The sequence below is a fragment of the Staurois parvus genome, unplaced genomic scaffold (assembly GCF_062004578.1).
Source record: "Staurois parvus isolate SC_StPar_1 unplaced genomic scaffold, SC_StPar_1.0 ptg001028l, whole genome shotgun sequence".
Lineage (NCBI taxonomy): Eukaryota > Metazoa > Chordata > Amphibia > Anura > Ranidae > Staurois > Staurois parvus.
Genome location: NW_028318824.1, coordinates 501,196 through 645,374, shown reverse-complemented (window position 1 = coordinate 645,374; position 144,179 = coordinate 501,196). Strand labels below are relative to the sequence as shown.

Genomic DNA, 144,179 nt, shown 5'->3' with positions numbered 1-144,179 from the left:
CAGCACTATCAAATGTTAAGTGACAATTACTCATGCAACACTATACCCATATGAATTTTTTAGCCTTTTTTGAGACAGATAGAGCTTTCTTTTGGTGGTATTTGATCACCACTGGGTTTTTTATTTTTTGCTATATAAATGAAAAAATACCGAACATTTTTAAAATAAACTTTTTTTGCTTAGTATCTGTTATAAAATTTTCATAAAAAAAGGCCAAAATGTATTCTGCTACATTTTGGGGGTATGGTGGTGATCAAGACGCTGGTATGGCGGTGATCAGGATGCTGGTATGGGGTGTGGCGGTGATCAGATCAGGGCGCTGGTATGGTGTATGGCAGGGATCAGGGCACTGGTATGGAATATGGCAGTGATCAGGGTGTTGGTTTGGGGTATGGCAGTGATCAGGACACTGGTATGGTGTATGGGGGTATTTTGTGTGCACTGAGGGACACAGGGGCTCTAAACTGGGGCACTGGGGTGGCTCTCACACTGAGAGCAGAGATAAGCGATCTTTACTTTCAGTTTCCAGTGTTACTATTTGAGTGCTGTGATTGGTCACAGAAGTCACATGGTAAAACACTACGTGATCGCCCAAACACAGCAGTAATGTGATCTACTGTGTCCGGGTGACAGACCTATCACCGGGCTCCGGGGTGACGCTCTGTGAGCCGTGCACGAGCCGTCGATGCATGCTGATGTACAGGAACATTAGTCCGCATCAGCACTGCTTCCCGTCCACCATCTATGTACAATGGGTGGACAAGAAGTGGTTAAAGTGGAACTTTAGCCAGAAAATTAAATCCTGCTCACTTCAGGTTGGCCCCTTTTGCAAGGATACCTATGTAAAACCTAACATTACAAATAGATGCCTATATTGTTTAAAATCCAGTAATACACTGTTCTAACCTTGCTCTGTACATGCTCAGTTGCTCTCTGTCTGTATCTTCCTAAACTGTGTGCATTAATAGAAACACACAGCCCCATAGCCAAGGCACTCAACTGCATCTCCCTCCTCCTCTACCCTTCCCCCTCCCTTCGACAAGCTAACAGAATGGCTGAAGACTGAACTGTCCACTGTTAAAGTGATACTAAATTTAACATTTTTATTTAAAAAAAAAAAAATAATCAACATACTTACCTGCTCTAGTTTTGCATAGAGCAGCCCCAATCTGCCTCTTCTTGGATCCCCCACTGGTGCTCCTGATCTCTCCCCTCTGTCGAGTGTTTCCATAACAAGCCGTTTGCTATGGGGGCACTCATACGGGTTCACTCCTGAGCTGACTCTGTGTGTCCACACAGAGTGTAGGTCGGCCACAACTCCTTCTCCTAACTGACTGTGATCGACAGCTTCAGTAGCCAATGGCCCCAGTCCAATGAGGAGAGAGAGAGCCAAGAGAGCTACCGCTCTTGTGAACATAGCTGGATCGACATTGAACTCAGGTAAGCATTTAGGGGGGCTGGGGTGGGAGTTGCATGCAGAAGGTTTTTTTATCTTAATGCATTTTTCTCTGCCTTTACAAAACCTTCTGCCTTTACAACTACTTTAAACTTTGCTGTGAAGACTGGAAGTTTAGGGAAGCAGCACTGAGAAAGCAGGAGCCAGTATCATTGAAAATTGTAAAATGCAAGTGCTGGGGTTAGAATTGTAACAAATAGTTTATTGGAGAATGTTTCTTTTATTGTGCTCAGTGTGTTACACTAAATAACGCTAGGGGTTTACAACTACTTAAAGAAAGAAATGGGTTAAAGTTGGACTAACAGTCCCTTGGGGCCAATTCTTTATTTTGTGGACCTGGCAGGAGTGGTCCCTTATAGGCTGCCCCGTTCTAAAAAGGGTATTACTAAAACATTGTACAACATTATGATACAGATCTGCAGAGAAAAGATGAATTGTCTTTGAATCAGTACATTTTTCCTGGCTATACATATTTTTTACCTTTCTCAAAAAGTCATCAGTTCAAAATAGCAAACTGGTTCCATAATGAATCTCTGTCCAGAGAGACAGTATTTTAAAAAAAAATTCATGAAAATCACATTGTATGATTTTTAAAGAATTTATTTGTCTTGCACTGCTGAACATACGTATTTGAACACCTGAGAAAATCAGTGTTAATATTTGGTACAGAAGCCATGTAATGATCTTTACAGGGTACAACTTAAATGCAGCCATTCATGTTCTACTGTATTTGTAAAACCAGATGCAAACAAGCATACGGTCTACTTGTTTGCCAGCACCCTGCCCCCCTAACACAAATGGCTTCCAAAAGTCTTTAGGAAACAAAAAATATCTACCTCAGTCCTGGCCTCCAAACTTCCAGGAGGCACAGTTGATATAATGTGCTTCCCAGCAGAGCTGATAGCTGAAAATTCCACAAAAATGCACTCTTTTATGGCCCCCTAGAGGCATTGGAGGATAACGCTGAGGTTTTAAAGTTTTGTGGGGTAAAAGCCATTTGTGTCCAGGGGGCAGTGGCCTGGCAAAAAAGTAAATCTTCCATTTTTCATGAAAGGTCCGCTTTGGGCAACGGGGGGGCCCAAACAGCTATGTGAATCTATTATTTGCGCTACATAGACAAATTTCCCTTTAGGGTCATAAAAAGGAGAGCTTTACTTTAAAGGGGATCCCTCATGTTTCCTACATTTTACATTTTTTTTTTGCTGATTTAAAATATAGTTGCATTTTCATTATAATGTTTTTTGCAGATGTGTAGCTACAGTGGGGAAAATAATTATTTGATCCCCTGCAGATTTTGTAAGTTTGCCCACTTACAAAGAAATGAAGGGTCTATAATTTTTATCATAGGTGTATTTTAAATGACAGCGGCAGAATATCAAACAAAAATCCAGAAAAGACACAATACAAATGGTATAAATTGAGTTGAAGTTCAGTGAGTAAAATAAGTATTTGATCCCCAAGCAAAACATGACTTAGTACTTGGTGGAGAAACCCTTGCTGGCAAGCACGGTGGTAAGATGCTTCTTGTAGTTGGTTACGAGATTTGCACACATCTCAGGAGGGAATTTGGTCCACTCTTATTTACAGATCTTCTCTAAATCCTTAAGGTTTCCTGGCTGTTGCTTGGCAACTTGAAGTTTCAGCTCCCTCCATACATTTTCTGTAAGATTAAGGTCTGGAGACTGGCTAGGCCACTCCATGACCTTAATGTGCTTCTTCTTGAGACTGTCCTTTGTTGCCTTGGCAGTATGTTTTGAGTCATTGTCATGCTGGAAGACCCATCCACGACCCATCTTCAGTGTGCTGGCTGAGGGAAGAAGGTTTTCATCTAAGATTATACAATACATGGCCCCGTCCATTGGTCACTCAATGTGGCAAAGTCAGCCTGTACCTTTAGCAGAGAAACAGCCCCAAAGCATAATGTTTCCAGCTACGTTCTTAACTGTAAGGATGGTGCTCTTATGGTCATAGTAAGCATTTTTCTTCCTCCACATACGGCGAGTCGAGTTAATGCCAAGCAGCTCAATTTTGGTCTCATATGACCACAACACTTTCTCCCAATCCTTCTCTGAATCATTTAGATGTTCATTGGTAAACTTTAGATGGGCCTGTGTATGTGGAGGGGGACCTTGTGGGCACTGCAGGATTTTAATGGTTTGTTTGGTGACTGTGGTCCCAACTGCCTTAAGATCATTCAAAAGCTCTTTCCACGTAGTTCTAGGCTGATCCCTTACTTTTCCCATCATCATCCTTCCCTCATGAGGTGAAATCTTGCATGGAGCTCCAGACCGAGGGAGATTGATGGTAATTTTGCATTTCTTCCATTTGTGAATAATTGCTCCAACAGTTGTCTCCTTCTCACCAAGCTTCTTTCTGATGGTCTTGTAGCCCTATTCAGCCTTGTGCAGGTCTACAGTCTTGTCCCTGACATCCTTTGACAGCTCTTTGGTCTTGCCCATGGTGGTACCCAATACCTTCTGTGGACAGGTGTCTTTTATACTCATAATGAATTGTCTTTAGAAGCACCTTTTTAAATTGACAGGACTAATCTGTGTACCACACAAGCACATAGCCAGTCTGTGGGAGCCAGAATTATTGTTGGTTGGTAGGGGATCAAATACTTTTTTTACTCACTAGACTGCAACTCAATTTATAACATTTGTATCATGTGTTTTTATTTTCTAGATTTTTGGTTGATATTCTGCTGCTATCATTTAAAATACACCTATGATAAAAAATTATAGACTCTGTATTTCTTTGTAAGTGGGCAAACCTACAAAACCTGCAGGGGATCAAATAATTATTTTCCCCACAACACATATAAACACATGTGCCTATCTGCTTGTTATACCATGTCACTGAGAGTGCACCATATAGAAAGCCCAAACTGTGGAAGGATTACTGGTAGGCCGTAACAAACTAGTCTTGCACATAAAAATACTCTGATCCAGATGTGCCCAGGGAACCAGTGAAGAACACAAGTTACAGAAGACCCGTGTGGAAATCTAAATATAGATAATGGGTCTTTATTCTCATTGTTGTCTTGTCATTCCATAGATGTTCTCAGGTACTCAACAGTGCAGGCCCCACTTTGCTATTTGTTATGGTATGTAAAGGAGCTCTTTTACCATTTTGTCATCCTGTGGAGCAGCAGTGATTATTGTTTAGCAGCATGGTATTTCCACCCCGGGACAGCCCCAAAGTGTAAAATATGTGCGATTACAAGTTTGTGGGGTCTATGTATAAAAAGTTTGCCGAACAAATGTGACATACAGTACATCTGTGCAACTCCACCAAAACTTGAATTGAGTCTATTGTGTGCTGTAGTGACAACTCATAGGGGTCTGTGTGTAAAAAGTTTGCAGAACACATATCCATTCCTCTTCAATGAAACTTGCCGTTATCTATGTCATATATCTGTCTTGTGAGATCATAAGCACCATCTAGTGGCAAAATGTATTTTTTTCCTGACTGAGGTATTTCAAAACAAATACAGCATAATGGCCAGTAGATGATGATTACAATCATACAAGATAGTTATATGAGGTGGTATCAAAAATTTTTGTACTGACTAGTTTTGTAATATGCCAACAGATGGCAGCACAAGGCTGCACGCATAGTCACAGGGAACACCGACCTTTATAAGTCTGTGTGCCAAAAGACAAAATCCTGTGTACATCGGGAGCTGTGCAGCTGGTGCTATTCTGACCAGGTGTGTTACCACGACTGCTATTCCATCATGGGCAACAAGCTAGAAAAAAAAGCAAACGTGAAATTCTGTGTGAAACTAGGCAAATCTGCCACAGAAACGTTTGACATGATTTAGCAAGTTTATAGTGATACTTCAATGTGTCGTTCGAGGTGTTTTGGGTGGCACACTCGCTTTAAGAACAGATAAACATCTGACAAGAAATCAGGAAGACTTTCAATGAGCTCAACCCCTGAAGATGCCCTCTTCCCAAAGATCAAGATCTAGCTCAAAGGTCGCCGTTTTGACAACATTGGGGAGATCCAGCGATTTGCCCAGTTTCACACAGAATTTCACGTTTGCTCTTTGCTCTGACTTGCTGTCCATGATGACATAGTAACTCATGTGGTAAGAATAGCACCAGTTGCATAGCTCCCGATGTACACTGGACGATGTCTTTTGGCACACTGACTTATGTAATCCTTATTTTCAAAAATGTGTCAGTCATTTTCAATTGAGTCCAGTAACATTTGTGTGCCCTCAGGCTGCTATTAAAGCTTTGTAAATTGAGACCTGCGTTTATTTCATTAGTATGTCAAAGGTCTTATTTACACTGTACTTATACACTGAGGTCATGCTTCCCTGAGGTGTATTTTCAGATGTTTGACTACTGGAGTCATCTGATAACAATAATGCAACTAATTTATGAAACTTTTTGTAAATGTAGCTAAGAGAAAAAAAACCCAGACACTGATGCAATAATGTGGAACACAAAATTTACACTGTGGCTATCTGGTTTAATTATGTGAACACTCTGATGGCATCTTGTATATATAAATTGGTCAAAACTATATAATATAAAGCCAAACCTAAACATCCATTCAATTTGTATCCCATCAGGCAGATCCTTGCCCTGGATAGTTGATGGTAATTCTATAGGAGATTGTACCATAAGATTGTATAATATATGGTCAGCTTTAGGACACATAGGGGTTTATTTATAAAACATTTGTTGAATGTCAGAAGCATTCAGCCAATTTGAATGAAATTTCCCATATTTTTTCTAAGATTAAGGCCGATGTAATCAGCTCTGTCTAGTGGCCAACATGCAGTATAGTTTTCCCACTGAAGTATTTCAGAAAACTTAATCACATTTTGGCCACTAGATGAATCTCTCGATATTTGGCAGTAATCTCTTAGAAAAAATATGGGACATTTCACTTAACTTGTATGAATGGTTCTGACATTCGTGCAACAAATGTTTTATAAATGGACCTCTAAATCATTATCTCAGCGTTATATGTGGCCTATAGCCTCTTTTGTGTAATATACAAGGGCTAATTAGCAAATACTGAACTTTGCAGGAAACAAAGGATTTTGCAGCACACTTACCAGCCAGCCTGCAAAACAACCAATAAGGCCCTGTCTAACAGTTTATGTTAAAAATAGCTGGTTTTGTTTGCACACATTTGCAATTATATGGGTAAGCCACAGTGCCCATGTCAAGGGGCCTCTGTAGATACCGCAGTCCCAACTCTAAATTTCCAGAGCCTACATAGAAGGAGCACATAAAAGAATAGATAGATTAAGGGCAGGTGTGCCTGGAGGGAGTCCACCCCTCCTTAAAGGCACAGGGACACATAGGATTCCCAGCAAAAGCACAATGGCAGCTGAAGGCTTCCAGTGCGTTCCTGCACCCAATTTGTCCAACTGTACAAAAAGTGGCAACCAACCCAACCTATAACTGGCCTTTGCAGCAAGGTGTACATGGAAGGGCAATTGACATCGCAAACAAAGGATTTCCCAGCACACTTACCAGCCAGCCTTCAAAACAACCAAATTGGCCCCGTGTAACAGTTAATTAGATTATAAAGGTTTTTTTTATGTAAAATTACAAACATGTCTTATAAATAAAAAAAAATAATAATAAAAAATAATCATACTTACCTACTGTGTGCAGTGGTTTTGCACAGAGCAGCCTGGAGCCTCCTCTTTTCGGGTCCCCCACAGACTCTCCTGGCTTCTCCTGTCTGTCAGGAGCCCCACACAGCAAGCAGCTAGCTATGGGGGTACCCGCTGCTCCTTGTGACCATTCACATATGGAGCCGCAGCTTGGCCCCACCCGCTCTCTTCTCATTGGCTGACTGGCTGTGATTGACAGCAGTAGGAGCCAATGGCTCCTGCTTTCTGTCTCAGCCAATGAGGAGGCAGAGACCCGGAACACCCGAGGCTGTCATTCAAATCTCTGGATTGCGATGAGGCTCAGGTAAGTATTGAGGGGGCTGGGGCAACTACTGCACACAGATGGTTCTTTACCTACAAGCATAGAATACATGAAGGTAAAAAACCTTCAGCCTTTACAACCACTTTCATGTTAAAAGCAAAGGGCTAAATTAAAACCCTCTGCTTTTAACATACGCTGTTAGGGCCAATTTGGTTGTTTTGCAGGCTGACTGGAAAAGTGTAGTTTTTTTTTTTAAGAATATGTAAAGAAGAAATTTGTACAAACTACATTTGCTATCAATGTTTTAACTAGTACATTGACAAGAAAGTGAGCAAATCTGTTCTTGGAGAAATATGAAAGCTGCCATACACAATAGTTTGTTGTGCCAATTACTGTATGGGCAAGCTGTGCTCATAAAGCATATCACATGTAGTGCTGCTGCAGTGACCATGGTGTGTGAGTTGACTGCCAACCCTTACACTATCCTAATGCTGGAAAATATGCCAAGAGATACCACCACCTGTTTTTATAAAGAAGGGACCACAGTATTACTGTTAGTTGGTGGTACAAATCAATATATGCCAATTTGTAAATAACAAAGTATGCCAGGAGGCTTATCTACTTATTACTACACTTAGAAGGGGAAGAAATTCACATGTAGAGCCACAACTTTTACAAAGGATTGATATGGTGAGCAGTCTAGGAAACTGGTTAATTTTATGCAGCTCAAAGAAGCAATAAGTACAGAACTGTTGAAACATTATGGGAAAAAACAGACATATGCCTTCCTAAAAATAGCTAAACGGAACTTGTATCAAGGGTTCAGACTGTAAACTAAGACTTAAGCTGGACTTAAATTACTAATTTTTTTTCGATCAGCCAGCGGGTTGAACAAAAAAAATTAACAGATTTCTCTGTCCACGCAAGTAAGGTGTTTAGAGGAATCCTCCCCAATGGGACATTATATCCTGACAGCTGCAGCTGGTTGGTCGAGAAAAATTTCCATCGAGACCGTTCAGCAAAAGTTTATCTAAACAGGTATGGACACATATAGATCTAAATTCAGCCGGTCCTGCCTAAATCGGACAAATTTTGATTCACCTTCGGTCACCCAAAAGTATATTTAAAGGCAAATCTTTTTTTTTTCATTTTACATGGAGAGGAATTAGAACATCTGTGAGGTTTTAATTGCTGTCTGTGCACCCAATAGGAAGATTCAACCTCTCTATCAGTCTTCTTTACGATTTTCACCAAAAGTGAAAGTAAAAGAAAATCTCAAATTTTGGGTTGCCCCCAGAACAGAATTAGTGGAGATATCATCAAATGGGGATATTAGTTCTGGTGATCCTGGCGACAACCAGAGATTCCCTCACTTTAGAGGTATTTTCTTTAATTTCCTGTTTTAGCTATGGGAAAGGAGGTGAAGGGAAATCCCCAAATGGGACACAGATAGCAAAACAAACCTGACGGTGGTTATAACATTTCCTTACTCCATTCAAAATGGAAAAAAAATGTTTTTGCCTTTAATTCAACTTTAAGGTGCCTGCACTCACCCTTATCACACTTCTCTGCTGTAGCATGGGGGAAAACATGAAGTAGAGACTTCTCGTTGTGTCTGATATAAAGCCTTAGTCTCACTTCTGTTTTGTTTTCTTGATACAAGTTCCCTTTGAAGATTTCCCTGAGAAATGCTGGCCTGATTAGAGAAAACAACATTTACAGGAATTATGGCTATTACGGCCATTAAAGGAAAAAAACCGACCAGCCAAAGAGACTTTGCTGACATAACAGAAGAGCCATGGAACAAGCTAGTCATGGCTATCTTTGATTTCAGAAGCCATGTATTTCTGCTAATTTCTCAAATTTCAAAATAAGGCATCTCATGCCATCATTACCAAGCTCAATACGGCCTTAAAAGGGAGATTTCAGCCATCCTTTTAGAGAAATACTGTGAAGTTCATAGCTCTGGCCTGCAGACATCACTATTTACAATGGTTAAATCTATAATACTTTCTATAATCTGTACAAGTTAGTTAACTTTTCTGTTCCTTTTATGAGATACAATACTTAGAAGTCTGTGGGTGTATTATGGATGTCTAAAACTGTTTATCAAATACTATGTAACCTTTCTGCCTCCCAAACTACAAGACACACCAGTATGACCAACACAAATACCTTTGAATCCCAGTGGAGGTTCTTCTAGTTCATTCTAGTCCCCAATATCCTCAATTCAAGGGGCAATTTTAAAGTATGATTCAGGCAATACATTTTTGTAAAGAACTCAAAATGGTAGTTCCATTTGTTTCTCTAGCAATGGGAACAGTGCTGGCAAGTACTTGGACTGAAGTAGCACAGGTTACGATTCCTGACACAGATTCTATATGACAGTTTCTCTAACATAAAAGGCTTGACAAGACATTGTTAAATTCAAGCTAAAATCAAACACAAAATGACAACCGTAGTGCCAATGATCTGTTAAAGTGACGCTAAATAATATCCTTTTTCTCCAAAATGAATCCATACACACCTACTACATAATGACTCTGTATTCTATTTTTTATTAATTGTTTCTTACTGTGTATTTCTGTCTCCTTATTATGTCCTCTGTGAGCTCCTGAATCTCCTATTTTCCCCCTCACATCATTTTGTTTGGAACAAGCAGGGTACGTTAGTTGCGGTCATGTGCACTACACATCCCATATAGTCCATAGTCTCTAGTCTATCTTGGGAGTGAGCAAGAGAGGTTGGCTACTGTATGTTCCAGCATACAGTGGGGCCATGGAGAGCGAACATAGCCACCCTCTAACAGGAAGTCAGATCACAGCAGCATAAAAAGGCTCTTTGAAGGAGGCTGAAAGCAACAGAAGGTACTTTTGTGAGTTAAAGTGATATTAAAGGCTCAGGTTTAAAAAAAAAAGTCACACTTACCTGCTTTGTATAATGGTGTTGCACAGAGCATCCCCAATCTTCCTCTTCTCTGGTCCCCCCCCCCCCCAGTGCTTCTGGCCCCTCTCACCTGCTGAGTGCCCCCATAGCACTCTGGGGACAGTAGTGTGAGCTTGCTCCCAAGCCCAGACACATAAAGCTCAGATGAGTCCTGACCCGTGCCCACTCCTCACTGGCTGTAATTGACAGCAATGGGAGCCAATGGTTCCTGCTGCTGTGTCTCAGCCAATGAGGAGAGAGAAACCTTGGAGAGCCAAAGCTCCAGTGCACATCGAGATCAAGTATTAGGCAAGAGCAAGATCGAGAGCAAGTATTAGGGGGGCTGTGGAGTGAGCGGCACACAATAGATTTTTTTATCTTCATGCATAGAATGCATGAAAGTAAAAAACTTTCAGCCTTTACAACGATGTTAAGAATATATATCTGAATGCATGCTCTTTTTATATACCAGAAATTAATATTACTTCAGGTTTTCATCTAGATGGCAAGAATGCAAACGGAATAAATTGAAACCAGCAGTAGTCTACAAAGCTGCCTTGAGATTCAGCTACACATTATTGTCTCCCCAGTAGGCACATATCTCCTACAGCTTCTAAGTTAGCCAGCTGGTTTACAGCAGTGTAGTCCAAGAAGACAACATTTAAAGTGACCTGCTGAACATAGGGAATATCTTTTGTCTTGAGCAAGGCTAGAATAATTGTTTTTCTTTTTTACTTTAATTACTTTAATTACTTTAATTAAAAAAGCAATGTACTATGTCGGACTTCATTGTGATTTATAGTTCTGGCATTATCATGAGGCTAGTATTCAAGATCCGTTTGTGTATGTGGTTAATCTGTTCCTCTATAGAGTCTTGAGTACAACATATTTCTTTAGCCAAGGTTTCAGCGTCTCTTATTGTACTGGTTAAATAGAATTTATATACAGTATTTCAGAACAGGGATGAAAACCCACACCACTGTCACCTCTTATGACTATTTGTGCTCTGCATTTTTGTCCTGAGCCCTGGAAGGCTTTTTTTGCCCCTACTTATTGCAACTGAAGATATGCAGCTTGGACCTTGTCCAGTTCTGAATTCCTGGTGTTGGTGTATCCCCACTGTCAGGACATGGTACATCTAAAACTGCTTCAATGCTTAATTTTATTTCGTCACACACATCTAACAATGACACAAATTACCAAAATATAATAATCTGATGCACAAAATATTGGTGTGCATTAACCCATAAAAGCTATTCATACTTAAAGTAGAATTCCAACCCAAACCTAACTAGTGATAAAAATGTCCCCTCCCCCCTCTTACCACCTATTCTGACTCACCTGTGTAAAAAATATATGTATACTTGCCTGTTTTCAGCTTGATCCAGTACGTTTCCATGACCCCCTGTGTCAACAATGGCTGGGAATGCCCGGGAGCAGAGACATCACTCATAGGCTCCCATGTCCCAGCCATTGTCAGCACTCTCTCTTCTCACCTGCAGTGGCTGCTGGTTGACAAAGGGGAGCTGAATCATGTGATTGGACTAAAGCAGGCTGAAAACAGGTAAGTATATACATCATACTTAAACAGATTAGCCAGCATAGGTGTTAGGAGGGGACATTAAGACTAGTTAGGTTTAGGCTGAAATTCTACTTTAAATGTCTATCAACTTACATTGTGTAGAGCAGGGGTATTGAATTAAAATGAAAGGTCTGCTTAGAAAACATTTTCTTCCAGATCTCATGTTTGTACTATGACTCACATCCAAGTATATGTGTAATTTTTTTTTGTCTATCAATAAACAGGCAATGTACAATATCATCCCCATCAGAATGCCCCAATACTTTTTATCCCAGGCAGGCAAAGGCCTGGAGCCAGAAGGTGGAGCAAGCTATAGGTCTGGGTGGAGGAAGTTCCACTTCCACCCTCCTGTGATGCTGGGGGCTGGGCATTCACATGACATCAATGGGTGTTAGGAAAACACATAGTCCTAACAAGCAATCACTACAGAGGAGGTGGGGAACCTGCATTGATGACTGGCTGGCAGTCCAGATAAACTATCACTGGAAAAGAGTCTGGACTGCAGTTCACCCAGAGCCAGTGCTTCCACTAGGCAAGCTAGGCGGAAGCCTAGGGAAAAATGTCATCTAGGGGCGCTCGGGGCACAGCACAGGTCGGCACTCTCTCTGTGTGGGACGCCACCATGTCATGATTGAGCCTTCAGCTGAAGGGAGGGGTGGCAGAGGGAGAAAGATGCTGGGTATCTGGGGCCAGTGTAGGAACTGAACTGCTGCTCCTTCCAGTGTTCCTCTCAGACTCAGTCGTTTACTGCAAGCCGGCTGGTGGCTGATGATCACTGTGGAGTCCCGGCCCTTCTCTTCCCATTCATCAGTGGAAGCAGGGCTGTGCCTGCAGAGGAAGGTAATGTCTTACTCTAATGTCTTGTGTCTGTGTGAGTGTGATCCGTCCAGCCATCCATCACATGTGCAATTTGTCAGTGAGTGATGACATCATCACGATCCCACAGCCTGCTCTTCTAGTGCCTGCTGATCTGTGTCAGTGTTGGTGGTGTTGTGTTATGTCAGATCTGTCACTGTGTGGGATTGCTCAGTTCAGCTGCCTGCTGTCACGTTTTATCTCCCCCCATTGCCTGGGGAGTCAGAGTGTGGATACATCATCCTTCACTCACTGCAACTGTCACTCTGCTACTGCCAGCCACAGATACAGTCCATCCGTGACACTGATTTTGTCTTTATTATTGGTGCTGGTGGCATCTTAAGGAACATATTTTTGAAAATTAAAAGAAATTTGGCAGTTTCATGTTTTGATGTTTTAATATTTTCTACTGTTTTTAAAAAAATTATTATTTTTTTTTGTTTTTGGGGGGGCGCAAGTAGCTGGTCTTTCCTAAGACGCAATATAGTCTAGCAGCGGAGCCCTGGGTTCACCATTTAGTGATGCTTGGTGTAGAGTATTGGAAGCCGACGAGTTGCCTGGGTTAAAGCACAGCGCTGCTCTTTGTGTTCATAGTTCATATTCCCCACATGGTTATTATAGAGCAAATTCATAATACTTCGGGAAGAAATACATTTTAAGACGTCACTTTTTGCAAGACAAACCTGAGACATTAAGCAACAAAAAACCAATTGCTTGCTAATTGAGGCTCAGTGGTGGAATATTTCCAGCAATCCATAAACAGTTATTGAAACAATAATTCATTGCTAAGCATCTTTGCCTTCCAGGTCTTAGAATGTCAAGCAGGTGTATGGCAAACACAATGCAATACAGGCAATATATAAAACATAATGGTAACAAATCTTAAGATGCTTACAGAATATATTATGATCCAATTAAAAATTAAGAATTGCCATCATATATATGACAGTATTAGGAATCATTATTCTTTTTTTATGCTTCTTTCCTCATTATGAAGACAAGAGTTTTCGTAACTATAAAAATGTCTTTTTTGCCATACTTTAGAGCACGTCTATATTTTCCTTTCTTAGCAGTCCATCACCATGTGACATCATGGGCATTTGTATTGAAATGAAAATCCCAAAGCCTAGTAGTCATTGTGACCTGGACTGCAAAAAAAAAAACAGACTTCGTTTCCCTCTGCCACCATATACATACATAAGCTGATGAGTTTTTCATATTTTGAAAAAGCTTGTCAGAAAGCAATTAGAACTAAACATAACCGGAGGTTACCTTCAGTGAGATCTATAGGTCAGAATGGTCAATAGATTCAGAGACAAATGTAGCAGCCGTTAATTGCGTATCTTGACTTTCCCTATAAAGAATTATGGGCTAAAAGCAAATACCCATTGAGGTCAAATATTTCCATACTGTCGAAAATTCATTTTCTGACTAGTAAAATGAATCACAGAATGCAGAAGGGTGTAATAGCTATTCAAAATAGCATGCTTTCCTTTGGATATTTTGATCTTTGATAGTTTAAAGAACTAAAAACTATGTAATATAAAACTAATGGGATATGTGAAAACCAACAACCCTTTCTACCAAGGTGATAAAATAACTGATGTTCACCTGTTCAAGAGTTTACAACAAATGGGACTTGTGGATGACCACTTTTACTACTCATCCTAAATATTGCATAGGTTTGAATGATGAACAAAAAGCAATACCTATGAAGCAATAGGTATGTCACTATTTATATGTAATAAGTCAGCTATGATGATGCAATAGCAAAGGTAGGTAAAGACACTGTGTGGCTCCTGCTTACTGTCAATGATCCTAAAGTAACCCTGTCACTAGGATAAAAAAAATCCCCCCCAGCAGGCACTGTTGTCCCACCTGCCAGCCATTATGTCTCTTTAATGTCCAGAAGTGGTGTAGTGCCTAGCGGGAGGAACTACAGGGCATACCAGGGCACACGCTAATGGATGCACCTTGAAGTGTCGGATAGCAGCAGTACTCCTAAAGTAGAACTATAGGCAAAAGTTTTTTTTGCATTTTGGATAGAGCCAGGGGATAAGCAATATACTGTATGTCCTATTTCAGAGATTTCCTTTCACTTTCTGTCCCATAGCCAAACAGAATGTGGGAAGAAATCCCCGAAATTTAAAGGAATCTCTTTGGGCTCCCCAGTGTCCCCACTGGAATCTATTACCTTTCTGAGGACAACCCAAAATTTGGGATTTTCTTTTACTTTCACTTTCATTGATAATGGTAAACAGGACAGGCAGTGTGATAGGGACACAGACAGCAATAAAAATGACAGGTGTTCAAGTCCCTCCCCACTCTATCCAAAGCTGAAAAAAAAGTTTTGCCTTTAGCTACACTTAAATTCTGGACTCATGACCCATTACGGCAGGTAAGTAATACAGTAAATATCCTCTTCTACAGCAGGATGCTGCTTGCAATATTTTCTATCATAACAAGGATTGCGTTAAAGCTGACCTTCGCCCCTCCCCCACATTCACAGAAAACACCAATTTAACCTTAGGTTGCAAGTGGATAAAGTTATTCAAAGTTACTTACCTATTGTTTTGTCTAGTGTCTTTGGTATGGCCCCTTCTAGTGGGTCATTTTTAAAAAAGACATCATTGACAGCTGGCTTCTTCTTCCTTATTCTCTGTGGACTGTCTGATGACATCTGTGCCACATCTTGTTCATGTGCTGTATCTCAATACATTTATTAATTAAAAAAATACTTTTCCCATAAGTTCTCAGTAAAACATCCTGCAAGATATTGGGGTCACAGGTGGGGGTTCCACTAGATGAGTGAAATGTGGAGCAGGGTATGCATGTGATGAGGCACATGATGTCTATGCCTCATCTCATGCATGTGAAATGTGACATTACACTCGTCCTTTGGAAAAAGCCTTTTTTCTCCCCAAGATCTTACAGGTTAGAAATGAGTTCTTCAGGGAAGGCATTGGGGATGTAGTAGCTTTCTCAGGGGGCACATGTGAGGTCCTGGCTATATCACCAGTGCCTCAAGAAACCAGGACATGAGATTTAAAGCGGAGCTCCACCCAAAAGGGGAAGTTCTGCTTTAAGGACTGCTCCCATGCTCCCCATTAAGGATTAACACCAAATTTGACAGGTACCCGCTCCCACTTCCGGTCCAATTTCCTAGGTGATCGGAAACGGAAGGTGTCCTCCCTCCCTGTAGTCTTTTGGGAAACGTGACAGGTCCTAGAAGACAACAGGACCATTCATGAAGTGCAGCGCAACTCGCACATGCACAGTGGGTACCCAGCTGTGAAGCTGCAAGCTATCACAGCCAGGTGCCCACACTGAAGATGCCGGCGCCTGGAATCCAGGACGGCCAGTGAAACGGACTCCGGGGGACACACCATGGGACCGAGGGACAGGTAAGTGGCTGTTTTTTTAAAAGTCAGCAGCTACAGTTTTTGTAGCTGCTGACTTTTATTTTTTGACAGGGTGAGTGGAACTCCGCTTTAAGTTTAATTTTGGCTACAAAATGTGTATTTTTTAAATAGTTGCATTGTGCTTTAAATTCAACATCTAAAACCACATTCATTTGTTTTCTTTGGGAGGGGGGTTCCACCTTAAAGCAGGACAGGTGCAGATAAGAAATGATTGGTATCCAGATAAGCTCATCTTCATATTAGCAGCCTACCTGGCTTCAGACACACAATGGAAATAGATCATAGTTAGATTTAGATGTTAACAAGACTCATTCTGCAATTCAGGGACATCTTATGCACAGACTGCATCTCTGCACTCTAATGTTCAGCACAGAGTTAACACATAATTTCCTGCTAACTGAGAGGGCAGTGTTTCTGAGAAGCAGAGGATCTTGGGACCTGTAGTCCCATTGCCTAGAGACACTGTACAACATTGTATGGACTACATTTACCAGAGGAAAGAGAAACCAAAGGTCATCCTGGGGAGGCAGATATATTCTCCTGCAGCAGCCGTGATGTCTCTCTAGGTGTGGGGACTTGGAGGCTAACGGAGAAGAGCATGTTATCTTCCCTTTCAAGACCAGGCAGCGGCTCCACCGTGCAGCACAGTAAACCTGCGCAGCAGTCCTGCATCACCCAGTCCAACAGGGCGACTATCAACATTCCAGAGACCGCAGTAATCTCCAGGAATCGGGTTGGCCGCTGCTGTGCACCTTGCAGGTGCCACTACCCACTGTCTTGATTGGTTGTCAGTAGGCAATCTGGAGCCATTGCACTCTGTCAGTAGCTTGCCCTCCACATCAGATTTTGGTTGTATCATCTCCCAGGGGACTGGTGTGCGGGTACAAGCCCAACATTCTCCCTAATAAAGTATAGACACTGCATGCAGACACTGTTATCCCTCTCTTTACCTACTTCAGGGCTTCTGTTGAGCAATACCTTTTGCTAACCCATTAATTCTGATACCTCTGGGCCCCACCATAAGCTAGCTGAAGACCAAGGGTATATTTACCTCCAGGATTTCTCCATTCAAAGGATTCAGTCTACAGCGTTTGTCACTGACTGTCTTTCTTTTGTTTATTATTGCTCACATAGCACTTGTTTATTTTAAGGGGGGACTTCTACTTAGGTTTTATAAACTGTGTCTTACTGCTTTCTTTGCTTGTGTTGGCAGGACCTAGAGGGAGCTGACTGACTAAAGGTCTCCTCTTCCCCCTCATGCTTCTGGAATCATACGTTTATTTTGAATTTATTGGTCCTTTATTTAATCCTATCCACATGGTCATTTCTATTGTATATCTTTGTGACTTTGTTTGATGCTATGCTTTGCAAGTTGGTGAACACCCACACTAACCTGATCTTTTGAGAGCCTATTGCACTTGTGTTTGCAGTATTCCTATTCAACCAGGTGTGTCAGGGGTGGTCCGACATTGTTCTTAGAGTTGATCCACAGAACAGAGAACCCAAAATCATCAACGGCTCCTTCAGGGGTGGTGCTACACATACAGTGCTCAGCATAAAGAGTACAACCTAACAGATTTGTCAGAAAACCTTTACTTTCCTTTCAGAATCAACATTTTCTATGGGACACTACACTGCAAAATACTCCCACAAGTGCAGGACATTAATTGCAAACAGGATTTGTTAATTTGCACACACAAAAATGTGTTTTTCTTAACAAATGCATTCAAGACCATGTTGCAAAAATGAATACACCCCAATAAAAGTCTTAGGAGCAAAGCTAAATTTTGGACAACAAAATCCTATTTAAGAAGAATTCGACTATAGGTGAGTCTAATTATTCATTAAACAGGTGTCCAGCAGACAGTTGATTATAAAAGGGCATTACTTAACCTCTTGCCGTCCGCCTGCTGTTTATAAACGGCAGGGCGGTGGCAGTCCAGGGGCGGGCTGCCGTTCCTAAACGGCACCCGCCTTTTCTAGCTGTGCGCGCTCCCTAGGAGCGCGCACCACCGCGATCCGGTGTCCGCTGTGTCCTCCGGACACAGTGAAACACCGATCGTCAGACGGGACCTCTGTACGAGGTCCCGATCATGTGATCACTGATTGGCAAATCAGTGATCACATGCAAAGTAGTAAGCAAGATGTCACTTGTGACATCATTGCTTACTACGTGTGAAATCTGTGAATGATCACAGAGGTCGCATAGTACAAGGCTATTCACAACAGCCTTGTACCATGTGACAAGCTGTGACCAATCACAGCTCACTCAGTATTTCTCAATGACTGCAAGAATGCAGACAGAGAGAAAGAGAAATGATTGCTTTTACATCCTATATGGGTGTAAAAGCAATCAGTGTAAAAAAAAAAATCTTCATCACCCCCCACAAGTAGTACAGTGTCACCATGGTGACACTGTACTGCTAGGGTGACAGTATGTAAAAAAAAAAATTAAAATAAAAAATAATATAAAAAAAATAAAATAAAAATGTAAAAAAAAATGTTTAAAAATTATAATTTTTGGTTATAAACTAATTTGGATTTTTTTTTTTACTAAAAAAATAACGGAATAAATTTTGGCCAAGATTTAGAATGAAATATTATTTATTTGCAAAATTTTATAAAAAAAACCACTTTTTTTCAAAATTTTTGGACTTTTTCATTTACATAGTAAAAAAAATAAAAATCCCAGCGGTGAATAAATACCACCAAAATAAAGATTTATCTGTCTCAAAAAAATGGTAAAAAATTCATATGGGTACAGTATTGCATGACCGCGCAATTGTCATTCAAAGTGTGATAGCGCTGAAAGCTGAAAATTGCCCTGGACAGGAAGGGGGTAAAAGTGTCCGGACAGGAAGTGGTTAACAAAGAAAACCGCTTCCCATTTCATGTTGTCAGCAATGGCACCACATGGAAGAGAAATGTCACAAGGCTTGAGAGGGAAAATAACTTCTCTACACAGGAAAGGTACAAGAAGATCACCAGAGCTTTACTTACCAGTCAAAATACTGTAGCAAAAGTGATACAAAAATTAACAAAGATGGCACTGCAACCATCTCACAGAGACATCCAGGCCGTCCATGGAAGTTAACACCTCGACAGGAGTGTCTTCTGATAAGAAGGGTTGAAGAAAATTACCATGAAAGTTCATTGCAGTTAGCTAAAGAAGCAGAAAGCCAAACTGGGTGATTGTTTCCTGTGATACAATACAGCATACACTGCAGAGGAATGACATGCATAGGCGTCGTCCACGAAGGAAGCCTCTCCTAAAGCCCATGCACAAAAAAGCCCACCTAGAATTTTCCAGGGCCCATGCTGAAAAAGAAGAAGACTACTGGGACTCTGTACTCTGGAGTGATGAGACCAAGATAAATGTTTTTGGAACTGATAGCTTCAAAACTGCATAGCATCACAAAGGTGAGGAGTACAAAGAAAAATGCATGGTGCCTACAGTGAAACATGGTGGTGGCAGTGTCCTTCTGTGGGGCTGCATGAGTGCTGCTGGTGTCGGGGAGCTGCATTTCATTGATGGTATCATGAATTCACAGATGTACTGTTCTATATTGAAAGAGAAGATGCTACCATCTCTCCGTGCCCTTGGTCATCGTGCACGTTTCCAGCATGACAATGATCCAAAACACACATCTAAGGTCACTGTTGCATTTCTGAAGAAGAAATTGAAAGTGATTCAGTGGCCAAGTATGTCTCCTGATCTGAACCCAATCGAACACCTTTAGGGAATTCACAAGTTGAGCATCACTCTCCATCCAGCATCCAAGCCCTAAAAGTGGTCATTCTTGAGGAATGGAAAAAAGATAAATGTTGCAATGTGTCGCCAACGTGTTCATTCCATGCCTAGAAGACTTGGTGCTGTCCTTACAAATCATGGAGGTCATACAAAATACTAGATGGAGTAGTTTTTGTTGTGGGGTGTATTCATTTTTGCATCAACTAATTTTGGTAAAATGGAAGATTGTGTAATCTAAGTTATATTATTAACCTTACTTTCAGGTAATGAGCTAAACAAATGTTCTATAAAACTCAGTTTTGTCAAAATTTTGGAAATTGTTCTTGTGTTCATTGAGATATTGATTAAAATCTTACTTTTCAAATGGGGTGTATTCATATATGCTGAGCATTGTATATTCATTTTCACATTGTATTCTAATTATTTCTAGCTACTCCTATAATTCTTAACAATCTTAAAATGTGCAAACTTTCCACTTCCTTGAATTCTGTGCCATGTTTTCACTGTGCCCTGTAAGTAAGCACTACTGTCAGGAAGACCATGCTCTACCTATTGAAAGCCTTACAGGACTTAGTATCATAGGTGAGTGGTCGCCATCTCCCTTTGCTTGTGACCTGATCCTGTGTACTCCTGTATCTTTAGCTTCATATCTGCCATCAAGATATCCCGAACAGGGTCTCCTGCACACACCTGTGCCACTCTGTGACTTATACTCTGCTACCATCTCTGGCGGAAACAGGACAAGAGGCGTACTGTAAGTGCAGTCCTTTTGTCAGCTCAGCCTTGACCAGGTATGTGATAACTGCTGTGTCACACATTTCACAGAGCCTGCATTCTGAACTAGAGATGTGCTGAGAGGAGGTGTTTGACAAGGCAGAGTCAGTACAGGAATCACTGCTTGCCAGCAGCAAGGTACCATGGAATATGTAGTCCTTGTAAATTGAAAGTAAACAGCAGAGGAGAAGCAACGAAGCATGCAGGGAATGCAGGAAGTTGTGGAAAGAGATGGCCTGCAGACAGGCAGAACTCACAACATGAAAGGACATTTTTCAAGTAAGCTTTTACTGAATTGTCAAAAATACCTATTCTTTGTATTGCTATTACAATGTTAATTTGATAAAAAAAAGTGTATGTTGTGTCCATAAATTTACTTTAAGTCAGAGTTCTCAGTTGGCAGAACTATCACTTTTCAGGCAACTGCAAAGTAGAAGAGCATCATTCAGAATGAAATGGTTTAGCAGAGTTCTGCCCGTACTCACTCCTACTCTGGTTTTTTTTTTAATTGCCCTTAAGAAGGTGCTTATTATGATGGGAAGGTGCAATTTTCATTGCATTAGTGTTTATTAGGAAAAAAAGGTTGTGTACATTATGTCATAACTTCAAGAAAAATGATTAATGGAGAACAGCGGGACTACCTTTAATTGAAATGCCTTTCTCTAGGACGGAATGATTATTGAAGGACATGATGTTTCATTAATTTTCAGTTTATCTGACTGTATTATGAGTAACAGCTCCTTTATCTCTTCCAAAGGATTTATGTATGATAAATATATCCTTTAATAACTATTACGTTCTTGAGGAAGGCAAATGACAGCAAGTCCGTACACTCCAGCATGCCTTGTAAAGCAGTTACATTTATGTTTGACACCAAAAGGGTTACATATGATGTCATAAAAGCCTATTCTAAATGGCTAGTATCCAAATGTAGTAAATATAAAAGAGTGCAGAACAGAACTGGTAAGGAAACTGTAGAGGAGGAAAATGTCAAACTAGATTCTATGTAGACTTTTCCCTGTGATAGGAAAATGTTACTTTTTCAGTTACCATACCTTTAAAGTGTTACTAAACCCACAACAGTATAATAAGTCTGTATATGCAGTAAAGCATGCTTGTTATACTCACTGTGGAACCTAAGGGGTTAATCTACTGCATTGTTTAAAAATGCTGCTTGATCCTGAATTCTCTGATCCTCCCCTTCTTCCAGTGTTTCCCTCTTATCTCCTGCTGATAAGGCATATCATGGAGACACTCTGTACATGCTCAGTTTAGTGTGTATTGCTAGAGAGGGTTTTTTTTGCCTTTGGAGAGTGCATGTGATCAACACAGGGTCAATCAGCATTGCCCAGACAGAGGTCAGGGGTTCTACATCCTTCTAGAGAAGAAAGGGTATTCTGATGAAGTCACATGACAGTGATGTAACGCGTAGGTCAGAGAGCGGAATGTGGAATTTCCGGCACGAATGGCCGCAGCATATTGGTACACCCAGTACACCCATATCAGCACATGAGATTGATGCCTTGTTTGGTCAGTTCCCATGTAATTGCGCATTTGTCTTTACAATAAATTTGATTCATTTACAATATTACACTATGTAAGCACTTTTTCTTGTCTCCCGGGCAGTGCTGTGAGCTGGCTGTTTTTTCTGGTCCAACAAACCCCTGGCAGGAGTTCTGTGTGCTGGCTGATTTCCGTGTCCAAAGGAGAAAGATATATTGCCACCACTGAACAGTATGGTCCACCAGTGAGGGAGATATCATCCCTACATCGCCGTTTGGGGTTCCACTTAAAGGGCCCCTGCAGTGTGTGTCCTGAAAGCCTTTTGGCCCCTTGGGGTCTGGTCATGGAGGTGAGGAGGCATTTTAGCCGGTGTGGGATTAACTAATCATTTACCTATCCATAATGGGGGTTTTTTTGGATGCATTTTTGTTGGACGTTTTTGCACATGGACTTTATGTTGCATTTATGATTTTTTTTTTGTCACGTTATTTATCTCTTCATTGTGTTATTGTATTTTATGTTGCACAGTAATACATTCATTTGGTTTCACTGTGCGTTTATATCACCATTTTCTGTTTTATACTAGTTGCACTCTATATATGGTTGCCACATTTATTTATGGTATTTATATGGTCACTTATTAGTCGTTTTATGTCACATGGCCTTTTGATGCACATTGTGGTTTGACTCTTTAGTTGCATGGTCAAATTTTTTGGCCTCACTGTGCGTTGTTATTGTCATTCTTCTGTGATAAGTAGTTTGTCCACTTTTAATATTAAGCACTTAATTTTGTATTTTTCACATTTTGCTCCACTGTCTCATCAGTTGTATTCACGTTATTTCCTTTATGTTGTGATGGACTCATATGTTCCTCTATTACTGTGATTTAGTTAATATTTTATTTCTCCCTGATCATTTCCATGCGTTTTGCCCACGGTCACGGTTTATTGTCTGTTACACCTTTTGGTCCTCATTTTGGACCTTTATTATTTCACCTTTCCCTTCACTCCCATATTCCTTCCATTTACTGATTATGTTATGGTGTATTATCTATTGTCTTCTCATCTCATTATTTGTTTAGGAATATCTGTGGCAGTATTGTGATTAGAGCAACATCAATTTTCTGTTTGTTCATACATTGGGGACATTTTTCCTGTGACTGTTTAAAGAGTATGTATATCCAACATTTCATATTCCTGATATGTGCCTGCTGTACTATGTACTTGTATGAAAAAGTCTTATTAAAAACTGACCACACTAAACAGGAGAACACAGCGTGGTCAGCTCTCTAGCTGTATTGGGAACTCAGCAAGCTCTCCTCCAATGATCAGACTTCTGCTGACACCCTCCCCCTCCCCCACGCACAACCTTTCAATGGGAAGATTAGTGTGCTGCTGTTTCTCCTCCCCCAGCTTAGAGCAGAGGGTATCTGATTAACTATAAAAAAAGGAAAAAGGGATATTTGTAATGTTTTTATATGTATACACAAATGTTTTGCCTTTTATTTCTATTTTAAATTGAATGGTTTATTCAATCACTTTAGAAAGGGATTTCCCTCACATTAAATGATATACAATAGTTACATAGTAAGGTTGACTAAAAACACCAGTCCATCCAGTTGAACCTGAATGTGTGTATATGTAACTACCAAATTCAATATCTATGTGCATTGTGTTCATTAAGAAACACATCTAAAAGTTTTTTAAACATATCTACAATGTTGTACACTTCTGGCTGACACCAACTGTGGTAGGGAGTTCCACACCCTTACTTCTCTAACAGTAAATAACCCCTTGCACAGTTTAATATTGAACTGCCTTCCATCCAACTTCACTGTGTGGCCGCGTCTTCTTTAAGATCCTTTGGTTAAATAGTTTCCTCCCAATGCTAGAGTCACCCTTTAAAGATTTGTATATTGTGATCATATCCCCCTCTTAAGCATCTATTCTGCAGGAAGAATATGTTTAACATGCTGGCAGGTGGCTTCCCCAGGCTTACCCATACGTTGTGATGCACAGGCGCTCTTGCACGCCCCCTAAGGGGTGCAGCAGTATGATCCTGTGATCACTGTGTCCAGTGGATCATGGTGCTCAGTACCCAGCTGCTGTGAGCAGCCAGAGTAACAAGTGATTGCTATGGCCAATCACAGGGATCCCATGATAACATGTAAACAAAACTATCATAAATGTCTTTTATTCATGACAGCTTGCCTACTATTGTGATGCTGTGATTGGTCGCCAGTGATTACATGGTACCTTGGCCAGTCACAACACCCTGTACCATATGCTAGCTGTGGACCAAACACAGCATCACAATAGTAAACAATGAGTCGTGAATGGAAGCCATTCAGGATAGTTCAAACAATTGCTGTTACACTGTGATCACTGCAACAAGCATTCACAGTGCAGAAAAAAAAAACTGTTAACCTCCCCTCCCCCAGAGTAGTACAGTGTCACTATGGTGACACTCAGCTACTCTGATGACAGTATTAATAAAACATTAAAAAGAGGGAAAAAAAGTTTAAAAAAATATTTAGTTATATATTTATTTACATAATATCAGCATTTAGTATCCCAGATCAATGCCACACCAGTCATATGATGACGCTGTACTGCACTGGTGACAGTGTGTAAAGGAACCTTGTTTTAAGTTTGCAAACTCTGCAGAGAACCCTATTGAAGTCTATAGGGTGAAACATATTTAATTTTGGCTGTTTGTAGGACTAATAAGCAAGTTATTGACAAGCAAAAGGCATGAAAGGCCTAGAACTTGCAGATATGTACCAATCAGGGGCGGACTGACCATTTGGAAACTTGGACACTGCCCGAGGGCCGAGGGTCAGTAGGGGGCCCCATGAGATGCCCCTGGTACCTTTTTCATAGGCTTTTTTGAGTTTGGGCAAGGACACAGGGGCCCCATGATCCTTTATTGCCCGGGGGCCCTATGAGTTGTCAGTCCGCCCCTGGTACCAATGCCAAAAAAAACTGTGTCTATCCCTATACAGAATGGTCAGCTCTTTCTATCAGCCCCAATACACACAGCATGGCTGATGAGAGCCCGCTTTTTTTATTGAAAGGGAGCTGGGTTATCGTTTTCTTTAGATTATTAGCTCTTGTGACCCCAGAACAAAAGATATGCACTGCAAGGTTATTCCTTGTATCTGGTGGTCAAACTACAAACTTGTTGAAGACCTAAGAAGAATATAATCTGAACACAGTAATTGCACAGTATGTAATGCAGTGGCCCATACTCACACATTATATGTAGCAGATTCATTATTTGTCTTAATACACAATTGTCATTCAAACACAACAAAACTTTATTACAGAACTTAGAGGAATAGCATATAAAGTGACACAAGTCTTGATATTTACAAGCGCATGCACATGCAGCTTATCTGAGGATAAGCCAATGAAAAAACACAGTATTACTTCATACACAACCAAGGAAATTTGTTTTCAAAAATATGCATAGAAAATAATCTTCACAAATATGTAGATAAGTCCTGTAGTAAGTGAGGTCTTGTCCATGGTGCTGACGATGGGACTCTATGAAATAATGCTGACTTTCTGTAAATGTCAGTATCAGCAAATAATTCAGTAGAATTTAGTTCCAGGAAGAGTCAGACTTTTCTTTTCGTCCGTATAAAAAGTATTATTTATAAAGTGATGTGCTGTATAGTGAATATGCAAAGTTCCAACTTCAAATGTTTGCTCCACAAAGGTACATGCCAGTGGAAAGTATGAGCTGCAGTCCACAGTTGTTGATTTAGATCATGAACTCCACCATTGCAAGTTCTTTTCGAGTGACTATATTCTACCAGTCCAGCATTATAAAGATCTTCCATTGGGCTATCCACCAACATGAGATACTAGAAATGGGGCACCCATGGATAGTTCCTATACTCGTCAATTCAAAATAGTAGCCTGCTCATTTGACATTACAGCTGAACTTTATGTTACTTACCCCCAGGGTTTTTTTTCAGCGGGAACGCGGGGGAATGCAGTTCCAGCACCTCCAGTACTGAATGTTTGAAATGGCAAGGGGTGCTGGTGTGTGCAGGATGGTCTATTGATGCTAGGGGATCTATTGTTGCTGTGTAGGGGAGGAATCTCTTGATGAGGGAGGGGTCTATTGTTTCTGAAGCGTCAATTGTTGCTGGGAGGAATCTACTGTTAAAGGAAGGGGTCTGTTGCTGCTGGCTGCTGGAATATCTATTGTTGCCAACAGGGGTCTATTGATGCTTGAGTGGGTCTATTGTTGCTGGTGGTGCTTTTGCTGCTGGCAGCAGGGGATCTATTTTACTGCTTTTTATGTTATCATTAGAAAATTCCATACAAATTACTTTAACACCACAAAATGATACTTGGTTCTGTATTCAGTATACTAAAAGGGGTGGTACTGGTAGGTAGGTAGGTAGGTAGGTAGGTAGGTAGGCGGTGGAACCAAAGGACGGTGCTCGTAGGTGGATAGGAGATGAAGACAAGGGGTAACTTGTAAGGGGGGAGTTCCTGCACCTATTCTCTGGGGGAAAAAAGCCCTGCTTACCCCCCAATATGTCTTCTGCAGTCCTCAGACTGCAGTCCAGTGATATCATGGTTCCTTTCTCTTCTTGCTTGGTGGCAGCAGTGGGTGGTTTTTCCTATTTGACTGAGTGGATCTCAGGTTATGATTAGTACAGTGAGAACAGGCTGTCTGATGACACCACCCAATAGGCATGACTATGATAGCCTAGGCTCATGGGAAAAGGGTTGATTGACACTGGCTGTTATTTACCTGGAAGACATCTAGTGGCAGATAGGAATTACTGCAGTGGTCAGCTCTGGATAGTTCAGCAACAACACTTTGTTTTAATAATAAAATGAACATGATAAAATAACATTTCTTTTTCCTAATATTTATGTATTTATTTTATCATGTTGATTTAATAAGAGATTTTTTATTGGATTTTTTGTTATATATAAACCTTGTGAATAAATTTTTTTTTTTTATGAGCACTATTTATAAAATGATAGGTATTTATTTCCTTAAAGTATGTAAAATTTAGATATTTACACTGAAATTATGTTCTTGTCTTTTGCAATGTTATTATTATTATACAGTATTTATAAAGCGCCAATAGTTCGCTCAGCGCTGTACATTACAATGGGGGACAGAACATGTGACAGAACAATAATACAATACAATGCAAAACATGAGGGGATCGAGGGCCCTGCTCTTTCGAGCTTACAATCTAGGAGGGAGGGGATGGTGGCACAGGAGGAGAAAGCTGTGGGGGATGGAGTGGTAGGAAGAGTGGAGGAGGTCGACAAGTTAGCAGGGGGTGGGGTAGGCTTCCTAGAAGAGGTGGGTTTTCAGGGTGCGCCTAAAGGAGAGGAGAGTAGGTGATAATCTGATGGGTTGGGGCAGGGAGTTCCAGGGGATGGGTGACACCCTGGAAAAGTCCTAGAGGCGGGCATGGGAGGAGGAGTCCAGGGAACTAGAGAGAAGGAGGTCTTGTGTGGAGCGGAGTGTGCGTGCTGGGTGGTACTTGGATATTAGGTCGGTGATGTAATTTGGGGCAGTATGATGGACAGCTTTGTACATCAGTGTTAGGATTTTGAATTTGATCCGTTGCGCAATCGGAAGCCAGTGGAGGGATTGGCAGAGGGGGGTGGCGTAAATGTTATTGTTTGTTATGACCCACTCCTAATTTTTTTATCTTTGTCTTGTCATACTGGTACACTATTCATTTTTATGAAGGAGACACAGATTCCTGAAATGCATTGGTTCACCTTACAGTATGTCCCTGTTTGGGCTGGTGCCATGACTGCTGATCTATATTTCGGGTTTCAGGGTGGCTCCTTTTTCTTGCAGCATCCTATGGAGCCATCCTTTCATGCAGGGATGCAGGGACCAGTGTTATGTCTCCCTACACTGTGTGCATCAACAGAAACACAAAGACCTATAGCTTGAGATGGCAAGACACTTCCTTGCTTCCCCTTCAATCCCCGCTCCCTTCTCTAAATTAGCAGACTTTCTGGAAATTGCACTGTTCACTTTTAACTGTTTTAGGAAGTTTAGGAAAGTAGTACTGAGAGAGCAGGAAACAGCAGATGCTGGGGTAATCATCTTAAAAATAGTTTACTGAGGAATGTTTATTTTATTGTGCTCAATGTGTTAAGCTGAAAACCGCTCAGAATGTAATACTACTTTAAATATCTCACTGAAGATGGCTTACCCACAAGACAGTGACAATGTAGGTGGCCTATGGGTGACCTTCTTGCAAAGGACTCACTGGTGGTGTTTTCACTCCTTACACACTTTATATGGGCTCAGAGACACCTGTGTGCTATCATCCTAAATATGAATTTCAACCACATTTTTCACATATGTGGTGGGTTTTTGATGGATTTATCTGTATGTGTTTCCAGAGGTTGAGTATGCATCTCTGGGCCTTCAAACCTATGTTAAACTCATATGTAGTGTGTTTTACATGCGGCATCATTTATCTGAACAAAAGTGCTGCTTGCTCTAAAATGCACCAACAATAAAGTGAGCAGGATATTTTTAAAATATACAAACCACAGTGAAACATTTAGCTGAGAACTATGCTGTTGAAGATGATGATACCGAACATCCCAAGCACTTTAGGTGCAGTTTATGTATTGTTCGAAAATTCCTAAAGTGCAGAGGTTTCAATGGACCCTAAAGTGCCAACATACATCCACGACACTGTGCACTCTCTTCAGATAGTAACACACTGGAACTATTTCTGAGGTCCTAAAAGTAGTCCATATCGTGAAAGCTCATTTTTCATGTTGGAGCAGATGCAGTTGCAGAGATGCTGATGTTGGTATAGGTGTACCTAGACAATGATGCCCCTGTGGTCCTTCCTTCTTCTTCTCCAACCCCCTGCACCATCCCTCTGCCTTGTACATTCCTGCCTGAACAGCAGGTGAAAGTAGCCAGAAACCCCAGCCGAAAACGTTTGTTCATGAAGCAGTAGATGATGGGGTTCACACAAGCAGATGTGTAGGAGAGCAGGTGAATAAAGGAAATTGGAGCTCCAGAGAGGAGAATCCCTGCAGTGGCAGTGTCAAAGGCTCTCCAGGCATTGACACTGAATACTGGCGTCCAACAAATAAAAAATAATATTACGATGACAATTAACATGCGGATCACCCGCTTCTTGGCCATTAGGTTGGCAGCAGAGCTGTTGCTCCTTACTCTTTCAATCTTGGTGTTGTTGGGTGCAGAGAGCTGACGCATTTCAACTTTTTTCTTTCTTTTTGTCTTCTGTAGATAACAACCATCTCCATTCTCAAACTGATTACTGCTTATACTGCTTGTCCGTTCTGTTCAGACAAGGGAGAAAACAGAACAATTACCGTGAATAATGAGAATACACAGAAAATATATTACTCCCAATATCCACAATCACAGACATCCGGGCATCTGTTTATGGAGCAAAGTAACAATGTCTGTAACACAAACTCAATGAAAATAATGAGCCTGATATTTAGTAAAGAGCAGCATGACCTACACCAAACTTCAATATGATTCATAACTTTAATATGCTTGGAAATATAAAATATCCTTTGTGATCAAAAAGACTTTCCTGTCTTTAGATGGACTGTACATTCTGATAAAGTGGAGAACGGATAAAAATCATAACAATATTATTTCAGTTATTACTGTTTTTATTCTTGGCAATATAATGGTCCATAGGGCATGAAAAAAATCCTTTAAAGTAAACCTTTCCTTTCCCAGACATATAAACATAGCGGCATCTTCACAATCAGCTATTTCAAATGAACGCTGCCTTTCAGCAAAATGTGCAGCTTAAACAGACTAAACAGAGCTCATACTGATATGCAGATTTTGCCTTTTTGCCAAAAGTAAGTAGCTAAGCCCTCATCTCTATCCAGATCCTCTGGTCACTGGTATAAAAAGAAATGAATCGTTTCTTTGGGCAGAGGTGTGGGGACTGTCTGGTCTCACCTTCTCTATGCTGTGTGAGAACCAAGATGGTAGCAACCAACAGAAGAAACAAATGAGTACCGTGTTTTTTGCTCCATAAGAAGCGCCTAGGTTTTAGAGGAGGAAAACAAGCAAAAAATATTCTGAACCAATGGACTGCAGACATAGCACAGGAAATGACCAGAGACTGCAGACATAGTACAGGAGATGACCAGAGACTGCAGATATAGTAGAGGAGATGACCAGAGACTGCAGACATAGCACAGGAAATGACCGGAGACTGCAGACATAGCACAGGAAATGACCTTAGACTGCAGACATAGCACAGGAAATGACCAGAGACTGCAGACATAGCACAGGAAATGACCAGAGACTGCAGACATAGTACAGGAAATGACCAGAGACTGCAGATATAGTAGAGGAGATGACCAGAGACTTCAGACATAGTACAGGAGATGACCAGAGACTTCAGACATAGTACAGGAGATGACCAGAGACTGCAGATATAGTAGAGGAGATGACCAGAGACTGCAGACATAGTACAGGAGATGACCAGAGACTGCGGACATAGTACAGGAGATGACAGAGACTGTGGACATAGTACAGGAGATCACCGGAGACTGTGGACATACTACAGGAGATGACCGGAGACTGCGGACATACTACAGGAGATGACCAGAGACTGCGGACATACTACAGGAGATGACCAGAGACTGCAGATATAGTACTGGAGATGACCAGAGACTGCAGACATAGTACAGGAGATCACCGGAGACTGCGGACATACTACAGGAGATGACCAGAGACTGTGGACATACTACAGGAGATGACCAGAGACTGTGGACATACTACAGGAGATGACCAGAGACTGCAGACATCATACAGGAGATGACCAGAGACTGCGGACATGGTACAGGAGATGACCAGAGACTGCGGACACGGTACAGGAGATGACCAGAGACTGCAGACACGGTATAGGAGATGACAGAGACTGCGGCCACAGTACAGGAGATGACCAGAGACTGCGGACATCATACAGGAGATGACAAGAGACTGAGGACATACTACAGGAGATGACCAGAGACTGCAGACATCATACAGGAGATGACAAGAGACTGAGGACATACTACAGGAGATGACCAGAGACTGCAGACATGGTACAGGAGATGACCAGAGACTGCAGACATGGTACAGGAGATGACCAGAGACTGCGGACATGGTAAAGGAAATGACCAGAGACTGCGGACGTACTACAGGAGATGAACAGAGACTGCAGACGTAGTACAGGAGATGAACAGAGACTGCAGACATAGTACAGGAGATGACCAGAGACTGCGGACACAGTAAAGGAGATGACCAGAGATTGCGGACACAGTAAAGGAGATGACCAGAGACTGCGGACACAGTAAAGGAGATGACCAGAGACTGCGGACACAGTAAAGGAGATGACCAGAGACTGCGGACACAGTAAAGGAGATGACCAGAGACTGCGGACACAGTAAAGGAGATGACCAGAGACTGCGGACACAGTAAAGGAGATGACCAGAGACTGCGGGCATAGTACAGGAGATGATCAGAAACTGCGGACATAGTACAAGAGATGACCAGAGACTGCGGACACAGTAAAGGAGATGACCAGAGACTGCGGACACAGTAAAGGAGATGACCAGAGACTGCGGGCATAGTACAGGAGATGATCAGAAACTGTGGACATAGTACAGGAGATGACCAGAGACTGCGGACATACTACAGGACATGACCAGAGACTGCAGACATAGTACAGGAGATGACCAGAGAATGCGGACATAGTACAGGAGATAACCAGAGACTGCAGACCTTTGGGGAGCGGAAGGGGGGGAGAGGGCACCCGAATTTGACAGGTACCCGCTCCCACTTCCACAGAGTTGTTCTCCCTCCCAGTCTTCTAGGACACGTGAGAGGTCCCAGAAGACTGCCAAACCATTCACAAAGCGCAGCACTTCTCGCGCATGTGCAGTGGGCAGCCGGCTGTGAAGCCGCAAGCTGTTACAGCCGGGTGCCCACACTAAAGATGCCGGCACCATGGAGAGAAGATGGTAAGGACCAGGGGCGGACTGACAACTCATGGGCCCCCTGGGCAATAGGGGATCATTGGACCCCTGTATCCTCGTCCACACTCAAACCACACCCAAAAAAGCCTATGAAAGGTACCAGGGACATCTCATGGGGCTCCCTACTGACCTCGGGCAGTACCCGAGTGCCCGATTGGTCAGTCCGCCCCTGGTGCGGACCGAGGAGTAGGTTCTGCTGCACAGAAGAGCCGAGCAGCCGGCCCGGTATTCTATCATGGCAATGGCAGGAATACCAGGCTGGCCACTCCATATTCGCTCCATAAGACGCACAGACATTTTCCCCCATTTTCATAGGGGAAAAAGTGCATCTTATGGCATGAAAAATACAGTAGTTGGTGATAGACTTGAGCAGAGTTTTTGTTCACTAACTTGCACTGGTGAGTTGTTTATATGCTGAATAGTATGTAGTAGCAATATTTGTCAACATTGAGAAAGAAAATTGTTACATTAAAGTAAAACTAAAGGCAATATTTTTTTTTTAATTTTGGATTGAGTAAGGGAGGGTTATAACCCCTGTCAGTTTTTGGGGTTGTTTTGCTCCTTGGGGAGATTTCTCTTCATTTCCAGTCCTATAGCCAAAACAGGAAGTGAGAAGAAATCCCTGGTTGTCAGCAGAACTACTTTCCTCACTGGAATATTTCCTGTCTATTCCTGTTCTGGAGGCAACCCCAAATTTGGGATATTCTATCGTGATAACTGTAAACATGACAAATGGAGAAAGTGAATCTCCATAAAGGGGACACAGACAACAATAAAAAGCCTTACAGGTATTCTAATCTCTCCCCACTCTATCCAAATCTAAAAAAAAAAGAAAAATGTTAACTGTGTTATAAATATATACACCGTGTTCCAAATTATTATGCAAATTACCGTATTTGCCGGCGTATAAGACGACTGGGCGTATAAGACGACCCCCCTACTTTTCCTGCTAAAATGTAGTGTTTGGGCTATACTCGCCGTATAAGACTACCCCTCTTCCAATGCACACCAGTGGGAGGAATAGTGCCCCATCATTGATGTCAGTGGGAGGAATAGTGCCCCATCATTGGTATCAGTGGGAGGAATAGTGCCCCATCATTGATGTCAGTGGGAGGAATAGTGCCCCATCATTGGTGTCAGTGGGAGGAATAGTGCCCCATCATTGGTATCAGTGGGGGGAATAGGTGCCCCATCATTGGTATCAGTGGCAGGAATGGTGCCCCATCATTGGCATCAGTGGGAGGAATAGTGCCCCATCATTGGTATCAGTGGGGGGAATAGGTGCCCCATCATTGGTATCAGTGGGAGGAATAGTGCCCCATCATTGGTATCAGTGGCAGGAATAGTGCCCCATCATTGGTGTCAGTGGGAGGAATGGTGTGCCATCATTGGTGTCAGTGAGGGGTGGAATAGTGCCCCATCGTTGGTGTCAGTGGGGGGAGGAATAGTGCCCCATCGTTGGTGTCAGTGGGGGGGGGGAATAGTGCCCCATCGTTGGTGTCAGTGGGGGGGAGGAATAGTGCCCCATCGTTGGTGTCAGTGGGAGGAATAGTGCCCCATCGTTGGTATCAGTGGGAGGAATAGTGCCCCATCATTGGTATCAGTGACACCAATGATGGGGCACTATTCCTCCCACTGAGACTTGCTGACCCTGTTCTCGTATGGTGCTGCTGCAGCCAGCATATGTGGTTGCAGCAGCACCTCTACACAGAGCACTTACCTGCTGCTCCGGCACTCAATTTTCGCGGGGCCGCTCGGCTCCGCCCCCTCGCCGGTGATTGGCCGCCTGTGTGCCTTTCCTGAGCTACAGTTCTGGCGGCCAATCACCGGTGAGGAGGCGGAGCCGCGCAGCCGCACGAACATCCAGTGGCCGAACTGAAGGAGACGCCGCGCTTCCTGGACCAGATCGTCGTGGGACTGGATCCAGGTAAGAGACGTCAGCCCCTGCAAACCCCTGTACTTAATGCCGCAGCCCCCCTAACATGTGTACCGGCGTATAAGACGACCCCCGACTTTGCGAGAAGATTTTCAAGGGTCAAAAAGTCGTCTTATACGCCGGCAAATACGGTATATTTTTCTCATTTACCTAAATAATTGATGTAAATAACAGTCAGCATAATTCTCATGTTATCAACTATTAAGAGTACAATTCACATTTTATTGAACAAACCTCCTAATGATAACAGGATTTTAACATAAAAAACTTCCAATGCACTGTTACAAATTATTACGCACAGTAAGTTTCAAAACACTTTATAGGTTGTAAAGAACTGAAAATTGTCATTTGTTGTGTTTGCAGCACATTTACTGAAATCAAAAGCTTTTTCAATCAAACTTTTAACAACATTTTAACTTTTTAAACATTGTAACAGGTCACGTTACATTTTAACATAGGACCCCTTATTTGATAGCAGCTTCACAAGTCTTGCATCCATTAAACTTGTGAGTTTTTGGACAGTTTCTGCTTGAATTTGTTTGCAAGATGTCAGAATAGCCTCCCAGAGCTGCTGTTTGGATGTAAACTTCCTCCCACCCTCATAGATCTTTTGCTTGAGGATGCTCCAAAGGTTCTCAATAGGATTGAGGTCAGGGGACGATGGAGGCCACACCATGACTTTCTCTCCTTTTATCCCCTTAACAGCCATTGATGCAGAGGTATTCTTTGCAGCATGAGATGGTGCATTGTCATGCATGAAGATGATTTTATTACGGAAAGCATAGTTCTTCCTTCTGTACCAGGGAAGAAAGTGGTCAGTCATAAACTCCACATACTTTGCATTGGTCATCTTTACACCTTCGGGGGCTCTAAAGGGGCCGACCCGCTCTGTTCCCATGATTCTGGCCCAAAACATGACTCCACCACCGCCTTGCTCACGTCGCAGCCTTGTTGGAACAGGGTGGCCGTCCACCAACCATCCACTACTCTATCCATCTGGACCATCCAGGGTTGCACGGCACTCATCAGTGAACAGGACTGTTTGAAAATTAGTCTTCATGTATTTTTCTGCCCAATGCAGCCGTTTCTGCTTGTGAGAATTGGTTAGTGGTGGCTGAATAGAAGGTTTATGCACAGTTGCAAGACTCTGGAGGACTCTACACCTTGATGTCTGTGGGACTCCAGAGGCACCAGCAGCTTCAAATATCTGTTTGCTGCTATGTAATGGTATTTTAGCAGCTGCTCTTTTGATCCGATGCATGGATCTGGCAGAAATCTTCCTCAATGTGCCTTTATCTGCATGAACCCGTCTGTGCTCTGAATCAGCCACAAATCTCTTAATAGTGCGATGATCAAGCTTACGTTTTTGTGAAATATCTAATGTTTTCATACCTCGTCCAAGGCATTGAACTATTTCACTCTTTTCAGCAGCAGAGAGATCCTTTTTCTTCCCCATATTGCTTGAAAATGGTGCTCTGCTTAATAATGTGGAACACCCTCCTTTAGTAGTTTTCCTTAAATTGGGCTCACCTGCCAATCTAATTATCACAGGTGTCCGAGATTGTTTTCAGTGATCAAAAGAGCCCTGAGACACAATGCCATTCATGAGTTAAACTGAAAAACAAAATATTTCATCTTTGTGACACTTAAATAGAATTTGCATAATAATTTGGAACGCGGTGTATACATGTTACATGCGGTTGGGGCTGTAACTCTGTAAATCAGGGCTATAGAATGAGTGTTTCTCTCCTGTGTGATCTAATTGGGCTCTATTAACAACTGTCTACCAAGGTACATTTATAAACGGCATGGTAGATAAGTGGTTGAACCAAACAAGCTCACAGCTGTTGCTACAACTGTGAGTTTGATATCAGCTTTATAAGCCAGTGAAGGCCCATCCAATGGAAGTGATCGGCTGGCTTTAGAGCCACCTGATCCCTTTACGAGGCTCTCAAAGGGGAACCCCCCCCGCCAGCAGCACCCGTGGTGGTTCCTGGGTTCTACTGTTCCACTGGGGAGCCTGGGACTGTGGAAAAATTGCCTCCCCGGTGAAAACAGGGGCATCCGTCTCGCAGCTAATAAACCTGGAAGTGATGTGCATTATGTCACTTGCAGGGTCACAGCTGGTCACTCACCTAGTGTAGCCAAGGATGCAGCTATTCAAACATGGTCTGTGTTTGAGTGGTTGTATTACAAGGCAGGGTAGACACTGGGGGTTCAATAGACCCCGAATGTCTCCATAAAGAGGACCTGTCACCTGCCCATGCAGCATCCATCTGATAGCACTCGGTCACAGCTTCTGATCAGGTGCTAGTGGAACGGGTTTCCAATCATGTGACCACTGTGAGAGCCAATCACAGCAGTCATGTGATCTGCAAGCAACTCCACCTCTCAGAATTTAGACCCTTTTAGAGGGCCACTGGCAGCAGCCAGGAAGGGGTTAAATAACAAATTGGACAAATAGTGGCGCAATGTAGAGGTATCAGCCAAATGATTGGATATATAGCAATGTGCATCTTATGGTTTACTGAAAAAAAGCAGAAACAATCAACAATGCTAACAGAACAAGGAATAACATGTAATGCAACTATTGCAATACAGGGAGATGCCTGGAATCATTTTCCCAATAAAGGCAGTTAAGTCAGAAAATGTACACCGCAACACCTCCCTCACATGAAGGTAGACTATCTCTGGTAGTCCAGTTGGCTCTCTGGAGGGTGCCCTGGATTTGTTCCACAGGTAGGTGTTATGATCAGTCTCTGGTCTAGACACCCGAGTGAATGTCTGCAGGTGAAGGGCTACCTCAATGGAACCTCAGTACCCTGGAGACAGTAGAATTAGTGCCCTCTGCATTGACTGGGTCTTCTCCTGAAGCTGCATGTTATTGTGCTCTAAACCATCAAATTATACACCAAATAAAATGATGGAGGACCACACATCTGGCTACAGATCTCACGTCCAGTTAACTGTCTCATCAGGCACAGTCTTTTAGGACTGGTGAAGGCAGGAATTATAATCCCTGGGTGTGTCCAGGGGCCCAGGGCCTTGTGGGAACTCAGGGAGTTGTGGAAGCCTACAGGATTGCGAAAAAATAAATAAAAAGAACCTGTATCCACAGCTGAAGAAGGTGGGTAGTAAGGTACTCAACTGTACCCATACTGCAGATCAGTGTGAACTGTATATTATGCAACACTTTTATCAGTTGTATTCAATACGGCCTCTTGCACACTGCACTGATGTATGAGCAACATGCGTTCCTGGTAGAAAAAATGAGAGCATAGTCTGTAGATCACTTGTTCATATTTGCACATATTTTAGAGAATGCAAACACAAGCAGGAAGCGTGGCATTTGCACGTATTTTTCACGTATTCATGCATATAGGCATGTATTTGGGAGTACTTGCAAATAAAACTGCAGATGCAGATTTTTCTATTTTTTTTTACTCATTAATACGCAGTGCTTGTTTACTCACCTGTGTGTACAGGCACATTGTAAACAATGGGCTGTATTTTAGATCAGTTAAAAAAAAGGCTGTACTGAGCGTTTTCAAGCTGCAGTGTGCAAGAGACCTAAGAGTAATGTGAATTTTGGTTGTATTGTATTATCTCTTAACTACCGTATATCAAAGAAGCCTGACTATCACTTTAACCCCTTCATGCCTAAGGGTAAAACAAATATAAAAGCCTAAGCACAATTCTGCAACGTTGACATGTGTTAGTAAAATTGTCCATATCATCACAACTACTTTGTACATCCAGGTGAATTATACTGTGTTTTTTTCAGGACAAATTGGGCTTTCATTTGGTGGTAAATGGTAATGGATATTTCCTGATTTTTTTTATTATCAAAGGAAAACTGGCCCAAAATAGTAAAAAAAAAATATTTTTAGCTGTGTGTTTCTTGTTACTACCATATCCTACCAACAAAAAACAAGCCAAAATAAATTCTCCAGCTCTTGACGATCGCAGCGATACAATATATGTGTATGTTATTTGTTGTTTGTGCCCATAGTAAAGCCCAGAAACAATAGTGTGCATTTTGTTTTTGTCTTTTTTTTTTTACCTAAAACACACACTAACATTGACTATAACTGACACCAATTTTTTTAATCCTGACCTTTGACCCTGACCTTTTGACCTTGACCTTTGACCCTGACCCAAACACTAACCCCGGCACTGAACTAGATCAAACCTTGATCTAGGTATTTTTTCTTTATTTCTTATTTTATTTATCTTATTTAATTATATAATCTTTTTTTTTTTTTTTTTTACAAACATTTTTTTTCTCTCTATGCCAGGAGTTAGAGAGATACAATGTACTTCTCTTCTCCATTGATAGAGAGAGAAAAAAGCAAGGGGGCCGGGCAGCACAGTGACTGATCACTGTGATAGCCAATCAGAGGCTATGACAGCGATCATGTGACCCTGAATCAAGAGTCCCAGGTCCCGATCGTAGAACGGGACCTGGGGCTATCATTGACACCATGGTCTTTGTGCTCGGAGCGTGCCGCACAGTGCTCCCAGCACAAAGACAGGTATGCAAATATGCGGCCCCACTGAAAAAAGCCCAGTTCTGTGAGGCCGCATATTTGTGTGATGTCGGCATCAAGGGGTTAATGTGGGCCTGTCATTTAATAATCACTGTTTACATAAATCACTGGAGCAATGTCAGCATTTCCATATAACAGTATATTATTGATTAATAAATGTCTTCTATTTTGGAATGAATAAAAACACTGCTCTGAACTCCATTACAGCTCAGACATAAACCCAAAATCTAAAATGTATTATATTGCAGCTTACCAATCATTAAATGTGGTGGCTGCATTAGATTTCTTTTTGTAGACTTTTTCCCCTCTGTTTTCACCTGGTGACCTGGCCAGTAACACAACGCCTGCATTAGTGAGACACCAGGAATGAGCACAGGTGGGAACTGCTGGACCGTAGCTTTGTCTGTCTGGGGGGAGGGTAGTGTTAAATGTATTAGCAGACATAAATACACTAACAAACTGAAGCCAATCTCCAGATCACACTTTCTAAGCAGTTACAACAAACAGTTTTTCCTGTTGGGATAAAGATTTTACATGAATAAATAACAGGTGATCGTTTTAACCATCCCTGTCTGTGTTGAAAGGTTTGTCAATGTAAACGGATGCATTCTGCTGGAGAGCTCATGCTTTTAAAATCAGATTTGCTGCCTGGATCACCAGATGAAAATAGAAGAAAGAAAGCCTAAAAAAGAAAATGAATGCAGCCTTCACATCTGAGAGATGGTAAGCTGCAATATAATAAATATTTGCTTTTGGGTTTATTACCACATTAAGCATAAAGGACAAAGTATCTGGCTGCAAGGTGGATTGTGGGCATTTGACATTACTGGAGACTGCCACATCTCCGTTGCTGTCAGGAAGGCTTTACTAATGAGATAATGAAAGGCTGCCCTTATGAACAGATAATTACAAACTATACACAAAACTGTTTTCCTAATACAAACATTTCTAGTAAGATTATCTATTGAGTTCATCTACAGTAGTAGGGCTGCATCCATACTTGAGTGATTTTCAGGCATTTTTGCACGTGGTTATGGGCACAATTTGTATGTGATTTTACGCTTTTTATACAATGTTTTTTGGCGTGTTTGAGCTTTGGTGTTTTTTTTATTAGCCAATAGAGAAAAATATTATCTGGTGCATTATTTGTTCAGCTTTTATTTCTTTTTTTATTATAATAATAATTATTATTATTAATATTCTTTTTTTTGTTAGGGAAAGGGGTTGGAGTTAAGGTTAGGTTAGGTTTAGAATTAGAGGTTGGGGTTAAGGTTAGGATTATGGGTTAGGTTTTGGGGTAGGGGTTAATATTTTATTTATGGTCGTCTTCTTATTTATTTATTTCTATTTTTTCAGGGTTGGGGTGTTAATAATATAATTAATAGTAATAATAATAATAATACACGAATAAGTAAATGTAAAATAAATATACAAATAAATGAAAACAATCCTAAATAAATAAATACAATAAATTAATAATATGTAATATTAAATAAATAATAATTAACCCCTAACCTTAACCCCCTGACCCTTAAAAAAACCCGAAATTATTATTATTAATAATAATATTATTATTAATATAATATTAAGTAATAATAACATTAATATTATAATAATAATAGAAATAATAAAATAAACACCCTAACACAAAATAAATAAAATAATAACAATACGGTATTATTATTATTATTATTACTACTAATAATAATAATCATAATACTAGCAATAATAATAATAATAATAATATTAACTTTTGGTACATGTTTGGGTTTTTATTATTATTAATAATAATAATATTATTATTAATAATAATAATACTAATAATAATACTAATAATAATTTATTTCATATATTTTTTATTTTAGGGTTGGGGGTTAAGGTGTATTTATTTATTATTATAGTTTATTTATTTATTATGATTTTTATTTGTGTAACTATTTTATTTATTTTACATTTGTTTATTTATATATTATTACTAGGTTTTTAAATTTTTTCATTTGAGCTGAAAATTGTGCAGCAAAATGCGCAAATCGCACACTACCAGTCATTTGTATGGGAATAAAAACGTGCCAAAAAATGAGCAAATCTGCCCAGTTTGAGCTACAAAAAAAAGCTCCAGAACTTGTTTAAGCTCCAGGCATTTGGCTTCAGGCGACTTGGAGTGGAGATGTGAACCATCTCTATTGAGAATAATCAATTTTTGCTCCTCAAGCATTTTGGCTTCAAGCTACAAAACACTCAGGTGTGAATGGGGTCCTAGATCCTCTTTAATTCTCCTTAGTATATAGCAGTACATACCTTTCTTTTGGTTCACCTCAAACTTGATTCCTCTGTACAGCTCCAAAGATATAAATGCATATGCAATAGTCATTACAATCCCAGGAAGAAGGAACAGGATTAACAAGAGGAAGATATACCTAGAAATCAGAGATATTGTTCAATTATTAGTGACTTAGGAATAACAACAGCATACAGAAAGGCAGATTTATAAGAAGTAACTTGTCACAAGTGTACCAGACCCTCCGACATCACTCCCTCCTAGGGCATGACATAGTCTTCTCCTGAACTTCCCTCAATACATATGGAAATAGACCATTTACAGGAAAGCTGTCCTAAAAGAAATATTGAGGTTGTCATCACCAAGCTCTCCTGGAAATGCTAGCCACCTGGCCTTCGCCATTAAGCCTAGGTTCACACTGCTGCCATTTGGATCAGTTTTTTCAGTATGATTTCAAGGGAAGGTTGCAGTGCGATGCCATTAGAGATGATTCGTGCTGTTCCAATATGGTTATGATGCAATTTGAACACAATTTGGATACAGTTGCATTTTCTGTGCTGTGTGAACAGAGCAAAGAATGGGGAGAAAATGTGCTTGAATTTTAAATCATTTCCATTGAAGTCTATGGACCTGAAAATTGCCTTGTAACGCACCAAATTTGCACAGGACCCTTTGCAAAATTGGATCGCAGCCGCATGTATGTGAACGGGATCCATAGAAACTCATGTTTTATTAATTTGTATTGCAGTTTAATGAACAGCATTAGAAAGGCATCAGTGTGAACCAGGGCTAAAGCTCCTTTCACATTTTGTTTTTGAAGGATAACCTGATCGGAAGCTCCACGAACGTCTTTGGGTAGATGGACATAAACAGACCTGCGCCCATTTACATTCGCATTTACATCCATATCCCAAAAAAACTGAAATGAACTGTTTCCTTTTCAGTTTTTGCACATCTAAAAATGATGGATCAAAGGTGGCCCAATATAAATGGATGCAAGTGCATTTTTATCTGACCGCCTATAAATCACAAAAGTGACAGCCATCTTCTGTTCCAATTCAACAGGGAATCTGTTCACAGACAAGCAGACTGGACATGGCCTGTGCAAAAGGACCCTGATCATTTCCAAGTCACTATTCTGAAACAAGAATAGACTTTCAATTTTCATTTTTTCCAGCCTTGTTCTGGACCTGTAACTATGTTGCAAAAAGCACAGAAGCCAAACATAGCTGGCAAATGTAATTTCTGATTTTGCCGTGGGAGCCCCATATGCCGGTACTGACAGGTGTACTTTAACTGTCAGATGATTTAAAACCCAATTGAACTTTCAGGTTTAGGCTGAATTAAACCTTCATTGGTGGGGTGAATGCTTGACATAATGTGCAAGTACATACAGCATACACAGTATACTTACACATGATGTCACCCCTGCAACCAGTGATGATGTTTCCAGGGTCTCATCACTGCTGTGTCCCCTGCTGCTGCTTCATCCAAGTCATGCTACAATCTTCTGTCTATGGTCATTGGGTGGTCACTGATGAAGTGATGCTATACCAATTCAGGGGATACTGGTTCTGGCACCTAACTCTAGTCTCAGCATGCCAAGAATAATGTACACTGCATGGCACCAGTCCAACAGAAAGGAACAATCACTTAGAGTAGGGGGAAACGTTTTTTGTTTGTGAGCCTTTAGTTACACCCTAAATCGGCGAAGCAGTGATTTCTCTGCAAAGGTCCAACAATGTTGTGTCAGACTTACATTTCTGCAATCAGTAAATCTCATGCTTCTAGCTTATTGGAGAATTCTAGCTTTGACTCATCAGGGTGCCTGTCAGACCTCTGCAGAGAGACTACTGGTCCTTCTCTGCAACATACTGGCAGGGGACAGGCTTTTCTACTTAGACAGTGGCTGCTTTCTAAAGAAAATGAACTGCAAAACATTGCACACTTTTTGTTTTGATGCACCTGGCAGATCTAAACAGATGGTTCATTTAGGTTTTAAACTGGAAAGATAAAGAAAAGCCCAGGAGTGGAGATCATTCATATATTATTACTATGTTTTTACAGGAGTGGAGTATTCTGTATCATGTTGGAGTCATATTAGAGAGTCTGAGTCATGTTGGAGAGCCTGGAATGCAAGTGTACAATCCAAACGCACACGTTCCTGCATTAAAAATGGCTGTGTTTATAAGTGGGTGTTGCAGTGCCTTCATCAGGTCACAGACTCCGAAACGTTGCCTTTTTTTAACTATGTGATCGTTTATTAAAACTTTTGGACCCATATTGGTGATCCTCGGTGTGCTGGTGAAATTCTCCCATGTTGGAGAGCTAACATCTAGAGACTGATTGGTTAATATGGGTAGCATCTCTGTGGACTAGACAGCTGTTTTAGGGCATCATTAGTACACTGTACAGCGCAGTTTCCAGGTGGGGTACTTTTGACAAATTCAAATAGTGCTTCTAGCTAGGACAGAAAATGTATAGCAATAGTTGCAGCAAATAAATCACAGAAAAAAAAAGACTCATAACTGATCTCAGTCATGTAAAAACATAAGGGATCATTTGAAAAACATTTCTAATAATTTTGTGGTACTGGTAAAAAAAGTGCATATGTCACCAGAACATGGGATAAGATAATGAGTAGTTGAGTTCTACTGGAAAACATGGACTTCAAGTTGTGAGACAATGCTGACCATTAACTGCCAGAGGGATCATTGCACTATGCAATGTTACTGCAGCCCCCCCTGGATATATTGAGAAAAGATAACCTATACTATTTTAAAGGAAACTGGTAGTGAGGTATTGTATAAGCTGCTATTTTCTAACCACCTTTCTGCTGTCTAAAATGCTAATTGTCAGGTTTTATTGCTAGTTCAGTACTTTTCGAGTCATCGACCTGGAACAAGCATGCAAATCAGTGTCAAGTTGAATGCATGTGTCAGTAAATCAGAAAGCAAAGGCAGGCAGGTAACTAGTATTTTTCGAAGGTGTCAGTAGCTGTATGCTCCCATTGGCTTAATGAGAGAAATCAATTGTTTCTTGATTCTCTCCCCTGCTGACTATTGTGTTCAGACAGGTTGTCTAAATACCTGGACAGTTACTGAATTTGACAGGATGTAGTCACTGTATGGCCAACAATTTTTCCACCTGGCTCCTTCAATTTCTCAACCAACTTTTGTCTAGGCTCACCTACACCTTGAATTTTGGGTGATTCAGAAGGAATTAGGTGAAATTCAAGCTTTATATAGCGTTTGAAGATTTGTATTTACATCTGTCTCCTGAGGACAATGGTGATAGCTCTTCTGTAATAGGGAAACACTCTTTTTAGATGTCCATGTGCAGCACATCCAAAGGTTTCTTAGACTGGGACTGTATTGCATCAAAAACTTCAAGAAACTCTTAGAAATTCTGCACTCTTATTGGGCCCTCTCTCACTCTTTTTAAACACTGTACATGAGGGGCACTCAACCCTTTGAAGAGCAAGGGCCACGTGGGTGATTTGGTAACCAGTCGCAGGCCACAATGAAATGAAATGGTTCAGAATTTCAAATTTTTTTATTTCGAATAGCATAATGAACATATTCCTCTTGCAGCTACTGAATGCTGCTGGGAGGGACAGAAGGAGAAGGTAGCTTTCAACTGTATATGGATCCTTGTTTTGTTGTACACAGCCATTTAACCTCACTAACTGTGATCATCTAAAAATGTTCATATACAGACAAATTATCCCTGCAGTGCATTTGCCATGCATTGATCCATATATGTGGTACACCCCACAGCCTCTAGATATCCACTTACATACTGCATGACTTGGACAGCAAATGCAGTCATAAAATGACCACACTGGCTAATGAAAGTGACCATAATGACGCTTTTCTCTAATGTCCTTACTATGATCTGGCAGGATGAGGTCCTAAATGTTTCAGAAACAGACATTCTGGCCAGGTCTAATTTTTATGTGTGTGAGAGGCTATAGGAGTGGCAAAAGAAGTGTTAGAAAAAGGAAAGATCTAATAAGTAGCTTAGCTTACATTAGAGGATGAACTGGAGGATTTAAGGCTAAAGAGATAATTGGCAAATTTAAAGCATACTTATGGCAGCTGATGAGTTCTTATTTGGATGCTAATCACCATTACACACAGTGCCGCCGCACTCCCACTCTCAGACAGCGAACTCAAACACTTGGCAGGGAATAGACAGTCCTGTGCTATGGCATGAGAGTCCACTGGCCTGGCTAGATCAGCCATGAAGGACACCAGGAGGCACAGCAATACTGCATTGTAATTACAGTGGAGGTAAAACTCATTCAATATTAATTGCTGATAAAATTGTTTAATTTACCAGCATGGGGTAACTAATATAAATTATGCAGACACTATATTAATTGTACTGATAGAACAGCTCTGAAGTGGAACTCAAGTCAAAATATTTTTTCCATTGTGGACAGTGTAGGAAAGGTCTAGAGTTTTTCCATTGCTGTTTATGTTACCATTTAAGAATTTCACCTTATTTCTTGTCCCAGAGGTGGGGGAAGTTTGAAACCTCTGTTTAGATTTTATCACTGACTGCAACCATCACTTCCTACCCCAGAGATTGTGTTGCCCTACACAGAAAATGAGGGAAAATCTCCCTACTAGGGACATCAACAAAATCGAATAGAAATTCTAGCCCTTCCCCACGGTCTTCATTAATTCAAGCAAAAAAATATGTTTGGCTAGAATCTGGAAACGGTAAATATGCAGCATTTGATAATCCAAGCCAAGCCAATGCAGAGCAAAGTGACACTGTATTTGCAAAGGACACCCCTGACCAGCCTTTTCTCACTCTGCTCATGCTTCCTTGTTGCTCCTTACTCCATCTATACCAACACTGAAATCAGCAATGTTGCTGACCTGGGGAGACGTTATGTCACTTCCTTGGTCATAGCAATAGGTTTGAGCACTATCACAGGACAGCAGGTCAGATGTTCCCCATACTCAGAAGAACATCAAAGGAACACAGTCAAGGTGAGTATACAGGGTTGGGGGAGGACCTTTACTGGGACACTGTCACTGTACCCTGCATTGGCAAGGCAATGGTGCCTCTTTAGTATTTATTTTACAGTAATGTACCTCTACTACAAAATAAACTGAAGAAACAATAATTGAGCTGTGCCAATGAATGTATTTCTTGCTGGAATGTTGATATCATGATATATAAAAATGTATGGTATACTAATGTTCCACACTTACCATGACTGTTGTGTGAGGTCGCTGGGCCACTCCAGCCTACACATGTTGCCCGTCACATTCTCAGACTTTGGAAATGGCACCAATGTACTGTAAATTGGGTATGGTAACATGATCGTAAAGGACAGGAACCAAGTAACCGCAATTACTTTCAAGGCATGTGACTTTGTTTGCCACACTCGTGACTGTAATGGCTTGCAAATTGCACTGTACCTCTCCAGAGATATGGCAACCAGATTAAACGTTGACACACTTACAGAGATGCCTATCCAAGGAAACAAGAAAACACTGTTATCTCCTCTGGTCAATTAACAGAAGCAAACGAGAAAACTGCACAGCATACATCACATGCTGACATCACATGACCCTATTAGCTAAACAAAGCTGATGTTTTCAAAGGACATTTGTGAGCACAGATTAATAAAACATGGTCTTTGAACAAGAAGCAATTAGGTCTTCAGTTTCTATCAAAGGATCAACGTGGGTAGCCACGTACATGGATATATATGAGATTGTTAAATTGGCTGCTACTTATCTAAGCAACACTTTCAGCAACAATCCGGCTATGTAAAGGTACCAGTCTGATCATTATTGCACATGGAGGTTTTTCCTACATTTTATTACAAAGCTGATATATCCATATTACAGCATCATTTTCATAACTATATGTGGGCTGAATTGGGAAGATTATTACGGCAGGCCCCACAGGTGCACAATTGTTCAAGGCCATTCATATAAATCACCGCTTGTTACCTTTAAAACTGGTTGTCACACCATCTGTATTTTTTTATGTAGCACATGTAATTCATATGAGTAAGATTCACATATATTTATTACCTCTCAGAGAGACCACCGTGCTCCCTCTGAAAATGCCTCCATCTTCCTTTCTTCTCTTGAAAGGCATCACCCTGGGTTAACATCTACTACCTGGATTAAAGTCTGGCTCAGAGATGTTTCATCTACATCATGGTGCCTGTGCAGTATTCTTTATCTTTGATGCTGAGTGTACACGTCTCACGCATCATCAGCCCCCCCGCATCTGCTTGGAACAAAAGTTCCAAGCAAACAGCTCTGATGATGGGGACACTGTAATTGCACTGAAACATGTTGGCTATGCACCTCCACGAGCAATAATTATATATGTGATCAAGATCGATCTGCCTGCCTTTTTTACGTACTAATTCTGGGTACACACAATCTGAATATCGGCCAGCTGACATTCACACAGTGTGTACTGCTGCCTGTCTGACAGAAGACAATCTAACGAGTGACTTTTGTTGAAGGGACATGAAAGAAAACCCACATCTGACCAGCATCCAACCAGCACTCTCGGCCAATGGCTGTGAGCAATTATCAGTGCGATCTGGCGGGGGGAAGAGTGGCAGCTATCAGAACACAGTATCTCAGCAGGGGAGATTACTGCACTAACAATCGCATAGTTAGTACGGCGACCTCTCAGGTTTTTTTCATTCAGCCCGCTGAGTGCACTGGGCTTAAAGCGATACTAAAATCAGTTTTTTTTAATATACATATATTTATTTATATACTTATATTTTATAACAAACATGTTATACTTACTTGCTCTGTGCAGTGGTTTTGCACCGAGCACCATCCGATCTCCCTCTTCTGGGGTCTCCTGCCAGCACTCCTGGCCCCTCCAGCTTGCTGTGGAGACACCCTAACAGGCATGCTGCTGAGCTGCTGCTTTGTGTGTCCATTCACACACAGAGCCTGGGTTCAATCCCACCCCATCTCTCTCCTCATTGGCTCACTGGCTGTGATTGACAGCAGCAGGAGCCAATGGCTCAGCCAATGTCTCAGCCATTGAGGAGGGAGAGTCCCTGGCAAGCTGAGACTCTCTTGGACATCGCTGGATCAGGATGGGGCTCAGGTGAGTATTGGGGGGGGGGGCTGGGGGGACTGCTGCACACAGAAGGTTTTTTTACCTTCATGAAAAGAATGCATGAACGTAAAAAACCTTGAGCCTTTAGAACCAGTTAAATGACTAGTACACACTATGAGTTTTTTTTGTTCAACCCAGTGGGCTAAATGAAAAAAAACTGACAGATCGGTGTACTAACACAAGCAATGTTAATACAGCAATCTCCCCCTGCTCTCCCCCCCCCTGCAATCTCCGTCTGACTAGGGGACTGCCAGAACACACAGGTCAGTGCTTGCAGCCATTGGTGCTGATCGGATGCCAATCAAATGCTGGTTTTCCAGTATGCCCATTTGACAGAAGCCAGTCGTGTGACCTGATTCTGTCAGACAGGGAGCTGTCCGGTTTCTACTGTGCCGGATGATTTTGGATGTTATTCAGCCCGTGTGTATCTGGCAAAAGGCTCTGCATCCAGCTTTGCAGTAACACACAGTGGTTGCGCTTTGCTGTTCCTTCTTAGAATGTCTATACGTATCCTGACCTACTAAAAACTACAGACCCCCTATTTAACCTGCTACATGTTTTGCATAAAATTTTTCAATTACATTTAAAAGCGGATGTTTTCTTTTGCATTATTTTATAGTGTAGCTGAAATACAAAGCTTTAAAATGTTAACAACCAATTTAGGTCAAAGCAAATCTTTAACTTCTTTAAAACGGACCTACACCCGCTTTAGCAAGGTCGCCACTCCTTTCTCTCCCCTTTCTCCTTGTTAATTTTGTTTGTGTATGCCCAGACACATTGCAGGTCCCTGAGAGACGTATCTGCACTTGTGCGGAGTCTCACAAACGGTCTCCTGAGATGTGTGACATAGACATCCCAGGAGGCAGTTTGAAATACTCACACATATGCCTGGGGCTCTGCAAGGGATGGGAGCTATTCATAATTTGTGCAGCACTTTACAAATACAAAGTAGTTAAAAAAGAGGGTTAGGAGGGCCCTGCTTATAAATGCTTACAAAAGTACCAGCGTCCTGGATGAACGTAAAAGACATATTATTAAGTGGCCCTGGTTTCAAAGTTATTTAGGTACTTTGGAAGATAACTGAAGCTGAGTGTGACACCTCCAACAGTCTGTGTGATTGAGAGATATCTTCATCACACAGCAAAATACCAGGATAGTTGCAAATTCATAGGTGCCAACATCCCCAAATAAAAAAAAACAAAAAACAAAAAAAAAAAACAGCTGTGCTTGGGACTTTGAGGGCACCACCAAAACAATGCAAAAACAAAACTATTTTTTTCATGCTGTTTAAAGGCTTATAGGTTTACTATAAAAAAATTGTATAAAATCTATAAAACACAAGGAAGGTGTACACCCCAGAGTATTATTGGGCTCTATTGATCACTTGGTTTGTATAAATATGAGGCTATTCCTCTCTCCAAACCCAGAAGAAGATGTTCAAATGAAATATGTTGGGTCAGCTCACATGAAGCCATCTACTTTGTCTAATGTGAAATGTTTGGACATTCCATATGTCAAATGGAGTGGACAGTTTGTATAAGTGTTTAATGACGGTAAAGGCATAGCTATCTTCCTTGTGTTTTATGAATTTTATACATTTTTTGCAATACTCTTTTATTTTTGTTTTTGCATTGTTTTGGTTGTGCTCCCAAAGTCTCAACCACAACTGGTTCTTTTTAGATTTCTATATCTTCATCACACACCAGACTGGTGGACACCCAGGAAGAGGTGGCTTTAGGATTTGTAAGGCTTTAGGCAAACCTTAGACATGAGGCCGCACTCACGCTCATAATGGAAAAAATAATTCAAACAATAAAAATTAGCTGTATAAATTGCATGTATTAAGAGCCTTACATCCTATGAACTATGAGTTCATAGTTTCCAGCAAAGAGACATCCCCATATATCCAGCAAAGAAACATGCCCCATATATTTAACAAAGAGATATCCCCATCTATTGAGCAAAGGGACATCCCCATACAGTTCAAACCAGATAAGAGATGGTCCAATCTAGATGTGGGTCACAGAGAGACCCACATTCAAGCAGCATTAATAGACAAGCCCTCTGTCCTGCAACATTGCCAGTTCAAATGCCAATCATCAATAATTTACCTTTTCCAAGGTGGCTTACACTGTACAACTTCTCTCCACTCACTGCTGTTTCTACAGTCCACAGCAGTTCAGCACAGTGATGACCACAGTGAGCAGTCAATCAGGCTATGGCGTCGCTCTTCTTCCAGACTTCCACACAGCTCTGTTCTCCCGAGTGCGACTGCCACCAAGGATACATCCAGTCTGCAGGGAGAGGCGGAGTGTGGTTCATATCACTCCGCCTTTCCTTCCAGTGCAGTGCAGCCACCGGAAATATTAAGCTGACCCAAGCCTTATCGCCGGTCATCAGCTCACATTGTGGCCGCTCTTCATCCTCCAGAACAGTACAGAAAAAAAGCTAGTTAGTCAAATTAGGTAGGCAAATTAGGCAGCTGCGAGGCCCCTGTGAACGTGAGGCCTCAGGCAACCACCTAATTTGCTCAATTATAGAGCCGCCTCTGCACAAGGTGCTGAAGCAACTGTAATTGGATGAAAATAAATTGTCAGCACACTTAAATCTTCTGCAATAAGAACCATATTTATTTACAATCGTTCATACTGTCATACAGCAAAGTGGAACGCTTTAGAACTAGTGGGGTCCCTTCATCAGGCAAAGTGACATGAAGGCAGGATGTCACTTTGCCTGACCCCTTGAGGTTTGGAAAGGTTCCACTTTGCTGAATGAACATCAACAAAGATGGCTCTTATTGCAGAAGATTAAAATGTGCTAGCAATATGTTTTCAACACCCAGCAGTCTGTTTCATCTTTACATCATTACAAGTATTGTAAAATCCCTTTCACTCTGTATACTGCATACGTTTCCCAGTGGCTGGCAAAACTATCCAATTGTATCATAATGCTCACTTTTAACACTAGATAAACTATATATCTATTATTATTGATATTATTATATAATAACCATTAAGTTGCATTGTATTTGTGTGAATACTGTTTATTGTATTGATGCTGATGCAACACAGTACATTTTATATTACAATATGTAATATTATTGTACAATCTACCAGCAGAAAGCAGCAATGTTTCAGGATACAAATCAGTGGAAAACTTGATAGCTAATAAATTGTAAAGATTAACTCTGATGTGGATATAATGGCATGGCGTGGAAAGAGGAAAAATGATTCTTCATGTCTTCGGGCTGCTGATAGGAGATGTGCAGCTCCCTCAATTAATGGACTCACACCATCGCTGAGAGCAAACACAATTTTCCATACAAATAAAACCATATGCTTGCGTATTATAGCAAAACAGAACAGAGGTAGCCTGAGTGTTCCAGTGACACTACTGTTTTAGAGGAGAACTCCACTCCAGTAAAAGAATGCTAATAGATATACATATTAGGAGATTATGGCTCTTTTTTTTTTCTTTTCTTTCCATTAATTTGCAGAAGTCCTTATACTGAAAGGTAAACCTCAATTCACAAAAGCTGTTCATACATTTGGAACTGACAGCAGGTAAAATGGGAGGGGCTATATATGAACAATTGCAGAGTTTGCCAATTATGTGGGAATAAAAGAGAGAAAAATCTGATGAGATTAGTTTAAAGAGGAGCTCCAGTCTCCCCCGAAAAATACTGTGGCTGCTGACTTTTAGTATAAGGACTCTTACCTGTCCATGGATCCAGCAATGTCCTCACCTGAGCCGATTCTTCAATCTGCTTCAGGGGTAAGCGCCAGCATCTTAGGTAAGGGAAACATTTGCTTTCTAAATGGTCTCGTAGTCTTCTCGGACCTATGATGTGTCCCGGAAGGCTGCGAGGGGAATGAGGAGGTGGCCAATCTTCCGTAAAGATCGCCGTGGTGATCTGACATCAGAAGTGGGAGCAGGTACCTGTTAAAACCAGGTACCCCCTCCCCCCCAAAAAGTGCCAAATGTTGCAGTGGAGGGGGGGATGCAAACAAGCGGAAATTTCCCTTTAGGGCAAAGTTCCACTTTCAATTTTGGCAGATTCTGCTTCGGCCGAGCTACGAGCCTTGAGTGGCCTTCTCGGCACCTCCCCTCTCAACAAGCGTACATACCCACCTTTGTGAATATCACAAGGTTACAAGTGTCATTAAACAATACTTTTAAAGTGCAAATAAGTTGCAAGTGAAATACACACCTGTCAGTATTGTCAGTATTATTAGAAAACATTATTTGAGTTTAGTAATACCGCTGTCTTGCCATGAATAATAAAACACTCTTTAGCTCCCTTCTATTACACTAAGTGGCCCTTATTACATTGCCTCTGCGGCCAAGAGCATTGTGGCTGTTTGTTGTCATTAGAGACTGTACATAGTCTACTGTTATCAAGCTGACAGTCCCTGTCTGGTAGCATTGCACAGAGCTGGAAAGATAAGAAAAGCAAAATCAAAAAGCAGAACCTGTATGTTTAAGGAACAAATGCCCAATCCATGTAAAAACATTGGGGTTGATTGGAGAGTGCAAACTCTGGTAGAGCTGTACATGGTAGCAAATCCACTTCTAACTCCAGCTTGTTCTATTAAGCCTTGACAAAACACCTGAAAGCTGATTGGTTTCTATGCAGAGCTGTGCTAGAGTTTGCACTCTCCAGTTTTAGTAAATCAACCCCAGAGTTACAAACTATACATGGAAACATGTTTTTATTTATGGATGAACTACTAGCAAGAAGCTGAATACAGAGATGAAATACTGTACATATAGGTCTCCCCTAATAAAGGATTTCTAATTCCTTTCAGCCTGTCTTGCGATCCTTGTGATACCAGCACCCCTGCCAGACAGAATAGCTAGATTCTTGTCCACTACAGCTGCTAAACCTTAGTTTGGTGAAGAGCACATCCCCAACCTGATGACTGGACAATAAAGGAGCAGCAGCATTGTGTTGAGTGATTACTATTCTTTCTCCTTTTGTCTGCAGGCTGCTTGTCCTAGCTTGCCAACCCTCTCCAAGTCTGAGTGCTGCTGTGTAGGAGATTACATGAGACTAATAACAAGACAAACTACTGACACTGGTTGCATTTCAAAATACCGTAATGATTTGTAATAAATGCACTGTATTTGAGTTTTTTTTTTAAATTTGATGTCTGCTTCAGACATTAAAGTGGACTTTAGGTTTACAAGTCTGCATAAATACATTCCTGGTATTCAATCTTTTTGGTGGCAACATTAGATTTGATGAGATGGTATTCACCTGTGGAATTGGTTGACCTGGTTGATCTCACCCCTTGATTAGCTGGCATATGGAGTGCCTCCTCATTGGTCATATACTGGAATGCAGGATGTGGCTATTGCCCAGGACTGCCATCCTGTTATTTCAACTTTGTACTTTTTATCGATTATTTAATTTCTGTTCTGGAGACAGTTATTCCCCCACTTTTCCTGAAGAAGCAGGTGCTGACCCAAGAAAGGCATTGAAGCTTGATATCCTGATACGAATCTACTATGCCCAATCAGGAAATGGAAAGTGGAGGCAACATCTTCTCCACTTTCCTGTCTTGGAGCGGTCATGTTCTTATCATATTGCATGTAAAGGATTCCAATAAAGGATTTCATCCACCACATTGCTGTTTTTGTGGCACATCATTCTGTTTTTCCATTGCATCTGTGATAACAGATCGGGCCAGTACCTACGTGTCTGTGGAGGCTTTATGCAGATTCAGCACTCACTTGCAGCGGATCTTTTGCTCTTTCAACATCTTCTCCACTAGCCCAGAGAAACTCTTGATACATGGACTCAAAATTTCCCTCATCAGATAAATCAGACAAGGAATCTCAGAATCCTCCAACTCTTCTGCAGGTCTATACTAAGACAATGGCCCCACTGCATCACTCTTACTACAATTCACCCCAGGTCTCTCACCAATTCCTGGCTTTGCTTTCCCAGGGGTGATGTCCATCTCCGATGTGAGCTCAGGCGATCTCTGTGGTAGGCCTCAACTGCAGCCGCGGGAAGCCTTTACATAACTAATCCTCTTCTGGACCAGGGCAGGTGCAGCGGTTACAGTAGCAGTGTCATCTCCAGATACGCCACTCACAGTGGCGGGTGTAACGTTAACAGTAGGAGCAATAGCAGCAACCTCCTCTGTAGCAATGCCGATGTCCCAAGTAATTCTATAAGCGCAGGGTGGTACGATGGGATGTTCCACAGTGAACAGGTACTATCCACATTGCAGTCAACGAACAAATGAATGAAGGTGTACAGGCAGTCCTCCACACAGGTGACACAACATACCCATCTCTTCTTGGTCCCCAACTGTATAGAGCACAAAGTGGCCATGTGGCTCTCTATCTCTGGCACCATACATACAGAGCACTCTCTGGCGTGGTGACAACTGGTACCTCCTCCCACTTGTTCTCCTGGTCATGTAGCTCCTGGGTCTTTTCTATCCACTCAGCTCACTCGATCAGAACCGTGATCTTTAGTTAACCCCTGTCTTCCTGGAGAAAGTGACAAAGTGCAGGAAACCTTACTTCTAGCGTTTCTTCCCACCGAACTGGTACAGCATAGTGGAAACAGCATCCAGGGCTTTACTGGATGTTACAGGTCATAATCCCCCTGGGTGCCATGAAAAAATACTGGTTGCTAGGGACAACAGCAACTTAATCCCCCTTTAGGGTTTTTCAAAGCTTTAATGTTGAAATTGAAAAGGAGTGAGAGTGGAGGGTTACGGGTGCCAGATGACACGCAGATCATTTACAGACTCCTTGGATCCCAGAACAGTCCAACTTCACAGTGTCAGAACCTTTAAGCTGACATGGCAACACTGCAAGCACGTTTTCAGAGTCTAGTGAGTCCTCCAAGCAGGTCACCAGGCCCTTCTAATAAACCAGCCTTCATCCTGGCTGCCTCCAGCAAGGGGCCTCCCCTGGATCTTCTCACCATGGCTTGGCTTCCTCCGGGCATGACAGCCTCAGGACCACTTCAAAGCAGGTAGGTCCCAGACAAGCTTCTGGGCCTAACATGGAGTTTCCCTCCAGCAGCACCTCCTCAGGCCTCAGGCACATGGCCTGTCCCAAATATATATATATATATATATATATATATATATATATCCTCTCTGAGAATGTACCAGTGGCCATAGAACCTCCTACTGGCCTGCCTGGAAGAAATATAAATATTCATAACGCAGTCTATGTTTGCAATCTCATACTATGACCTGTGGTACCAGTGACACGTAATAGTGACAGTAGGAAATGCACAATCCTGCTGAGATTAGGAGAAAGACAGATAAAGAAACTATATAATCAATCTGAGCCAACTACAGACCAGCCAAAAACTAGAATTGCATAGTAGACCTAGTTTAGGACCAGGGGGTTATGTATTATGTATTCATTAATGATCTGTATATTAACATATTGGTATATCGGGAATGTAAAATGATGTATTTCTAATATGTTTGTATGATGAACAGCATACAATATTTTATCTTGAAGTTTTAATTAGACAGAAAAAAACTGTGATTTTAAATATAACAATGGATGGTTTGGTACCTTTACAGTCCTGTAGTTTTTTTCTGTAGGATAGGGAGTCTTATTAATCAGATACTAACACTTGTTGCAATTCAAAATACAGTATTTACAATACAATATTTATTAAATACATCACTTAATTGAATTATTTTCCAATACAATGTTATCTTCAGAGGTTAGAGTGGAATTTAGCTTTACAAGTCTGCATGAATACATCCCTGGCAGGTTAAAGCTGTATACAACAACAATTTAATTTCCCCAATAACATACACATTTCATTAATACAAACCTGCCCATAGACTTTGCCTAGGCTGGGCTTATGTTGTCATTCTGCTGTAGGCAGGACCTATCCTCCTCCAGTGATAAGGCTATAGCATTAAAACTTTTTTTTTTTTAGCAAATCACAAGAGAGGCTGTAGCAGGGTCTGATAGGTGTCAGGCATATTGTGAACTGCACAGGCACCAGGATTTACAGTACATGACTGTCATCTCTGAGCTTGCATCTAAACCTAAATGCTGACTCTGGACAATTCCTAAATGAAGATGGTGCTGCCTTTCTGGAAAAAAATAAAAATGAAGGCCTTGTGGGGGAATACTGTGATGTCTGTGGGATATAACTAATACCTGGAAGTGTTACATTTATACAGTATATTACAAATTATGAAAAGTGTACCTGATGTCATGTCCACTTTAACAAACTGATTAGATTATTTACAGTCAGTGGATCTTTTCCATGTGTGTATCATAAAACATTACAAAAGACTACATTTCTAAAAAGCAAATAGGTATAAATATTTATCCTGAATCCATATGATGAAACTATGGCAAGGGAAGATCTAGATATGTTCCTGTATGACCTTATTTTGTCCCGTAAAGCTGCAGGCCTTGAAGAGTCTCATCGACAATACAGTACAATACAGAGAATGAACTAAACTCCCTGCATCAAGGTGTGCGCCATATTAACTAAGCAGATCGACCTGTTTCAGGTCTGCATATGCCACCCGTGCCGGTTTCTACTTCTGAGTGAGGTCTGCAGCTGAGGGTGCACAAAGGAAATACAGCTGTTTTCCATATAGAAGATTGCCGCAGATTCCTGCCAGGTGTTTCCTTGTCATAGGGGATGTGAGCTGTCAGCAGACAGCTCAGATCGCTCTCACTACCTATGCAGTGATTGCAGTACACAAGAAGAGCCTGCAGGTTTAAAAGCCTTCCTCCTCTCCTGCTCTGAGCTGTGCTGGTGTGGGGACACAGCCACACAACAAAGAACTTTGTCTTGCACCCCTTTTTTAATTAGAAGCATAGAAGCAGCATCTGCTCTGTTTTTTATGTTTAGAAGAGTGGTGTAGGCACTGTGCTTGCACCCCTCTTTGTTAATTTCATCCAATGTTTATATTTCAGCTATATTTATACCTCTGTGTATTTCATGCTTTGTGGCACAGAGCATTGTAGCCTCTTTCCTTATTGTATATCACAGGACACAGAGCAGGCTCTAATCATTACTATCTGGGTTATGAGCCACCTATAGGTGAATGGACAATAGCAGACCAAAACAGACAGGAAGTCCTCCCTTATATAACCCCTCCTACACAGGAAGTACCTCAGTTTTTTGCCAGTGTCTGGAAGGTGGTGGTCACCGAAGTTCAGTTCTCTATGAGAATGTGGTTTGGTCCCAGAAATGGTTCTTATAAAAATTAAGGGCCTGGTTAATTGGATCGATTTGGATAGCTGTACCCTAAAAAGAAGGTACCCAAGCCTCGTATGGAAGATGGAGGAATCAGCAAGGTTTTGCATGTACAACCCTGGCAAAAAGTATGGAATCACCAAACTTGGAAAATGTTCATTCAATTGTTTAATTGTGTAGAAAAAAAACTAATCACAGACATGCCTCAAACATATTTTCATTTAACATTCCAACCTTCTGGCTTTAACCACTTGCCGAACCACAAACAGCTGAATGATGGCTTCACTACAGCCGGCCAGTTCTGGGAGGGTGTCATGACATCCTCCCAGAATGCGCTCTCCTGCTCACCCTCGGGGGTGCACACCCGGTGATCTCTGTGATTGCTGTGTCCTACGGACACAGCTGGTCATGTGGTATGGTAAAAGGCCACATGATCAGCCATGTCCAATGACACACTGATCACCGGGAAATGCAATTGCCAGTTATTGGCTGCACTTTCCTCGTACTGTCACAGCATGAGGAAAGTACTGCCGAGAAACGGCAGTTGTCAGAGGGTGAAAGGGCACTGATGATCAGTGCCCTGATGATCGGTGCCCAGCAGTGCCACCTACCAGTGCCACCCACAAGTGCCCATCAGTGCTGCCCACCTGTGCCCATCAGTGCCTCCCACCTATGCTCATCAGTGCCCAGCAGTGCCACCCACCTGTGCCCATCAATGCCCATTAGTGCATCCCACCTATGCCCACCAGTGCCCATCTGTGCAGCCCAGCAGTGCCATCCATCAGTGCTGCCCAGCAGTGCCACCCTTCAGTGCCCAGCAGTGCCGCCAGTCAGTGCCCAGCAGTATCGGCAGTCAGTGCCGTCAGTCAGTGCCACCCATCAGTGCTGCCAGTCAGTGCCCAGCAGTGCTGCTAGTCAGTGCCCATCATCAGTGCCAGCTCATCAGTGCTGCCTATCAGTGCCGCCTATCAGTGCCACCTCATCAGTGCCACCTATCAGTGCTCATCAGTGCTGCATATCAGTGCTGCCTATCAGTGCACCCTCCTCAATGCACATCAGTGAAGGAGAAAAATTACCTGTTTGCAAAATTTTATAATAGAAACAAAGAAAAACTTTTTTTTCCACATTTTTTGCTCTTTTTTTGTTTGTAGCGCAAAAAATAAAACACCCAGCGGTGAGTACATACCACCAAAAGAAAACTCTATTTGTGTGAAAAAAATTATAACCATTTCAAATGGATACAGTGTTGCATGACTACGCAATTGTCATTCAAAGTGTGACAGCGCTGAAAGCTGAAAATTGGCCTGGGCAGGAAGGGGTATAAGTGCCTGGTAGGCAAGTGTTTAAGAAACATTTAAAAAAAAAAAAGAAAACTGAAGATTGGGTGTCTGTTTATAAGTAGAACCCTGTGGCGGGATTGGTGAGTTTGCCCTTTTTCTCTTAAAAAAAAAAAGAGGAAAGAGAAAAGAAATAAGCATGGGGAGAGATTTACATTTTTATACCTTCATTTCCGAGGGCAAAACAGAAGATTTTATGCAAAACACCACTACTGCCTATACAGCCAGACAGGGTCAGGTATACACAACCTGTTCACGTCTGCCAATAGAGGGTGTCGGGAACTGGCTACTGTCTATGTTTTCCTAGTTTTATTTTGACAGGTGGGGAATTCCTGTCACAGGGGTAACCATTTTCTGGTGATTCAGCTGTGGTCAGGAGGAATCTAGGCCTGCCCGGTGGATCATGGGTCATGCGTGGGAGCGCGCACGCAGCTTTCCAAGGGCGGGCGTGCACGTGCACCAAGCATGCGCAGTAGAGCCTTTTCATGCTCATGTGCTTGGCAAGTGTGCATGTGGTATGCCGTGCATGGGCAGTAATGGTTTTTGTGTAGGTGAGCATGGTGGGCATGCACTTGGCACACTGCACAGTAGTGCTTTGTGGATAGTGTTTTACATGGGGGGGCTCCTCTGAAGCTGCTGGAAGGAACAAAGAGCAGGCTGTTCTTTTGGGCACGTAAGCCCTTGCTGGAGTATGGTCACAGATGGAAGTTTGGCTGGCTCCTTCTGTAGTGCTGCATCTTTTGGCATTCTAGGCTGTGATAGCTGCTAGATGGTGAATTACAGCTTTGCATGGTGGGGTGCTCTACTGGTGGATTTAGTGTTTTTTATCACAAGCCCCAGTTGCATTATTGTAAATACGCTTAAGAGTAAGCAATGTCTTCTAGAAAGTGCAATGGGGAAACCACAGCAGGAAAGAGCACATGTGCACAATCATCAGGTACTGAGGATCCTAGTTGAAGCTGGCTGATTGGACACAGCTGATCACATGACTGAGCCAACATCTTCGGCTCTTTCCGTGGATCGGTGATCCGCTGTGTCCGAGGGACACAGCACACTGCCAATTGCCGCGCTGTGCGCTCCCTGAGCCACACAAGCGCGGTGAGAATGGGAGGACGTCATATAACGTCCTCCCAGAATAAGAGAACCACCTTGCGCCCGTCATTGAACTATATGGCGGGAGGTGGTTAAAACCCCATCCTGGCCCAGGAGGGCTTGGTAAGCAGATATATTAAAACTAGCTGTGGACAGTCAATTCCAGTCTGGGCAGACCTACTGTCTCAGGGCCCAATACGCTAAATTTGACAGTGTGGCTATTGAGGCCAGGACCTTGAGGGACCGAGGGGGTCTCAGGTCCAGTTATTTCTACACTGTTGAATGCTACGAAGCCAGTTTCCAAGAACATCTATTACAGAATCTGGATGGCATCCCAGTTAAAATGTGTTTGGGAGGATCCTCTCTTTTCTCCAGTCAGGTGTGGAAATGAGGTTGGCCTTGGGCACCATTAAGGGTCAGAGTTCAGCTTTGTCCGTATTCTTTCAAAGGTCTATCTGGTTTGAGTCTTTGTACAGGCCTTTGCACAAAGCATGCCTTCTGTAGAAATGCATTTTTTTCTACATACCTGTAAAATCCATTTCTTGGAGCACATCACGAGACACAGAGGTCCCTCCCCTCTTTCTGGAATTCATTGCTTGCTACAAAACTGAGGTACTTCCTGTGTAGAAGGAGTTATAGGGGGGAGATCTTCCTGTCTGTTTTGGTCTGCCAGTATCCATTCACCTATAGGTGGCGCATAACCCAGATAATAATGATTATAGCCTGCTCTGTGTCCTGTGATGTGCTCCAAGAAATGGATTTTACAAGTAAGTATGTAGAAAAATCCAATTTGTATACACATTACAATGCATTTCTATAGAAGGCATAATTGATATCAACCACACGAAAAGTTATTTTTTCCAAGTTTCCAGGTATGGGTATGAGGCATGGCTTGGGCTGGCTATAGTTGAGGACATTATCATAGCCAGACATGCACTTATTGTTCTACCTCTAGCAGGGGAATATATTGTAATATGCCTCCTCTGCCTGCAATATCAAAGTTGACCACTAGATGGAGCCAGTAATAAATTTACTCTTTTACAGAAACTATAGACTGTTTAGATAAGAGTTAATAAAAATTCTGATAATTCTGAGAGAAAAGAGATGCATCTTGGGAGCTCAGACTCCATACTAGAAACTGCGAGAGAAGGAACTATCAGAGCACATGGATGCTAAAGCTAAACCCTTTGCTTCCCCTAAATTCAGCATCGCTGGTGAGAATCACGCCATCTGTAGCCTGACCATTTATTGTGTTTTCTGTATGTTCTTACATTGATTGTATGAATTTCTCATCTGTTTTTCTTAATAGTTTCACCCTACACTGTTTTGTTAATAACACTTCAAGATTACATTGAGTCTGGCTTATTGCAGAATAGGAGGGTTTATCTGCATGTCAAGCTACACACAGGGAAACGTGTAGCAAGGGCATAACAGTCATAGCCTGATTTTTGATCCGTTTCCATCTTGAATTATTTTACCAATCTGGCACAAGTTAGTATATATTTTTGGCCCTACCAAAGTTGGGTGGTGGTGGCGGAGAGGGTTTATTACTGAGGGAGGAAAAGGTATTACTCTGCCTTTGTCATTGTCTTTTCCTGGGCATGGGGCTTATGATGCAGCTACTGGAGACAATGCATAAATACAGCATCAGTGAATGTTTTAGTGTGATGACAAAATTACCAAGTTCTTTGCTAGGTGCCATTGTGCATCATCGAGTTTGCCTGCTTTTGTGTATTTCACATAGGGCCTCAGAAATGTAAGTAAATGACATTATTGAGTTAAGGGGCTGGTCAATTGTTCAATAAGCTTATCTTACTAAGGGGTTTATTTATAAAAATGTTGCTGAGGTATTCACTCAGCTGTCATGAATAAACTGTATCTAATATGCGTATTTCGTATGATTGTCAACTCCATCAAGTGGCCATAATATCATTCTGTTTTCCTATGTAAAAAGGTGCTGGGTCACAACCAGGGGCGGACTGACAATTCGAGCACTCGGGCACTGCCCGAGGGTCCTGGGTCAGTAGTGGGCCCCATGAAATGCCCCTGGTACCTTTTTATAGGCTTTTTTGGGTGTGTTTTGAGTGTGGGCAAAGACACAGGATCCCCATGATCCCCTATTGCCCGGGGGCCCCATGAGTTGTCAGTCTGCCCCTGGTCACAACAACATGGAAATAAAGACATCACTTATTGGTGCTTGACTCCCTATTCACTCTCTACTGTGATGTTGATGTTAAGCTGCATTATTCTCTCCGACCAGCAGGGGGAGAACCACTGTCTAGCCAACCCAACGTCTTCTATGCAGAGCGCTGATAATCATGGTAGTTGTAGTTTGAGACATTAGCCATATAATGAGGCCAATGGACTTTTTACACTAAAGTTCCCAAAAGACACTGGGGATCAGGGGGAGAGGAGAGAGGGCTTTTACTAAGCTGCCTGTGAAACCTTACTCTCATTTCACATCTGCGGCCTGCTAACAGGCTGCTGGGCGCAGACCAGTGGGGCTGAGATGAAGGCCAGGGAAAAGAACACACCCTGGACCAAGCAACATAGCCCACAGTGATCGCTCTTTCACCATTGCTGCAGGGAGCCCAGAGTGTCCTTTCAACCTCTGCTTCCAACAGCTGAACCTTGGATGCATCCTAGAGAGAGAGAGCATGGGCCTCCATTTTACAGCGAAAATTTGCAGTTGTGCAGCAGGGACAAGTGAGAAGGCTCACTGCACACAATTCACACAGTTAGCAGGAACTGAGTCACTGGAGACAAGACATTACAGATACCATATCTATACTGCATCTGTGTCTCAGACTGGTAATTTTTGTTGAATTGTATTACATTGGTATATGGGAAAGTTTGGTAAGCAGGATAATTCCACTCCATCTTGAAAGGAAATGTGTAGATAATTAAATCACTTTATAACATCTGCCACTGAAATCCAAACCAGACTGTATGATAATCAGAATGAATATTGCATGTTGTATACTGTTGTATAATGTGACTTCAATATGGTCCAGCTAACCCTAAGTGAGCAGAAGGGTTGGCTGTTTTCCTATATTCGAAGTAACATTAAGCATGTACACCTGTCAGCCATAACCTTATGACCACTTACCATAACCCGTTGAGGCATGCACTCCACTAGACGTCTCAAGGTATGCTGTGGTATCTGGAACCAAGTTGTCAGTTGAAAACCCTTTAGGTCTTGTAGATTGCGAGATGAGGCTTCCATGGATTGGACCTGTTTTTCCAGCACATCCCACAGATGCTCGATTGAATTGAGATGTGGATAATTTGGAGGCCAAGTCAAAACTTCAAATTTGTTTTTGTGTTCCTCAAACCATTCTTGAATTGAACAGATCAGGCCACAATCCTCTTTTGCTCTGTGGTCCAGTTCTGATGCTCATGTGCCCATTATAGGTGCCTATTGCTGTGTACACTGGTCAGCATGTGCGCCCTGAGCAGTCTGCGGCTATGCAACCCCATACACAGCAAACTGCAATGCACTCTGTTCTAACACATTTCATTTGGAACCCGCATTAACTTTTTGAGCTATTTGAGCTACAGTAGCTCTTCCATAGGATTGAGCAACACGGGCCAGCCTTAGCTCCCCAAGTGCATCAATGAGCCTTGGCCACCCATGACCCTTGTGGGTTCACTGGTTTTCCTTCCTTGACCACTGCAAACCAGGTGACTCCCACAAAAGCTACAGTTTTGGAGTTGCTGTGACCCAGTCATCTTGCCATTATAATCTGGCCCTTGTCAAAGTCGAACAAGTCGTATCAAAGTCACACTGGAAATCGTGCGACTTTGGAGATGCGCTAATGTGAATGGAGCCTAAAGCACAACTCCTCACAATAAGATTTTTTACTTTATGCTGATAACAAATAACACGTTATAAGACAATAGATTCCTTTTGTCATGTTGTACTAGCATGGATCGATACATTAAAGTATGTCAGCTAGTTGGTTCACAATGGCACCTACAAAAGAACTAGGTTGTCCAGTTAGGATGACATCACACTAAAAAAATCACTGATGCCGTATTTCCTCGTTTCCTTCAGGAGCTGCACCAGAAGAACCTTGCCCAGAAATGTTGACAAAGCCAAATTAATATTTTATTGTCCCATAGACCAACTACCTTGAGCCCCCCAACTCCTTCAACACACACACACACACACACACACACACACACACACACACACACACACACACACACCGTACAGAACTGAAACCAATTTAGCAAGACCTGGTTCATATGGGTGTACTTAAGATTACTCCTGTGTGACCAGGTGTTCTGTGCATCCACGCGTGGACACTCTCATTCATGTCAATTTGAACAAGGCGGCATGGACACAGCTGCTGCTCCCAATTGACATCCACGAGGGTGCTGGTGCATGTCCCCAAACCCACACTATCTGCATTTGGGGAAACACACCTGCATGGATGTCAAATTGCGAGCAGTGGTTATGACCATGGAGCTGCAGCATCCCAATTGACAGAAATAGGACTATCTGCATGCATATGCACTGAACACCTGTATTTCATATGCAGGCAAATGCAACCCTTCGCATGGGGGTACACGTAAGTATGCCTGCGTGATTAAGGCCATCAAATATTAGAACATTATCAAAATTATGTTCATAATTACAGAAGCTGAATAAAAACCAAATTGAAAAAAAAACACTCACAGCCAGTAACATGTCCACAGAAACAATATAAGTGCTGTACAGACACCAGAATAAATCTTTACAAAGACACACTCAGTTCCATAATGACACAAGCAGAAACACAGAGACATAATCCTTACCATACTATACAAGCAAAGTATGTATGCAGTGTCATAAACAGTACCATGCTGACGCAGGGAGAAACATCCACAGAGACACAATCAGTACTGCATTGACACAGGCAGAAACGTCCACAGAGACACAATCAGTACTGCACTGACACAGGTAGAAACATAACATCCACAGAGACACAATCAGTACTATACTGACACAGGCAGAAACGTCCACAGAGACACAATCAGTACTATACTGACACAGGCAGAAACGTCCACAGAGACACAATCAGTACTATACTGACACAGGCAGAAATGTCCACAGAGAAAAAAAATCAGTACTGCACTGACAAGGCAGAAATCTCCACAGAGACACAATGAGTACCATACTGACACAGGCAGAAACATCCACAGAGACACAATCAGTACTATACTGACACAGGCAGAAACATCCACAGAGACACAATCAGTACTATACTGACACAGGCAGAAACATCCACAGAGACACAATCATTTCTGTACTGACACAGGGAAAAAAAAGGCCCACAGAGTGTCAATCAGTACTGTACTGACACAAGCAGAAACATGTCTACAGAGACATAATCCATATCATACTGACACAACTACAACTGTGATACAAAGACACAATCAGTACTGTACTGACACAAGCATATCTGTAGAGTCACAATCAATGTCATATTGACAAAACTAGAAGCATATCCACAGAGACACAATCAGCATTGTGCCGACACATGCAGAAAGAAGTCCATGAATACTGTACCATACATGTGTCAAACATAAGGCCCGCAGGCCGAATCCGGCCCTCTAGGCTATTTCATGTGGCCCTCACACCCAGGGCTTTTTTTTTAGCCGGAATGTGGTGGAACATCAGTACTCACCCTCCGCTCACCACTGTCATTACTTCTGTTTAAAGGGAAGCTTTCCTCTTGGTGGCTCTAACAGATCCCAGCCTGCCCTGCCCCCGCGACAAGGAAAATGCAGGTACAATGTGGGATGGGGCATCACGTGGTAAGCTGCACTGTGATCCCCATGGGTGCCCAGGTGCTCTGATCCTGACCAATGATCTCCCTGCAAGAGAGAGAGGCGGAGCCACCCACACTACCGGGAGGTATTAGAGCCAGGTCGGGTAGGTGAGATTTCAGGAACCTTTTTTTATGAAGGGGGGGTAGTGGTGCAGTGACCATAGCTGGAGAGGGTGTGGACAGCCTGTGAAAGGGAGCTGAACCCTGCACACTTGGCATAGCACACCCCTAAACCCTGCTCTCTGCATGTAGCGCACTCCTCAACCCTGCAGTCTGTACACAGTGCACCTCTTAACCCTGCACTCATTACGTGGGGCACCCCTGAATTTTGCAGTCTGTGCATAGAGCACCCCTGACACTGCACTCTGTACATAACACACCCCTGAACTTTGTACTCTGTAAATACCGAATCCCAGAACCCTGCAAATATAACTCCCGGTATTTATTGCCTCTAAGATCTTCCCACTGCAATTTGGCCACACCAACAGTGAAGGGGCCATGATTGACTTCCGTCACCTATTCTCTCAGGAAAAAAAGCAGTGGATAAAATTTTATATTCTTACAGATTAAACCAGCCCTTTGAGGGCAGCCATAATGCTGATGTGGCCTGCGATGAAATTGAGTTTGATACTGTTGTTGTACACAATTCATACCTTACTGACACGAGCAGAAATATGTCTGCAGAATAACAATCAGTACAATGTTGACACAACTAGAAACATGTCCAGAGAGACAGAGCCAACACTATGCTGACACAGCAAGAAACATGTCCACAGAGACATAGTCAGTATTCCACTGATACACTCTGAAACATGGCCACAGAGACCATACTGACACAACAAGAAACATATCCAGAGACATAGACAGTGTTGTACTGACACAACCAGAAACATGTCCATGGAGGTACAGTCAGTACCATGCTGACGCAACAAGAAACTTTTCCACAGAGACATTTTCAATACCGTATTGACACAGCCAGAAGCATGTTTGCAGAATAGCAATCAGTACTATGCTGACACAACAATAAACATGTACACTGAGACATAGGTAGCACCATACATTTCATAGGGCCCTTACCATGAATACCACTCGGTATTGTGCTTAGCCCTGTCCAGACCGAGCACATTTCCGGTCATACACTTAGACAGGATTCCAAGACTGGACACTGTAGCTTTGCCTCTTGGGCACACTAAAACTCCGAGATTGTACGCACATTGGCTAAAGGTCCAATTCTGCTGTAAATGCATGCTCTTTGCCATCCTGAGCTTGTTTTGTAATTTTGCTGCTAACTTTGCGTGCTCTGTCCCTTTTGCTTCATTTGTGTGAAATACTTGATCACACCAGGAATGGGAGCACATCCATTCCAGCTTGGTCAGTTTGCTTCTTTGCATTCTACTTGGGAGCATACCCTGTCTGTGCTCCAGTGGTCAGACTGACACATCCACCTGCACAGCTCTTCATTCGGAACTTGGGGGCCACTGAGTTTTTGGGTCTACAGTAAAGTAGTCCCAGATAAAACTAGTTGGGTATTGCACCTGACTGCCCTCTCCCTTCTTTTGCCCAAGGGGTGAAGAAGTACCCACACTATCCATTTCCTGTAGCCTAATAGCTTGCAGCTGCTTTCAGGCCTTACGCTGGGCTGGCTTTTTCCCTGCTGACAGGCTGTCCTTCCTAGTAGACTGTAGGGCAGTGGAGATCCTGCTGTCCAGCTTTAGGCTGTAGGTAGACCCCCCTCTGCTGGGACCCCCCTCTCAGGCTCCATACACCAGCACCTTCCTTCACTCCATCTTCCACCCAACTCCAACAACTACTCTGCTGGTCAGGTTCTCCCACATTTAAGGGTTATCCTAGCCACCATGCCAGGTCTCCTGCCTGGGGATTGGCCAGGTTCCCTCAAACATGGAAATCCAGGACTCCCCCTCCATCCTCTTGCCAGAGCTTTCTAGAAGTGTGTGAGAGCAAGAGAAGCCCTGACCTGTAGAGATAGGTAGATAGATAGATAGATAGATAGATAGATAGATAGATAGATAGATAGATAGCCCATTCTACCCAGACCTGAGATAACCTCACTGCATCACTCCCGGGCTGACATCCCAGGCTTTTAGGAAGCCTCTGACTCACAGATAAAAATCCTACTTAATCTAGAGAGAGAGCGCTACATCTCTATCTATCTATCTATCTATCTATCTACAGTGCCTTGAAAAAGTATTCATACCCCTTGAAATTTTCCATATTTTGTCATGTTAAAACCAAAAACGTAAATTTATTTTATTGGGATTTTATGTGGTAGACCAACACAAAGTGGCACATAATTGTGAAGTGGAGGGAAAATGATAAATGGTTTTCAAAATGTTTTACAAATAAATATCAGAAAAGTGGTGCATACATTTCATTCAGCCCCCTTTACTCTGATACCCCTATCAAAAATCTAGTGGAACCAATTGCCTTCAAAAGTCACCTAATTAGGAAACAGAGTTCACTTGTGTGTAATTTAATCTCTGTATAAATACTAGACATGTGCAAAATGAAAAAATGTGTTTTGCTTCATTTTGTTTCGTTATTTGACTAATTTAGTTTAGTCCAATTAGTTACATTTGTTTAATTATTTTTTCAGAATTTGTTTCGTTTATTCGACAGACAGACAGACAGACAGACAGATAGATAGATATAGATGTAGCGCTCTCCCTCTAGTTTATTACATGACAAAATGTGGAAAATTATGAGGGGTATGAATACTTTTTCAAGGCACTGTATATATACTCACCAGCCACTTTATCAGGTACACCTTGATAGTGTCAGGAAAATATCCCCCACACCATTACACCACCACCAGCAGCCTTAACCGTTGATACAAGAGATGGTATTCTGCACACCTTGACTGTAACGAGTGGTTATTTGAGTTCATCTTCAACCAGTCTTCCCATTCTCCTCTGACCTCTGACATCAACAAGGCATCAACAAAACAAGACATGACAGGTGGTACTGTCAAGGGTCTGTGCTCTCTCTTTAGTAGAGAAAATCTACATACTGTACAAGCAGGACACAGGACTGTCCACAAAATGTTCACATAGTCCAAGAGACAAGCCATGTGTGTAGGTATGTTTCAATTGGTTAAACAAGTCTACTGAAACTGTGTGTTCTATTCAGTGTGTAAGGGTGCTGAGGTCCAAATTCCACCCCTGACTTGGCACACGTCTGCCCCACTTGAAGTACTAACGATCAACTGTCTTACACTTGACAAGTCAGAAGATGGATACCATCATGTTATGGTGGACCACTTTACCAAGTTTGCAGTGGCAGTACTGACCCACAACCAGGCCATCAAGACCCAGGTGGTGTGAAAGCACTTATGCCTTCATTATAGCTGTCTGCAGAATATACATCCAGACCAAGGATCCTGTTTCAAAAGCCAGTTCTTCCAAGAATGATCTAATTAACAAGGCATTAACCACTTTCCGACCGCTCTATAGCGGAACTACTGCTAAAGGGTGGCAGGGCTGTGCAAAATCACGTATATGTACAAGCCTACCCGCGCTGCCATTGGCGTCTACAGCTGCCGATCACCAGGTCCCGGCCAGAAATTCCCCGCCAGCAACCAGTGATCACAGAAGAACATTGACAGAGGAGAGGTCTGTATGTGAACAATACAGATCTCTCCCGTCAGCACCAGCATGCTGCTTTGTAGTGCTCTGCATAGCATAGCATGAGCAATACAAAGCAGCTTGCTTACACAGTAAAACACACACAGCACAGTCTGTGAAACAGCACACAGCAAACCCTTTGATCGCCGCAGTCATTAGTACAGTGTCAGTGCTTTTTATTAGCACTGATCACTGTATTAGTGTCACTGGGGATGTCAGTGGAGTTAGTCAGTTCCCCTCCATGTCAGATTGCTGATCGCCACCATTACTAGTATAAAAAAAAAATTCTTGTATATATACCGCCATTTGTAAACATTATAACGTTAACATAAACCAATTAATTTACACGTATTGGGATTTTTTTTCAATCACACAGGCCATTTTTGTCATGATTTCCTAGCTAGAACATGAACTGTATGTATATATGGTATGTATAGAATAAAAGAGGAAAGCTCTTGGGAAATGAACACAGGACAAGCAAGAAAAGCAATGCTCTGCTCTCCATCTGTTGTGGAACTGAAGAACAAAAATGTTCTATACTGCAATTCACCAGTTCACAAGAATAATAATACATTTTATCTAATATTACCAAGTTGTTTTATATAAAAAGGTTTGAAGAAGCTTAAAGAATAAGGCAAGATTTTTAATTTTAAGGGCAGGGTAGTATAGAAAAAAAAATCAACAATTGTTTAATATTTAATTCCCAACCAAACCATTGATCCTGGAATGTTATTAAACATTTTCTTTTTATTTCAGTCATCAGCTACTCGATTTTCTAAAATTAACCAAAACTGAAATTTCACTTCTGTATAACCATGGCAACCCTGGCAACAGTGTGGCTGTTCTGTGCATTGTTTTGTTGAATACTCCCATAAATTTAATTTACTGTTTCTGTGCTTGGGTTACTGCTTTTGTTTTTGTAGTTTTCTATTACTGGCACTGAATATGTGATGACAGCAGGAGGTCCCTCACACTTAGTACTCAGTAGGTAGTATTGCATGTGACTGCATGAGTAAGTTCCAATAGATCAGCATTTTATTATTTTTAAAAGGTGTTTATTTTGCATTTATAAAGCGCAAACAAGAACAGAACATGAAAAAGACAAATAATAATAGAAACTCAAAACTAAAATCAAAAAGTAAGGGTACATAAAAGGGGATCAAAAAACAAACAACAAATTATTGCAGGCCATAAACCGTATACATATAACAAGAAAGAATCACAAAACAGGATAATAACATAACAGGTAAGCATTCATAAACACACAGCCAAACACATACAACAGACACAAACAAACACAAAGACCCACACCATCAACTCCCTTAGGACCAGAGGAAATCATTAGCATGTAAGATGCAACCACTCAAACCATAGAACCCTGATACAATGGTTCTGATAAGAGAGCATCTCCCCAAAAAGAGTCCGCTATATCCAGCCAAGGCTGCCAGATTTTCATAAATTTTTTGAGGCAGGCCCGTCCTTTACAGATCAGCTTATATTGAGGCAGCAGCAGATTAACTATGCGATAAAATCAGTGTATAGAGGGCGGAGTATCACCCTTCCAATTCAACAAAACAAGTTTTCTGGCATAAAGCAGAAGCAAACGTATAAATATCCTAGAATGCGTGTGAGGAACAAAATCGTTCAAAATACCCAACAGGCCAACTTCTGGGGTACATGGCACTGGCAAATGCAAAGTTTCCTCAAAAAAAGTAGAGATGCTGCCAATACGAAACAAGGCCCGGGCAGTCCTAACAGATCAGCATTTTAGGTGAAACTCTAAAATGATTATATTTGCTAAAGTCTCTGCAATATATATATATATACAAATATATATATATGTAGCAGGCTCCTTGTACAAGGGAATTCAGAAGGAATCACACGTTCTGCAGTCGGTCCTCCCTTTCCCTCCCCTATTGTAAAATCTGGGCATTCTGCCAAGCTCATGACTCATCCACTTCTCAGCAAAGGACGCTGTGACGGGGAGGAAGCAGGAAGTGAAGGGGAGAACAGAGAGACATGAGGCTGGAGAAAAGACCGCGTTCATAACCCCAATAGGGTTCTTTGAATTTGACCGGATGCCTCAATTTTGGTTTGTGCAACTCTCCAGCCACCTTTCAAAGGCTGATGGAGAAGACGGTGGGTGACATGAATTTAATTGAAGTACTGGTATACTTGGACGACATCATTGTGTTCGGGAAGACCCTGGAGGAACATGAGGAGAGATTGGAGAAGGTGCTCAAGAGACTTCATGATGAGGGACTGAAGTTGTCTTTGGAGAAGTGCCAGTTTTACCAACCCTCGGTCAATTACCTGGGTCATATCGTATCTGCCGACGGAGTGGCCACTGACCCCAAGAAGCTGGAAGCTGTCACCTCATGGCCGAGGCCCACAAATGTCACAGAGCTCAGATCTTTCCTGGGGTTTTGCTCCTATTATCGCAGATTCGTCCAGGGCTTCGCTCGGATAGCCCGCCCACTCAATGAACTGCTCAGAAACGAAGAAGACAATGATGATGCAGATCTTTCTAGACCTGCGAAGCCAGCAGTGGGACCTAGGAGGCCTAGGGAATCTATTCAAGGACAATGGACAACCCAGTGTGAAGAGGCCTTTGAATGGCTGAAAAAGAATCTAACCACCGCCCCAATCCTGGCCTATGCAGACCCAGCCAAGCCGTACGAATTGCATGTGGATGCAAGTAGAGATGGGTTAGGGGGAGTCCTCTATCAAGAACAGAATGGATGCTTGCGACCTGTTGCCTATGTGAGCCGGGGTTTGGCGTCCGCTGAGAGGAACTACCCCACCCACAAGCTTGAATTCTTGGCCTTGAAGTGGGCAGTAGTGGACAAACTTCGAGATTACCTATATGGAGCAGAATTCGTGATAAAAACAGATAATAACCCCCTCACATACATTCTCACTACAGCTAAGCTGGATGCTACTGGCCACAGGTGGTTAGCTGCCTTATCGGAGTACACTTTCAGCCTCAGTTATCGGCCAGGGATTGGGAATAGAGATGCAGATGCCTTATCCCGACGACCTCACTGTTCCAAGGACTCCCCAGAAGAGTGGACTCAGGCGCCCTCTGAAGGGGTACGAGCCTTATGCCAAGGAGTGGAACACCGAACAAGAGGTGGGTCCAGGGCAGAAGACATTGGGATTTCGGCATCTGGCATTCCCAGGTGTTATTGCAATGTCACCCAGGTTGGGGGTGAAGGCCTGCCCAAGCTTTCCAGGAAGGATCTGCGAAGAGATCAGTTGGAAGACCCCCTCTGCGGCCTAGTATTGAAGGCTTTAGAAAGCAAAAGCCCTGAGTTGCTTCTTACATCGTCAAGGGAGGCCCGGAGGCTACATCGTGAGTGGGATCGGCTACAGTTACGCCACGGAGTGGTCTACCGAAGGGGCCCCTCTGATGATCCTGAAGAGAAATGGCAGCTATTTTTGCCGACAAAACACAGAGAAATGGTGCTGACCGCTCTTCATGATGACCATGGCCATCTGGGACCAGAAAGAACCTTTTGTTTGGTAAGAGACCGCTTCTACTGGCCCTGCATGCGGACAGAAGTTGAAAGTTACTGTCACTCCTGCATCCGATGTATTCAGAGGAAGACTCTGCCTCAACGAGCTGCCCCAATGGGCCACCTTCAAAGTCAGGGGCCCATGGAGTTGGTGTGCATTGACTTCCTGTGCCTGGAGTCGGATCAGAGTGGACAGGGAAATATCCTAGTAGTGACTGACCATTTTACCAGGTATGCCCAGGCTTTTCGTGCTAGAGATCAGTTAGCATCAACTGTGGCAAAGATTTTAGTAGAAAGGTTCTTTGTGCATTACGGACTACCACAACGTATTCACTCAGACCATGGGAGAGATTTCGAGAGCAACCTCATCAAGAGACTCTTGAGTCTACTAGGCATCCAAAAGTCAAGGACTACTCCATACCATCCTCAGGGAGATCCTCAGCCAGAGAGATTCAATCGTACCCTCCTGAATATGCTCGGGACTTTGACTTCAGTGCAAAAGCAACACTGGAGTAAGCATGTAGCAGCCATCGTACATGCCTACAATAGCACTGCCAACGACGCTACAGGATACTCTCCTTACCAGCTGATGTTCGGCCGGGAAGCCCGACTGCCAGTAGACTTGGCTTTTGGAACCTCTGTAGACCATACTTCTGCAGCTTCCCATAGAGGATATGTGGACCGCCTAAGGAAAAGCCTGAAGATTGCTTATGAGAAGGCTCAAGCCACCTCAGACGCCAGGGGTCAGAGAAACAAAGAGAACTTTGATCTCAGAGTGCGAGTACAGGACTTACAATCTGGAGACAGAGTCCTACTGAGAAATCTGGGTATCCCTGGAAAACACAAGTTGGCGGATCGGTGGCGATCAGAGCCCTATGTCATCTGCAAACAATTGCCTGGATTGCCAGTTTACCAGATTCGACCGGAAAAGGGTGTTGGCCCACTCAAAACCTGGCACCGCAACCACCTTTTGCCTTTGTCAGATGCAGTCCGTCTACCATCACAATCTGATCCACAGTCTACCCCCTCAACTTCTCAGAGGACTAGACCTGTGACCAGGTCTCAATCCACACCACCTCCTGCAAATGAAGAGGACAGTGAGAGTGAGGAGGTAGGGACAGATTTGCTGTGGCCATCTGACATATCCGAACCCACCACTCCTTTTTCCACTGGAGTGACTGACGTAGTTCCTTTTAGGCCAGAGGCTCCTGAATTTGTGCCGCAGGCCCAACCTGCAGAAGATTTGCCAGAGCCTGAGCCTTCTCTACCCGAGTTAGAGCCTGAAGACTCTGGGTCCATTGTTGATGAGGGAGAAGATGTGGAGGAAGCTGAACTGGGAGAGACAGAGAGCGTCGAGCAAGAAGCGAGGGTTGATGAGTCAGTAGTGTCAGAACAAACACCAGAACCATTGCTAGAACCCAGGGAACAGAGAGAGCGTAGAGTTATTCAACCCCCAAAAAGACTGACATATGATGTGTTGGGTGAAAACTCTGAAGAAGTAGTACATGCTTCTCAAAGGACTCTCGTGACGCCTGGTTCTCCTACTGCAGTTTCGGTAGGGGACAGCCCTAACTCACCCCCTGGCACATCTGGTTGGGCCATTCCCATTAGTGTGGCCTATGGGCAGGACAACCCTCACTTTGCTACATGGTGGGAGGTTCCTCTGCCAGATTCTTATGCAAGTGTGAATAATTTAATATCCTGTGTGTACTAACTTTGCTTTCTCTCCACGTGTATATAAAAAGCATGTAACAGGTTGCTCTTACTGCTGCCTTTGGAGGACCAAAGCTTTTCTGGTGGGGGGAGTGTGTAGCAGGCTCCTTGTACAAGGGAATTCAGAAGGAATCACACGTTCTGCAGTCGGTCCTCCCTTTCCCTCCCCTATTGTAAAATCTGGGCATTCTGCCAAGCTCATGACTCATCCACTTCTCAGCAAAGGACGCTGGGACGGGGAGGAAGCAGGAAGTGAAGGGGAGAACAGAGAGACATGAGGCTGGAGAAAAGACAGGGACACGTGGAGCTCGTCCAAGGAGAGGAGGAGGCACTACAGCACCCAGCACGGATAGAGGGACCCTGCTGTGTGTTCAGTGTCTGGTGAGCTGTCCCACTGGGAGAAAGTAAGACACACCATTCACACCTTGCATATAGACTGGGACATCCGCACCCCACTGCTGGGATCTCACCCATCCAGGGCCCTGTGCAAGCCACAGATCCCCCTGCCTGCTTTGCCCCTCACCACCAGTGTAATTGAGACTGTCTGCCCCGGGGACTGACACATACTGGGAGATTGCATCCTGCGACTGCTCCTGGTCTTGGGGTGCTTTGTGTTGCTTTTAGACACTGAGGTTGGACCCTCTCAGCTCAGAAACCTAGTGAAATCGGATGTAACCCACACCAGCTGATACTCCAAAGAAGCCTTCAGCTGCTATTTACTTCATTGTAAGGACTAAACGTGCACCAACTAGAGCTCCACCGTTACAAGGACTGAAGTGGGGAATCTGGTTTAGTAGCTTTATTAGAGGTACCTCTTTATTGCATTCTGTTCTGACTCTGAGGTGATTTTTGGCTAACGCCCCTCAGAAGCAGAATCATACACCGGTGTGGGTAATACATTTCATTGATAGACCATAAGTAAGTTTATTTGTTTGATATCAGTTGTATTTTGCTTAAAGTGCGACTCTGCCATCCTGAGACTCTTGGCTGTGAAGCCCTCTAGTGGCAGACCAAATTTACTGCATTGCATAAAAGAAGAAAAGTAAGTTTTGAAGTAGAAAGGGGAACCCCACCCCTCTACACTGCATTTCATTCTCTATAAAATTGTTCTTGTTTCATTTAACCCTGTGTCAGCAAATTTCTTGGCGGTGTATTTGCTATTCATTACCAGTTGTGCCAGAGGGATTGGGTTTGCTTAGGGTTGGATCTATTGAGCGCAGGACCCATAATATATTCCAGCTTGTTCCAAGGGGCAGTGCTACATATATAATGACCTGGTGCGGTACCACATTCAGTTCAATTTAGACCGTGTACATATTGGTTGCAGAAAGCAGTCTTGCAACCTATGTTGGAGTTGGGAGGTTGCTCACTGCATATACAGAACAACTCAAATAATCAATGATAGTAATTCACTGAACATCACAGTTCTACTAAATTCAGAAAGTTGATTCTGGTAACCTTAACAAAATTTGTTTAGTCTAGGCATCTGCAGATAGCTAGGCAGGTTAGTTGGTAGGGCTGCAGTCACTTGCCAGTCTTTTTATCCATACTGCATATTATCTGAGGACAAAGTTTGACAAGCACTGTTATCATGCCTCTCCTGTGTATTCATAGTATGTGCTTTACTACTTTGAGAACAACATACTGGAGTTTATTTACTAAGCCTCCGGTCACATCAAAGCTGATTTTGAAATCGTGCAACTTACAGTGAAGTCGCACGAGTTCAAAATTGAGTGACCTGCCAATTTCAGCTGCAATTTGCAAGACATTTGACACAGATGTCTATGCAAATTGCAACTAAAGCAGTGCATGTACTACTTTAGAAGTCAGAATCGTACCGATATGACCGTTCTAATAGTGGACAATAGGGTGCAACTTGGCACATGATTTGAAAATCACATGGCATGCAAATCGCATGCTAAGTCGCACCAGATGTAACTGGGGTGTAAAGCTAGAGAGTGCAAAATCAGGCTCACTTCTGCATAGAGACCAATCAGCTTCCAGGTGTAACTGCCAAAGCTTAACCCCTTGGCGCCAGCACCTCCCGGCCCTTTAAGGGTTTCAGAAGCCGGGAGGCGGGGCAAGGTATAGGGTCATGTGACCACCATCACATGGTCGATCGAAAGAAGAGATTGGGTCCTTTCCATGAGTACTGGACATGTGTGCTGGGAGCGCGCAGGGCACGCGCTCTCAGCACATATGTTTTTCTTCATTGCAAATGTGCAGCCGCTCGGTGTCAAGGCTCAGACGCCGGGAGGCCGCACATTTGCGTGCGGCCGACACCAAGAGGTTAGTTGAACAAGCTGAAGTTAGAAGTTGATTGGTTTCTATACAGAATTGAGCCTGATTTTGCATTGTCCAGCTTTAGTAAATAAACCCGATTGTGTTGCACTTCACAAATAAATATACACCTAACTGTCAGCAAAACAGTGAATAAACAAATATAAACATTTAAGCAAAAGTCCATACAAGTGTAGTAAACATGGTATTATATACTCCTAATGCCCATAGAAAAAGGTGCTGTGGATCTCTCACCAAACTGGTCACCACCACCAGATAGACACACCTAAAGGCTTACCGGAAAAAATGACTCTTCGGAGCTACAAAGCACAATTACAATTTATTATACTGTACATAATGCATAGTGTACCTACATGTGATAGTTTTAGCTTTCTCCTATAAAAATGCTAACATACATTTTTCCTTTCTAAAAGGTAGAAGTTAATTTCAAATTAACTTGGCCATGGTATGGATTACCTTGAATTTTAGGTTTGTGGCCTTAGAATATTTTTAACTTGCCACTCCAAAACGTGTCATATGTCTTCTCTGGTAAACACATATACAGTTGGTATAAAAAACCTACACACCCCTGTTAAAATGTCAGGTTTCTGTGATGCAAAAAAATTAGACAAAGATAAATAATTTCAGAACTTTGTCCACCTTTAATGTAACCTATAAACTGTACAACTCAATTGAATAGCAAACTAAAATCGTTTAGGTGGAGGGAAGGAAAAGTAAAAAATTACAATAATATGGTTGCATAAGTGTGCACACCCTTAAAGTAATACTTTGTTGAAGCGCCTTTTGATTTTATTCCAGCACTCAGTCTTTTTGGGTATGAGTCTATCAGCATGGCACATCTTGACTTGGCAATATTTGCCAACTCTTCCTTGCAAAAACACTCCAAATCTGTCAGATTGTGAGGGCATCTCCTGTGCACAGCCCTCTTCAGATCGCCCCACAGATTTGTGATCAGATTCAGGTCTGAGCTCTGGCTGGGCCATTCCAAATCATTCAAAGCCACTTCTTTGTTGATTTGGATGTATGCTTTGGGTCGTTGCAATGCTGAAAGATGAAGTTCCTCTTAATGTTCAGCTTTCTAGCAGAAGCCTGAAGGTTCTGTGCCAATATTGACTGGTATTTGGAAATGTTCATAATTCCCTCTACCTTGTCTAAGGCCCCAGTTCCAGCTGAAGAAAAACAGTCCTAAAGCATGATGCTGCCATCACCATGCTTCACTGTGGGTATGTTTTTTTTTGGTGATGTGCAGTGTTGTTTTTGCGCTAAACATATCTTTTGGAATTATGGCCAAAAAGTTCAAGCTTGGTTTCATCAGACCATAACACATTTTCCCACATGCTTTTCGGAGACTTCAGATGTGTTTTTGCAAAATGTAGCTAGGCTTGGATGTTTTTCTTCATAAGAAGAAGCTTCCGTCTTGCCACTCTACCTCGTGGCCCACAGGTATGAAGAATACAGGAGATTGTTGTCACATGTACCACAGAGCCAGTACTTGCCAAATAATCATGCAGCTCCTTTAATGTTGCTGTAGGCCTCTTGGCAGCCTCCCAGACCAGTTTTCTTCTCGTCTTTTCATCAATTTTGGAGGGACGTCCAGTTCTTGTTAATGTTAATGTTACTGTTGCGCCATATTTTCTCCACTTGATGATGACTGTCTTCACTGTGTTCCATGGTATATCTAATGCTTTGGAAATTATTTTGTACCCTTCTCCTGACTGATACCTTTTAACAATGAGATCCCTCTGATGGTTTGGAAGCTCTCTGTGGACCATGGCTTTTTCTGTAGGATACGACTAAGAAAATGTCAGGAAAGACCTACTAGAACAACTGAACTTTATTTGGGGTTAATCAGCGGCACTGTGAAAGAAATGCCGGTAGCGGAAAATAAAGAAAAGAAATAGCGCAAGGCATGCATGACTAAGCCCAGAGTGGGGAAGGAGGAACAGAAAGGGTTAAGATTAGCTCCAGGAGGTTTGTATTTGATAGTGGGGGATCTGGTTGGTAGAGGTTGAGTGTAGGTGGGGTCTGCTGCACCTTAGGGTGGGGGGTTCTGTTGAGGGGGCGTCAGTTGGAGCTGGACGTTAGGAGTGAGAGCTTCCCTCCCGCCCTCCCTGTTTTGGTGAGTATTGGGTCCCTCCCAGGGAGAGGGGGGGTTATGTTGGTTCATGGGCGGTTGTTGGTCTTTGGAGGAGGTTCTTATCTTTGGAAGGTAAAAACAATGGTGTGGGACCCATCAGTGGTATGGGGTGCCCGGGGACATTCCCAGTTAACCAAGGTTTAACTGGAAGGTGGTGGTGCTGCACTGCGGATGGTATGGTTGTCTCCATGCTGGTTGGTTGCGGCTGGAGGCCTAGTGTATATGGTTGTCCGCAGGTGCATTTTGGATCGTTTGGGGGTGCCTTTGAAGACCAACAACAATTCTTTGTGTTTCTGTTATAAGGAATGGTTGGTGTATTTAAACTTGAGTTAATAAAAGGCCGTGTTGGCCATTTTACTCCAAAAATGATGTCATGTTTTTTGTAAGTATAATTGGTTAAGGGGGGGAGGTTGGTACAGAACGGTAATGGTGGTGTAATGGGGAGTGGACAAGCCTATCTCTGGTGCAATAGTCATGGTGGCAGGTGTGTACTGACTCATATTTAACATGATTTTGAAAGTGATTGCTTACTTCTGAACACAGCTACATCCCCTGTTATGAAGGAGTGCACACTTATGCAACCACAGAAACCTGACATTTTAATAGGGGTGTGTAGACTTATCCACTGTACATGAATTGCTACATGAATGTAACCAAGCACTGTCTATTTGTTGAAAGGAGACGGTGAGTGCAACATATGCATGGCTTAATCCAATATTAACATACCCTTCACTGAATGTCAGATGGACTTAATAGCAGTTGGAGCGTGTAATTAAATTTTCCTTTTTGCTATTATTATTATTATTGTGATCACTCAACTTCATTATCATTTCATAACTTTGCTGAGATGAGATGTAATTATGATAGATAGGAAGGAAGTTCCTTGGATAATAAATTTAAGGCCCGGCCTAATTTTTCATGATATTGTAAAGCACTACACAGTGATATAATAGTGTTTGAAAAATTGCACTAATTTTAATTTTTGTAAGGTAGCCATAAAAGTATATGTCTCTCCCAATGGCACATATTTTGGTTGCTACCGTGTAGTTGTATTGTAACTCTATGTGTTGATCTAGTTAAAGTTTAAACAATTAAATATGTAAGTAAACAGCATAAGGATTAAAATAGTCCATGTTGATGGAGAGAGTGAAGTTCCACTTTAAAATTGTTGGCTGTAAAGTCACATGTATTATTTACTTTGATCCTCTCTATTTTAGGTTCCTGTTTAGTACAATTGGACTTATTTATTAAAGCCGGAGAGTGAAAAATCTGGTGTAGCTCTGCATAGAAACCAATCAGCTTCCAGGTTTTATTGCCAAAACTTAAATTGAACGAGCTGAAGTTAGAAGCTGATTGGTTACTACGCGCAGCTGCAGCAGATTCTCAGTGTGCCAGTTTTAGTAAATCTCCCTCAATGTGCGTGTCTTCCTAAAATTATAATGCTAAATAACTTCTTTGCAGAGCTCTGTTGTGCTGTCGTGACATCCCTCTGCTTTCCTTCATGATGTAAGTGAGTACAGTGAGAAGGGCTGAGATTCCCCTCTGATGAATGCAAGCTGGCACAGGGAGGTCACATGTCTGCACAGCAGGGATCTGTAAAGAAGGTATTCAGCATTATAATTTTAGGAACAAGCACCCACTGGGAACAGGGACCTAAAACAGAGAGGATGAAAATAATTAACCGCTTTCCTTCCGCCCTTAAGCAGGAATACTGCTACAGGGTGGCAGGGTTGCACAAAATCACGTATATATACGTGATTTTGCATTTCTGGGTAGGGGGCCTACCTGTGCTGCTAATCTTGGCATCAGTTATAAATCACCGGGTCGCCGGTACCCGGTGATTGCCGACAGGGGAGAGAACTATATGTAAACAATACAGTTCTCTCCTCTGTCTGCTCCTGCACACTGCTTTGTATGGCTCTGCATAGCAGAGCTATACAAAGCAGTGTGCTTACAGCTGACAACACAGACACAGCTTATTGTGAAACACAACACAGCACACAGTTAACCCTTTGATCGCCCCACATGTTAACCCCTTCCTACCCAGTGCCATTAGTACAGTGTCAGTGCTTTTTATTAGCACTGATCACTGTATTGGTGTCACTGGGGATGTCAGTGACACCAAGTCAGTTCCCCCCAGTGTCAGAATGCCCACCACAGTCTCGCAGTCCTGCTATAAGTCGCTGATCGCTGCCATTAATAGTAAGAAAAAAAAATTCAAGAATATATACAGCCATTTGTAAACTCTAACTTTCATGTAAACCAATTAATTTACACGTATTGGGATTTTTTTTTAAGCAAAAACATGTAGCAGAATACATTTTGGCCTAAATTTATGACGAAATTTGATGTTTTAAATTATTTTACTGGACATGTTTAATAGCAAAAAGTCAAAAATATTGTTTATTTCTCAAAATTGTCGAACTTTTTTTTTATAGCGCAAAAAAATAAAAACACACAAGCGATCAAATACCACTTAAAGAAAGCTCTATTCCTGGAAAAAAAAGGGCGTAAGTTTCATTTGGGTTCAGCATTGCATGACCGCGCAATTGTCAGTTAAGGTAATGCAGTGCAGTAACACAAAACATGGCCTGCTCAGGAAGGGGGGTAAATCCTCTGGATGGCAAGTGGTTAATAGATGTTTCTTTACTTTACAAGCACTGGAGTACTTGCAGGGAATAGAATCACTTCGGCATGAGAGGAGAGGGGAAGGGTGGGGAGGAGATCAGCTCACACACAGACTACGGAACTGACAGGGAGAGATTGAGGAAGAGATGCTGAGTAGAGAGCAGGATGACAGAGGCATGTAAACTGACCATGGTATCATGGATCAGCAGCCATGATTATCATGGTCAGCACACCTAGGGGGACACAGGAACAGGCAGGATCAGACAGGTATTGTACAACATAGAATGGGACAAATGGCATCACAGAAACACTGTGCTATAAATGATGCCTTAAAAGGACAGGAGCTTTTTTTTTGTTAAAACCACTTTAACTACATCTCAGGCTGTAGGGCTCATATGTGCACTGTGCCACCCCACCCACCGTACTTACCACCACCCAATCCACCATTGAAGTAAAAAAAACCCAAGGCAATTCTAGATATAAATTTACTTATGACACTCACACATGCCTCCCACATTTATAAGTTTTGTGTGCAATGGTCAACTACCAGCCCTGAGCTTGGTTACATGATGTGCAGGAATTGGGCCTCCTTAGCCCTGTGCAAGTTACAACTTTCAGAAAGTTGAAAAGTTGCTCCAGTGGGAAATTAATCCATGATCATTGGGCACATAAGTATAAGCAACTTAAGCCTCGTACACATGATGACAGAATACAACTTCAGAAGTGATTTAATGTATGGTATTGTATTGTATTCTTTCATTTTCGAGCTTGCACAGTCTTGGTCACTTGATTTTTTATGAACCAATACTGTACAGATTAAGCAAAATTGTTCCTTCTGTTATCATACAAGATACATTTTCTATATGTAATACTGAGTACATAGCTGCAAACTCCTATGTGGTTCAATCAATCCAATCCAACCTGCCACCTACAAATATTGGAATATTGCTGGATACATTAGTGTGCCCAGAGATGGACAGATCTTCGAATACTATATGTTTTAGTAATCCTGTTACTACCTACCTATTACATGGATACCCTATATCACAATCCTTGCATATAAAATAAAGAAAAACAGGTGATTACAAGCAAATAATCATGTTCCCACAACCTAAATGTAAATAAACATAAATACTGCTACGCCTACCCCAATACTTTAAGTTTTCTCAAATTTGCTCAAAAATCTTGACACGTGTAAATAAATACATAATTATGCATACATATTAAACAGGTGAATAATTATGTATCATAAATGAAAAGTCCAAAATAAACAAATAAAGCATTTTTTGTGAATTGTCTCCTATGTAGTGACTGCGATTCCTAAAACAAAATCCACAACTTGTGTCTTGATGATCCTTCGTATATCATGTACAGTGACTCCCACCACCATTCACATATGCACTAACCTCCAAAAATGACCTGCCAATTCCCAGGTCAAAACATGCCTTTCCCCTCACTGGGGTTATTCTCAAACTCCACTTCAATGCACCAATTATGGTGGTATACACTGATTCCAAATTTCCAAGTGTATGAACCTTTAAAAATGTAGCTTTTTCCCTGCAAGTAAGCTCAAACAACACAGGAATTCCTGGTGTAGTACATTGAAAGCCACTTTATTTACAAAGTATTGCACTTACATATGGTATATATAAAACCGCATATAGTTACAGACAGTAGGGCCATAGCTCCTGCGTCACTTCCAGTTTCGGCACACATCACCCGGCTCCACCCAACTCATGTCATCATGGACACGTGACTTCTTCAAGGGTATGAGGCCAGGTGCATTCTTACTAACTTTAAATCGGTGACTGTTTACTATTGCTGTGGAAACCTAACATATTCATCTCAAACATGTAAATACTAACCAAAATGATATAACCTTCTGAATATTAAATATAAAACCTATTTTGCAATATAATCAAAGTATACAAATAAAAATGAAAAGCATTTTAAAACTTTCAATCTTTTAAAATGCTTAAAATCAATGGGACCGTAAATATAACACCAACTAGTGGGCACCAACTATATTACATCTTATTTAATAATCACTAATAAAACAATTTAGATTGAATTCAATGTTCAGTCCCCTAGGTGTCAGTCTGTTGCCCATATATCCATCTTGATTCCTGTTGACTAAGATACTTTATGTTATTGTTTCCTCTCCAATGTCTGTTATATTTTTCAACACCCCAAAATTGAAATGTTGATGGATCCTTATTATGATGTAATGATGGCAATTCTTGGATATACTGTGATTTTTTAAACCAGTGGATATGTTGTAAACATGATCACAAATCCTTTTTCCCTTTGTTCTCCCCACGTTTTGGTAACCCTACTCACATTGGAGAGCATACATCACTCCTTCAGTATTACATGTGATATTACATGTGATAAAATCTTTGATTTTATTGTTTTTTTTTCCTGTGGATTTCTCCTAATTTTTACAGGCAGCTACCGCATTTAAAAAAACCCTTGTGTTTCAAAGAAAGAAATTTTAATCTCTTTAGGTGGATCTGGTATATTTTTTACTGGTTTGTTCCTGAGGTTTGAGGCATTTTTGTACACAAAAAAAAGCTTTCAGGATAGACCAGTGTTTTTTCATAATGTTCTCGAATTTCTTATATTGAACACTATAATCCAATTTCTTCTTTTCATTTTTTTCACCTGTTGTACTTGATCTTGAATATATTCCCTTATATATCCTTTCTGAAAAAATAAATCCTTTTCATATCTTCTGCATGTTCCAAAAAATGTTCTCTTTGAGCAATGTGCAGTTTCTTTTTCACCTCATAAACTACCACTTTGGGATATTTAACAACCAAGCATTATGGTGGCAGCTTTCTTGCTTAATGTAGCTATTTGTTGTTGTTTTATTTTCTTCTTTCTTTTAAGTGAGTTTTGGTTGTTAATTTCCCCTTGCTTGGTTTATATTAAGATCTAAGAATTGGATTTCTTTTTCACTTATGGTCCAATACTTGTCATTCTGGTTCTTGTTTGAGATTAATTCTCCCAAGCTCTCTTTATTTCCATCCCATGTTATTTTAATATCATCAATTAACCTCTTGTATAGTTTTATTTGCTCCATAAATTTTGGAGGTTTTGACCGATAAATTTTATCTTTCTTACATCTAGTCATGAACAAATTTGCCACGCTTGGAGCAAACTTGGCTCCCATGGCTATCCAGTATATTGCTTATAGTATGTTTAGTTGTACCAGAAGTAGTTATATTCAAGTCTATACTCCAACCATTCTAAGAGGAAGTTCTTCTCTCCTCTTGGTTTCTAAACCTCTTGATCACCCATACTGTCGCTTCCTTTGGATCTTCATGTTTGATTATGGTGTAAAGCAAACCAACATCAGCTGTGACTAAGATGTATTCACTTTTTTCCTCACCATCTAGGTCTTGTAGAAGCTGCAGAAGTTCCAGATCTTTCAATTAATAGGAGAATAGGTCATACCAAAAGGACATTTACACCAGATGGACAAAGGTGGACTTTGATTAGTGCACAGTGGGCAGCTATATGAAGAAAAGGGAATAATCACTAGTAAGTGCAGAGGTTGCCTACTATATTGGAAAAACTTTGCAAGTAAAAAAGGAGCATTCCCTAAATGATAAAATGCTTTTATCTAGCTGATTATGGCAACTGCAGTTGAAAATCAAAACATGTATTGTTTGCCTTTGCAAATCTGCACATGAATGTTTTTCTATGTCCTCATAACATACAGAAACAAAGACTAAAAGAAAATGCATACTGTCTAAAAGCAGTTTTAGACTTCTTTAGTTAGTCCTTGGTCAGCTTGAATCCCCCCTTTAAACAGTGCTTGCAGTTTCATTTAGTTTTTCTTCTGTTTTCAATCCTTCTCTTTCTAATTAATTTTTCATTAGTCATTACACAAATTCAGAAAAGGCAGATGGAAAAGAGATTACAAAGAGAATGAAAATAAACCCCGCTTTTTCATTTGCTTCCAATTGAATAAATACAAATTGATAGAAACCAGCAAGAAGAAAACTGCACCATGCTGTAACAGAAAAGAAAACTGAAGGGAAGACAACAAAAATGCCAACATAGATATGGATAAAAAGGTTAATAAAAAGATGCTTGCATTGTGCTGCAGTTTCTTATTTTAGAAAAAAAACAAATAAAAAAAAATAAGCTTTATGGGAATACATACAAATTTTTGGTTATTCTAACTTTTTTAGGTTTATTTGTAATATTTGAATAAAGTCTTTATTTTACAAACTTGTGCATTCATGATATTTACTTTGCAAAGAATGATGGTGTTTCCAATAAAAATCTCATTGATGCCTGCATGCTTGTTGGTAACCTTTGTATAACTGACATAACCAGATGGTTGAGTCATTTTGAAGTGTTTGCAATCTGATCTCTTGCCTGTTCACTGCTAGAGCAGACCTTCAATCTTGCCTTAAATTCACCTACTGCTGGCTGCAATTAGGAAATGTGTTTTAAATATGTGTTTTTACTGAGTAAGAAAGAAAATACATAAAACCACAGTCAATATTATTAGATTACAGATGTGTATTCTACAACAATGCTTTTCTAAGTGCTCCCAAAGAGAATCAGTATTTACTGTAAATACTGACTGGTTCTCTATAAAGCTGCTATCCAATATACACATTTTAGTTAAATTGTAACATTCAGTGTGCAGATATACTAAGGAAGCCCATTCAGTAATCATATTTTTTTTCATTTAAACAACGAGTTGAATGGATTTGATTTCCACCTCCACACATTTGAGGTGGATGGGCAATCTTTCCCACGGGATTGTATTCTGACAGCGGGAAGCCTTCTCTGTTGTCATAATACAATGGTCAGCGTTGCCTGCTTTAGCGGGCAGCTCTGATTGTTTGGGAAAAACCCAATAGGCTGGTTTGGGTACAACCGGCCTGCCCATACATTGATCAAAATTAGGCCTGGCCATACATGGATTGAGATTCCCCGCTGAACCGGCCAAATTTCAATCCATGTATGGCCGGCTTAAGAGCTTTACAGCTACACCATGTCTATGTAGTTTCAAATACAGTACAGAACAGCACAACGTTTTTGGTTGGTTAGGCTGATGGACAGTTTGTTTAATTAGTGAATGCCTTTACTAAGTTTTGTACTTGCAGACAGTGCAAGTCAAGATATTTTTGGTTTGCTCTTTGTATGTTTATATGTGTTCACAACACTGAGGGCTGGAGACTTACCCATGAAATAGAAGGCAGCTCTACAGACAGTGTTCCCAAAAATAAAGTCCTTCAGCAAGTTAGGAATTAGGGTGAAGGGCATGCAAAAAAGACAGAGCATGAGATCACTGACTGCCAGCGAGAGTAAGAATATATTAGTGACCGTCCTCATCCGCTTATTCCTTATGAGTACCACGATAACTAGACTGTTCCCCATGACTCCAAGCAGAAAGATCAGAGAATACAGGACTATCCGAACTGCCGTGTGCAAATCTGTAACACAAAATATATTGAGAAGTTGAAATTTATTGATGCCCAGTAGAAAAATAAACTCCACGCAAAAAGATACAGTTAAGATAGACAGTGTATATAGGAACTCTTTTACAGATAAGATACATAAAATTTTCAGAAGGTGTAAAAAAAGCCGTAAATTAAGAATGCTTTCAGAAATAAAAGTGTTGGTAGTTTATTTTTATCAATGAACAAATGGAAAGTAAATGAACAGAAGAGAAATCAAAATCAATCAATATTTGATTTGACCATCCGTTGCCTTCAAAACAGCATCAATTCCTCTAGTTACACTTGCACACAGTTTTTTTAAAGAACTCGGCAGGTAGGTTGTTCAAAACAGCTTGGAGAACTAACAACAGATCTTCTGTGGATGTAGGCTGCCTCTTATCCTTCTGTCTCTTCATGTAATCCCAGACAGACTCGATAATGTTGAGATCAGGGCTCTGTGGGAGTCTTCTTTTTCTTCTTGACACCGAAGAGAGTTCTTAATTACATTGGCTGTATGTTTGGGGTCATTGTCCTGCTGCAGAAAACATTTGGGGCCAATTGCACACCTCCCTAATAGTATGGCATGATGGATAAGTATCTGCTGGTATTTCTCAGCATTGAGGATACCATTGAATCTGACCAAATCTCCAACTCCATTTGCAAAAATGCAGCCCCCAAACTTGCAAGGAACCTCCACCATGCATCACTATTTTCTGCAGTCACTCATTATTGTACTGCTCTCCAGCCCTTTGCAATCAAACTGCTTTTTGCTACAGCCAAATATTTAAAATTTTGACTCATCAGTCCAGAGCATCTGCTACCATTTTTGTGCACCCCAGTTCCTTTGTTTTCATTCATAGTTGAGTTGTTTAGCCTTGCTTTAATTTCCTATGCACGAAAATATAGGAACATTGCCCCAAATTTATTCTACAGCAGGACAATGACCGCTAACATACAGCCAATGTCATTAAGAACTATCTTCAGTGTAAAGAAGAACAAGGAGTCCTGAAAATGATAGCTTGGCTCCCACAAAGCCCTGATTTCAAAATCATAGTCTGTCTGGGATTACATGAAGAGACAGAAGGGTTTAAAGCAGCCTATATCCACAGAAGATATTTAGTTAGTTCTCTAAGATGTTGGAACAACCTACTTACTGAGTTCCTTCTAAACTGTGTACAAGTGTACCTAGAAGAACTGATGTTGTTTTGAAGGCAAAGGATGGTCACATCAAATAATGATTTGATTTGGATTCCTCGTATGTTTATTTACTCTGAATTTTGTTAAATTATAAAAATAAACTATGAACACCTCTATTTCTGAAAGTATTCTTCATTTACAGCATTTATTTTACACCTGCCTAAGACATTTGCACAATTATATATATATATATATATATATATATATATATATCATCATAAATTTATATAAATATATTTATTACATCAATAAATTTGGGTGTAGAGATGTGCTGGTTGCTTTAAATCTTAAACAGCAGTTGCAAAGCATTTTTTTTCTTTTCTCTCTTTGTGAGTGACAGACAGGAAAAGCAGGACTGTGCTCTAATTGGTTGTTGCTACAGCTGAAAAGGATCCACCCAAAGCAGCACTGTTGCAGCTGAACTTATCATTGGCTGTGGAGGAAAGGAGAGAGGAAAAAGGAAGAAGAAGAAGCACATCTGGGGAAGCAGACATTTTCAGGGGACCGCATGGAGCAGGGGTTCCTGATGTAAAGTCACAGAGGCTCTCTCTCTGTGCTGCTGGAACCCATAAACTGGGCTGAGAGTGTGTAGCAGAGGAATTGTTGCAGGAGGACAGTGTGAAAATCAAGGATTGTCCTGCCTGACACTCAGGATTACAGCCACTCAAGTGCATTTGTCTCTCAAAGTCTGGAGCTGCTGAAAGAGAGAGGATTTCTACTACTGTCTAATGCTATCTAGAGGACAATCCAGAAACAGTGAGTACTCTGTGATGAAAGGGGATTTTGATATTTCTGCACTTGCTGTTCATCTCTGGAAAATGGTCATGAGAAAGCCTGCTCTCTAATTCTCAGAGTGACACAAATCTTGGAAAGCCCAAGCTGCTCAGAATTAGCTATTCCTGCTGCTGATTGATGAGAGAACTCGGTCTCTGTATATTACTGGTGTCAGGGATCCCGAGCCGGATCACGGCGTGCAGGTCTGCGCAGATGTGCCGAGGCGCACTGGCGTGCGGGTGCTAGGACCTGGACATCTGCGAAGGCAGCGGCGCTTGCGAATGCGCACTCGCAATCGCGTATGCGTGCCTGGCACCAATAGGAGCGCAGGGTGCCCTATTTAAATGGAATCTGACAGTGCTTAGTTGCCGTATGATCTTTCCTGTGTTCTGTGAGTTACTTTGCTGCTGACCCTGCCTGATCCTGATCTGACTTCTCCTGCTCTGACCCCTGGCTTGCCTGACCATTCTCCTGCCTACTCCTGCACCTTTGATCCCCTGTTGCCGAACCCGGACTGTGACCCGTTTATTCTTCTGCCTGCCGTTTGTACCGACCTGCTCCACTGTTACCGACCCGGCCTGTCTGACCTCGCTTACTCTACCTCCTCACATGAGACGCTCACCCGCTGCGTACCACTGACAGGTGCCTCTACCACGGCTGGCTGCACCCAGGGGTTGCGACCTGGTCTCGGCTTGCTCCAAGTCCATCCCCACCATCAGGGGCTCTGGTGAACAAGCAGGTCGGAACTTAGATTCCGCGCCCTGGGGAATCCTGGTCTGTGGAACGCTAGAGGCTACCACCGGTTGGTCCCTAACAACTGGTTTGTCTCCTCAAGACTCGTGCTGTGGCTGAAGAGTGTGTTTTAGTTCCAAATCCCCACAGAAGCTTGCTGCTTTGAATATACTGATGAATTATATCTGCTGCCCAGCGTCCCTGCTGCAGAGAATATATCAGTATATCAGGATTTCACCTGTATGGTAAAGATTTGTTGAAGTGTTGTTTTCTTTTATTGCAATGTTCACTTGAAGATTCTGCTTAAAGGAGACTGTGCTATTCTGCTATCCCTGGATTACAAATACTCTCCCATGCAGAGAGTGAACGGTCTTCCATTGATTAAAGGGCCCTAACATTGACAGACTTTACGTTTCATCCCACTGGCCAGTGGTTAGGTAGGACATTTCTGCTCTAGATAGTATTGCTATAGCAAATGTCAATAAGCTGCTAAATCTCATTAACAGTTATTGTTTCATGTGTCAATGTCACTCTCATATGTCACCCTAGTCAGTGTGTTACTAGTCAGTTTTTGGAGAATTTAGTGAGTGAATTGTGACTTCTTACTAACTGTGTAATGCCAAATGGTATCTGAGTTTTATGTACATTACCCGTGTTAAATCAGCTAGTTCTTTTTCAGGGTTTGTCTTCTTCAATAAAACCCATAAAAAATATTCCCAGAGTGTTGAAGTGTTCTGGGTATAATCGGAGGTGTCACCAGATTCAGGTGGGGGCTGAACCTATATATCTAGCCAAGCATTACCCAAGGGTGTGCTACATGGGGAAATCATATATATTTAAAATTTTGACTCATCAGTCCAGAGCACCTTCTGCCATTTTTTTGCAACCAAGTTCCTATGTTTTCGTGCATAGGACATGGAAACAAGGCTAAATTTGTATTACTTAAATGCACACCTGAATTTGACCTGGTATCGGCCTCACGCAGTCCCTCTATATCTGAATTGGAGTGCGAGACGAAGAAGCAGTTTTTGTGCTGACTAGAAGCATGCTGATAGAAAGAGAAAGCAAAGTGACAGAAAGATAAGCTCATCACTATACCGCTTCTCTTTTAACTGTCCAGTCACAATCCAACATGACTTGGGCTCATAGGAGGGGGATTGCATGATGCTGGCAATCAGACTGAGAACATTTAGTGGTAGAAAAAAAAGTACTGCTGTGGACATATTTCTATTAAAGCTGGATATTCCAATAAATTTGGTTTTGTTTTATATATATTTCAAATGGCTACTCGTTTTTATCTTGTTATTTTGTCTGGAGTTCTGTCTTAAACATTAAAGTCCAAATCTGGGATAAACATTTTTTATTGTTCCCCTGCAGTTTTTTAATGCACCTCTGGCTGTAATCCGTGCCTTCAGTAAGGAGCTGTCGCCTGTAGCACCTCTTCTTTGCTACAAGATTTTAGGTTAAAGCAATTGTGAAGGTTTTTTTTTTTGTTAAAATAACAAACATGTTATACTTAACTGCTCTGTGCAATGCTTTTACACAGAGCAGCCTCTTCTGTGGTTCCCCATTGGCGCTCCTGGCTCCTCCTCTTCTCAGCGTTCCACCATAGGAAGCCACATCCTGCGGTGGCACACTGGTGGGCTTGATCCCGAAGAAGGCTGTGTGCATCTATTGACACACACAGCACAGTTCAGCCCCATCCCTTTGCTCTCTGCTCACAGGATTTGATTGACAGCAACAGGAGCCAGTGGCTCCCACTGTTGCCTCTGTGAGCAGAGATAGAGGAGAGAGCCACTGCAGACAGGCGCAGCGCTGGATCGATAGGACATAGGTAAGTTTAAAGAGGGTGAGGAGGTGACACCGGGATATTTTTATTTTTTTGCAGGGAATGTATTAAGGTAAAAAAATGTCCAGGCTTTAGAACCATTTTAACTCAGACTTAGCATCACTGCACCCAGTAAAGACTGTGAGTGTAGGGCTACCTGTGCTCAGTTTATTGATGTAGGGAGCGGCATTGATGTCATCAAGTCAGCACAAACCATGGTGCCATCCAGGACCACCCACCACCAAAGAAGACCCAATAGACAGAAATTCTCTACTAATTCCAACTCTTATATCACAGAAATGATTGAACAGATTAAGACAATCTACCACCAATAGTTTATATATTTATATTGCAGAGATCTTAGTAAGTAGCACTAATCCATTTGACCATTTTACAATTGAAAGTTAGATTAGTGTTTCGAAAATGCTGAAAAGTGTCCAGAACTATTGATAAGCATTTATATACGTTCTAAGCTATAATTATTTTCAGCAGTGAGAGCCAGTAAGAGCTGACAGTGACAGTCATATGGTTAAAAAACAAAAACGATCCTTATGACAATGTTATAGCTCAGTGATTTGAGCACTCCATATATTAAACTGATTACATTCATGTATACTTATCTAAGATATTACAGTTCCATTTCATAGATGACTTTGTACAATCACTTGACTTGGATTTTATCTCATGCTGTCTTTATGTCTAGGAGACACCGGAGTGATTTTGATTGCGACGTGTTCACAGCGGTTAGTGCCAAGTGAGCAATTTTTCTATAACTGAAACTTATCATCTTAATCACATTGGCTACACAAATAGGTGGAAACTCTGATTGTGGATCCTCTCTCTACATGACTAAATTGCCTTGTTTTGCAATCTTGTTCTATGGATTGTCAGCTTTGCACTTAAACATTGTCTCTGTGCTGTGCTGAATTTGTTCGTATGACTTTGAGCTATAGAGATTAGATCAACTGCAGGCAACCACAGTGGCAGGTTAATTAAAAGTTAGCAGAATCACTAAGCTCTTCATAAATGGATATGTAATATATTTCCTAGGAGATATACAACAGGGTAATGTCTTCTATCAGATACTCATATCCAGAATATGATCTCACAAAACTGGAAACCAAGGGCTGCAGAAGACTAAAACATTTATTCAGTATGTTTATGTGCTCCATTGGTAGATAAGTATTTCATTTGCCTAGCTTGCCTGCGAGATATACAGCCATATACAGTCATGTCTACACATATTGTATATCTTTTTATGTGTTACATATTATATAATTCAATGGTTTTTATTAACTTTTGTAAATAATTTAACAAGAATGATTAGAGCAAAAGACACGCCCACGCAGGGGCTATCAATGGTACATAAAAAATAAAGAGATTAGTATTGTAACTCCAACAATGCAAGAGGTGCGCCCACGTAGGGGCTATCAATGGCACATAAAATACAGAAACAGTGATATAACACCAACAAAAATTTCCAGCCAAAGACAAACTCTATCGACTCACATAATAAACAAAAAAGAAAGCGGGAAAAAAGAGTAAAGAAGGAAGAAGAAAACAAGACCAGAAGCAGGGATCCAGGAACGCATTTACCATACAGTGTCATAAACCCAGACTAGCCAGGTGGAGCGTGGGAAAAGCATAAGTCAACCATGGCTCACATATTTTAAAAAAAATTAAAGGGACAGATGGGCTCTTCCAGCCTGGGAAGTTGTTCTAGTGGCCGACAGAAACAGATAGGAAGCCAACTTCTGCTGATGAGCCAACAGGCCCAGTATGGGACAATGAAGCAAAGCATACCGAGCCTCTCGGCACATGGAGAGATGGAACAAGGTGTAAAGAAGGCCAAAGACACAAGACCAAAAATGAAGCAGTCTCGGACATGACCACCATATATGCAACACATCTCCATGATGGCCGCAACCCTGAAAGCAGCAATTACTATAGGTAGGGTTCGCCTGGGCTACACGAGCCGGGACCCAATACCAACAAAACAGTGCCTTGTATGCCGCCTCCAGCGTGGCCTTATTAAATGAACATTTAGCTACAAACGACCAGGCCTTATTCCAGTCCTCCAGATCCACTACCGTCTCCAAGTTACGCTCCCACTGGACAGCATATGATAGAGAATTATGCATTGGGCACCTATTCAAGGATGCTTAGAGTAGGGAAATGAGACCTGGGGCACCCAGACGCTGTTGGCAAAGCTGTTCAAAGGCTGATTTCTGATATGGAAAGGTGGAAGTGACATGCAGTGAGGTCAACCAGTGCTGCAATTGAAGGTAACGGAGAAATTCTGCCTAAGGGATATCCCATGACTCCCAAAGAGAGTTCCAGGGGGGAAGGATTGAGAGGTCAAAAAGTGTCGCACTTGAGAAAAACCATTGGCCTCCCACCAAATGAACGCCCCTGGCTGATCCAAACCTGGCTGAAAAAGAGGATTATTGATAATCGGGAGCAAGGGCAGAAAGAGCGACATCAAGCCACTAAAGTAGCATACCGAATCCCACACTCGTAGGCCGTGGAGCAAAATGGGAACGGGGGGAGCCATAAAAGTGTCGACGTCACAATGGGAGCACAGTTAGGCAGTTCCAAAAGGACCCAGAGAGGAACGTCAGAGGAAGCGTGCAACATAGACAGGGGGGCAATCTGGCTTGCCTGGTAATACTTAGCTACATTAGGCACCCCAAGACCTCCCTTCAGTCTATTGGTAAAAGGCGTGTTTCTGGAGACTCTGGGGCTACTGTTAGCCCAGATAAATCGCATAATCCTCGCCTGAAGTAATCAGAGAAAATGAGAAGGAACCCGCACTGGGAGGGTGCGAAAATAATACAACAATTTAGGCAGGATAGTCATTTTCACTGAATTAACCTTTCCAATCAAGGACAGTTGCCGAAATTGCCAAGACTGCATAAGGGAGGACACAGAGCAAAGCAATGGATAATAATTTGCAGTAAACAAAGAGCCATAAGTGGGGGTCATGTGAATGCCCAAGTATTCCAGGGAAGTGGAAGCCCATTTGTAAGGGAAGTGGGATTGCAGGTGTGAAACCAAATCTGAGGCCAAACTGATACTGAGAGCGATAGTTTTGTCCAAATTAATACGGAGACCCAGAAGCAACGAAAAACGCGCAAGAACCCATTGTACGTTTGGGAGCGTCGTCAAAGGATTAGTGAGAGTCAAGAGGGCATCGTCCGCAAAAAGGTTCAACTTAAATTCCTGTCCCGCGTAAGGGACATCTGATATATTACAATCTGCCCAGAGCGCCAAAGCCAGTGACTCAAGCGCCAGGACAAAGAACATCCCTCGCCAAATGGGAAAGGGATCTGAGAAATACCCCGCATACTTAACCGAAGCCGAGGGGGAAGAATACAAAGCTTGGTTCCAAGAAAGGATAGAATCCCCAAAGCCCCAATGGGACAGCACAAACCGCAGATATTCCCAGGATAGGGAATCAAAAGCTTTGTATATATCTAAAGACAATAGAAATCCCAGAATTTTGCGCTGTTGTAGAAGGTGTATAAGATGAACAACTTTATAAACATTATCACCTGCCTGCCTCCCAGGAACGAATCCCACTTGGTCCCTGTGGACCAAACTCTGCAAATATTTATTGATACGAAGACCCGGTATCTTCAGATCCTCATTAAGAAGAGAAATGGGCTGAAAGGCTTGCGGTTCCTGGACGTCTTCCGTTGTCTTAGGAATCATTGAGATATGAGCTCTAAGCGCGTCAGGAGAAGGCAAAGAACCCTGTCGCAATTCATTAAAATAACAAGCCAAAAAGGGCGCCAACAGGGTTGCAAATTTCTTGTACTAGAGACGTGAAAAGCTGTCAGGACCTGGGGCTGCGGTGAACCATAAAGATTTGATAGCTTGAATAACTTCTGATTCAGTTACACCTGCATTAAGGGCCACCCGCGCCGCTGCAGACAGTCATAGATCTTGAAAGAATGCCCCCCCAAGCTACCAAAAAGGGATCTTGTTTGGCGTATAAGTGTGAAAGGAAGTCCGCGAAACGCGAGACGACTTGCTGAGGATTAGAGGTGTAGCCTCCCGCAGGGAGCTGCAACCGCACCAGTTTATGGGGTTTCCCTAGCCAGCATCGGACCCGGTTTGTTAGCACAGGTATAAAATTTATACTTGGTCCAATGCAATGCCCGTTCGGCCTCTGAAGAAGCAAGTAAGTCCAACTGTGCTGCCAGGGTGTCCCGCATTGGTTTATGGGTTGCCGACGGGTGTGACTTCCAACGAACATCTGCAGAGGCTAGCAGAGAGCAAAGGTCCGAAAGACGATGCTCCCGCTCCTGCTCCCGCACCACAGCCAGCTGTATAATGTGATCCCGCACCGTAGCTTTATGCGCCTCCCATAGGGGCACTGCCAAAGAAACCAATCCCCAGTTCTCCGTGAAATATGTTTGTCAGGGATCTCCTCGATCCCCGCCGCGATGGTCCCGGCGCAGGCACAGTGCACCGCCCTGTGCAGGGACACGGGCACTAGGTCCGGGCCGGCCGCGGCGTTCGAGTTCGCGCATGCGCAGTAGAAGCCGCGGCCGCCCGCTGGGCACCGATGGCAGCGCAGGGCGGGATATTTAAATGGCCCTGAGCTGTCATTCAGTGCCTTCTGGTCTTCCCTGCATCCTATATCCTGCGAACCCATACCCTGTAAGTTTTTGACCCGGATTGTACCTGACCTTGCTGCTTTCTCCTATTCTGACCCTTGCTTTGCCTGACCTCTCTCCTGAATGCCCCCTATTGGATTTGACCTGCTGTTGCTGACCTGGCGTGTGACCCGACCATTCTATGCCCGCTGCCTTGTACCTTGCCGTCCTCTCTGTTACCGACCCGGCCCGTCTGACCTTGCTCATCCATCCATCCATCCCTTGCAGTGGGGTCTTCTGACCTCCTCATATCAGACTCTTCCCCGTGGGAGCCCTTGGCGCATACCACTACCACTGACGGACGCACCCAGTAGCCACGACCTGGTCTCGGGGGGCTCCAAGTCCATCCCCACCATCAGGGGCCCTGGTGAACAAGCACCCTGGGACTTAGATTCTGTGCGCTGGGGACGCCTATTCAGTGGAGTGCTAGTGGTACCGCCAGGCGGTCCCTTACAATGTTTGTATGGAAGATTCAATTTGATGGGAAGTGACCTGGGTGGTCGATAAGGACTTGTTAATGCACCAGTGAAAAGGGTGCCGTGTCAACTCCGAAAGTGGTCTGACCAGGGCAAGGAAGGGATAGCTATCCACCTGACTAAAGGGAGCTGTTGAACATGCATAAATACGTGGTTGATTCTGCAAAAACTATTAAGAGGATTCGAGAAAACCGTGAAGTCGCACTCAGTCAGGTGAAGTTCCCTCCAAACGTCTGCCAGCCCCGCAGACTGCAGGAGAGAGCGCATGCATTCCTCCTGCACTAAGTCGTGAAAAGGACCACCCCCGGAGCATAGCGCTTATCTAGAGCAGAGTCTAAGGTAGCATTTGAGTCATCAAAAAGAAGAAGAAATCCCTTGGAGTGTCGGGAGATGATGGTACAGAGATGTGAGAAGAATTTGTGCTGAAAGCGATTGGGAGCATAGTAAGAAACAAAAGTGACCTTCTGATACCAGAGAATGCCCTGCAGGAGCAAGTACCTGCCCGTGGGGTCCACTACATTCCAAACACAGGAAAAAGGGAGATTGCGTTTCAAGGCTATCAGAACACCCCGCCATTTCTCAGGAGCCGAGGCCATGTAGAAAGTGGGAAAATGAGGTGATCGATACCGTGGGGCAGAGGACTGGAAATACCTGGTTTCCTGTAAGCATATCACATCAATTTGTTGTGATTTGAGGGGATAAAAAAACTTTAGACCACTTCTGAGGCGAATTAAAGCCCTGGATATTTTGAGAATGTACTCAGTAGAAAAGGCATAGGTCGGCCAACAATTTCCACTCCCAAGGATGGTTGGTCCATGGCGTCCCGAAACCCTGCAGAAACCCAGAACAGAAAAGCCAGAAAAAACGAGAAGACATATCACACCTATGGTGAAATGCATCCTACACTCAAAGGATACCAATTGGGGGTGAACTGGACACTTGGCTGCAAATTAATACATAAAAAACATAGGCCCCCAGGGTTCAAGGGGGTAATAAACATAACATAACAAGGTACCCACATTAGTAAATATTTGAGTCCCCAGGAAATGGGTCCTACCAATGGTGACCCCCTCCCGGAAGCCCAGCCAAGCTAGGGGCCCAGCCCCCTCCAGGGAGATGACTACAAGCCGCTACGGAAACCAACACCACAGCCCAAATGGTCTCCCACCCCAGCATCCTAGCACGGCCATCACCTAGCACCAAACAAGGGCCCACTCTAGCCAACTGCCCACCCTAGAGCCCGAGAGAGTCATTGGCCTGTTCCACCAACATGAACCCAGCCACTCGCCGAGATCCATGGCGTTCGACAGTGGCAAAAAGTCACAGACTGCAAGTCCAGGCAGGATCCCCCACTCACAGACCAAACCCCAAGGGGACTGGCTGGGCAGGGCACAATCACATCACCAATATCGGGGATGCCTATAAGGCCAAACTCACGATCGCGTCAAAAGGATGCAACGGTGAAGCACAAAGGAAGTCCCGGATACAAATTCATTCCGGTGAAGAACAGGTTGGACTCAATCATAGAGGGGTCCAAGGAAGGGCCTTCCTTCCAGTTGGATGCCTTCTCCCAGAGGCGGCCCAGATGAGGCGGCAAGGATTCTAGGAGAGAGTGGGCTTCATCCAGCATGGCAACGGAGTGGCGACGGCCTTGGTAGTCGAAGGTGAGGTGGAACGGAAAGCCCCATGCATACTTGATTCTGTGGTTTACCAGGACCGAGGTGAAGGTCTTGAACTGGTGGCGCTTCTGCAGAGTGATCTGAGAAAGGTCCAGGAAGAGCTGAAAACAATGCCCCTGGAAGCTGAGGTCTGGGCTGTTCCTGGCCACCAAGAGAATGGTTTCCTTAGTGCAGTAATAGGTGAATTTGATGATAATTTCTCTTGGAGGCCCCTCCGGCTGTTTGGGACCCAATGCATGGTGTATGTGGTCAAATTTGAAATGGTCAATGTGAATGGCGGGGGTCAGCTCCTGAAACAGGGCAGTAGCAGTTGAGGTAAGATCCTTGACGGATTCTGGAATACCCCGTAAGCATAAGTTGCCATGACAGGAGCGGTTCTCGAAATCCTCAAGTCAGAGCAGCGTGTCCGCCAATTCTTTCCTTAGGTCGCACAGGTCCTGCTCATGGCTTTCAATGACCGTGGCCGCAGAGTCCATTTTATCCTCGAGATCGTTCGTCCGCTTGCCCAGTTCCATGATTTCTCATGAGAGGCGTTCCGACAGTTTGGAAGTAGCGGAGGACAACTCGTTCTGCAGCATCAACTCAAAGCGATTCAGGAGCTCTGCATCTCGCAGTGACGGTGCAGGAGATTGCAGGGGTGCCCCTGGCTCAGTGCCCATCTCATCTGCAGGATCTGGTGTACGTGCGGGTGGCAGCGGGCCAAAAATCGAGGCTGGGGATCCATTTACAGCCTCTGGCAGGTAGGCCCCAGCTTTCTTCCCCTTCAGAGTGGCAGGGGAGGCAGCATTCCAAGGAGGGTCAGTGGGTGACTGGCTGACCCCCCTGAGAGCCAATAATTAGGCCAATGTGCTTGGTGGATGAGGAGCGCCCCCCCCCCATGTGTTCCATATTTTTACACACAGTATATTATGTAAACTGCTCAAAAACATTAAAGGAACAGTCAATTAAACTCCTGGGATATTGATCTGGTCAATTAAGTAGAAGAGGGGGTTGTTAATCAGTTTCAGATGCTTTAGTGTTAATTAAAGTAACAACAGGTGCACTAGATGGGCAACAATGAGACGACACCCAAAACAGGAATGGTTTTACAGGTGGAGGCCACTGACATTTGTTTCCCTTCTCATCTTTTTCTGACTGTTTTTCACTAGTTTTGCATTTGGCTAGGGTCAGTGTCACTACTGGTAGCATGAGGTGATACCTGGACCTTACAGAGGTTGCACAGACAGTCCAACTATCAGTATGTGCCATTGCCAGAAGGTTTGCTGAGTCTCCCAGCACAATCTCAAGAGCATGGAGGAGATTCCAGGAGACAGGCAGTTACTCTAGGAGAGCTGGACAGGGCAGTATAAGGTCCTTAACCCATCAGCAGGACCGGTATCTGCTCCTGTGTGCAAGGAGGAAGAGGATGAGCACTGCCAGATCCCTACAAAATGACCTCCAGCAAGCCACTGGTGTGAATGTCTCTGACCAATCAGAAACAAACTTCATGAGGGTGGCCTAAGGGCCCAACATGACATCTTCTAGTGGGCCCTTTGCTCAATACCTGGCACCATAGAGTTCAATTGGCATTTGCCATTGAACACCAGAATTGGCAGGTCCGCCACTGGCACCCTGTGCTTTTCACAGATTAGAGAAGGTTCACCCTGAGCACATGTGACAGATGTGAAAGGGTCTGGAGAAGCCGTGGAGAACATTATACTGCCTGTAACATCGTTCAGCATTACTGGTTTGGTGGTGGTTCAGTAATGGTCTGGGGAGGCATATCCATGGAGGGACACACAGACCTCTACAGGCTAGACAATGGCACCATGACTGCCATTAGGTATCAGGATGAAATCGTTGGACCCCTTGTCAGACCCTGGGTTCCTCCTGGTGCACGATCATGCCCGACCTCATGTGGCGAGAGTATGCAGGCAGTTCCTGGAGGATGAAGAAGTTGATATCATTGAATGGTTCCCACGCTTGCCTGACCTAAATCCAATAAAACACCTCTGGGATATCATGTTTCAGTCCATCCGATGGTTGCACCTCAGACTGTCCAGGAGCTCAATACCCTGATCCAGGGAGAAAATACCTCAGGACCCCATCCATCGTCTCATTAGAAGCACGCCCCGACATTGTCAGGCATGCATACAAGCACGTGGGGGCCGTACAAACTACTGAGTACCATTTTGAGTTGCTGCAATGAAATTTCAGCAAAATGGACTAGCCTACTGCATCACTTTTTCAGTTTGATTTTCTGTGTCTTTGAATTCAGTACTCTGTAGGTTGCAATTTTCATTTCCATCAAACGATGGGGCATCCTTACGTTCCTAACACATTACCCAGTCCATATCAGTATAGATACCCAGTATGATATTTTTCCACATTGAGATGTTTTCAAAGTGTCCCTTTAATTTTTTTGAGCAGTGTATATACCAATCAACCATAACGATATTACCACTAACAGGTAAAGTGTATAATATTGATTTTTTCATTACAGTGGCAACTGAATGTAGTTGGAATATATTAGGCAGCAAGTGAACTTGTCCCTGAGGCTGATGTGTTAATTTATCATCATCATTATTATTATACGCATAATTACATATATTCAATATATTTAATCTCATATTAATACAATTCATTATTATTATTTTTTTAATACTGTTATTTTATGATTACAAAATATAAAAAATATTTAATAACATATTATTGTAATTAATAATAATAATAATTACTATTATCATTAATATTATTAACCGCTTGCCGACCAGCCACAGTATATATACTGTGGCAGGGCAGCAGCGCTGTGCCCAGCGATGTTTTAAAACGTCATTTTGCATATCGAGTAGGGGGCGCACTCGAGGCGCGTGCCCGCCCTGCCCATGCTGCTGATCGCAGCCGCAGGTGTCAATCACCGGGTCCCGGCCGGTGATTACCCGCTGGGTCCCGGCGATTACTGGCATTCACTGACGGAGCACAGCTGCAGTGTTTACACTGCAGCTCTGCTCCCTGTCAGTTACTAACACACTGTTCCTGAGAGCGGAATTTAGCTCTCAGGATCCGTGTGTTCCTGTGAAGTACACACCCCCCACCCACTAGTAAAACACTCCCCTCACACAGTTAACCCTTTGATTGCCTAAAAATGTTAACCCTTCCTCCCCAGTACCATTAGTACAGTGTCAGTGTTTGTTTTTTTTTTTTGCACTGATCACTGTATTGGTGTCACTGGGGATCTCAGTGACCCCAAGTCAGTTCCCCCCAGTGTCAAAATGTCCGCCGCAGTCCCGCCATAAGTCGCTGATCACTGTCATAAATCGCTGATCACCGCCATAAATTGCTGATCGCCACCATTATTAATATAACAAAAAAATCCCAGTATCTTTCCCGCCATTTGTAGACGCTATAACTTTCACGTATGTTTGATCAGATCAGCACTATACCAGCGTTCACATTAGTATAGCATCCCCAAAAACGCAGCGTTAGCGGGATCAGCCCCGGCACCTGCGTTTAGCCCCTACGCTTACCCCCCCTTCTCCCCCAGCAAGTGCAGTGTTAGTAGGTCGCTGTCACTGGATACATTGCACACAAAACTGCAGTGTTGGCAGAATCAGGCCTGATCTCTGTTAGCACTTTTCAGTAAATTTTGATGACTCTCATATGCAGCAGAGTGCCAGTACTAGTGCCGCGCTACCTTTTGGTGAACAGGCGAGCACCAGCGGTCTAGTGCATCTTGGTCTTTCACATATCTATTAGATTGTAAGCTCCCTGGATCAGGGCCCTCCTACCCTCTTGTATTGAACTGTATTGTTGCTGTATTGTCTCCCGTTATACTGTAAAGCGCTGAGCAAACTGTTGGCGCAATATAAATCCTGTATAATAATAATAATACCAGCACTGCAGTATGACTTGGTGACGTGGTGAGTCCCATAAGTCCAGTACAAGCCGGTGCAGTGGCGAGCACAAGTATTGTCCCGCAGCCACTAAGAATTCGCACATAGCCCATAGAGCTCCTAGTATCCTTCCGGATGTGTTTGCAAATCCTGATTGACAGCCCACAAATTGTGCAGCACCCGTGCTTCCCCCATTCACTGCCCAACCCAGAATTCAGGTGGAAATAACAAATATAACAAATATAACTACTCCCCTTGACTTTTGGAGTTGTTTTTCAAGGAATATCTGTATGCATTGATTGTGGATCAAAGCAATTTATGTGCACAACAATTTATCGCCGCCAACCCAAATTCAAACCTTGACAGACCAGTCGCGTGGAAACTCATTACGGTTTCCGAATTTACCGTATTTTTCCCTCCATAAGACGCACCTGACCATAAGACGCGCCTAGGTTTTAGAGGTGAAAAACAAGACAAAAAAGTTTCTGAACCAATGGACTGCAGACATAGTACAGAAAATGACCAGAGACTGCAGACACAGTACAGGAGATGACCAGAGACTACGGACACGGTACCGGAGATGACCAGAGACTGCGGACATAGTACAGGAGATGACCAGAGACTGCGGACATAATACAGGAGATGACCAGAGACTGCGGACACAGTACAGGGGATGACCAGAGACTGCAGACACAGTACAGGAGATGACCAGAGACTGCAGACACAGTACAGGAGATGACCAGAGACTGCAGACACAGTACAGGAGATGACCAGAGACTGCGGACATAGTACAGGAGATGATCAGAGACTGCGGACACAGTACAGGAGATGACCAGAGAATGCGGACATAGTACAGGAGATGAGCAGAGATTGCGGACACAGTACAGAAGATGACCAGAGACTACAGACATTTTACAGGAGATGACCAGAGACTGCGGACAGTACAGGAGATGACCAGAGACTGCAGACAGTACAGGGGATGACCAAGAGACTGCAGACAGTACAGGGGATGACCAAGAGACTGCAGACAGTACAGGGGATGACCAGAGACTGCAGACAGTACAGGGGATGACCAAGAGACTGCAGACAGTACAGGGGATGACCAAGAGACTGCAGACAGTACAGGGGATGACCAAGAGACTGCAGACAGTACAGGGGATGAGCAGAGATTGCAGACAGTACAGGAGATAACCAGAGACTGTGGACCTTTGAGGAGGGAGGGGGAGCGGGTACCTGAATTTGACAGGTACCCACTCCCACTTCCGCAGAGTTGTCCCCCCTTTAGTGTGGGCACCCGGCTGACAGTCGTGTGCCTACTGCGCATGCGCGAGAAGCACTGCGCTTTGTGAATGGCCCAGCGTCTTCTGGGACCTGTCACAGCCGGGTGCCCACACTAAAGATGCTGGCGCGGGAAGACTACAGCGCTGGACCGAGGAACAGGTAAGGTCCAGCTACAGAGAAGAGCTGAGCGGCCGGCCCGGTATTCTGACACAGTGGAAATACCGGACCGCTCCATAAGACGCACTGACATTTTCCCTCCATTTTTTGGGGGAAAAAAGTGCGTCTCATGGAGCGAAAAATACAGTACATTTTTTTGGGGCCTAACCCTCAACATGGGCATTACTAAAATAAATGAATTCAGGTTGTATTGGTCCGCAGACCCGATTCATCATATGCTCGTGTTCTCTGCTGCCATGGCCAGGCATAGATGAGAGTATAATGTGTTTTATGCATTTCAACAACAACACACTCTGTCATCCTTGGGGTGACCCTGAATTTGACCGGCTCCACAAAATTCGGCCCCTCGCAAATCACCTTAACCAAAAATTTGCAGATGTCTATACTCCCCAGCAAAAAATCTGCGTTGATGAGTCCCTGATTAATTTTTCTGGCCGCCTTACATTCAAACAATTTCTCCCCAGCAAGCATGCCAGATATGGGGTCAAGATGTAGAAGACCTGTGAGAGGGCAACAGGCTATACTTATAAGTTTTGGATAGCATATATACCCAACAAGGACCAGCGACGTACTAGTACATCACTGGACTTTGAATGGTTATACCAGGATGATGCCTACAGCCGCAGGCATCATCCTGGTATAATTTTTTCAGCCGGCGATCAGCTTTCATGTAAAATCAATAATAGTGGCTAATTAGCTGCATGATTGCTTTTACAAGCAGCGGGAGATGATGCCCCCCTCCCCCGCTGCCTTCCACGGCCTTCTCGGGCAGTCCCGTGCCATCGGGGGAACCTGAGAATGCAGCCGGTGTTTCTGCCAGCTGACCATAGAGCTGATTGGAGATCAGAGTGGTGCCAATCATCTCTATAGTCTAAGAATTCGGAAGCTACGAGCATTTCATCACTTTAGTTTTGCAGAATATAAACAGCGCCATTTGTAAATTGGGAAAGCATCTGATCACACCGATTTTGGTTTGATTAGATAATGTAAGGGCAGAGAAGATATCCAGAGTCTGATAGATCCCAGATTTCTCAAAAAAGAATATATGACAATGCCCATTGAAGTTATAGGGGATATTTGCATTCCCTGTGATAGCAGTAAAAGTGATCAAAGAAAAAAAAAATGAAAAGGTACAGTGTACAAATAATAAAAAAAATCTAAATAACTTAAAAACTCCCATGCACGCACACCTGTGTGCACAAGCGTTGACCCTGTGCCTGTATGTAAACAGCGGTTGCGCCATACATGTGAGGTATTGCCGTGAACGTCAGATCAAGGGCAGTAATTCTAACAATAGACCTGCTCTGTAAATCTAAAATGGTAGCTTTTAAAGGCTTTTAAAGCGTTGCCTATGGATATTAAAAATGTATGCAGTTTGTCACCATTGCATGGGGCATGCGCAGTTTTAAAGCATGTCATGTTTAGTATCTATTTACTTGACATACCATCATCTTTTGTATTACCAAATTATTGGCCAATATATTGTGTTTTTGTGCATTAAAAGTAAAAAAGTGTATTTTTTTTGTTAAATTTGCTTTTGAAAAATCGCTGCGCGAGTACTATGTGCCATAAAAAATTGTAGTACCCACCATTTTATTCACTAGGGTGTCTGCTTTAAAAAATATATATATAATGCTTGGGGGTTTAAATTAATTTCCTAGCAAAAAAGACTGATTTTTTTCATGTGAACAAAAAGTGTCAGAAAAGGCTTGATCTGCAGGAGGTTAGAAGAGTGAATGATGTGTGCATAAACTTCTAATACTGGGCATAAAACTCCCCCCACCCCCCAAAATGACCCCTTTTTGGAAAGTAGACACCCCAAACTGGTGTAAATCATACATATAAATAGTGTAGTGCTCATACCAAATAATAAATACTAAAAAATATGACAAATACATACATGTGGCTCTTCACTAAAATATAAATAATATAAAATAAAAATATGACAAAAATTCATACAATGTAACTCTCCATTACAATGGTGTAAAACATATATAGTGTCAGACCTGATATAAGTATCTGTACCCCTCACTGAAAAAACGTGCTCACACACTAAATTAATACACTATAAAATATGTGCCTTTCACTTGAAAAAAAACGTGCACACACACTTAATATATTAAATATTTAGCCATATATCTAAAAAAAACCCTATCAACCAAGGGGCTAAACATAAAGTGCTAAAGTGCAAAAAAAGTGCAAAAAAGTGTCCACTCTTCAAAAAATGATCACAGCAATGTCCATTTGGTGATGAATACAATCATGCAATGTGCAGTGGTATTTAACAATTCTGTGATTGTGCCAAACACTCTTCTTCTATTTGCAGCTAGATTGCCTCCTCACCTCCTCCCAGTGACCCCTAGGGGCCAACACGCTTGCAGGATCACCCTGGATCCTTAAACCATATGGGCCAGCAGCTTTCTTCCTCCAATAGATCTCCTTATGGGGCTCCTATTGCCCCTGATCAGCCAAGATATCTCTAGAGGACAATGGCTCACCAGTCTCCTCTGCTGCCACTTCAGGCAACGTCTCCTCTCTGCTTCCTCCCAACTCCAGTTGCCCCTGATCAGCCAAGATATCTCTAGAGGACAATGGCTCACCAGCCTCTGCTGCCACTTCCAGCAATGTCTCCTCTCTGCTTCCTCCCAACTCCAGTTGGGAGGAAGCAGAGAGGAGACATTGCTGGAAGTGGCAGCAGAGGAGGCTAGTGAGCCATTGTCCTCTAGAGATATCTTGGCTGATCAGGGGCAATAGGAGCCCCATAAGGAGATCCATTGAAGGAAGAAAGCTGCTGGCCCATATGGTTTAGGGATCCAGGGTGATCCTGCAAGCGTGTTGGCCCCTAGGGGTCACTGGCAGGAGGTGAGGAGGCAATCTAGCCGCAAATAGAAGAAGAGTGTTTGGCACAATCACGGAATTGTTAAATACCACTGCACATTGCATGATTGTATTCATCACCAAATGGACATTGCTGTGATCATTTTTTGAAGAGTGGACACTTTTTTGCACTTTTTTTGCACTTTAGCACTTTATGTTTAGCCCCTTGGTTGATAGGGTTTTTTTTAGATATATGGCTAAATATTTAATATATTAAGTGAAAGGCACATATTTTATAGTGTATTAATTTAGTGTGTGAGCATGTTTTTTCAGTGAGGGGCACAGATACTTATTTCAGGTCTGACACTATATATGTTTTACACCATTGTAATGGAGAGTTACATTGTATGAAGTTTGTCATATTTTTATTTTATATTATTTATATTTTAGTGAAGAGCCACATTGCATGTATTTGTCATATTTTTTAGTATTTATTATTTGGTATGAGCGCTACACTATTTATATGTATGATTTACACTGTTTTGGTATCAGTCTTTGAGTGTTGGCAGCTTTAGGCTAGGTTCACTTCCTTTTATAGCGCAGGAGGACTCCTGACCCTTTGAGACACCCCAAACTATTTGCTGAGAGGCATGTTGAATCAATAGAAGAATTTATTTTTTTTACCACAAGTTTTTGGAGAATGACAATTTTTTTTTCTACTTTCCAGAAAGGGGTCATTTGGGGGGAGGGGGGCATGTCAGGGCCTTCGAAACTGTGATAGGTATTGAAGAAGTGAAATGAGGAAGTTACGCACCTTCAGGCTTTCAAAGTGGTCATTGGATTTCAGGCTCCTGTATGTGGCTAGGCTCCCAAAAAGTCTCACACGTGTTATCCCCATATTCGGTAGAAGCAGCAGAATGTATTTTGGGGTGTAATTCCACATATACCCATGGCTTGTGCAAGAAATAAATCATTTAAATGACAACCTTGTGTAAAAAAAATGTTTTTGCCATTTTCCAGAAACATAGACTCAATATGCCTCTTAGCAGATAGCTTAGGGTGTCTACTTTCCAAAAAAGGGTCATTTGAGGGTGTTTGTACTATCCTGGTATTTTAGCACCTCAAGAAATGTGATGGGCAGTCAGAAAGTAAAAGCTGTGTAAATTCCATTATCTATACCATAGTTTGTAGACACTATAACTTTCACACAAAGCAATAAATATACACTTACTGGGATTTTTTTTAACCAAAAACATGTAGCAGAATAAATTTTGACCTAAATTTATGATGAAATTTTAGGGGTTTTTTGGATATTTTTTTATGACCAAAATGAGAAAATATAGTTTTTTTAAATTTTTTTTCTTTAAAAATATTTTTGTTTATAGCGCCAAAAAAATTGGGATTTTGATTACCAAAAACATGTAGCAAAATACATTTTGGCCTAAATTTATAACTAACTTTGAGTTTACTATAAATTTTTTATAACTGAAAGTGAAAAATATTGTTTTTCTTCAAAATTTTTGGTCTTTTTTTGTTTATAGCGTGAAAAATAAATAGCGAACAGGTGATCAAATGCCACCGAAAGAAAGCTCTATTTGTGTGAAAAAAAGGACATAAATTTTGTTTGGGTGCAGCATTGCATGACCGCGCAATTATCAGTTGAATTAGTGCAGCGACGAGTAGCAAAAAGAGGCCTGGTCATTAAGGGGGGTAAATCCTCAGGAGGGCAAGTGGTTAATTATTATTATTACTATTATTGTATATTTACATAGCATTAAATATATTTAAAGTGATATTAAAGGCTCCTGTTTTTTTCCATTAACTAAAATAGCTGGTTTATACTTACCTCTGTGCTATAGGCAATGATGACCCCTTACCACCTCTTCTGTGTTCCCCCAGCAGTCTTGTGCGCTCCTCCTCTTCTCCGTGTGTCCTCTTAGTAAATGGTGTGTACAGGATTTGACCAACAGAAGCAGGAACCAATTGCGCTCAATGCTCTCAGTCTGTCCTGTGAGAACAGGGAAAGGTACCAGCGTTGTTGCAGATGGGCAGAGTAGTGGATCGAGAGAATTCAAGTAAGAGGAGAGGTGGGAGATGAACAGCAAGTGGAAGGTTTTTATTACCTTAGGGTCGGTTCACACCATACCTGTACGTGAAGTAAAGTGCATTCCTGTGCAATTCACGCCTCAATGATACGTTAATGACACCTGAAATGCAGGTCGCAAGCGCAGCGTGTTTGCCTACTCCTGCCCACACCAGATTGCAGGGTACTTAGTACGATGCGATCCAGTTGCAGTGCGTTTCAAAAAGTAGTGCATACACTACTTTTGGTGTGGTGCAGTACGATTTTAGCCCATTCACATTGAATGGACTGAAACCGCACAGCACAGCGCATTTCTGTGTGATTCATGTACAGGCATGGTGTGAACCAGCCCTTAATGCAGCTCCAGCGATGCAATGTCTGCTTGCCAACATCTTCTCCCTGGCTTTTCCTGGGTTTTGGGCCTTCGGTCATCTTGGCTGGCCAGCATGGGAGGATATAACTCCATACCGGATTTCATTCATTGCAGCAACAAGGCGTGCTAAGAATGTACACTGAGCTGTGCATGATCAGCTCCGTGTACTGTCTATTGCAGATTGTGAACAGGCTTGCTTTTAAAGGTCTGTGCATGTCAATGCAGGACAAAGCAGAAGGTTCACTTTGATACAGGCTTCCACAGACACATATATTTACGGTCCTTTGACTCCCCTGCTGCTCTGTTCAGCCCCCAGAAGCTGTGTAAGCTATGGGTTGCTGGAGTTGCAGCTTTCTGTATGACAGCACTGATTGGCTCAGAGTCATCACATGGCGTCACATGCTCCTTTATACCTGGAAGTACCAGCTATTTCCTTTGGTTTCCAGCACCAAAGTGAACAACATGGGAGTGACAAAGTAAGCGTTTGTTGTTAGGGAGGGAGGAATTGAAGCAAGCATGTTGGCAAAGTCAGATGAAAGCAGTGTGGGGCCTCCTGCAGTAGCGGATTGCTTTTATACCCCAGGTAACAGACACCCCCTTTCCATATATCCAAAGCTCCACTTATCCATCTGCAGGCCCATGACCAGTTTAGCTGGTGCCGCCAGGTAGAGGAGAGAGAGCAGAGCGGACAAGGACACATGTCTGCTCTCCTCCACTTCTTGTTACAGAAACAGAAGCAACATGTAAAACGTCACTTCTGGGTCCCGATGTCAGATCCCCTGGCAAGTATGGCTGGGAAAGAATGTGATTTGCATTGAATTACATTCAGTGGAGCATAGAGGAGACAGGCAGGATCTTTTAGACACTGGATGTCTCATTAAAGGGAACCTGTCACCAAAAACAAACCAAACAAAAAAGCTAAAGCAGAACTACATTGCATCTGAGCACCACAAACCAAAAATGCTATTTAATTCATTTTTAATATTCAAAGCAAACTCCCCCATCCATCCATCCGCGTCTCCATGATTTATTTTGCAGAGAAACCATTTTGAAGAACAGCCCCCTAGCATTTCTGGCTATAGTCATGTTTAGTAAGGGCAGATGATTCATGTAGCATTTACTTCCTGGAATCCATTGTCCTTAGCTCAGGCATGCAGGTAGGAAGGTGAAAACCCCTTCTGAAGACTCTTGGGGTATCATTTTCCTAGGCATGGAAACCAGAAGTAAATGAAAAAAATGTAAAAAAAAAGTTTAAAAAAGTGAATATACATTCCTATCTATTTAGTCAAGGTTCACACCTAAGTGTTTTGCATTTTGCAGAAATGCACTGCAATCCATTTAACATGATTTCCTATGGGACACAATCACATCTCCGCGTTTTCACTTTTGCATTTTTTGGAAAGGGTCAGGGACTATTTTAAATGCAAAACATTGCATTTTGGTTCAATAGACTTTAATGGAGATGCTGCAGAAATGCATGTAGTGCATTTTTTTTGGTTTTTTTGGCACGTTATTTAGTGGTTTAATCTGCCCGGCAACAAGTTGGCAAAAGACGCATTAAAAATGCATCAGAAACTCGTCAAAAAACACATTGGCAAAAACGCACAGCAAAAAGCACTGCACAAACAGATCAAATGCAAACTGCATAGGTGTGAACCTAGCCTTACTGATGCAGCATGTGCAATTCCTTTAGCCCAATGCTAGGGACATGCAGTTCCAGGTGCCGGGCAAGAGGTTTTTCTTTATATGTAGCCCTGCTGAGGGCATGCAGCAACAATTAGAGCCAATGGTCGGCTCTCTTGTAAAAGAAATCCAAGCGGCTAACTAGCCACTGGATTGCTTTTACAAGCAGCAGGAGAGGACATCCCCCCTTTCCACGGGCTGTCCTGTTGCACCAAGACTTCTGGTTTCTCAGTATGTAAATGGCGCCATTTTTAAAAATGAAAAGAATTAGATCATACCAATTTGTGTGATCAAATGCTTTTAAGGGCAGAGGAGGGATCTGGGGCAGGGGTGGACTGACAACTCATGGGGCACCCGGGCAATAGGGGATCATGGGGCCCCTGTGTCCTCGCCCACACTCAAACCACACCCACAAAAGCCTATGAAAGGTACCAGAGGCATCCCATGGGGCCCCCTACTGACCCAGGGCCCTCGGGCAGTGCCCGAGTTCCCAAATGGTCAGTCCGCCCCTGATCTGGGGTCTTATTGACCCCAGATCTCTCGATATAGAGCACCTGTCACTGATGTTTACATTCCTTGTGACAGCAATAAAAGTGATCAAAAAAAGAAAAAAAATTAAAGCAACAGTGTTACAATAATAAAAAAAATGTTTTAAAGCACCCCCGTGTCCGTACGCAAAAGGCGAACACATGCGTCGGTCCTGCACACATGCAAACAGCATTCGCTCCACACATGTGATGCATCACCAAGAATTTCAGCTCATGGGCAGTAATTCTAGCACCAGGCCTCCACTGTAAATCTAAGGTGGTAACCTGTAAAGACTTTCAAAGCGTCACCTATGGATAGTAAAATTTACGTTGTATGTTGCCTCTGCACAGGTGTGCGCAATTTTAAAGTGTTTGGTATCTATTTACTCAAAGTAACATCATCTTTAATATTTCACCAAACAATTGGGTTTAGTATTGTATTGTTTTTTAAATTAAAAAAAGTGTATTTTTTTTAATTCAAAAAGTGTGTTTTTTCCCAAAAAATTGCATTTGAAAAACTGCTACGCACATGTTACATAAAAAATGCAAAACCCACTTTATTCTCTGGGGCCTCTACGTTAAAAAAAAAAAATGTTTGGGCGTTCTAAGAAATGTTATAGCAGTTTAAATCGCCATAAAGTTCCTTTTGTTTTTAAAAGCCCCAGACATTCCTAAAAGCACCTCTAAATGTCCCATATAGAAAATACAGGGTAATGACGTTTGTCACCACAGGCGCACGCAAATTTAAGGTTTGACATGTTGGGTATCTATTTACTCAGGGCAAAATCATCTTTTATATTGCCCTAAAATTAAATTTAGTTAGGTTTTTTTTTTTCAGCGTGAACATGGGGGAACACAGTGCCGGCACCTCCAGCACTGAATGACTGTAATAGCAAGGATTGCTGGGGCATATTGGAGGGTCTATTGATGCTGGCTGCTGGGGAATCTATTGTTGCTGGAGGGGAAATCTATTTTTGTGTGGGATCTACTGTTTCTGGGGAGGTCTATTGTTTCTGGGGGGTCAATTTTTGTTAGGAGATATTAACTATTAAGGAAGAGATCTATTGATGATGGCTACTGGAGGGTGTATTGATTCTAGCTGCGGGGGGATCTCTTGTGCTGCTGGGGGGTATATTTTTGCTGGGGTGGATCTATTTTGGCTGCGGTGGTGTTTTGTTGCGGGAGGTCCATTGATGCTCGGGAGGTCTATTGTTTTGGAGGATCTATTGTTGCTGAAGGGTCTGTTGTTACTGAGGGGTCTATTGTTGCTGGCTGCAAGTTATCTATTTTACTGCTTGTCTTGTTATGCTTAACAAACTGCATACAAACTACTTAAAAGGGGCTATACTGGGAGGTGGGTAGGGGATGGAACCAAGGGATGGTGCATGGAGGTGGGTAGGGGGCGGAGATAAACAGTGACTCAAAGGGGGGCAGTTCCTGCACCTATTCTCTGAGAAAAAAAGCCCTGAATTTAGTGTATTTTTTACTGACATTTTACGTTTCCTAGACCTTTGCAATAATATCATGTGGCATAGAAATTTGGAACTACCACTATTTTATTCTCTAGGGTGTCTGCTTTAGGAAAATATATAATATTTTGAGGGTTATGCAATCTTCAGGCCTAAAATCATTTTTTTAAACGTGTGCAAAAAAAATTCAAAAACGTCTCTGGCAGCGAATGGGTCAAGAGCTACTGAGATAGGAAGACCTGATCCTTAAGCTGATTCTTGCTGAATCAGGTGAAATTTAGAACTTGAACTGAAAAATCTAAGGAGTTGGATGGAAAATTGCCCAATCAGATTCAGTCGCTGTTCTGGTATTCAGAGGCCTGCAGGTGGTGTAGTGTGGACGGAGGACATCTATTAGACATCTATTCATGTACAACCTTTAGACTTGTGTTGAAGTAGAACTAAAGTCAAAACTTTTTTTCCATTTTGGACAGAGTAAGGGATGGTTATAACTATAGTTTTTTTTTACCTTCTGTGTTCATTTGGGAAGATTTCACTTCACTTCCTGTCCAGTAGCCAAAATAGAAAGTGAAAAGAAATTCCTGAAAAGTGAATGAATCCCTGGTTGTCACCAGAACTAGTGCACCTATTGGAAGATCTCCCCTCTACTTTCTCAGTGATAATGGTAAACAGGACAAACAGAGGCATGAAAGTCACCATTGGGGCTACAGACAGCACTACAAATTGACAGATATTCTAATCTATCTAAAAACTAAAATAAAGGTTTGCCTTTACTTATACTTTAAAGCAATAATAAACCCAAACTCAAAAATATAATATACTGCAGCTCACCGATCAATAGATGTGGTGGCTGCATCAGTTTTCTTTTATTTGGCGTTTTTCCTCTGTTTTCACCTGGTGATCTGGCCAGTAATACACCTCCTGTATTAGTGAGACACAACTCTGGATGAAAGAGCACAGGAGGCGCATCAGACTTCAGCATTGACAGTCTGGGGGGGGGGGTAAATGTATTAGCAGATTTAAAAACAGTAACTAATTGAAGCCAAACACCAGTTCACACTTTATAATGAGTTACAGCAAACAGTTTTTTTCCTGTTGGGATAAAGGTTTTACATGAATAAATGAAAGCTGATCATTTTAACCACCCCTGCCAGTGTTAAGTGGGTTGTCTCATCTATTGTTGTAATTGATATATTCTGCTGGAGAGCTAGAGCTTTTGAAAAACAACAGACTTGCTGGCTCAGTCACCAGATGAAAATAGTAAAGCCTTAAAAAGAAAATGAGTTCAAACATTATATCTATGAATTGATAAACTGCAATATAATAAATTGTTCCTTTGGGTTTTAATACTGTTGTAAAGAGTATGTAAACCCAACATTTCATATTTCTGATATGTGTCTGCTGTACCATGTACTTGTATGAAAAAAATATTCTGTTCTCTTTATATTGCTTCCTTTGTTTGAAATCTCTTGTGGTCCAGCCAGTCCCTCTGCGGTTCTATTAAAACTGACCACACTAGGCATGAGAGCACAGCATGGTCAGTTTTCTAGGTGTGCTGGAATTCAGCCTGCTCTCCAATGATCAGTCTGGTGTTAACACCCGCCCCCTCCCCTTCTGCACAGCCATTCACCGGAAGGATCAGTTTGCTGCTGTTTCTCTTCCTGTAGCTCTCTGTTCTCAGCTGCATAAGGAACTTAGAGAGTATGTGATCACTTATAAAGCAGAGAAAAAGGGGATTTAATTTTTTCTTCTATCTATAAACAAATGTTTTGCCTTTCATTCCTATTTGAAACAAAATGAGTGTTTTACAAGGTGAGGGTTTGCATATACTTTAAGACAGGAGAAGCAGAATGGTCATTGTGCAGCACTACTAAACAGGAAGCAGAGCCTGCATATTAAATATACAAATATGGCTGCCCCTATGTAAATATATAGTTACAACAAAGTAGCAAGTTTTTTTAAGTTGTATATTTATATTAACATACATCTGTACTAAGAGAAACATATGGGCAGTCATTGCTGCCTTTTAAAAATGCTAGATGCCTGCCTGTTTTTTTGGCATCATTAAGTACGCAGCCAATCTGACTGGCATGGTAACATCGGGTCTGTATACTCAGGGTGTATTGAAGCCATTACAGCCAGGCAACTAGCATTTTCAGAAACAATAACAGCCCACACATTTCACTCAGTATAGGTTTCCATTATCACTCAGTAGAGGTTTCAATTAAGACAATCCCAATCACATATCTATCTAAAACATAAAAAGAAATCTATGTAGATACAAGGTAATCAGTTTAAAAAAAACTGGAGAAAAGTGAATGCTGGCTGCTGCCCATAACAGGTTTTTAGCTTTCATTGTGGATCTACACTGGGAAACTGGGACATTATAGACAGCAGCCACAGTTTACTTTCTTACAGATGTTAGGTTCACACTTGTGCATCTGCATTCTTGTGCATTTTTTATGCGCTCCCATTGAAGTCTATGGGGTCAAAAACAAATTGTTGTACCAAAAAAAAAAAAAAAAACGCACAGAAGAGAAACACATAAGTGTAAATGGGCCACATAGAAAATAACAGTCATCCTCTTGTCATGCATTGTCACGAATTGACCAACGCAAGTATAATCGAGCAGGGGCTACATCTTCACAACTACGCTTTTTGGTAACAAGGGGTAAAATGCCCTCTTTTGCTGCCACGCATGTTACTTTGTACATTGCAGAACTAACATTCAATTACAGAATGGCAGGTGCATTTTTTTGTTTGCGTTAAGGTGAGCTGCCAGCCTGCTCAAAATTAATAGTTTGCCTTAACGCACAAATACGCAAGCATTAACGCATGCTCAAGTATGCAAGAGCCTTTTACACCAAAGTGAGGATGTGTGGTACTACAAGTCCCAGCAGTGACTGCTAAAGCTTCCTCTGCACTATAAAGCCCCAATTTAGTTTTCCTTGCAGTTTCTGAGAGTCAGTACATACCTTTGGCAGGGAGAGTTGCATTGTGTGAGTAGTCCCCCAGACAGCTGATGATAGCTCCACTGTTTGTGATCTCGCAGAGAATCCCATTGTAACTTGTGTCATTGTCCTCTCGCAGATCATACACTGTTTCCATGATTCCCAGGCTAATCCCGCTGCTTTGCGTGCAGGAAAGAAAACCTTTATTCTCTTCCCATGACTCCTGGAGGAAGATGCTGGATCAGCTGCAGGAATTCCTGATAGAGAAGTGTGTGCACTCAGTGCATTGTCTGCACCCTCCCCAGTGCTTGCACTCTACATACGGCATGCCTCTAGCAGTGAGGTGGGCAGCCTGTGCAGTCCATGGACTGTGATAGTAGAACTCATATTGTGCACTGTCCCACCCTCTCATATTATTGGTCAGGACCAGCTCATACAACTTGTTACCAGCAGACGGTGGAAGCCCTGTGCTTCGAGTAACGCACCTTTCCAATATATTTTTTTTATACTGCTCTGTATATACAGAATTGACCAGTTGCTGCATTTTCAAGGCACAGCACCAAAGTTTGGCATTTCCCAGGAATTTTCTGTTCCAGCTTTAGCATGGCAGATTTGAACCATATGATCTTTTTAACACTTTCTGTCAATATTTTAACCACTTGCCTACCAGGCCAATTCTGACATTTCTCTCCTACATGTAAAAATCATCATTTTTTCTTGCTAGAAAATTACCCCCAGCCATTATATACACTCACCAGCCACTTTAATAGATACACCTGTTCAATTGTTTGGTAACACAAATTGCAAATCAGCCAATCACATGGTAGCAACTCAATCCATTTAGGTATCTAGATGTGGTGAAGGCGACTTGCTGAAGTTCAAACTGAGCATCAGAATGGGGAAGAAAGGGGATTTATGTGACTTTGAATGTGGCATGTTTGTAGGTGCCAGGCGGGCTGGTCTGACTATTTCAAAAATTGCTGATCTACTGGGATTTTCATACACAACCATCTATAGGGTTTACAGAGAAGGATCCGAAAAAAATATCCAGTGAGTGGCAGTTGTGTGGCCAAAAATGTCTGTTGATGTCAGAGGCCAGTGGAGAATGGGCTGACTGCTTGCTCCGGCTTTCAGATTGTAGGGCCAGAATTCGGGCTAAACAACATGAAGGCATGGTTCCATCCTACCTTGTATCAATGGTTCAGGCTGGTGGTGTAATGGTGTGGGGGATATTTTCTTGACACTAGCAAGGTGTACCTAATAAAATGGCCTGTGAGTGCATGTCTTTTAACCTCTTGTCTACTGAGCACTTTCACCCCCTTCCTGCCCAGGCCAATTTTCAGCTTTCAGCGCTGTCACACTTTGAATGACAATTGTGCGGTCATGCAACACTGTACCCATATGAAATTTTTTAGGATTTTTTTGAGACAGATAGAGATTTCTTTTGGCTGTATTTAATCAACTCTGGGGTTTTTTTTGCTAAACAAACAAAAAACAACTGAACATTTTGGAAAAAAAAGTTTTTCACTTAGTTTCTGTTATAAAATTTTGTAAATGAGTAATTTTTCTCCTTCACTGATGTGCGCTAATGAGGCTGCAGTGATGGACACTGATAGGCTGCACCGATGGGCACTGATGAGGAGGCACTGGTAGGTGGCACTGATAGGCATTGACAGACATCACTGATGGGCACTGAAGGGCAGTACTCATATATGGCACTGATAGGCGGCACTGATAAGCTACACTGACTGGCACTGATAGGGGGCACTGACTGGCACTGATAGGCGGCACTGATATGCGGCACTGACTGGAATTGTTAGGCGGCACTGACAGGCACTGATAGGCGGCACTCATGGGCACTGATAGGAGGCACTGACTGGCACTGATAGGTGGCACTGATTGGCAACACTCATAGGTGGCACTGACAGGTGACACTGACTGACACTGATAGTTGGCACTGAAAGGCAGCTCAGATGGGCACTGATATGTGACATTGATGTGCACTGGTAGGCACTGATATGTGGCATTAATGTGCACTGATGGGCACTGACAGGTGGCATTGATGGGCACTGAATAATAATATATAGTGAAGCACTATAAATCAAATCTAACACATGTGCAATACTCTCGTGCTATATAATGTGTAAGATCCAAAAAATTGTGATAGTGGTTCTTAAAAGAAGGGGAATCACATCCCGTGCTGGTTTATCAACATCTAGTATAAACACACTGTATATGAATAAACATTAAATAATCAAAAAAATCTGTGTAATTTTGAAACAAAGTCCATGCAAGTGAAACTGTGCCAAAGTGATCTTCACTGCAGTGAAAAAGAAAAGAGATCCTCAAATGGCAGCAATGCCTGCTCACCTCCACACATTGACCCGCACAGGGCCAAAAGGCTATGATTATCAATACCAGATCCTCTCAATTCCGTTCCTCATAACAGGGACCATGGGATTGAATATAGACTTCTCCCAAGCGCACCTTATCCACTCCACCTCCACTTAAGGCCACATACATGAGATACAAAACAATGATCCTTCCATAGTGCAGTAATCTTTTTTATTGAAAGTGAATAAACTTGATATTTCACTCACATGTATTCCCAGTAAGAAACGCCTGTCACCACATCCTATGAGTGTACTGCATGGTTACTGGGTATAGCAATATGGCCGCTGCGCCCAGAAGTGCGTCACCTCGTACCGGAAATGGCATACCAATTGATGGGCACTGACAGGTGGCACTGATGATTAGTGTAGATGTCCCCTGTCAGTGTGACAGCTGGTGAGGAGAGGAATGCCGATAACCGGAATTTCCTTATTACATGCGATCAGCTGTGATTGGACACAGCTGATCACATGACAAAGCTGAGGTCATCGGCTCTTTCCACTGATCGGTGATCCACTGCGTCCCAGGGACACAGAGCACAACTGATCGCCGCACTGCGCACCCCCGGGGGGCGCACACACGCAGTTAGAGTAGGAGGACATCATATGATGTCCTCCCAGAACAAGAGAACCACCGCCCGTCCATCATTTTCTTAAATGGCGGGTGGGAAGCAGTTAAGCAATGACCCTAGAGAATAAAATGATGGGTGTTGACATTTTTTATGTCACACAATATTTGCGCAACCATATTTCAAATGCAAGCTTTTGGAAGAAAATACAATTTTATGAACTTATAATAAGCCTAGGGTCTGAAGCTTCTTGTTGTCCTGTTAAAGGGTATATCCAGGGGAAGTGGAACTGGAAGTTATTATAGCATTATTAAAGGCTAAAGTTTTTTACTATTAAAATACATTGGTTATACTTACCTGCTCTCTGCAACGATATTGCACAGTGGTCACTTACCTCTTTTATGGTGGTCCCTCTCAGCGCTGTCCACACCTTTTTCCTACAGGTGCCCCCCATAGTAAGCCATGTGCTATGGGGCTCCCATGCGGCCACAGGAGTCTGAAAGGCCACAGGGGCATTCCAAAGGGACAATTAATGTGTTTCAGGGGGGGCTGCAATTGTGACAGTGATTTGGAGTCTTGGGCTTAAATTCTGATGGAGAGATTCAAGAATAAGGGTTACAAGAAAGAGGTTCTTGATAGAACTAAACAACTGATAAAACACATGAATAGAGAAAAGACGTTGCAGGGTAAGGAACAACCAAACAAGGATTACGGTGTGGTATTCATCACAGATTTCAACCTACAGTATTGGGCCCTTAAAAAAAAGTATAAAGAAGCATTGGCCCATACGAACAGTAAAAAACTAAAATAAAAACCAACAAAAAAAAGGTTTGTTTACAGAAGAGCACCTACCCTAAGAAATAAGTTAATACACTACATTTTCTAACCCTACCCACCAAAAAAAGGTCCAAATTTTGAACCAAAAAAGATTTTTCAGATGTGGGAGGTGTGTCCCCTGTAAGATGGTTAGCATCATGTTACACATGCATTGTCTGTGTGTTTGCCCTTACTACACTCGTAGTTAGAGCATGTTCTATGTAGTTAATCCCTCCCTTCTCTTTCAAACTCAGTCTCTATTTTCATTCACCATATGTACTGTATCCCACTGGAGCTATACAAACGCCATGATTTTCATCAGATACTCATCTGCATGATATTCACAAGTTTGGATTAAAGCTTTCTATGATCTGCAGCAATTCATTTGGAGCGACCCATTGTTTGCCAAGCTACTGAGGCTGTAACTTCTCATCATACTGGAAAAGTTATAGAGAGCACACTTTCAGTGCTTAGGTGTGTAAGCAGAACAAAAAACAAAGAAAAAAGGCTGCACACCTAGTTGGCTAACCTCAAGTTAAGTTTATTGTACAACAAACACAGAATATGACATCGGATATACGGTATACAAATCCAACATCACAAGGGCCACCAACCCCCGAAGGAAAGGGGACCCTCCTAGTGGGACATAAAAAGATGGAAGAGGTGTCCACTGGGTATAAACTGCCCCAATGGTGAAAATCCCCCTGGGAACCAACCCCATCCACCCCCCACCTTACCAACCACTCCCAACTACCCACTGAATCCGGGGCAGTTTAGACCCAGTGGACACCTCTTCCATCTTTTGATGTCCTACTAGGAAGGTCTCCTTTCCTTCGGGGGTTGGAGGCCCTTGTGATATTGGATTTGTATACCATAACTCCGATGTCATATTCTGTGTTTGTTGTACAATAAACTTTTCTTGAGGTTAGCCAACTAGTGCAGCCTTTTTTCTTTTTTTTCTTTGTTTTTTATGCTGGTTGGTTAGGTGGCATCCAAATATTCTGGTGGCACCTCAATTACATGTATTGTGATTGTATGTGGACTCCCCAGCTTTCCTATTTCCCCCTTCCCCCTATTTTTGGTGTAAGCAGAATAGTTGTAGTTGTTCTTACCTGTTATCACTCTGGCAAATAAAGATTTTCATGTGTGTTTCAAGTTGCCGGCTCCCTATATTCATTTGGACACTATACGACCAATTTGCTCTTCTCTAAGGGGCCCTGGTCAACGGTTGCATACTGACGTAATCACATACAATGCAGAGCCAACAGCCCTGAACTGTAGGTCAGGATGGTGAGGACCTGCCTGTAGCCTAGAGCATTGGAGAGAAGAGAAAAGTGCTGGCAAGAGGGGCAAGGAATGAGGTAAGTATTACAGATTTTCCCCTACCCCCTAGGCATAACGAGCATTAAACCCTTGCAGTGCTGGAGATGGGCCCACTGCAAGGGTTTTTTTTTTGTGATTTCCAAAGTTTTGCTTTAACACTTTTTGTGTTCTCACACTGTGGGCTGAGACTCATCTAGCTCAGTGTTAGTGTCCCTGGAAATAACCTTAAAATGTTGTTAGCTATGAAGAATGTTTTAATGTGCAGAAACATGCAGTGTACAGTATGTATTAATATAATGTACTGTTCTTACAGCCCTTCTCTATTATCTATTTATTTATTGAAAAAATTATTACTTAAGCGATATATCTATTTTTTTCATATGTAATGTACTGGCTGTAGTCTTATTATTTCAGCGGTAATGAAATCAAACAAGATAGAAAACTCCCACAGCTTTTCAGTAGACAACAGCAGGACCTGCTATGACATTTCAAGAGCTTGCTGGACTAAAGTATATCTGTAAAAATAGATATTTTTCCTTAAAATAAATGTGATTTAATTAACTAACTGTGAGAACCAGCAAGATACTCTAAGAGACAGGCGCTTAAGCTGGCCATAGATGGATCGAAATTCAGTCATTACAGCAGGGACCGGCCAAATTTTGATCCATATATGGCCATTCCCTTTCGAGAAGAGTCAGCATAATGATCAAATCCTCTCAAACAGGACTGTTGGAAAATTTGTGTTGGATCAGCTCATGCAGCTAATCAGATGCAGCCCTGATCAGTGTATTCTGGCAATAGAGAAGTCCCCATTGTCACAATACAATAGAGCAGCAGAGAGATTTTCCATGTCCACCTCGAATGTGTGGATGGGGGAATCCATTTTTTTTTTTATCAGCAGGCTGTTAAAAAAAACAAATCTAAACATCTCTGGCCAGCCTAATGCCTGCCTTAGATATTTGAATCCTGCTGAACCAGCCAAACCATGTATGGGCAACTTGGGTACAACCAGCCTGCCGGATTTTACATGCAAATATTGCTAGTGCCTGTTATCCGCTAACAATAATCACTGTGCCCCCCCCCCACGGAAGGTAGTCAGACAAGAGCAGAGGTCAAAACCAGGTAGACAATGTAACATAAGACAATAGCATGTACAAAGGCATATGGAAGAGACTAGAGGATGTCACCAATGGCCCTTGCACCTTCTAATGCCAGCCTACAGTTATCCAAACAATTGATTCATAGAGATCCTAAGATAGGGACCCCCAGCTACTGGATGTTACTTTCCCATAAAAAGTTTTGTTACATATTTTACTGTGCACTTTAAATGCCGCTCAGAACTTTAGCATATAATTTGAATTAAATTTGACCTGACATGCAGAAAAGAGTGTTTTTCTGCTGTAGTCAATCAGTAATGAAAATGGACATTTCTATTTCTAGAGACTACAAATTTTAAGGACAACTTTCAAAAGCTATGACTAACCCTGTAAAATTAGGTACTTTTGCGAACTACTATAAGAGAAAGCATCGGGCTTGTTTTTTTAAGCTCTGATGTACAAACTGTAGACTGCAAAAGGCTGATGCCATGTCAATTTAAGGTACTAATACTTCCACATTTAAAACAATATGTTTATTAATGCAGTAATGAAAGAGCCACATTCATTTGTGACATTTATATCTGTTTGTAGTTCTGCTTTAAAGTTGTAGTTTAGGTGTGGCGATTTTTACAGTTATGTAAAATCCTGTTACTACATACTACTTATGTAGTATTTTGGCTGGGTGGTAGTCAACCCAGTTTGATTTGAATAGGTGTGTATTTGTTTTCTCCCTAAGCTTGGTAGGTTTGTGGTCTCTCAAGGTTGCCAGTAGGGGTCTTTGGCTGAGTTATAAATATTCATCTTTCTTTTAGTCATCCCAGTAGCAAGTTCAAGCCATTGGGGCATGATGGGGAAGAGGTTCAAGCCATCTCTTTATGCTAGCTCTCTTGCCTCACACTGAGGCCTGAGAAGTTGCTGCTAGACATTTATGCTGCTAGGCCCAGTGGCCTTATTGGGCCCAGGATATTTTTGGAGCTCAAACCTACATGCCTAGCCTAGGCGATTGACCAGCTGGGAAAGCTGCCATCTCTGAAGTTCGAACTGTTGGTTCAATTGCTGTTCACCAGGGTCCTGGCTGCAGCACAGCCTAGGAGTCCTACCATCAAATACAGAAACACCTTTGAAACTTCATCTTTGAGAATCTAGTCTACAACCACCTCACTGGAAGGCTGTTTGCTGATTTGGGTGATGTTTGGTGCAGGAAATAAATAAGAGCCATTGTGGTTTTATGGGGTACAGATTACACAAAGACCCCTAATATGGCCTTTCCCTTCCAGTCTCAGTGGTCAAGGAGTCCTGTTTTCAAGACAGTGAAGTTAGTGTCTTCATCGCTAAAACTTGTACTTATCAGAGTATCCCATATCCAACACCCCTCCACTGGTCACGGGGTTAATGTCCTTGGAGTTGTTGAAGCGAGTGTGCTGGCAGCCTCTGCACAATCAGGAGAACTAATGTCATCAACGGCATCTGTGTGACTGTACTTTCATCATTTATCATCATCATTAGTCAGCAGCCCCCGCGGGGGCCCTGCTACAGTTACATTGGTCCAGCTTGGATCAAGGTATGTATGTGACATACCTGTTGGATACCTATGGAAGCTGGAAATCACTGTAGTAAGCACTGCTAAAGTGATTGCTGCTAGCTTCCAAGTCCCCTGCCAACAGGCTGTCCTGCTGCTAACTGCCCACTAAGAATAGGTGCCATCCATTTTCTCAGTTAATGCAATGTGTTTTCTGTTTGGACAATGCCCTGCCTGTCAACCTCATCCAATCACAGAACACTTTACATTTATTGAAAAAGTGTAAAGTGTTCCCTGAATGGTGTCTGTGTTGAGCAAGCACCCTCCTGTACTCACAATGCAGCAGCATGGGACCCAGAATCTAGTTGAGATCACTGTAGTAGCGATGCTTGCTACAGTGATTTCTAGCTTCCTTGAGGATACCACAGATATGACACATACTGTATATAGTTACATTACTCCAAGTTGGACCAATGTGTTACCATGTGTGTGCATTTCAATAATTTTTTTATGAGCTTTTAACAGACGTGCTGCACTATGGTCGCTTTATATGGTTTTTGAATTTCATTTTCAGAATCGGCTTGATCATTCAGAGGGCTTGTTGGAGGACACAGTGGCCATATATGAGGGGAGGATTTTACGCAGAAGAGATTAGCATATTATCCCCATTAGGAGAGGAGATGCTCTATTGACCCGTTTCTTATACTGGTCCATATATGAAGGTGAGGGTCCATCTTTACCATATACTCACTGTGGCGGTGTATTCCTTTTAAAGATTTACAGCATCGGGATTGCGGGCTCGCTCTCCAGTAGATATATGGTCTTTTCCACCAGGACTTTCTGAAGAGTTGTTTCTCTTTTTCTTTTTGGACTTTATTATTCGGACTTGCATGTTTAATTTGCATTTTGTGTTTGTTTTTTTGAGCAGCACAACACTTTTACACATATTAATAAGTAATTGCTTCCTCTCAGATAAGTTCCCACTGACACCAATGATCTTTTAGCGATCTGTAAGAGGGTAATTATTTTCAGTATCCTCAAGTGTATAGAACATTTTTCCCACTGACCATCACACTAATGTATCATGAGTTGTAGATATAGTCATTTTTAGCAGGGGTTCCCTGAGACCGGGCTCCTCTGTGATGAAGAGGCTGAGAAAGGCTGGCCCAGACACAGAGCACCATTGAAAGCCCCCTACTTCTTGCAGATGTGTGTTGGAAGCTCAATACACAATTTCAAATTTTGATTTTGTCTGACAGTGAGTGTGAGTAGTACCAAAGGTAAATATTGCAGAAACAAAATGTTGTTTTATCACCTTTTCTACACAGTATGTAGTACATTGTGTTGAAGCACACTGGGCAAGAGGAAAAGTTAGAATGAGCTGGCTACATGTAACCTAACGCTAGATCAGCTCCCTGCAGTTTTCTATGCGACTCGCAGTGTGTTTTGCAGCCATCACATTCACTCTTCAGTAATTGCGTTGCAGTGTAGCATTGTAGAGGGAAAATCCATCTAGATGGGGGCCAGGTATTGATTGCTGTGAACAAAAAATGGCATTTTTATGCCTGGAAAGTTAACTACTAGTAGTTCCTTTTAGTGCTTTTCCATGGTGGTTATACAACCTCTTTAAACACAAGCCACCAAAGGTGCTGCGTTTCGTCTAATCTATATAATGGAAACTTCTGCATTGTGTGAAATGTTTACTATTGAAATGAATGGGAATATATAGTACCCTGGCTACTCAAGGGCCATTATACACAGTTTATTGCGCTTACTAAAAGCAGTAATTACACAGACATTTTTCAAGTGTCAGGCGACTGAAAAAATAACTTGTTTTTTTTATAAATGAACAATTTTTATTACATATTGATACATACTGTATGTAAAGGTTTTATGAGCAAATCAAAACTGAACGCAACCGTGAGGACATTGTTAAAGTGGTTGTAAAGGCAGAAGGTTTTTTACCTAAATGCATTCTATGCATTGAGGTAAAAAAACATTTTGGCTGCAGCTCCCCCCCAGCCCCCCTTATGCTTACCTGAGCCCCATCTTGCTCCAGTGATGTGCATGAGAGCCACGGCTCTCCTGGGTCGGTCTGTCTCTCCTCATTGGTTCACACAGCAGTGGGAGCCATTGACTCCTGCTGCTGTCAATCATAGCCAGTGTGCCATGACCATGCAGTGATGAGGGATTGCTGACAGGTCTGCCAGACCGTAGGTGGCAGCCTGCGGTGAGCAGCAAGTTGGTCACCTGGCGGTTTCCGGGACCAGCGTGATGTCACACTGCCTCTGTTCTTAAATACAAGTTGTATGTAAGTCGGATAGTTGTAACTCGGGGACTACCTGTGTATTGCAGCTTACCAATCATTATGGCTGTGTTAGTTTTCTTTTTTAGGCTTTTTTCCCCTCTTGATCTGGCCAGTAACACACCTCCTGTATTAGAGTGCCCCCACTCTGCAGTACAGGAGGCACATTTGGACAGCAGCATTGTTTGTCTGGAGGTAGTGTAATGCTAGATGTACCAGCACATTTAGATACAGTAACTAACAGCAAACAGTTTGGTAGCTTTTGGGATAAAGATTTACATAAATAAATAAAAGTTGATCATTGTAAACAACCCTGTCAGTGGTAAATGGTTTGTCTCAACCTTTTAACTGCTACATCTGTAAAATAGCGTATTCTGTTAAAAAACAACAGATTTACTGGCCAGATCAGCAGGTGAAAATAAAGGAAATAATGCCTAAAAAAGAAAACTAGTGCAGCCACCAGATCATAGTAATCTGCAATATAACAAAAGTTTGATTTTAGGTTCAATACCATTTGAACTCCAGCCTTACCTTCACTCTTGCACAGTTGTAAGGGCTCCTCTGAAATTGCTTACTCTGATTTCACTGCACACTGCAGTATTTGTTAGAAGTTGCAGCAAGTCCTATAGAGCCCACCATAGATACTGGCTGGAGGACACCCAGTATCTACTAACCCTTTTCTCCCCAACAGAACTACCCTTGGTCCACCTCTTTCATTTATTTGATTTCAGTTCTGTTGATTATGGAGGCTCAGCATTACATATGGGTTTTACCTCGGGTGGTCTGCTGCTGCTAAGAAGCTATTTGCAGCCCCTCCTCTCAACCATGATCTGCCTGCATTACACATAGAACCACAGAGACCTAGTGATAAAGTAAGGTAAGTAATTAAAGTAGAAAGGTTTATTTAAAAATGGCATGTTAATGGATGGAGATGAACTAAGAAAGGTAAAATATAAGCAGATCAAACTTCAGCTATAAAAGATCAATTTGAACATTAAAACATGTAAAATAAAAATGATTGTCTTAGATTCATTAAAAATATGATATATTTATTGTGTGGATCTAAGCATGAGATACTACACATACTGTACATAGCAGCCAGCATATTACACTGTATCATGATACTTTACATTGTCTGCTTTACTTCCAGCCCTAGTTCCACACTTTATTTTCCCTCAAGACAACTTCATTTATATTCTACCGAAATACACTGCGACCACACTAGTGTTTACTTTTTTGGATTAGATAAGATGTGACTCTCAGTACAAAAGTAAACATATGATGTATGAAATAAGCAAAGGACGTACAGATAACTGAACACGTCTTCCATCTACAGGATTGCTACAGCGCTTATTAGACAAAAGAGACATTACCAGAGTACATTGTAAGTGTTCCTTATATTTTTAAAAGGTTTGCACATATTTTCTTTATTATTTTTTTGGTCAATACTAAACAAACAGTATGATTTTATATATATATATATATATATATATATATATATATATATATATATATATGGTTTTTTCTGTGAGTCCATTCACGCCAGATGCAATGGCACATTTTTTTCAACACATGCCAACCCACAGGGACCTGGGAAAAATAAGGAACATGAATGGAAGCAGTTCACACTGATATGCGTTGGTTTGTGCTGGAAAAAGAAGGAGTAAGCCCTGCCCATTTTCAGTACAACGCCTGGTTAATGTGTGTCAATAAAGCACAACATCAATGAAGAAGCAAAACAGCGGGTCGGCACACGCTTGGCCCCTCTGCTGTGCCATAGACCCTTTCCATCTTCTAGGAAGGGAGGAGAAAAGCACGCATTGATGTAACTAGGGGCCGGCTATATCATTATGTTATTTGGGGCCGTTTACAGATGAGACTATGATTAATCATTTTCCTTCTAGTGCCTCTCCTTCTTGGTGCAGGATTCAGAGCTGGACCCAGGGGGACTACCGCACTTCCAGCGATATATTGCTGGCCTATTGCTGCAGGACTCTGCACATCAGTTTAGCACAGTGGTGACGCCAATCACCACACCGGGATTGCATCAGCTTCTCTGCATCAGGACTGTCACTGTCCAATCTTCATACAGACATCTCTGTTAGCTGCTCTGACCGGCCATCAGGCGGTAACTCTGCACAGTCCTGCAAACAGCCAAGATCCTGTGCAAGAACGTTTGTTCCTAGGTGGCCATGCTATTCATGGGATTAGTGAGTGGGCAGATGCCCAACCTCTTTCTGTTTTCACTCTAGAGACACTGCATGCAGAGACCTTTACACCTCAGTTACCATGAGACCTTTGCCTTGAGCAGTACAACGGCTTACCTGTTTAACTTAATTGAATTATCAGTATTCAGTAATGCTTATGGGCCCCACCATTGCTAGCAGAAGACAGCTGATACCACCGCATTAGAAACTTTAAAGATCACAGGACTCAAGTTGCAAGCATCAGTCCCGTGTTGTTGTGTAAACAGAGATTGCACTATGCATGTGAGGTACCACCGCGAACGTCAGTTTGAGGGCCATAATTCTAGCACTAGACCTCCCATGTAAATCTACAGTGATAACCTGCAAAAGCTTTTAAAGCGCCGCCTATAGATATTAAAAATTTGTACATAGTTTGTCGCCGTTATACGCTCATGCACGATTTTAAAGCATGTCATGTTTGGTATCTATTTACTCGGAGTAAAAATCATCTTTTGATATTTAAAAAAAAGTATTTTTAAAAAAAAATTGCTTTTGAAATATCGATGTGCAAATACTGTGTAACATAAAAAATTGCAACACCCACCGTTTTATTCTCTAGGGCCTCTTTTTTTAAAAAATATATAATGTTTGGGGGTTCAAAGTGATTTCCCAGCAATAAACAGTTTTTTTCATGTAAACCAAAAGTGTCAGAAATGACTTGGTCTTCAAGTGGTTAGAAGAGTGGGTGATGTGTGGCATTAGCTTCTAATGTAGGCCCTGAAATGCTAGGATAGTAGAAGCAATCCCCCAGATAACTCCTTTTTGGAAAGTAGACACTCCAAGGTATTTGCAAAGGGGCATGGTAAGTATTTTGCAGATATAATTTGTTGCCACAAATGTTTGGAAAATGAAGAAAGAAAACAAATATGTACTTTTTCTTTTTCAAAACCCTGTGACAAAAAATGATACCTGAAAAATACTCACCATGCCTCTTATCTAATTCCTTGGGGCATTTACTTTTCAAAAAGGGGTCATTTTGGGAGGGATGTTTGTACTATCCTGGCATTTTATAGCCTCCAAAAGAAGAAGTGACATGAGGAAATATGCCCTTTGAAAGCCTGAAAGTTGTCATTGGATTTTGGGGGCATGTATGTGGTTAGGCTGCCAAAAAGTCTCACACATGTGGTATCCTCATATTTGAGAGAATTAGCAGAACGTGTTTTAGGGTGTTATTCTACATATACCCATGGCATGTGTGAGCAATATATCATTTAAATGACAACTTTGTGTAAAGAAAAAGATTTTTGTCATTTTCCAAAAATTTGTGCTAAAAAAAAAAAATCTTCCATGGACTGAACATGCCTCCCAGCAGATTCCTTGGAGTGTCTACATTTGGGGGGTTGTACTATTTTAGCACCTCAAGAAATGTGATAGGCAGTCAAAAAATAAAAGCTGCCTAAATTCCAAGATATATACAATAATTTGTAGATGCTATAACTTTTACACAAACCAATTAATATGTGCGTATTGAGATTTGCTTTTTTTTTTTGTACCAAAGACATGTAGCAGAATACATTTTGGCATACATTTATGACTAAATTTGAGTTTATTGGATATTTTTTATAACAGAAAGTAGTATATATATTTTTTCATTTATATTACAAAAAAAAAATACCACCAAAAGAAAGCTCTATTTGTGTGAAAAAAGGACATAAATTTGGGTACAGCATTCCATGACTACGCAATTACCAGTTGAAATAGTGCAGTGCTGAATAGCAAAAAATGGCCTGCTCAGAAAAGGGGAAAACCTTCCTGGGCTGAAATGTTTAAAAAGGTAAAAAGTTAAAACAAAATGTGTATTTTCCTAAAATCAATATAGTTTCTTTAAAGAGCATATAGAAGTTAGATATCAGATACATCTAACAACCACACATCTATTACACATCTGTTTTTTGTTACTCTTGTCTTTTTCCTAGACAGTGTCCCTTCACTGTGTGTGGTGTTACTTTTTCTGTGTTTGTTCCAGCTTCCTCTTTTGATAGACTTTATGATTTATTTATCTGATGATTGAATGAGGGATTTATTTAGGGATAGTCGGCAAGTATTTATTTATCATTTAGTATGCATTATAAATTTCAATTTGATTTTGGATATTCAAGGTCTTTCGGCTTTACAACATTAGAGTCTTTGTTTTATTTTATTATATTATTGATTTTGTGGCACACTGGCTTGCAATAGACATTTAATGTACTGTGTTATTATTAATGGTGGTGATAAAGAGAGAGTACTCAGACTGTTCTGAAGTGGTAAGTGGGGTACCCCCCAGGTCTCTGTTCTGGGACTAATTTTGTAAAAAAAAATTTCAGAATTGATATAGAGGTTGGTACAAATAGCTCCATCTCAGTGTTTGCTGATGACACCAAGCTAAGTAGGGCAATAATATCACAGCAAAATATAGAAATGCTACAAGAAGACCTCAATAAAATAATGGGGTGGGCAAATACATGGAAAATGAGGTTTAATGTTGAAAAATGTAAAGTAATGCACTTGGGGGCTAACAATATGAATTAAAATTACTTGCTAGGGGGAGAACCTCTGGGGGAATCCAGAATGGAAAAAAGATCTGGGGGTCCTAGTAGATGACAGGCTCAGCAACGACATGCAATGCCAAGCTGCAGCAAGCAAAGCTAGCGGAATATTAACATGCATTAAAAAGGGAATTTACTCCAGAAATAAAACTATAATCCTGCCACTTTATAAAACTCTGGTTTGGCCACATCTGGAGTATGCTGTCCAGTTCTGGGCACTGATCCTCAGGAGGGATATGATGGAACTGGAGAGAGCCAAGAGAAGGGTAACAAAGTATATACAGTTGTGGCCAAAATTATTCAACCCCCACTGAAATTGAGTGTTTTGGCCAGTTTGACATTGCTTTTGATCATTCAGTCATCTTGCTTACATTTACATTAAAGAGGCACTTGTAGGTCAGACAAATATAACATAACAGTTATAATGAAATAACCACAAATGTCTTTTCTGTGCTCACAGCATTATCAGTTTTATTCAACCCCCAAGTGACATTCAATCTTAGTACTTAGTACAGCATCCTTTTACAGTTATAACAGCTTTTAAACGTGAAGCATAGCTTGACACAAGTGTCTTGCAGCGATCTACGGGTATCTTCGCCCATTCTTCATGGGCAAAGGCCTCCAGTTCAGTCACATTCTTAGGCTTGCGCACTGCAACTGCTTTCTTTAAGTCCCACCAGAGGTTCTCAATCGGATTTAAGTCTGGTGACTGCGATGGCCACTCCAAAATGTTCCAGCCTTTCCTCTGCAACCATGCTCTAGTGGACTTGGAGGTATGCTTGGGATCATTGTCCTGTTGAAAGGTCCAACGTCTCCCAAGCCTCAGGTGTGTGACGGACTGCATCACGTTTCCATCCAATATCTCCTGGTACTGAAGAGAATTCATGGTACCTTGCACACGCTGAAGCTTCCCTGTACCTGCAGAAGCAAAACAGCCCCAAAGCATGATTGACCCTCCACCATGCTTCACAGTAGGCAAGGTGTTCTTTTCATCATAGGCCTTGTTCTTCCTCCTCCAAACATAGCGTTGATCCATGGGCCCAAACAGTTCTAATTTTGTTTCATCAGTCCACAGAACACTATCCCACAACTTTTGTGGTTTGTCCACATGGCTTTTGGCATACTGCAGTCGACTCTTCTTATTCTTTGGAGACAGCAAGGGGGTACGCCTGGGAGTTCTGGCACGGAGGCCTTCATTACGCAGTGTGCGTCTTATTGTCTGGGCTGAAACTTCTGTACCCACATCTGACAAATCTTTTCTCAGTTCCTCAGCAGTCACACGGGGACTTCTCTCCACTCTACGCTTCAGGTAGCGCACAGCAGTCGAAGTCAGCATCTTCTTTCTGCCACGACCAGGTAGCGTTTCAACAGTGCCCTTTGCCTTGAATTTGCGAATGATGCTTCCTAAGGTGTCTCTTGGTATGTTTAACATCTTTGCAATCTTCTTATAGCCATTGCCCTTCCTGTGAAGAGAAATCACCTCTTCTCTTGTCTTCCTGGACCATTCTCTTGCCTTCACCATGTTTGTAACCACACCAGTAAATGTCTAGAAGGAGCTGAGTATCACAGTCATTTTAAAGCTGCCTAATTGGTGCTTATTATGCTTGATTGCTGCTCGGTGACATCCACAGGTGTTTTCAATACCTGATGGAAAGCACCTGTATGAACCTCTGTTCTTCAGAGTGGTAGTCTTTAAGGGGTTGAATAATTGTGGCAATGAAGAAACCACATAAGAACCATTTACTACTGTATTACATAAACAATTGATGTCATTTTAGTTGCATTTGGGTAGTTACAACGTCCTTGTAGGATTTGATTCTGAATACAATTCCAAATGTACACTATAGTCCCTAAACCCCTTTACAGCATTGGGGGTTGAATAATTTTGGCCACAACTGTAATAGGACTGGAGGACCTCAGTTACGTGGAACAGCTACAAAAATTTAAACCTACTCTCCCTGGAGAAGAGATGCTTGAGAGGAGATATGATAATGATATACAAATACCTCAAAGGTGATTCTAACATAGGGAATAAACTATTCAGTCTCAGGGAGTATAGGAAGAAGCAAAAGAACCTTAAACTGCGTAGGGAGTTTTTCACTGTCAAGGTGGTAAGGATATGGAATTCACTTCCACAATTGGTGGTGTCAGTGGGAAGTAGTGATTGTTTTAAAAAACTTTTGGACAGGTATCCTAATGAACACAATATACAGGGATATGGGCACCGATTGTTGACATGAACACACACACACACACTAACACACACACACACACACACACACACACACACACACACACTAACACAGGTTGAACTGGATGTACTGGTGTCTTTATTCAAACTTACCAACCATGGAATTATGAAATTAAAGATTTAGATTTTTTGGTTTGGAGATTTTGCGTATTTTGCATTTTTAGCTTCCTTTATGTTTACTATTTATCTGTTTTAACAATCCTTTTGTTAGTATCTTAGGAAATCAGAGCAGGTAATTGGGTTCAGTTGTATTATTCATTGCAGTATTTATACTAGTCTACTCACATGTGTGCTCTATTATGACTAAGCACATCGTTGCGTGAAATGCTGTCCCCTACCTATTGAACTGTGCTGTCCTGTGCATTTGGATTTTACAGATTTACAATAAAGAATTTTGGATTTTTCACATCTTGGAATGTAGTCAAATGATTTCAGAGATCTTTGTACATACACCTGTATGTACATTCTGAATAACACCCATGGCACAGGACAGGGTATAACGTGTGTAATAGTGTACCTAGATATAAAAGTTGCTAATAGCAACCAGAAATATACAGTCATTGTTAAGATGTTGCATGTCCTGCCATGCAACAAAAAGTCTTGCAGGCAATCATATCATAGGATTGTTTATTATCTAATTAATTTCTTACACGCGATAAACGGTAATTGAAACAATAATGAGTCTACAATAAAAGAAGATAATTGACATTCATCACTTCTAAAAAATTAATTTTGGTTTGTTGGACTTGAAGAGGCTGGAAAACTCTGCTAAATAGTAAAAGAGTATAAGCGTACATATAGTACAAACATATAGTATTTGCAAGACATAATTTCCAATACAAACATAAAAAAGTGTTAGTTAAACTAATCCTAGAACAGTGGTTATGTATGTACATAACCTACCTCAACATAGGCTATCCCTGCTTCAGTCTATCCTGAATTCTGCAGCCAGACTCATCCACCTTACTAACCGCTCCGTATCTGCCAATCCCTCCACTGGCTTCCAATTGCCCAATGCATAGAATTCAAATTATTAACACTGACGTACAAAGCTGTCCATAACACTGCCCCAAACTACATCACCGACCTGATATCCATCTACCACCCAAAACGTACTCTCCACGCCTCACAAGACCTCCTACTCTATAGTTCCCTGGTCTCCTCCTCCCATGTCCGTCTCCAGGACTTCTCCAGGGCTTCCCCCATCCTCTGGAACTCACTACCCCAATCCATCACACTGTCACCTACTCTCCTCACCTTTAGGCGCCCCCTGAAAACCCATCTCTTCAGATAAGCCTACCCCTCCCTCACCTAATTGCCCAACTCCTCCGCTCTTCCCAGCACTCCATCCTTCACAGCTATTTCCTCCTGTACCACTCTCCCCTCCCTCCTAGATTGTAAGCTCCAAGGAGCAGGGCCCTCGAACCCCTCGTATATTGTATTGTTTTGTTTTGTCTCCCATTATAATGTACAGCGCTGAGCAAACTGTTGGCGCTATATAAATACTGTATAATAATAGTAGTAATAATTATACTGTCCTTAAAGGGTAACTGCACTTTTGTGGGAAAAAAATAGCAAAAAAAGAAATATAGCATATACAAACACAACCAACATAAGTCATATTGTACTTGAATGTGATTTGTGTCTTTCTTTTTCACTCTTCACGCTGTAATTTTCTGTAAAATACAATGCAATATGGCAAACTGGAGGCATTCTGTACACAGATGGTGTAAAGAACGCCCCCCCCCAAAGTGTGATTTCCTGCTTGTGTGATTGACTTACTTATTTTCTCAGAAGTCTGCACTAAGATACAAGTCAGATTTTGGGCATCCCCTGCAACAAAAATGTAATTTTTGGTACGATACTCCCAAAGGAAAATCACGTCTAAAGGGATGCAGACCCTGCCACGTTTCTCATAAGAACTCCGATTGAAAATTATAAGGCTTCATGTACATGAGCAGCTGCTAAAATTGAGTTTAGGAGCTTTTGGCATTTTTTTTGCCAAAGCTCCTAAACTCAACTCCATAAAAGTCTATGTGTCCATGTACACATAGGCGTTTAGCAGAGTTTAGGAGCTGCCGTGTTTAGGTGAGGTTAAACCTCCCTCTCCTGAACGCGGAAGCATTGTGGTACCGTGGTTTTGGCCATGATTTGCATTTTCCCATGGCCGTTGGTCAGGGTAGGCTCCTGTACATGGAGCCTAAGTCCTCATGCACACTGGATGTTTTTACAGCTGCTGTTTTTGGCTTTTGGCATATTTTTGTACAGCTAGTAAACTCCCCAGCATGTTTTCCTATGTGTCCATGCACACATAGACTAATCAGTGTGTTTTGGCTGAAAAAAAAACAGAACTAGTGGGTTTCTAGAAGAGTTTTGTAGCTGTAAAAATGCTCTAACGTGGTAAAACGCGTCAAACCAGTGTTTTTGAACTTTTTTGAGCAAAAAATTTTGATTTTTTTGTGGTTAAAAAAACCACAAAAAAGAAAAAACGCAGCAAAACGTGGCTAAACGCTAATGCAAAAACACTAAAAAAAGCTGAAAAACTCACATTTTTAACATGACTTTACACAACTAATGCTACCAGCGTTATTAAAATGCCCCGTGTGCACAGAGCCTAAAGACCACTCCCATTCACATTAATTTTGCACATGGAAACAGGCAAGAAAACAGCTATTTCTTTGGAATAACAAAAAGTAGCAATCTGCAACAAAGTGTGTCAAAATCTCTGCAATGTACATAGGTCACCCAGAGGGGAATGTTTTTTTTTCTAAACAAAAGTGAAGTTACTCTTTGAAGGCCAAGTTGGTGAGTTGATGTTGGCATATAACAATGCATCTCTGCTATTTACAGCAAACTGGGACTCCAACGGTGCGGTGTACCTGGCCTGGAACCCCACTGATCAAATTACTTGCTTTGTCACCTGTATTTCAGAAATGGTCATTGGACCCCTGATGGATTCCAGTTAGGTTAATTTAGCTGGTGGAGTCTGATTGGTTCATTGGGCTAAAATGGAACAGAATATGGAGAAATGATACAATGTGTTTAAAGTGATCCTGTCACCAAATAGGTCACCCGTAAAAAAAAAAACAAAAAAAAAAAACAAACATTCACATAATTTCCTTCTTGTGTCCCATGTATTAAAAAGCCACAACATTTCTGTGTTGCAGCAGCTGCAAGTATTCTACACTTCTGGGTGTATAGAATACTTGCTCTCCCACCAGCTCCTACATCACTACAGGACATACACGCTGGTAGGAGAAACCACAGGGACTGGTGGGGAGGAGCATGTTTTTGACTTATCCAAATAAACCACTGTCATTTAATCCTGAACAAGAGCGTGGTAAAACAGAAACATGTCTAAATTAAAGTAAAATTGAAGCCACATTTTTTTGTGGGTTTTAGTAGAGTGGTTTTTATTGCTCTCTGTGTCTCCATTAGGGAAATTGACCCTATTTGTTTATCACCAAATGTGAAAGGAAATCACAAATTTGGAGTGGTCATCTGAACATGAATAGAGAACAATATTCCAATGGGGACACTAGCTTTGGTGACTACCAAGGATTTCCTCTCACTTCCTGTTTTGGCTACGAGACAGGTAGTGAAGAGAAATTTCCCCAATGGGATAAAGATGTCAAAAGAAAAAAAAACTGCTAGATTATAACCCTCCCTTATTCTATCCCTCCAAAAATTCTGCAACGTTATGAACCGATATACGTAAATCATTTTTTTTTCTTTTGTCTGAGAACTAGACGAATGACTTAACAAAAGTTCAAATTTTATTCTGCAATTTATGCCCATTGAAGCACTAAAATTATGTTTCTAGTACAAAGCACAATAAAGTTATTTACCAAAAAAAGCTTTACGTTTGTGTATTTGTATAAACACAGTGTTAAAAAATAACCAAAATGTAAGGAAAAAAGGCAATAATAAAAAGCAATAAATAAATAAAAGCTGCGAGTAGAAGGGGAAGAAAAAGTTATTAGACAGAGATCTTTGCTACTTTCCCATTTTTAAAAATACAGACTTTACAGTTTTTCTGGAAATAGAAGGAGCCTGCCACTCACAACTGAATGCATCACAGAAGGAATACATCCCCCTCCCGCCTCTGCCCTACTATGCCCACTTGAATGTTCATACTGAGACAGCCAGACAGTGAATGCCCACTGCTGGGCTTTCTCTTTAGAAAGCCCAGAATTCTCTGCAAAGTCAGTGAAATTGGTACATCCCGTGTTAAATGTCTCTTTGTAATATGTTATACAAATAAATATATATAAATGTGTGTGTATATATATATATTATAAAACTACGGCCTTTTAAACTTGTAAGCTTCAACGTTTAAAATAAAATTAAGTAAAATAAACTACAAACATTATAAATGTTTTTAGTTTTTACTTAACAGACTAGCTTTTTTGCACAACAAAATACTGTGCCGTAACAGCAGGTCTTACAACCAAATAGAAACAAGTGAAAATGAAATCACTTTTTATTGACAGAAAAGGATTTTACTGACAAAAGTGAGGCAGCAGGTTGTGCGCTTTAATCTTCTTTTATCTTTAATCCACAGCCAGTGTCCCATTGGCACAAACACACACAATCATAATTTAAAAACACTGATTAATGTGCTGTGTTTTGGAGTGTCTGGCAGGAAATAGAAATGAATTTCTGACTTATACAAAATATGTGATACCCAGCATTGAATGAGTACCTACACCCAGGTCAATGTAGATTAGCAGCTTTCTTTAGTATTCAATAGAAATGAAAAATGTATATACACAAAGGCAATGCTCAATCTAAATGAGATTACAATGCAATACCAACAACCATCAAACCATCATCATGTGTTGAAATAAAAAATACTGTTAAAAAACCAGCATCAAGCCTGTGAAGTGATAGATGTCTTATCCAAATTGTGTCACGCAAAATTATGTGGATCCCTCCACGCTTGAGATCTGTACTCACCAGTAGATATGATGTACAAATTATAGGTAGTTCATAATACACCACTCAATAGAGCCTTTTTTCAATGATCCCACAGACATATAGCTCTAATTTATATCACAACAGTTTTATTCTTTTAAGAAATTGGGTCCTCATCCACAATGTTACCCAAAAACAAAGAAAAAAACACTCCTCATAGCATAATATTGCTTTTATTGTACCAAATAATAAAGTGCCAATATAAACACTCATATAAAGAATGTTTGTGCTGCATTAAGAGTATGTAGGTAAAGCTGTGCTATCAGAGACCCACGTGTTCACTATCTCCAAACAAATCAGCATATTGCCAGTTTGCAGCATGATTGTATCAGCTATTCCCACCTGTTTCACTGAAAAGACTTCTTCAGGAACAACAAGGCAATAAAAAAGAGCTACGGTCAGATCCTATATTTTTGTGGACAAAAACTTAACAGGAAATCTTCCTATCATGTTTGTTATGGTGGGTTTGTACATGTTTTGCCTTTATTTATTATGGTCAGGACTAAAATGTTTTTACAAAATATTTGTTGTCAGATTACTATGAAATGTTGCATATAAATATGGACATTCTTGTTTCCACCCAGCAGGTGGAGCTTCGAGCTGCTTTTCACATGTTTTCCAGTTTCCCTTTTTTTGTGAAAATAGTCTTGTTAACAGAGGTCAATAGCTAAAGCTAAAATTTACATACACAATTGAATGGGTCAGAGCAGTGACTCACCAGCTCTGCAAAGCTTTCAATTAAAGACAGGGGGGTTTATTTACTAAAGCTGAAGAGTGCAAAATCAGATTCACTTCTGCATAGAAACCAATCAGCTTCTAACCCCAGCTGGTTCAATTATGCTTTGGCAATAAAACCTGGAAGCTGATTGGTTTCTATGCAAAAGTGAGTCTGATTTTGCACTCTCCAGCTTTAGTAAATAAACCCCAGTATGTCAGAAAGGAGACCACTATGCTGTCCAATAGTATTTTGGAAAGCATTCACCATGTATTAAATTTGAAAAACAAAGATGTACTGTATATATTATAAATACATTCATTTTAGAACATCAGTGTAAAATTTATAAACTTACAATCATAGTGGCATTCTCAGTGCTGTAATGTTTCTGAAAAATATATCCTACAGTGTTAAAAATGCAGGAGTCCCATTTTCAGCTATGGCCCTCTAATATCCAAAGTCCACCAATGCACCCTGCTTATATGCAAACATACCATACATGCACAGAATGTGTACTGCTATATTTATCTGTCACTCCTGCTTATTCACATTGATATCATAGGGAATAGGAAAGGCACTGAAAAGCATAGAAAATATTTCTGGAAACTACACAGGTAATGGACTGAATGTATTCTTGTGGCAGATGAGAGGTCCATTGGAATTCAAAGACATATACATGAATGCACATGCAACGAGCCTAATTTACCCTGTAGTTTAAAAAAAAAAATCCATGACTTTGTTAAAAATGATGATAAATGCAAAAAGAAGATTTTATTACAAGTAAAGCCTTTGGGAGCCACATATCTATTCTTCTCACCTGTATCCTCCCAATAGAGTTTAAACCTTGCGGGTAGTGTGCAGAGATTGGATGCATTTAATCAGCTCTTTGCACTAGATTCAATTAATTATTGTCACCCTTAAGGTTGGCCATCGATTTCATAGAACGGTCAATTGTGCATTCATGATCTGACTACCTTCGGGGCATGCTACCACTAGAGAGCAGCATAGATCTTTAATAATATGTAAGCCCAGCTCAACGCAAGTGGAGTGGGAAAAAAATGATGGGGAGGAAGCAAATGCCAGCATATTGAATGTAAGCAATAGTGATTGGACAGGTTTTATAGTTCGCTGGTTTGTTGGTCTCAACATTGGATGGTAACTTTTTTTTTTTAAACACATTAGTTCTACTATTATATCCATCAGCTACAACCATTTTTTTAATTAAAGTGTTACTAAACCAGGACCCTGCATTCACTCTGTCTGGTCTCCCACAGTACACAGGACATGGAAATGCAATTATTTTAGTAAATATAAACTACTAAATACCTTTACTCATCAGCAGTTAGAGCAGTCTTGTGACTTCAGCTGAGCACTGGTTAAAGCTTGTAGGAGAAGTTTTCTCTAGGAGGATGGAAAACCCCTGACCCTCTGTCTGGACAGTGCTGATTGGAGCTGTGCTGATCACATGCACTCTCCCAAGAAAAAAATAAACCTCTGTAGCAATACACACCAAACTGATCATGTGCATGTGACTACAGATTCAGTCTGTATCAGGTGGTCATTTCAAAAACAGGAGGGGCAGAGAAGAAAGGAGCAAGCATCCTTTTTACACAATGCAGAGGATTAACCCCTTAGGTTCCACAGTGAGTATAACACGAATGTTTTACTGCATATATAGACTGATTTTAGTGTTGTGGGTTTAGTAACACTTTAAGCTCTGCTTTTTTTTGCTTTTCTTTTTTTCTTTTTTTTGTCCAGGGCCAATCATATGATTGCTGCATGAGTGATTGCATGTGAGTGGTCGCCTTCCATTGCTTTCAATGGGGATGCCTCCCAAAGCTAATCACTGGGAACCCACGCTGGGCGCTGGGATTGTCACATGTAATAGGAGTTAGGTGCATGTGTAGGTGTGAATGCACCCTAAAACTGCATAAGGGGGAGGCATTACTTAGCCTAAAGTAGTTGTGAACATACAATGTTAAAGACACTTTATATTACAGTTATAACTATGCATGCACCATAACTGATTTTGCTTTGTTTCAGAAATTATTTGTCTTACCTTTTTTACAAGGTTAATAAGTTATGTCATGTGACTATGCATCTCTTTAGTGGGGGTTACAGGACACTGTGCAGACACACATTATGCTTGTATTCCATAGTCTGGGATGTCAATCAGAGGATGGCTGTGATTGGGAGTGGGTGTGAACCAGAGGCAGGCTATGAATGGGAGTGGGTGTGAACCAGAGGCAGGCTATGATTAGGAGGGGGTGTGAACCATAGGCAGGTAGTGAATGGGAGGGGGTGTGAACCAGAGGCAGGCTATGATTAGGAGGGGGTGTGAACCAGAGGCAGGCTATGAATGGGAGTGGGTGTGAACCATAGGCAGGCAGCGAATGGGAGTGGGTGTGAACCAGAGGCAGGCTATGAATGGGAGTGGGTGTGAACCAGAGGCAGGCTATGATTGGAGTTGGTGTGAACCAGAGGTAGGCTATGAATGGGAGTGGGTGTGAACCATAGGCAGGCTATGAATGGGAGTGGGTGTGAACCAGAGGCAGGCTATGAATGGGAGTGGGTGTGAACCAGAGGCAGGCTATGAATGGGAGTGGGTGTGAACCAGAGGCAGGCTATGATTGGAGTTGGTGTGAACCAGAGGTAGGCTATGAATGGGAGTGGGTGTGAACCATAGGCAGGCTATGAATGGGAGTGGGTGTGAACCAGAGGCAGGCTATGAATGGGAGTGGGTGTGAACCAGAGGCAGGCTATGAATGGGAGTGGGTGTGAACCAGAGGCAGGCTATGAATGGGAGTGGGTGTGAACCAGAGGCAGGATATGAATGGGAGTGGGTGTGAACCAGAGGCAGGATATGAATGGGAGTGGGTGTGAACCAGAGGCAGGCTATGAATGGGAATCGGTGTTTACCAGAGACAGGCTATGAATGGGAGTGGGTGTGAACCAGAGGCAGGCTACGATTAGGAAGGGGTGTGAACCATAGGCAGGTAGTGAATGGGAGGGGGTGTGAACCAGAGGCAGGTCGTGAATGGGAGGGGGTGTGAACCAGAGGCAGGCTATGATTGAGAGGGGGTGTAAACCAGAGGCAGGCTGTGATTGGTCAGGGGGAATAGCTGTGATTGGTCAGGGGGTATAGCAGCTGAACAAACTACCCAATACAGGCCTGCTGTGTGTCTGCACAGTGTCCTGTACCTCTGAAAGACCAGCCAAAAGACACAAACTGAACATGCTAACACAGATCAGCTTCTGTGCTTAGTGTGGTCAGCTTAGAATTAGAAAGAAAGGTGACTGGCAGGATCAACTGAGTACTTCAGATGGAAGAAGTTTATGAAAATGATAGATACTGTGATTTATAAAATACACATATCTGAATGCACACTAAAGTAGCTGCACTTCAGTGCACTATGGATATCATTGTTTACTGTATACCTCTTCATATTGAAGACAATAAATAATGTGGAGTTCATGCTTTCTTTGCAGAAATCAACAGATCGTAGAGTAGGAATGAAAACAGCAATGTACAGAGCAGACGGCAGTCAGGTTTAAAGGATAAGTTCATCTTTTTTTCTTCTTCTAAATTCCAGCACCCCTATGTACCAATATAGCATTATTGTATTTTTTTTGCAGAAATTCAAAAGCTTTCCATTTATTGTACACACCTTTACCTCGGTGTCCTGGTGGCTGTATAAAAATCTCCTCCATTACTCCTGACTTACTTCCTGCAGAGACTTTAGGTCATGACACAGGAAAAAGTTTACCAGCTGACCTCATTAGCACACACCCTGCATCATCTACCCTCCTACCTCACCCACTTCCAGGTACACGTTTATTTAATGAAATGCAATCAATCAGAGATCCCTATTCTCAATAAATACACAGGCATCGATTTTTATTTTTCTACCTCAACTTTCATCTTGTATAGATCATTCATTTGGCAGAGTGTGCTGAGTGAACAGATTGTGGATAGAGCTGTAGTATTGAAAATAGGAAAATTGTGATCTGGGTTCTGTAAATTTCACCATACACTATACAATCTGACTGTACAATCTCCATTAAATCTACCATCAACTATGTAGTGCAAGGACCTGCCTGATTGGATACAGAGTGAATGGGTAGATAGGTGGGTCCTCCTATTCCATAGTTCTGGAAAGTCTAAAGGAAACTGTACAGAGATTTACAATCAGATTGAATTGTGTATGGCCATCTTTATACAAGTACATAGGAAGGAGTGGATGGAGTCACTCAGCTGTCAGGCCCCGTTCACACCTCTGCATAGTGGGAACTCAAACATTTTTTTGGGGGAGCATTTTGGAGCATTTTTGCTAGTCAGGCATAGGCATATTTTGTGCAGTTTGCTATGCGTTCAAAAACACACAGATGTGAATGGAGCCTCATTGTTCTGAAAACACACCGATTTCACTTTCAGGCCCCAGTCACATCAAGAGTAGCGGGAGCGCACGTTTTTGGCCAGCTTTTTCCCGTATGACGCATAAGGCAAATCGTTGATGGGCTGTGCTATATGTGGCTCATCTCATAGGACGTTTTTTCATGATGTGGGTTGAGTGTTTTTTGCTATGTTTTTCAGCGATTGCCACTTGTTTTTTCACATGGAAAAATGTGTTTGCTTCTGTGTTTGATGTGCCGTTCACAATTATTGACACCAAAAGTGCAACTAGTTAATTTTAGATGTATAAAGGTGTCCATACACTATACAATCTGATTGTGTAATCCCTGTACTATCTCCTTTAGATTTACCAAAACTATATAATAGGAGGAGACTCCATCTATCCAATCACTCTGTATCCAGTCAAGCAGGCCCTTGCACTACATAGTTGATGGTAGATCTAAAGGCGATTGTATAATCAGATTGTATAGTGTATGGTGAACTTTACAGAACCCAGAACACAATTCTCCTGTTTTCAATACTACAGCTCTATCCACAAAGGCTGCTATCTGATCACTCAGCATACTCTGCCAAATGAACGATCTATGCAAGATGAAAGATAAGGTAGAAAAATAAAAATTGATGTCTGTGTATCTAGTGAGAACAGTGATCACCGACTGATTGCATTTCATTTAATAGTCATGCACCTGGAAGTGGGTGGGAGGTAGGAGGGTAGATGATGCAGGGTGTGTGCTAATGAGGTCAGCTGGTCAATTCCTTCATGTGTCATGATCTAATGCAGGCCATAGATGGGTCGAAAATCGGCCGAAAATAAAATCGGACGATTTTCGGATCGTTAGTGGGCTATTTGTTCGGCCGTTTTTCTGTATTTTGGCAGATTTTTTTTATCAGTAAAGTTGGAAAAAAAATCGGCCGAATTTGCCGATCGGCCGATTTTCGCGGCAATGATGGGCAAATCGGCCGATTTTTTACCGATCGGCCGATTTCCGCGCCAATGATGGGCAAATCGGCCGATTTTTTAACCGATAAAAAAAAAAAAAAAAAGAACAAGAAGAAGAAGAAGAACAAGAAGAAGAATGAAAAATAAGAGGAATTCCAGTACGGCAAAAAGTGTCCCTGCAGAGAGCTCCGCTATTTCTTTGACAGTTCCTTGACATTTATAGCGGTTGCAACAATGTATCTATTTGTTTCCAAATAAAACCATCTGTATCCTAAATGGATACAAATAGATACAATGTTGCAACCGTTATAAATGTCAAGGAACTGTCAAAGAAATAGCGGAGCTCTCTGCAGGGACACTTTTTGCCGGCTGTAGACGGGATGAAAATCGGCCGATTTTTTTTTTACCATTGCTGGTAACGTCGGCCGCTTGAACGACCGATTTTTCGTTTTTTAAAAGAAAAATCGGCCGTTTTTCTCCCCGTCTATGGCCTGCATAAGGCTAC

At 42.0% G+C, this 144,179-nt stretch overlaps 1 protein-coding gene across 1 annotated transcript; it reads right to left on the bottom strand.

Moving 5' to 3' along the window:
• Positions 1-25,475: 25,475 nt before the first annotated feature.
• On the bottom strand, positions 25,476-115,924 carry CCKAR (cholecystokinin A receptor). The gene is made up of 5 exons (XM_089657794.1): positions 115,609-115,924; positions 86,744-86,995; positions 46,228-46,489; positions 41,017-41,135; positions 25,476-29,517 (listed from the first exon to the last, which is right to left on the bottom strand). Exons 1-5 carry the CDS (start codon positions 115,739-115,741, stop codon positions 28,976-28,978), a joined length of 1,308 nt encoding a protein of 435 aa, XP_089513920.1. The 5' UTR covers positions 115,742-115,924; the 3' UTR covers positions 25,476-28,975.
• Between the last annotated feature and the right edge of the window lie 28,255 nt (positions 115,925-144,179).

Bases quoted from the DNA above. Each gene is read 5' to 3' on its own strand.
- CCKAR (XM_089657794.1), bottom strand. From the start codon at position 115,741: ATGGAAACAGTGTATGATCTGCGAGAGGACAATGACACAAGTTACAAT. The intron at 41,136-46,227 runs GTAAGTGTGGAA...TCTGATTTCTAG, and splicing joins GACCTCACACAACAGTCATG to GTATATCTTCCTCTTGTTAA. The intron at 29,518-41,016 runs GTATGTACTGCT...TTGTCTGAACAG, and splicing joins TGAGGTGAACCAAAAGAAAG to AACGGACAAGCAGTATAAGC.